The sequence below is a fragment of the Spermophilus citellus genome (genome assembly GCF_964194105.1).
Source record: "Spermophilus citellus genome assembly, chromosome: 7".
In the NCBI taxonomy this organism is placed as follows: Eukaryota; Metazoa; Chordata; class Mammalia; order Rodentia; family Sciuridae; genus Spermophilus; species Spermophilus citellus.
In genome coordinates this window covers 153,722,391-153,866,569 of record NC_138188.1, presented here as the reverse complement: position 1 = coordinate 153,866,569, position 144,179 = coordinate 153,722,391, and the positions used below count along the sequence as shown (strand labels likewise).

Sequence of the window (144,179 nt, the reverse complement as noted above, 5' to 3'; positions counted from 1 at the left end):
TGGGTCTGTCTTAGTTTTACTGCACTTGTGTTAGTTCATTGTCTGTTTCTATAACAAAATACCTGAGAAAATCAACCTATAAAGAGATAAGGTTTATTTTAGCTCACAGTCTCAGAGGTTTTAGTCCATGATAAGTTGACCCCATTGCTTTTTGGGCCTGTGGCAAGGATCATCAAGGCAGGAGTACATGGAGGAGCAAATCTGCTTACCTCATGATTGAGGTATAAAACAAAGAAGAGACTGGGGTCCTGCAACTCCTCAGAGGGCACACTCCCATGACCTAAAATCTCTCAATAGGCACCACTTCCTCAAGTATCTGCCACCTCCCAAAGCCACTGGGAAAACAAACTCAAAACCACCACCCCAGGGAACAAACCTTTAACACATAGGTCTTTGGAGGATATTTAAGATTCAAATTACAACATCCGCCTTTCCTAAGAATCAGAGTCCTGTTCCACAGGCTTCCCTGAGACTGCTGCTGGACTACCCACTCTTTGGGCACATAGACATCTGTCCCTGGTTTCCAGTAGCCATTCTTTGCATGCCCACTGGATGTGCCGATCCTTAGACGACGCTAAATTCCTTAGCATTTGCCAGGGACCTGCCTCATCCTGGCCATGGGTCTGGTTCTAAGTCCCAGACACTTCCAGTCTGCCCCACTCTCTAACAGTTACTAAGAAGAACAAGATTCATGTCAAGGAGTGCAAATATGTTCCACATACCAGCCAACATGTCCTCTGGAATGACCACCCTTTGGAACACTTCAAGAGGGGATGACTACAGCTTCCCCCAAATCCCCCTTCCTTTCAAACTTCCCTGCAGCTTTTCTTGATTTAGGACTTTCAGGGAAACATGGTGAGTTTGGGGGACACAGCTGACTTGCATACTTCATGTTTTCTGGTCACACAATCACTTCCCTACCTCATTCCTCAAACTCTTCCTAAAAATTAGCAGAATGTGGCAGACAGACTCAGCTCCCAAGGATGTTAATGCCCTTACCCTCAGAACCTGTGGATATATTCCCTTACCTGGCAAAGAGACTTCGCAGAAGGGGTTACAATCAAGGATGTTGGGGTAGGGAGGTGATCCTGGACTATCCAGATGAGCCCAATTTAATCCCATGTGTCCTTAAGAGACATGGCAGTCCGGATGTTGAAGGTGGAGAAAGGAGCGGGAGCTGATGTCTCCAGAGGCTGGAGAGAGGGAAGAATCTGTTCTGTATCTTCCTCACAGAGGGAGTTCAGCTCCGTGAGGCCCACATCAGACTTCCGACCTCCAAGGCTGTCAGATAATGAGCGGGAGCTGGTTTAAGCCATGGCATTTGTGATAATTTGTTATAGCAGCAATAGAGCATTAACGCAGGAGGAAGAATAGAGAGATGAATTACATTTTGGATTATATTAATGGCTTATAGTTATATGGCATTCATTTGGGGAAATCTTAGAGGGTATAAAGGAATGAGATTGAACAAGGAAGATGCTCCCTTCACTTTAACAACCCAAGAGAGGGATCAAGTAGAACATATTTCACCAACCCTCAAAATCGTTTTCCACACACATGTGCACAATGTCATCTTCTCCTGAGCTCCTTAGACAAGAGCACAGTGCGTTCTCAGAGGCAGACAAGGCTGTAGACAGGCAAGTTCTCTCAATCCACAGAGGCTGAAGTTAAATTCACTTGCTGGGGTGGTGATGCATTTTGGTCATAGTCAACACAGCCTGTTGGAGGGTTTGGGGGTGGGGAGGTTGAACCCCAAGTCACTAAAGGTCTTTCTCCCCTGCTCCAGGCAGAAGTTCTAAACCTCTGCCCTTCACATAGGTGAGAAACAGCACCTCTTGCAAAGTTGGATGTGCCCAGAGACCCTCGAACACAAGGCTTTGAAGGCCCAAGTTCCTGTGCCAATACTTTGGTAGTCTTAGAACTCTCAAATTACCCGATCCTTTCTCCATGTTTTAGGAACTTACCAAGGACCATAGTCACACCTGGGGATGAAAGGAGGCATAAGGAGCCCAGGATTTAGTCCCTGCCCACAAGGAATTTAACATCTCATTGAGGAATAAAGATCAGCTCACAAAACTTTCCTTCCCACTTCCCAGAGAAATCCTTAAACCAAACTGGGCATATATAAATCAGAGCCAGGTTGCTTGACACAACTAGAAAGGCTGTAGGATTGGGGAAAGAGAATGGTAATGCTCTGAGAGTGAGTGTTACTATTCAGAGTTTGCCACACTTATTTGACCCTTGTTTAAGTAGAAGTTCGTGGTCGCGATACTCTGTAGTCCATACCTGGAAAGACAGTTCCCATCCAAGAAGCACACACGGGAAGGCCTAGCGGGAAGGTCGTGAAGTGGTGAGAGGAAAGACCCGTCCAGCATTCACACTCTCCCATCAGACCATACAGGCGCAGGCACTGCCTCTGCCCCTAGCAGCCCTGCGAACTTGACCTGTTCAGTTCACCTCTCTGGGCCTCAGTGTCCGCACACTTAAAATACGAATGATGGTAGTTAGTTCCTGTCTTGCAGAGTTGTTATTAGAATTAAATATGGTGGGATAACATAAGGCACTTAGGACAGTCCCTGACACAATGCAAAGTTAGTATGGCTGATGTTAGGAGTCTGGAGGGGACAGAATGTGAAGGGCCTTCAAGTTAGGCAGGAAAGTGTGGTGCTCTGGGAAAGGGTTGAGTCTCACAGAAGTGGTTTAATTTGTGTATTTTTCCAATACTAATTAATTCATACAAAATCAAGAACAAATGTATATACGTATGTCTGCCTATATAGATATTCCTACACACTACATAGATATGCACATTATGTGTGTGTGTGTGTGTGTGTGTGTGTGCTGTTAGATGCAAAAGTTCAAGAAATCAAACATCACCCAAGCAGCAGAAGCCCATGCAGATCCCTCCCTGGCCTCTGGCCCTCCCTCCCTGTCCACGGAGACCACTCCTTCTGTTTGGGCATTTAGCCCTCCCTCCTTTATTTCAGTAGTTTCACTCCAAGTTTCACTCCATTCGTATGCTCCCTGGAGGTACTCTTAGTTTGTGGATTTCTGAGCATTATATGAATGGCGTCCCACTGTGCTTGTTTCTCTGAGACTTTCTCTTTTTGTTGAACTTCAGGTGCTGAAGATACCTATAGTGAGGTGTTGACCCAGGTTCATTCATCTTCACGGCTCCTCAGCCCTGCATTCTGCACTGCGATCACATCCCACACTTCTTCATCCACTTGCTAACCAAAAAGGACTGGGGATGTGGCTCAGTGGTCCAGTGCCCTGGTCCAATCCCTGGTGCCAAAAACTAAAAAAAAAAAAATAACCCTGAGTTCAATTCCAGAAAGAAAGGAAGGAAGGAAGGAAGGAAGGAAGGAAGGAAGGAAGGAAGGAAGGAAGGAAGGAAGGAAGGAAGGAAGGAAGAAAAGAGCCAGGTGCAGTGTCAATGGCTCATGCCTGTAATCCCAGCAGCTCGGGAGGCTGAGGCAGGAGAATCGCAAGTTCAAAGCCAGCCTCAGCAACTCAGCGAGGCCCTAAGCAACTTAGTGAGACCCTGTCTCTAAACAAAATATTTTTAAATAAAGGAAGGCTGGGGATGTCTCAGTGGTTAAGCACCCTTGGGTTCAATTCCAGGAAAGAAAAGAAAAGAAAAGAAAAGAAAAGAAAGAAAGAAAGAAAGAAAGAAAGAAAGAAAGAAAGAAAGAAAGAAAGAAAGAAAGAAAGAAAGAAAGAAAGAAAAGGAAAGAGTTGGCTGGGGACATAGCTCAGTTGGTAGAATGCTTGCCTCATATGCAGAAGGCCCTGGGTTCAATCCTCAGCACCACAAAAAAAAAAAAAAAAAAGGAATGAAAAGAAAAGAAAAGAAGCCTCCAAGGGAGTTATGTGTGTGGCCTGGTACCTGCACAGGAGCTTCCAGGTGGCAGTGTGCTCCAGCTGTCCTAGATGCTCACAGCTGTTTCTGAAATGATTGGGTTAACTTTTTGCCCCCCCCCCCCGCCACCGTCTATATGAACATCCCCTTTCTTCATATCTTTCACCTTGAATCTGCTTGGCCATAGCCGAGGGGAGAAGCCCCTTGCCAGGTTAACATGGATACCAGAGCAGAGGCCATCAACAGGGACCTTCCTAGAGAAGCCCCTAGATCTAGCAGGGAGCATGCTTCTGGGGGGAAAGAACCCTTATGGTCATGAGTTGGTTTACACCAACCCCACTCACAGTGCTTAGAAGGCACCTAAGAGTCAATGACTTGGGAATTGCAACATGTTCCCTTGATTCGGTGGAAAGGAGCTAGCTCTGGGAAAGGTACCATGCACTTTCAACAAACCCAATTCCCCTTGTCTGTAAATTAGGCATCATTATCTGCCCTGGTAGAATTGTTGTGCGGCATAGCAGGTAATGAACGGAAATGGGCCCTTGGCACCTATAAAACTAGACATAAATGTTGAGCTGCTTATGAGCAAGAACAGGTGACGCACCTGTTCTTCACATCAGGCTGGAGACAGGACTGAACACAACCAGCCCGTAGGGTGCTTCCTGCTGACAGCTTGAAACTAAGTTTGAAACGGTTTGTTTTGTATCAGCAGGACTTTCCCCAAACCATTGGCTTCCTTTACCTCCTACACAAGTCAACAAAACGGCCCCCGGGGAGAAGGGCAGAAAGGGCAGACAGGTTTCCTGAGAGGCCACATCTCCCCTGCAGACCTGGCCAGCCCCCTGCACCAAGGACATGGCCTCATCCTCATCGGCCCTCAGGTCTATATCAGATCTTCTCCCTCATGGAGTACCAACCGCTCTGAGAAACGTGGACCCACAGCAGGAACTGATTTCAGGAATTGCTATAGTGCCCCCCTTTAGTGAGGAAAAGAAATGTGTTCATGAACAACCCTTGTAAATCCGTGGGAATCCAAGTGCAGAGGTGGATGTTCTGACAAGGTCTATCTTGGATGCTTTTAGAGAAAGTCTTTAATTTGTAGACAACAGCAGAGCACATGTGAGAACCCAGAGCTGTCACTTCAGGAAGCTCTGTCCCCAGCCAGCTCAAGCCACTATAACAAAGTCCCAAAGGCTGGCCATGAAACAATAGAAACTTGTTCCTCACAGTTCCAGAGGCTGGAAGTCCAAGATCAGGGTGCCAGTACGTTCTAGTTCTAGTGATGACTCTTCCAAGTCACAGCCAACCACTCACAATAGGCCCTCGTGGTGGAAAGAGGAAGAATGATGAGAGAGCTCTGTGGGGTCCCTTTTATAAGGGTGCAAATCTCATTCATGGGGTTTCCACTTTTAGGACCTATAACCTCCAAAAGGCCACTACTTCCTAATACCATCACGTTGGGGATTAGAATTTGGCAGGGTGGGATGGAACGGGTGGGGTGAGGGAACACATTCAATCCATAACACCCTCCCACCCACAGGCACAAGGAGAGCTGGGACAGCGGGTGCTCTGCAGCAGTGTTCCCATGCCCCCAAACACCAGGAATGACCAAAACATCCGTCAGTCCTAGTCCATAACCAGGGAACGCTTCCACGGAGCAGCCATAACCAGCACAGGTGATGGTACAGCTGAAACCTCCCAGCAGAAGAGGCAGCAATGGGCAGGGTTCTCAGGGGAAGGGCCACCATGGCTGTGGCTGTCACCTTAGCTCAGAAGGAATGTTCAGCTTAACCCGGGTCAGGGACAAGTCTCCCCTCCGGCCACCGTGCCACACACGAGGAGTCAAGTGTCACACAGCTGTCCAGCGTGGTTGGGTGTCCATGCCTGGCTGGAGAACTCTGCTCTACTTCGCTGCCCCTCTCAGCCCATAACCTTCTGGCCCCCCCTCCTGCTGGGCACCCTCTCCCCAGCACCCAGGTGTGCCTCTCCTGTGGATCAGAGACTGTCTCTTGGGAAAGCATCCATTCCTATCCATGGACTCTGAGATTCTGACCCATCCCTGTGTGACCTGGGGCAGCCTCAGCAGAGGGAAAGCAAGGTACATGGGAAGCCAACTGCCTCTCTGCTCTGAGAGGTAAGCTGGGTCCCCAGGGTGGAACTATTGGAAGGTGGTGGGAGCTTTCAGAGGTGGGGCCTAATGAGAAGGCCTCAGATGATGGGAACAGGTCCTCAAAGGTGATTGTGGGACCCTGGCCCCTTCCTCTTTCTCTAGCTTCCTAGCAATGAGGAGACTGATTTTGCTCTGCCCTATGTCTCATCATGATGTGCTATCTCATCACAAGCCCAGAGCAACAGAATCAAAATAAACCTCTTCTCTTTATAAGTTAATTATCACATGCATTTTGTTGTAGTCATAGAACCATGACTAACACATGGAAAGATGACTTATGCACAAGAAATACATTCTAAGATCCCCAGCAGGTGCCTGAGACTGTAGCTATTACCAAATCCTATACATACTGTATCTTTTCTTGTGTATACACATATATGATAAAGTTTAGTTATAAATTAGATACAGTAAAAGATTAATAGCAATAACTAAAAATAAAATAGAACAATTGTAACATATATTGTAATAAAATTGCCAGCATTACTACTCTTGCACTTTGGGACCATTATTAAGCAAAATAAGGATTACTTGAAAATAATAAGCACTGTGATACACGGACAGTTGATATAATAACTGAGACAGCTACCGACTAACAGGTGAGTAGCACATACAGTGTGGATATGCTGGTGTGCATTTGCAGTGAGTGGGAGAGAGAAAAGAGGGATAGGGATGCTGGTGGTGATTACATGCTTCCTGGTGTACAGGAAAGAATGAACCAAGGCTGGGGGTGCAGGTCAATGGTAGAGCATTTGCTCAGCATGCTCGATCTCCATCACCACAAGAAAAGGGGGGTGGGGCATGGAGGGAGGGATAGGATGAATCACTGAGTTACTTCGAAATAATTATTGATCATCTAGATGGTCTGATTTTTGAAGTCCACACATATTTTAGCTAATGGATGAGGATCATAACTTTCTAAGTTTTTCAGAAATAAGTGAAAAACTGGGGTTCTACTAGAGACTTCACGAGTCTGATGTGTCCTTTCTACTGGCCATGGTGTCTCCCCCCTCCCTGGGACAGACCTCCACCAGTCCTAACACTGCTGGACTGGGAAAGAGCCCAGCAGCTACTGCTTGGCCTCTGTTGTACAGAACCAAGCCAACAAGGCCCTGGCACAACCTGCTGGCGCTGGGCGCTCTCCAGCAGGGATTGGGCTGGTCTCCTCCACAGAGTCTTTGCTGGAGAAAACTCTTCCCTTGGGTCCTGCATCTCTCCCCCTCACCTCCCTTTCCTTCTCAATGCATCTATCCAACCAAAAACTCTCTGTGAAATTGTGGGTAAGAGAAAAAAAAAGCTGAGGGAAAAAGTAGAACTTTGAGATGTGGGGGAACAAGAGTCCAAGGAGAATCCCAGGAGCCAGGAGCAGTTCCCAGAGTTTACAGTTCCAACACGTCTGACATCACTTTGGCTCCCATCTCTTCGTTCCTTCACCCCTCCACTCATTCGTCCCATACTGTGTCAGTCAAGATGCACACCATGCAGAACGGAGCACCGGCCCTCGTCCTAGAGGAGCTCACATACCCGTGAGGAGACAGACATCAAACATTCCCATTCACAACAGAAGGTCCAGAGGCTGGAAGCACTACAGGGAAAATAATTCGGACAAGGGAGGAAGAAAGCCTGGAGTGTGGCTGGCCCCCATCATAGAAGACCTCTGAGAGAGCAAAATGGCAGCAGAGGCTTGAACAAAGGGAAAGGTGTTTCCAAGGCAGAACCCAGCACCTGCTATGAACTCCAAGAGGCTGGAGATGTTACTTAGGAGACAGGAGCCCCTGGGTTTGATCCAAGGCATGGCAGAAAAAAAAAAATCTAAGCACATCAGTGTTTCTGGTCCATGAGTGCAAAGAAAGAGTTAAAGAAAATAAGAAGAAATAGCAAAGCTTGGACCATGGAACCCTTGTGGAGCAAGAACTCCAGATTCTTTTGTTTTTAAATGAGAGAGCAACCCATTGAAGAGTTTTGAGCAGAAGAATGGCAAGGCCTGACTTTTCTTTTAAACCTGGTATCAGCCGGGCATGGTGGCCCACACCTGTAATCCCAGCAACTCGGGAAGCTGAGGCAGGAGGACCGTGAGTTCAAAGCCAGCCTCAGCAATGGTGAGGCGCTAAGCAACTCAGTGAGACCTTATCTCTAAATAAAATACAAAAAAAAAGGACTGCGGATGTGGCTCAGTGGTTGATTGCCCCTGAATTCAGTCCCTAGTACCCCCTCCCCCCAAAAAAACATCCCTAATGTGAGCCCATCCACACCCAGTCAGATGACTGCTCTTTTCAGTACCTGAGTCACAGACCTCTGGAGCAGGCCCTTCTCCCAGTCCTCTTCCTGGAGCCGAATCTTCTTTCTATCTCACCCAGCTGTTGGCCCCATTTTTCTAGGGTGTCCACTCACACCTCCTGCCCGCAGAGCCGCCAGCTCCACAACATACTTCCTCATTTCTTCAGCCTCCCATCTGTCAACTGCAGGCCCTGGAGACAGCCAGCCAACAGCTCAAAACACATGTTTGCATCTCACCTGCACCCGTAGAAAGAAAAGGAGGGGATGGCTGTCATAAACAAACAATTGTAGGTTAAGAAGTATTAAAGCAAAAAGAAGGAAAGAATCATCCAGACTAACTAAATATAGATTCCACCGGGGGCCGCGATGCTGAGGTGTGGACGCTGACAGCAGGTGTTCAGTTTTGCTTAACGCAATGACCCAAGACTCTGTGAACAACTTTAGTTTGCTTTGTACTTTGGTGCTGGGGATCAAACCTAGGCCCTTGCTCTTTGCAGTCATTTTCAAGTCTCACAATGAGACGGTCCTTATGAAAAGAGCCCTCTACATTGCTTTGAAGAAATGAGGACAAGGGAAATAGCTCACCAAGTTCTCATGGCTGCTAAGTGCCACAGCCAGGGCTCCATCCCCAGGACTCCCATCAAGGCCTTTTCCAGCATCCCCACATTCCCTCTCAGCAAAGGCATATAAAAAGCTTGGTAATAATAAAATAAGTTTGTACAATACTTCTACCTAATGCAAATTAAAAAGCTGATTTGAGGAACAGAAACTTGGTGCATGTTGGCCCACCCACAAATAACACCAAAGAGAAAGTTGAATACTTAAAATAGACAACATCGCATGAGATCACTCTCGTGAGACATGCAAGCATCCTTTCTCCTCTGAAAATTTTGAGAGGTTGCCTGTCAAAAATCTTATAGTCAGCCTTGGAATTTTAAAGTCTAAGGTGAGTTTCTCCGGTACACCATTAAAATAAGCAATATTTGCAGTGGGTGATTGTTTGCAAAACATTATGATCACCCAGCCCCATGTGTTCTGCACAAAAGTCCTATGAGGGACTGAGAATCAGTATCATCTTTATCCCCATTCCCCAGGCAAGGACACTGAGGTTCAGGGAAATTAAATGACTTCTTAAAATCACCTGATTGAGCCTTGAACCCCAGAATGCTGATTCTTTTTTTTTTTTAAAGAGAGAGAGAGAGAGAGAGAGAGAGAGAGAGAGAGAGAGAGAGAGAGAAAGAGAATTTTAATATTTATTTTTTAGGTTGGGGATGTGGCTCAAGCGGTAGCGCGCTCGCCTGGCATGCGTGCGGCCCGGGTTCGATCCTCAGCACCACATACAAACAAAGATGTTGTGTCCGCCGAGAACTAAAGAAAGAAAGAAAGAAATACTTTTTAAAAAAAGACTACAGATCATGGCTGAGAATACAGTTTAGTCAGTAGAGTGCTTGTTTAAAAAATAAATAAATAAATGATATTTATTTTTTAGATATCGGCGGACACAACATCTTTCTTTGTATATGGTGCTGAGGATCGAACCCGGGCCTCACGCATGCCAGGTGAGCGCGCTACCGCTTGAGCCACATCCCCAGCCCAAGCTGATTCTTTTTATACAGGATAGTAGAAACTCCAGCTTGAGTGAGATGATGAAGCAGACTTGAATTCTGACCTTGCCACATACTTATTCCCCGTTCTTGGGCAACTTACTGCACAGAGCCTCAGTTGATTCATCTATAAAATAGCAAGAATAAAATCTGCGTGGCAGCTACCATGGGGATTCATGGAGAGAATGTATGAAAAAGGCCCAGTTTGGTTCCTAACACAAAACAGGCACTCAGACAAGTGGTTTTTGTTATTACTAATATATGTGACTTCTTTTTATTATTCTCATTCACAGCTTGTCTAGATTTTTATTACCCAACACATAGCTTAAAGACAGAGAGTTCCTCCTTTCCTCTGGCCTCACTCCCTGAGGCATTGTTTTGGGTTCTTATTAAGAAATATCATGGCCTGATGCTGTGGTTTGTCCTCCAAAGACGTGTGTGCTAAAAGCTGGGTCCCCAGTGTGGTGGTATTGAGAGGTGGTAGAACCTTTAAGAGTTGGGGCCTAGTAGAAGGTAGGATCATAGGACACCCCCCCCCCCCCCCCGCAAAGAGACTAATGCAGGTCTCATGGGACTGGACTTTTTCTCATGAGAATGAGTGTTATAAGGGAGGCTGACACCTTCCCTGAATCCCTTTCCCATGTGTACCGTTTGCCACTCATGTACACCTTTCTGCCATCATGATGTCATATACCATGAGGGCTTAACCAGAGCTAAGCTGATGCCAACACTGTGCTCTTGAACTTCCAGAACTATGAACCAAATAAATATCTTTTCTTTATAAAGCTCCCAGATCCTGGTTTAAGCAGAGATTCACTTACCAAAAGAATCAGTTGAAGCCAGGCGTGGTGGCACACGCTTTTAATCCCAACGGCTCGGGAGGCTGAGGCAGGAGGATCACGAGTTCAAAGCCAGCCTCAGCAATGACAAGGCACTAAGCAACTCAGTGAGGCCCTGTCTCTAAACAAAATACAAAATAGGGCTGGGCATGTGGCTTAGTGGTTGAATGCCCCAGGTTCCATCCCTAGTACAAAAAAAAAAAAAAAGAAAGAAAGAAAGAAAGAAAGAAAACGAATCAGTTCATAGGCTCACCAGAAAGTAAATATGAAAGAAAAGAGAGCCAGCACTTCATTTATTCATGCAATAAATAGTAATAAAGTGGCTTCTATAAGCCAAGTTTTAGTGAGACCAATGGCTGACTCAGTAGGCAGGGCCCTTATAGTTATGGAGAAGACAAACATCAGGCAAGTCACTGGCAGCTCCACCATGACTCAGACATCTCTGGTCCCCTAGATCATCGGGGGCTCAAAATAAGCAAATTGAAGCTGCCCTCTGCTTCCTCTATCTCTCTGCAAAATCATCTCCAACTGAGTGATCATCCAACCTAAGCAGAGAAAATAAGTCTTTAATGATTCCTATCACAACTGCTCGAATTTCATTGCTGAGAAATCATCACAGGGTCACACCAGGAGGACTGGAGAAATAATCCTTAACAGGGAGTCACTTTCCATCACTAGGTAAGGACAGCATGGATTTGTGGGGATCCTATGACCACTTCCGCTGCACCAGAAAGAAAGCCAACCAGTAACCACATTTATGGAAAATGGCACAGGAAGGCTGGAAACAGAGATGGGAAGGAGAGGAAAAGGCCCACCAGGTGATATTCACAATCTTTGTTTCCCACAAAATAAGTTAAAAATGAAAACCCCTGAACAGACACATCATAATTAAAATTGTAATCCACCAAATATGAGTCATAAAAGCTTATGCATCCAACCCCTTAGTCTCACAACCTTAGTCTCTTATAAGGACAACCCTGATGGCTACGCTAGGAGATGCTGACCAGTCCTCACCTCGGATGAGTTTAAACACATTTCTCAGAAACTGGCTGATCAAATATGATAAAAATGAATGAGGCTCAGCAAGCCCTAATAGCATTAATGTTTATAATCTAAAAAATATACATAGGAAAACAAGTGTTGCCCCACAGGAATTACAGATTGTTTCAAACTCCATGAGACATTCCCTAAATGTATTAAGCCACAGAAAGAATCACAACAAATTCCCAAGAGTAAGACGCTTACAGTACATATTTATGAACTATAATGGAATAGAATTAGAAAAAAAAACATGAAAGGACGATAACCAACCAAAATCTACCCTCTTGGATGTTTTTAAGCATTCTACAAAATAAATCTTAGGTTTGAAAGGAAATTTAAAAAAAATTCTAAGCACCTTAGAACAGAATCACGATAAGAGCAATACATACATATCAAAACCCATGGGATAGACAAAGACGGCGTTCAGAGAAAAAATATACAGGTTTATGTGCGTGGGGTAGAAAATCAGAAAGGTTGAGAATAGATGAATCGACCAAGCTTTTAACTCAGGAAGGTAGAGGGGTGGGGGTGGGGGAGACAAAATAAATCTGAAGAAAACTAAAGAAAGGAATTAAGAGAAAGAGAGAGAGTAATTATTAATAAAAATGGGAAATGAAAAGACAATAGATTGAGGGATTAAATTGGTTCTTGGAAAGAACCAGTGGTACAGCAAACCTACAGCATGCCTGTCAAGAAGAAAGGAGAGGAAAAAAGACAAAGTTGTGAGTCAAAACTGTAAGAATGTTTATCTTTATGGCAACAGCTTAAAAATTCTCGATAAAGCAAACTGTTTTACTGGGAAAATATTAATTATATAAAGATTCATTTGAGGAAAAGTAGGAAATTTTAACAGAATCATAACTATAACAAAAATAAGAGATACTTGGGGGATCCAACATGGCCACCGGCGAGGAAGCAGCGATTCCAATGTCTCCACATTAACGGGATCAGAAAGACCCATTGGAACAGCGGCAGTCTACCTACTGAGGAACTTCTAGCAAAATTCCGTGAAGAGGGAACCTGACGGGAATTGGTAGGTTTATTAGAAGTGTCAGTTTGTCCCAGACAAGTGGATCTTGGCCGGCCACGCGGGCGCGGAGGTCCAGTCCCGCAGCCACCAGCCGCTTCAGAAAGCGGCCAGTGGCCCCGAGCGGCGCAGCCCGCCCGAACCCGCAGACAGAACCCGCCACCTCGCCGTCCCAGGAGGCCCCGCTCTCGCTCAGCGAACGGCCACTCCACCCGCCCGGATCTTAGCCACGCGGCCACAGCTGCCCGGCTCTACAGGCAGCCCGGCGCAGCGAGAAGTGTCCCAGCCGGGCCCAGCAGATAGCCCGTGCCCTCCCGGCTCTACTAACAGCCCCGCCCACCCGGCGAACGGCTCCCCCCACTGAGACAGCATGAAGGGAATCTAACCAACCCTTTACGAAATAGCGAACTGGGAACTAAAACCAGAGATTGTGTCAGACCAGAGACAAGGCAGTTCCACCCCTCCCTTCGAACACTCCGGCAAGGAGCCAGGGGCCCGCCATAGCAGAGAGGGGAAGTCACCAAAGTTCGGCCAAAGAGATTCCTTCCCAGCGGAATCTACTTTAGCAGGTGTGTGACTCCCACCCACACCAGATACAAACAACCGGGAAACTTCAAAATCTCTCCGTGGGCATAACCGTAAGGGCCAAAGGACTCTCGACCCCCAACTCCCCCTACTGCCAGTGAAGAGGGCGTGACTGTAGGGGCAGAGGGAAGCAGAGAAGACTCCCCACCCCCAAATCCCCCAACTGCGAACTGAGAGGGTGTGACGGTAGGGGCGGAGGGAAACAGAGGACACTCCAGACCCCCAACGCCTCCTACCGCCAGCAGTGTGGTTGTGACTGTAGGGGCTGAGGGAAGTAGAGGGGATCCTCGACCCCCAACTCCTATTACCACCAGCAGCGACACCAATGGTCTTAGCTGCCAGATTCCGAAGGTGTGCCCACCAAAGGGGCCCGGAAAAATTAAACAATTGACTCCCAGACTACAGCTCCACAGCACTGGGGCTTAGAAGAATGACAGCGAGAGTGCTCAGTAGTTAGGGAAATAGAGCACTCAGTGGGGCTGAAAGTGTAACCAAATCCTTGGGGAACTGCCTCTGGTGAGCAGGACCTGGCTGGCTGGCAGGAAGAAGGGGAGGAGGGGCCGTAGAAGTGAAACGGCTCTGGACCAACAGGATTGAGAGACTCCCAGGAACCGCCTTACAGGGATTGCTGTTGACACATTGAGGGCAAAACTCAGCCCGGAGGGCACAGGTTTGCCTACGGGAAGAGAAGAAAATGGATCTCTAAGACCTAATTTTATTTCCTATTTCATTTTAATTTTTTCTCTCCCTTTTCCCTCTCTCTCTCCCCTTCCAAGTTTTACTGCTCTTTCCATTCTCCTCTATGCTATCTATCTCCCTCTCCTTCTTTCTTTTCAAGAGCACCTACCTTCCCCTTCCCCCCAACTTTCATCCCAAGCATTACGTCCTCCATTTCGCGTAACTGTCTAAATACAAATAGGTGTGCACCCTCCCCCCGTGCCTGCAAGGTAGCCGGACCTGCAACCCACCAGCAGGACAGGTCCAGAAACCTGGGAGTGGCAGAGCCGCCCCACGCGCCTGCAAGGTAGGCGCACCTGCTACCAACCAGCAGAACAGGCCCAGCGGCCTGCCGATGTGGTAGGCACAGTGCCCCAATTGGAGGAGGAGCAGAGCCCCTGCCCGTACCTGCGCGGGAGACTTTGCAACTATACAAGAGTAATACAAATATATAGGGGGAAAATTCAACAACACAACAGTCTTAGTAAGCAGAAAGAAACGTGAACAGTATGAAGAGACAAGGAAAGAAAGGACCACAAGCAATGCAGGTCAACTCAACGTTAGAAGAGGTAATATCTGCAGCAGATGGAATGTCAGATAAAGAATTCAGGAGATACATGCTTCAGATGATCTGGAGTCTCAAGGAAGACATTAGACAGCAAAATCAGACAATGAAAGATCTCTTCAACAATGAAATACATAAACAAATCCAGGAAGTAAAAGATCAACTGTACAGGGAGATAGAGGTTATAAAAAACAAACAAACAGAAATCCTAGAAAGGCAGGAAGCAATAAACCAACTTAAAAACTCAATTGAGAATACTACCAGCAGAGTAGAACACTTAGAAGATAGAACATCAGACAATGAAGACAAAGTATTTCAACTTGAAAAGAACATAGAAGATAGAACATCAGACAATGAAGACAAAGTATTTCAACTTGAAAAGAACATAGACAGCTCAGCAAGACAGTTAAGAAACCATGAGCAGAACATCCAAGAGATATGGGATAACATAAAGAGACCAAACTTAAGAGTCATTTGGATACAGGAAGGCATGGAGGTCCATACCAAAGGAATAAACAATCTATTCAATGAAATAATACGAGAAAACTTCCCAGACTTGAAGAATGAGACAGAATCCCAAATCCTAGAAGCCCACAGGATGCCGAATGTGCATAATCATAAGAGATCCACACCTAGACACATTATAATGAAGATGCCCAACATACAGAATAAGGAGAGAATTTTAAAAGCTACAAGAGAAAGGAAGCAGATTACATTTAGGGGTAAACCAATCAGGATATCAGCTGATCTTTCAACACAGACTCTGAAAGCTAGAAGATCCTGGAATAACATTTTTCAAACACTGAAAGAAAATGGGTTCCAACAAAGAATTGTGTATCCAGCAAAATTGAGCTTCAAGATGGAAGATGAAATTAAAACCTTCCACGATAAACAAAAGTTAAAAGAATTTGCAGCTAGAAAACCATCTCTTCAAAAAATCCTCAGCAAAACATTACAGGAAGAGGAAATGGAAAATAACAATGAAAACCAACAGTGGGAGGTAGGACAGTAAAGGGGGGAAAATAATCAAAGAGGAAAACAAACCATATTCAGTAACATAAACAAACAAATATGGCTGGAAGGATAACCCATATCTCAATAATAACCCTAAATGTTAATGGCTTAAACTCACCAATTAACAGACACAGGCTAGTAGAATGGATCACAAAACATGACCCAACAATATGCTGCCTACAGGAGACGCATTTGATAGGAAAAGACATACATAGACTGAAGGTGAAAGGTTGGGAAAAATCATATCACTCATATGGACTTCGGAAACAAGCAGGAGTGTCCATACTCATATCAAATAAAATAGATTTCAAGCCAAAGTTAATCAAAAGGGATAAAGAGGGACACTACATACTGCTCAAGGGAACCATACACCAACAAGACATAACAATCATAAATATATATGCCCCAAACAATGGTGCAGCTATGTTCATCAAACAAACTCTTCTCAAGTTCAAGAGTCTAACAGACCACCATACAATAATCATGGGAGACTTCAACACACCTCTCTCACCACTGGACAGATCTTCCAAACAAAAGTTGAATAAGGAAACTATAGAACTCAATAACACAATTAACAGCCTAGACTTAATTGACATATATAGAATATACCACCCAACGTCAAGCAGTTACACTTTTTTCTCAGCAGCACATGGATCCTTCTCAAAAATAGATCATATATTATGTCACAGGGCAACTCTTAGACAATATAAAGGAGTAGAGATAATACCATGCATCTTATCTGACCATAATGGAATGAAACTGAAAATCAACGATAAAAGAAGGAAGGAAAAATCATGCATCACTTGGAGAATGAACAACAGGTTACTGAATGATCAATGGGTTATAGAAGACATTAAGGAGGAAATTAAAAAATTCTTAGAGATAAATGAAAACACAGACACAACATATCGGAATCTATGGGACACATTGAAAGCAGTTCTAAGAGGAAAATTCATTGCATGGAGTTCATTCCTTAAAAAAAGAAAAAACCAACAAATAAATGATCTCATACTTCATCTCAAAATCCTAGAAAAAGAAGAGCAAAATAACAGCAAAAGAAGTAGAAGGCAAGAAATAATTAAAATCAGAGCTGAAATTAATGAAATCGAAACAAAAGAAACAATTGAAAAAATTGATAAAACTAAAAGTTGGTTCTTTGAAAAAATAAATAAGATCGACAGACCCTTAGCCATGCTAATGAAGAGAAGAAGAGAGAGAACTCAAATTACTAGCATACAGGATGAAAAAGGCAATATCACAACAGACACTTCAGAAATACAGAAGATAATCAGAAATTATTTTGAATCCTTATACTCCAATCAAATAGAAGATCGTGAAGGCATCGATAAATTTCTTAAGTCATATGATCTGCCCAGATTGAGACAGGAGGATATAGACAACCTAAACAGACCAATATCAATTGAGGAAATAGAAGAAACCATCAAAAGATTACCAACTAAGAAAAGCCCAGGACCGGATGGGTATACAGCAGAGTTTTACAAAACCTTTAAAGAGGAACTAATACCAATACTTTTCAAGCTATTTCAGGAAATAGAAAAAGAGGGAGAACTTCCAAATTCATTCTACGAGGCCAACATCACACTGATTCCTAAACCAGACAAAGGTACTTCAAAGAAAGAAAACTACAGACCTATATCTCTAATGAACCTAGACGCAAAAATCCTCAATAAAATTCTGGCGAATCGGATACAAAATCATATCAAAAAAATTGTACACCATGATCAAGTAGGATTCATCCCTGGGATGCAAGGCTGGTTCAATATACGGAAATCAATAAATGTTATCCACCACATCAATAGACTTAAAAATAAGAACCATATGATCATCTCGATAGATGCGGAAAAAGCATTCGACAAAGTACAGCATCCCTTTTTGTTCAAAACTCTCGAAAAAATAGGGATAACAGGAACATACCTCAACATTGTAAAAGCAATCTACGCTAAGCCCCAGGCTAGCATCATTCTGAATGGAGAAAAATTGAAGGCATTCCCTCTAAAATCTGGAACAAGACAGGGATGCCCTCTCTCACCACTTCTGTTCAACATAGTTCTCGAAACACTGGCCAGAGCAATTAGACAGACGAAAGAAATTAAAGGCATAAAAATAGGAAAAGAAGAACTTGAATTATCACTATTTGCAGATGACATGATTCTATACCTAGCAGACCCAAAAGGGTCTACAAAGAAACTATTAGAGCTAATAAATGAATTCAGCAAAGTGGCAGGATATAAAATCAACATGCATAAATCAAAGGCATTCCTGTATATCAGCGACAAACCCTCTGAAATGGAAATGAGGACAACCACTCCATTCACAATATCCTCAAAAACAATAAAATACTTGGGAATCAACCTAACAAAAGAGGTAAAAGACTTATACAATGAAAACTACAGAACCCTAAAGAGAGAAATTGAAGAAGATCTTAGAAGATGGAAAAATATACCCTGTTCATGGATAGGCAGAACATCATCAAAATGGCGATATTACCAAAAGTTCTCTATAGGTTTAATGCAATGCCAATCAAAATCCCAATGGCATTTCTTGTAGAAATAGAGAAAGCAATCATGAAATTCATATGGAAAAATAAAAGACCCAGAATAGCAAAAACAATGCTAAGCAGGAAGTGTGAATCAGGTGGTATAGCGATACCAGACTTCAAACTATACTACAGAGCAATAGTAACAAAAACAGCATGGTATTGGTACCAAAACAGGCGGGTGGACCAATGGTACAGAATAGAGGACACAGAAACCAACCCACAAAACTACAACGTTCTTATATTTGATAAAGGGGCTAAAAGCATGCAATGGAGGAAGGATAGCATCTTCAACAAATGGTGCTGGGAAAACTGGAAATCCATATGCAACAAAATGAAACTGAATCCCTTTCTCTCGCCATGCACAAAAGTTAACTCAAAATGGATCAAGGAGCTTGATATCAAACCAGAGACAAGGCATCTGATAGAAGAAAAAGTTGGCTACTACCTACACACTGTGGGGTCGGACTCCAAATTCCTCAATAGGACACCCATAGCACAAGAATTAATATCTAGAATCAACAAATGGGACTTGCTCAAACTAAAAAGTTTTTTTCTCAGCAAAAGAAACAATAAGAGAGGTAAATAGGGAGCCTACATCATGGGAACAAATCTTTACTCCTCACACTTCAGATAGAGCCCTAATATCCAGAGTATATAAAGAACTCAAAAAATTAGACAATAAGATAACAAATACCCCAATCAACAAATGGGCCAAGGACCTAAACAGACACTTCTCAGAGGAGGACATACAATCAATCAACAAGTACATGAAAAAATGCTCACCATCGCTAGCAGTCAGAGAAATGCAAATCAAAACCACCCTAAGATACCATCTCACTCCAGTAAGATTGGCAGCCATTATGAAGTCAAACAACAACAAGTGCTGGCGAGGATGTGGGGAAAAGGGTACACTTGTACATTGTTGGTGGGACTGCAAATTGGTGCAACCAATTTGGAAAGCAGTATGGAGATTTCTTGGAAAGCTGGGAATGGAACCACCATTTGATCCAGCTATTCCCCTTCTGGGTCTATTCCCTAAAGACCTAAAAACAGCATGCTACAGGGACACTGCTACATCGATGTTCATAGCAGTACAATTCACAATAGCAAGACTGTGGAAGCAACCTAGATGCCCTTCAATAGACGAATGGATAAAAAAAAAGTGGCATTTATACACAATGGAGTATTACTCTGCATTTAAAAATGACAAAATTATAGAATTTGGAGGGAAATGGATGGCATTAGAGCAGATTATGCTAAGTGAAGCTAGCCAATCCCTAAAAAACAAATGCCAAATGTCTTCTTTGATATAAGGAGAGTAACTAAGAACAGAGTAGGGAAGAAGAGCATGAGAAGATGACTAGCATTAAACAGGGATGAGAGGTGGGAGGGACAGGGAGAGAGAAGGGAAATTGCTTGGAAATGGAAGGAGACCCTTAGGGTTATACAAAATTACATACAAGAGGAAGTGAGGGGAAAGGGAAAAATAATACAAGGGGGAAAAATGAATTACAGTAGAGGGGGTAGAGAGAGAAGAGGGGAGGGGAGAGGAGGGGGGATAGTAGAGGATAGGAAAGGCAGCAGAATACAACAGACATGAGTATGTCAATATGTAAATCAGTGGAAGTGTAACTGATGTGACTCTGCAATGTGTATACGGGGTAAAAATGGGAGTTCATAACCCACTTGAATCAAAGTGTGAAATATGATATATCAAGAACTATGTAATGTTTTGAACAACCAATAAAAAATTAAAAAAAAAATAAGAGATACTTAAAGATCTACCTCTAAAATGGGCAGCCAGTCCAGAGGGCATTTCTAGTAGATTCTACCAGGTTTTTAGAAAAGAAATAAAGAAATAAATATATATATATATATATATATATATATATATATATATATACACACACACACACACACACACACACACACACACACACATTGTCTCAGAGCCTAGGAAAAGATGGGGAGTCTATCTAGCTCATTTTCTCCCTTTATAGGATCAGCACAATACTAATAATGTATATGTAACCATATTTATTGACCTACACACATACATACAACATATATATATATGCCATATTGATATATCACATATACATACAAAGATGCAGAATTTTATATCTAGAAGTGTCATGAAGAAATAACAGAAGAGATCATTCTAAGAATATAAAGATGTTTCAATATTAAGAACCTACTAAAGAGGGGCTGGGGATGTGGCTCAAGCGGTAGCGCGCTCGCCTGGCATGCGTGCGGCCTGGGTTCGATCCTCAGCACCACATACCAACAAAGATGTTGTGTTTGCTGAAAACTAAAAACAGTAAATATTGAAAAATTCTCTCTCTCTCTAAAAAAAAAAAAAAAGAACCTACTAAAGAAATTAGCATAGAAAAACTGTGTGATTGAATTAATGGATATTTTAGAGGCATTTGCTAAAATAATCCACTTACAATAGCAAATCAGGAAAAATTTTAAAATAATAAAAGATATTTGTAGCCTGAGTATTATTTTAGGGGTCAGATATTACCAACTCCTTCCACAAAAGCCAGAAAAAAAGGAAATGAAGGGACAAAGTGACATTGGGGGGTATAGGGGGAATAATGTCTCATGGTCCATAAAACAGGAGGGTAACTATGATTGACATTAATTAATTAGTTATGGATTCAAAAATTGCTGGCACGGGCCGGTTGCGGTGGCACATGCCTGTAATCGCAGTGACTCGGGTGGCTGAGGCAGGAGGATTTCGAGTTCAAAGCCAGCCTCAACAATGGCAAGGCACTAAGCAACTCAGAGAGACCCTGTCTCTAAATAAAATACAAAATATGGCTGGGAATGTGGCTCAGTGGTCAAATGCCACTGAGTTCAATCTCTGGTACCCCCTGCTCCCCCAAAAATGCTATACAGCAGATTCTGAATTTTCCCAAAAAAAGAAATGATAAAAGTTTGAAGTGATGGATATGCCAAATACCTTGGTCTGATCACTACAAATTGTACCCAGGTATTAAATATCATACTGTACCCCATAAATATGTACACTCAGATGTCAAATAAAAATTAAGACTTTTTTTGAAAGAGGGAAGGAAGTCAGGATAAGACAAGGTTCCTGTAGTAGGACTATTTTACAGTTCTACTACAAGGACTATATCATACACTAAGGCCAGGAAACACTAATACTATCCATGGGCAGGTCTTTGGATTAATGAAAACAACCCTATGTGTTGCACTTCCCAGTTTTCCAAACTAACAGCTCCTACATCCTTCACGGTGATCAGGTGGGACGAGGTACGCATCTCAACACTGAAAGTCACAGTACTTTCAGATTTCCCTAAAGACAGGTGACTGGTATGCAGCAAGGGAGGAACTGACCCCAGGTTTTCTCATTCTTACCCCCTCTATGCCAGGTATCCTCCCTCACCATGGGGTCTGCTTCCTGCTACCACAGACTGACACAGCTTCCCTCTGAACAAGGGAAGCCCGGCCCTGGGGGCCAACTGCGGTGAGGTTGGAGGGTGGTGAATAAGAGTGAGGAAAAGAAGGAAGAGAGAGACTGAAGAGAATGGTCTCAGTGCTCTGGGCATTGCCCCTAGATGCAGCTGACCGATGGGGCTGTCCACTAGGAAGGTTATGGCTGTCATGTGCCAGGGGCTCCTCCAAGCACCTGTGGAGGTCAACATTTATCTCTGGTGAAAACTTATAAAGTTGGCACTGTTATCATTAACCCCATTTGACAGATGGGAAAGCAGAGACATGGCTGTTTGGCAACTTGCCCCATTTAGTGCTTAAAGCTAATGAATAAATGGTAGCATCAGGATTCACACCAAGCAGCTCCAGGCTCTTTGCTCATAACCACTACAGTACTGTGTGCTTAAGCTAATACCCTGGATCTGGGGGTGAGAGGGGAGACCAATCTGCCAGTGATGCATGCTGGACTAAAAACCGTGTCACTAAAAGAAAAAAAACTTTTTTTTTTTTTAAGCTTTGCTTGAGAACAGGAAAGGGGGAAAGGCTTGAAAATACACACACACACACTCACAATCTGCTTAGAAACATCCATTTTTATTAAATATCTGTTGTGCTGCTTCCTAAAATTAGACTTAACCCACAGAACTAAAGGAAGCAGAGTTCTCCTCTGCTCATTGCCTTCAGTCTGCAGACCTGTGCGCTACATTAGTGTCTCACTCCACAGAGCCACTGTATAATAGTCCTACTACAGGAACTTTGTCTTACTCTGTCTGATTGCCCAGTTAGAAACCTAGGAGCAAACACTTAGACGTGTTGTTTAATGATTTACCTACATGATTGTTACTATTCCCTGTGAGCTTCTTTGTCTGCAGCTCTATTCATTTCTTTCACCAGAGGTCCTAGATATCTTCCTGTTCCGCTAACCTGCCTCTAGACCTGCCTGCTGGTCTCTGAGAAAACCAGTTAGTGCTGGTCTAGTCCAGCTGCTTCCTAAGCACACTTACTCAAGAGTGTGGAGACATCTCCTCTGTCCCTCCTGGGGGCTTGCTAGAGATCACCCAGAAGTGACTTCACCTGGCACAACCAGTTCCTTTCCTCCTGGAACCTATTTCCTCACCCGGCAACATCTTGTGCTTCTGATTTAAGACTTTGCTCACCTCTTCCAGGAAGCCCTCCTGAGTGACGCCATCACCCATTGCAGAAGCTCCCTTAGCATGTCACTTGTTACAATTTTCTTTTTTTAAACTTTGTCAGGGGCTGAGGTTATGGCTCAATGGTAAAGCGCTTGCCTCACATGCATGAGGCACTGGGTTCAATCCTCAGCACCATATAAAAATATATAAAATACAATTTAATAAATAAATAAATAGATTTGTCAAGCTCAGCTAAAATTGCAAACCTCACAAGGGCAGGAATGCTGAGCCCTTCAGATCCATATCTTTGTTGCCCTTGGATTAAGAAGTTTATACTTCAAATTTAACAGAAAGTCACAATGATTTCAAAGCTATTAAAAAGATATCCCCTAGTCTTTTTTAAAATAGAGCTTAAAATTTTTAATCTCCATACTATTAAACTTTCAATAGAAACATTTTAGAAACAATGCATAAATTTTCTAGTAAGAAAATTATAAGTACTATTTATAAAGAACTAATAAAATAAGGAACTCCTTTTATTTGCAATATATTGGGACATTTCCTTAAAAGCTTCATAATGAAAAACTCAAAAACTAAATCAGGATGCAGAAAGGGGTTGGAACAGCTACTTTAGGTGATGACATCTCTTTAATAAAGCAAGTACTAGACAAAAAAATATTCCAGCGAATAAGTTTTAAAGAAAAATCCTCGAATTTATACTTTGTGTGGGGGCAGGGGAGAGGGCGTTCTGAATGATTCTGATAAATGGATGGAGGAAATATCAGATATTAAATCTTACCCAAGCTGGGATGGCAATAATGTGGCTTTTCAAAAGAAGTCAATGAAAAGGTCATAGATAATAAGCACAAAAGCTGTCAATCTGAAAAGTCACAGACATTACGGATTTATGAACATATGTCATTGCATTAGAAAATGATATGAATTATGTCCAGGGCAGACAGATTCTAAGAGCCGTAAGAATTATAGGAGTATCTTAGGATAATTTCAAGAAGCTTTAAAGACAAATTGCCTAAAATGATCTGTGTAGGCAGGGACTCTGGGGAAAGCCATTCACTGCCAGAACTAGATGTGTGATAGATACCTCTGAGGCAGCCACTGTCTCGTAGATCATTTCAAAATATAAAACATCAGAACATTAAAAATACACAATGATACTGCTCTGCACGGGGCACTCACACTGCTGGTATCTATACGGCAGGCTCTTGTCATGTGTCCTGAACTATCTTTCCAGAAAAAAAAAAAATCATAATGGATTTGACCTGATCCATCCTGACGGTCCTCCTTGAATTTCTTACCAGCCAAATTCAGAAGACGAGTATCTGAGATTAAGAGGGTGACATGCAATATTCAAAGACCAGAGAACTGTTGGTGTAGCAGCTGGTGTAGCCCAGAACAAAACTTGGAAACTGCTCTCCAGGGCATATTGTGAGATGGGGCTGGGGCCAGCATAAGACCTGGGCCCCAAGTCACTTTGATCTGCCCTAAGGGGAAATGAGTCAGTGCTTTGATGTCCAAGGACAGCCTCTGATCCCAAGTCAAGTTAGAGGAGGGAAGTGAGCCACCTCAAATACAAAAGAGGTGAATCTGCAGTTTCTTGGCAAGCATAGATTGGGTGATGACAATCTGCAATTTTATCATCTAACATTAATAATAATAATAATAATAAATAATTACCCCATATGTGTAATATAGTTATGTAGGTAAATGGTTTTTATAGAAATCATTTATATTTCTCTTTTGTTATCCAGTAAGAACAAAAAAGGAAATGTTTTTCTTCTTTAAATTTAAAAAGTGCATTATTTCCTATCTGTTGAAGACTTAAAACTCCCAAGTATGTCTCTAAAATACATACATCTTAAGCAGGAGTCTGCAAACTATGTGCAAAAAGACATATAATAAGTATTTTAGGCTTTACAGGCCATATCTTCTCTTTGTAACTAAATAACTCTGCCACTGAAGCATCTGAAAATATTAAATGGAGAAAGACTGTATTTCAATAAAACTTTATTTTTGAAAGAGGGTGGTGGGCTGGATTTGGCCATAGTTTTGCCCATGACTAATCTAAAATCCTTTACAAAAAAATATACCACATTCCACCATAACACATTCTTTCATGCATAGCAGGCAAGAATAAAATAAATCAAGAAGTCATGAGTTTTAGAGGACATATATTTGAAAGTAAAAATTCACCACAGTTGATGGTGAAAGCAACAGGGAGTAAGAATATATTTATTTATTGTTTTAAAAACATTTAATAAGGCTTACTAAGAGCTAGATCCTAGTAGGAACATTGTAAATATGATCTCAAGTGATTCTCAGAACAGACCTATGCTATTATTATCCCCATCTTACTGAAAAGGCAAGTGAGGCATGGCACGGCCAAGAAACCTCCCCAAGGTCAGAGGAAAGACAGATACGTCAAGTTAGATTCACATAGAAATATCACAACTCTCCTCCTGCCACTAACTAGCTGTCAGCTGGTACAAAGTTGTGCCCATAATGCTGTCCTCAGCTGCAGAGCACCTGGGTGTCTCGGGTATGATTGTGCATGTGAAAGTGCTTTGCTACCTCTGTTCACCCTCATGAATGTTAGTTATCACAAACGCTCAGTTATCTACCAATACATAAAGAATACTAATCAGAAAGCCGCAGGATATGAAGAAGCATATGGCTGGATCTTTTTTTTTTTTTAATATGAAAATCAGCCACCGTTATAGGAAATGAAGTGTTCATATAAGTACTGAAATTCATTAGTGATAGGTGTGGCCCTCTAACCGTCTGGAATTCAGAGTTTGAATATTAAATGTCACCCAAAAGTGTGTCTGATGAAGAGTTGGTCCCCAGGTGCTGTTAAGAGATGTTAAGAGATGGTGGGCCCTAGTGGGAGGCATGCTCTTGAAGGGAATACTGGGACCGTGACCCTTTCCTCTTCCTGTCTATCACTTTCTGACCATGGATGAGTGGTTATGTGTCACCACATGCTTTCATCATGCAGGCCCAACACAACAGTGAAAACTGAACACGGACTGCAATCACCAAAACTATGAGTCAAAATAAACTTCTTCTCTTTATAAGCTGGTTATCTTGGGTATTTGTGACAGTATTGGAAATCTGAGGAACACAGAGACAAATATAAAGTTTACCTCTTCATGCCCTGGGCTTCATGATGATTTTTCACATGTAGGAATTAATTTGATACTTATGAAAATTGTTTCGCAGGACTGGAAACCTAAGATTCAGTAAAGCAAATTCACCCACCTAAGATCTTATTCTAATTCTCCAGGCTCTTTTCAAAGCCTTATAGTAATAAAGCAGCTCAATAGGAGGGAAAGAGTGGGAGAGGCATAAATAGTTTACTTGTATAAATATTTTCTAAATACTTAATAATGCCTCGGATATTTATGTTATGTGTAATTGCATTGCAATATACTATACTCAAAAATTTTGGTAACTAAAGACATATATAGTTATAAAATAACTAAAAATTCATAGTTATAAAAATTATATATTTTTAGTTGTAGTTGGACATAATACCTTTATTTTATTTATTTATTTTTATGAGGTGCTGAGGATTAAACCCAGCATCTCGCACGTGCTAGGCAAGTGCTCTACTGCTGAGCCACAACCCCAGCCCCTAAAAACTATATTTTAATCCTTCTTTCAATCAATATTCATTTCCTTTCTTATTAATAATTATATTTATTGTGTTGTCATCTTAATCTATCTTCTAGACACTCCCATGTTGCAGGACAGTAATAATTATTATAAAGGAATATCACTTTCGGATATTCCTTCAGAGTTTGAATATTAAATGTCACCCAAAAGTCTGTATGATGAAGAGTTGGTCTATTAGGAGTCATAAACACAGAAAATCCTGTTTTAAATCAGTTAGGATGATCTCAGTTACAAAAAAACAAAAATTCCCAACTCAAATTGGCTTACACAATAAGTACACTGGCTCTCCTAACTGTAAATCTGCAAATAAATCAGTCTTCAGGGTTGGTTTAATCCAGCAGATTATATCAGTCTGGTTATTCCAGTAATCTCTTCCCTTCCCCAGTATCCTGTGGCAATCTCATCCTCATAATGGTATCAAAATGGCTCCAGGTATCACACACAGTAGATACTACTATCATCTTTCTCTAGCTCTCCAGAGCATGAGAAACAGTTTTAGAATACTCAAGAATCTTGCATTCTCTTTAGACCAAAGTGTTTTGAATGTCTAAGGTCAGAGGGATGTCAAGTGGTAAATGGTTTGATCTGATTTTTTAAACAAATCATGAGCAAAGGGGATTGAGTTATTTAAACTCCATTTAAATAAAGCATGGGCTACCCTCAGAGATGGGATTAATCTTTTCAACCTCATGCTTATTAGACAACAGAAGAGGGTAAAATGGGATCAGGGAAAAGCAGTTGTCATTGTTTTTAGCTAAACATCCTTGAAAACTTCTTCCTATGTTTGGAGTAGAAACCGGGATTTATTTCCCCAGAACATAAATCCTGGTGGAAGGCAGACTCTATTTCCCATATTGAGAACTGGAAATGCCAGACTTGTGGCCTCTCCCCAGGCTCTATGGTAGCAAGGTGTGGACTTGACCCCACCACCATCCTCAAATCCTCAAACTGCCTAGAGTGATTCAAGGAAATAGACCAGAACAGGGTCTCTGGGGCCCTTCATCATGGCTAATTGGCCTTGGAGTCTACCACTGAGTTACATCCCCAGCCCCTTTTTAAAATTTTATTTTGAGTCAGGGTCTCACTGAATTGCTGAAGCTGGCCTCGAACTTGCAATCTTCCTGCCTCAGCCTCTTGAGTAGCTGGGATTACAGGTGAACACCCTTGACTATGGAGTTTCTAGAACAAAAATCATTAAGGCACCCACTCAGATGTGATTAACAAAGGCATGGACTGAGCCATTAGGATAGAGATTCTCAATCCCAAAACCTTAATTAGATCTCAAGAACACTACAATAAGATCACAAATAGATATTGGGAATCCTGAACCCACAGGGACTTTACCTCTGAGCTATGTCCCCAGCCCTTTTTGTTTTTTATACTGATATAGGATCTCACTAAATTGCTTAGTAAGGCGGGTCTCAAACTTGCAATCCTCCCACCTCCTCCTCTCAAGTCACTAGAATTACGAGTATGTGCCATCAAGCCCAGAGTAAAACATCATCTTGATCTTCCCTCAAAATGGCTACCTTTGTTAATCTGTGTAAACGTGAATCAGAGTAAGGGCAGCAACTAGATTTCGTGAGGATTATTGGGAAGTGGATCCATTACTAATGCTAATTCCCCGTGGTGCCCTAATGCCTTCTACTAGTCAGAGAAGATATTTATGGCAAGTTGTCCTCACTGGACTCAAAGAGCTCCAAATCTGTATTTATTTCCCAATTTTTTTTTTTTTTTTTTTTTTTTTGTACCAGGGATTGAACCCAGGAGCACTTAACCTCTGAGCCACACCCCCAGCCATTTTTTTGTTTGTTTTATTTAGAGACAGGGTCTCACTGAGTAGCTTAGGGCCTCACTAAGTTTCTGAGGCTGGCTTTGAGCTCAGGATCATCCCAAACTGCTGTTATTACAGGCATGAGCTACTGTGCTCGGCCTCTGTCCCAACTCTTAAGGGTCTAAGTGGAACAGATACACACACAACAGACAGCAAAATGGCTCTCTTCTCCACAAAGAAAGGGTCATGGTGACAGAAATGGCCAAGTGTAAACTCAAGGAGCTCTTCGTATGTATGACAAGTGACACATGTGACACATGGCAAGTGAGACTGTCCCTGGGAGAATGTGCAATATAACGGACCTGAAGGATCCAAAGGTGATGATCACTATCACATTCCCGTTTAACTCTATGGTTTGGCTACTGGAGAAAGAGGAATGACTATGTTATCATACACTTAATCAGTGACATCTGCTCATCCAGGTGGCTTCATGTGACAAGAGTGAATATATAGAGCCCCTAGAACTTGGATTGCATCTGTGGATTTGCCAAAGGCTTTGTTTTCTCTGTTCCAACACAGAAAGAACACCAGAAGCAGGTTTGTTTGTCTGTCTGTCTGTTTTACCTGGCCAGGACCATAGTACATCTTTTTCTTAACTCAGTATTATGTTACCTCCCTGGTGCCAGGCTAGTTTGGTCTGTGGGAAGCTTGTCTCATATGATATCAAGCTGACAGAATCCAGGGTGCTGAGCTGGCAGACACCCAGGATATCTGGGTAAGACAGTTCACATCAAAGAGTAGAAGACGTACCTCATATACCCATAGCAGTTTTGGGGCAGAGGTGGGGGAAGGTGTCCAGTGATCTGCACAGGTAGGGTTCTCCTCAAAATGAAAAGCAAGATGCTCTACCAGGCAGCCCCCATCACCAGGAGTCAGTGTGTGGCCTACACCAGATGTTAGCTACTTTAATACATCTGGGTGTGCTGTCTGACTCAGCCAGTGACTCACCAGACCCTCAGCTTGGAGTACTAGAAGGCCCAAGCAACTCTGCTGCTCAGAACTTATGATCCAGCTGATTGGAAGAAGCCTGAAGGATGTCTGATCAAAGCAGGACGTGAAAAGGATTCTGTGGTAGGTCCCGATAGCAGAAGCAAAGTAGACAGCCAGCCCTAGCATTCTTGGGGCATTCAAAACCTCTCTGCAACAATAACCCATCATTGAACTAACTCTTGGGTTGCTGTGTTTCAGTGCAGTAGGACAGACAGTTGGCCCTCTGTACCTGTGGTGTTCTATGTTCATAGATTCAACCAGCGGTTGATTGAAAATACCTTTAAAAAAAAGTTGCATCTGTTAACACATACAGATTTGTTTCATTGTCACTATCCTCTAATTAATACAATATACTACTTATTTAGGCAGTATTTACATTGTATTAGGTATTATAAACAATCTAGAGGTCACTTAAAGTTTACTGGAGGAGGTGCTTAGGTTATAAGCAAATACCATGCCATTTTATATAATGGACTTAATCACCCATGGACTTTCCAAGGGGAGTCTTGAAACCAATCCCCTTAAATGCTGAAGGAATAGGTAGTGATTTAGAGTTCAGGCTCTGGGTTTGGATCTCATCTTCGCCACTCACTACCTCTGAGACTCTGAGCCATCACCTATCTTTCCTTTGTCTCAGTTTCCCTTCTGTAAATACAAGTCTTCCTAGTAAGGGCTTGTTGGGAGGCTTAATGTGCTAATGCATGAAAATTGCTTGGTATGGTATCTGGAACATTTTAGTGCTTAATAGTAGTTATTGGATCCAGTGTGTTGAACAAGCATAAATTGTGTCCCCCAAAAAACCTTACTCCTGTGTGATTCCCTGGAGCCCTTCAACCTCTCTTCAGCGGACACAGTCTTTTCTTGAGCCTGGATGAAACTCTAGCTTCTTCCAAAGCTTTTCTACTCCTTCCCAGGTAATAGATGAGCCACATTAAGCCACCATTTCAATTGAGTAGTTAGAATATGAGGATGCCCAACTCAACAGTGTTGAATCTTCTCCCTTCTCCAGCTCTTAGCCTGGGAGCCTGCAGTAGGGGCCTCCTCTCTCCTGCTCAAGTCTCCTACAACTCCACAGGCCCATTAGGTGCAGACCCATGGGGGGGGGGCAGGGAGAGGGAGGGGTAAAGACTTGGCTGGTGGCCTCATGCTGAGTCTGGGGCTGGCACGTGGTTAAGCCTCACTCTTGTTGAGCTCAGCAGGAGTTCTTTTCTGGATCCTTTTCTCATTCACTTCTTTTGACTACAGAGGATGTACCCATTCTGGTGGTCTCCAGAAATTCCGTTTGAGCAGTATCCACCCTAATCTCTATGGGCTGAAGTCTCCAGGTGGCCACTTCAATAAAAGGAACCACATTCCTGTGCTTTCTCTCGAACTCAACCTTGAGTGGTCCTAAGCAAATGCTTACCATCACTTCCTGACTCACTCTGGATCCTGATGTCACCCCACTGGCTCTTCCGTCCAAGCAGACAATTGGAACACCTTGAGTCTTGGGTTTCTGCAAAGTCCAAACAATTAAAAGTAGCAAGATAGCAAAGGAGGTCTTTGGGGGACCCCTTCCCTTACCATCCGGCTTTTTTGCACAGGACTCAGATCCCAGCCCTTGGCCACCTCCTTAGCTACCCATCTATATCTCTCACCTTCTGGGGACACATTTCAAAACTCCCAGTGACCCCTGAAGTCTTCTTCATGAGGCATGAAATCAGAACAGGAATCAACAAGCTTTTTCTGAAAAGAGTCAAGAAGTAAATATTTTGGGCTTTGTGGGCCCTAGGTCTTTGTTGCAACTACTCAACTCTGCCATTATAGCTTAAAAGTAGTCTTATGCTGAATTCACATAACAGTCTCTCGATAAAATCTTATTTGTGGAAACAGGCTGTGATCAGATTTAGCCTAAATCTTGCTGACCTGTGGGTTAGCAATAGCATCTCCAGCCCTCACTTCATTCCCCAAATAGGGAAAAGGGTGGGAGTTTGAGACAGGTAACTACTGTCTCCAAACTTCTCTTATGACCCATCTTCTTATATCTAATTATCCTTCTCCCTCCCTCTCTCTCTCTCTCTCCTCTCCTTTGACAAGTTTTATCATCTTAGAGTGGGAAGAACTGTGAAACACCTTCTCAGGCATTTTCCTTGAAAATCTGGATTCATGGATTTGCCCTATAATCATTTTTGTGGTCATCGATAAATCAGCATCCTCAAACATGAGGCAGGAAGAATTTAAATGTTTTGAGCGCGCGGAGGTTGCAGAAAGCAGAGGACCATCCAGCAGAGAGCTGAAAGCTTTGCCTTGAATTGAATTGGGCATAGTTCCTTTCTCCAAAAGGGGTGGACATTGTTCTCCATTCTATCCTAGACTATTTTGCTTTCTTGAACAAAGTAAGTGGCACATAGTGTTATGTTCCTGGTTAACTGGAGTCTGACATTTGAGCACTCTTTACTTGCAATAAAACTGATGACTCTAGGGGTTTCAGAGGTGCCCAGAACCAGTATGCTTTAAACTGCCTTTGTGAGTTCTTGTGTCTGCTTTCTATAGATTTTTTTTGTCTCCCCCTTTTTTTGTTAGCCTGTCAGTGGCCACCTCCTGTTGCTGTCAGATTGCCTGTCTCTAGTGACCTCTTCTACTATTTTGCTACTTTTAATGTGCTTGGATTAAAAAAAAAAAAAAAAACCTACTCAAGGTGTTAGAATTGTCAGGCAATTTTATCAGGAGTAAGTGCTGAATGACCATCCTGTGGGTGGCATGCATAATCTTAATGTGTGGTCAAGACATTCATTCTGACTGCTTACTGAACTGTTTCTATTTACAGTTGGCCTTCCATCCAATGATTCAACCACCCTGGATCAAAACTATTCCAAAAACTTACATCTATACTGAAAATATACAGACTTGTTTTCTTCTTATTATTATTCCCTAAATAATATAGCACAAGTGTTTATGTTGCATGGACATTGTATTGGACATTTTAGGTAATCTAGAGATGATTTAAAGTATTCTGGAGGATTACCTAGGTTATATGCAAATACTACACCATTTTTCAAGGGGAACTTGAGCATCCTTGTATTTTGTTATCCTTGGACAGTCCTGGAATCAATCCCCTATAGACACTGAAGGATGTACCTACATGTACATGTATATTGTTTTTTTGTTTTGTTTTGTTTTTTGTTTTTTTTTATTTCTTAGGTGTAGATGGACTCAACACAATGCCTTTATTTTTATGTGGTGCTGAGGATAGAACCTGAGTCCCGCTGGTGCAAGGCAAGCACTCTACCGCTGAGCCACAATCCCAGCCCCGTGTATATTGTTTTAATGGGACATCTATTTTTTTTCTTTTTTTGTTGTTTGTTTTTAATGAGACACTTATGGTGACTGCCTTCCATCTTATTTATTCACTCATCTTTTCTTGCTCTTGCACGCAGGTGCTCAGCTATGGTTCTGAATGACCTTTATTTTGGGTGGTGTTGGAATTCTTTTTTTATCTTTTCCTTTATTTAGATATTTACATGAATACACAAATGTATGTAAATGTTTAAATGTGATGTACAGTTTTAAAGCACTTCTCCCCTCAGTTCTTCTTGCCTTCCATCCTGCTGTCACATGCTCAGCACCCCTTTCCTGTGACACAGCATGTGCTAACCACTGAGTATATACCTTTGCATGCTTGCTGCATGCTTATATAATCAAACAACACACACACACACACACACACACACACAGGATTTCATGGCCTTTAATCTTTGTTGCCCGTGAAACACCCATACCTCAACTCCCTTCCTCTCCGCCTTCCTCTCCACTTTCTTGGTAACAGAATTTATTCGTTTGGATATTTGGCAAAGATCTCTTCCTCTCTAAAGGAAAGTCACCCACATGGTAGCCCTAGTGGAGGAAACCTGGTTGGCTTTAAGTAATCAATTCCTTTCTTCTTTTTGTTGGTTTAGAGAGGAGCATGTGGCCCATTTCTGTTCAATAAGAGGCAGGGAAAACTGTGTGGAGAAATTTCTGCAAGAGCCTCCTTTCTTCAGATAAGGAAGAGCCTCAGCAGGTACTGATCTCTCATGCTTTAAAATAGATGTGATGCCTGGAACTGCAGCAATCATGAATCTTGTAACCATGAAATGACAAGAAGCTGAAAAACCAAGAAGCTTTTAAAAAGTGAAGCAGCAAGAAAAAGTGAGGCTTAGTCCTCTGCGGCACCTCGGAGCCAATGCTGGAGACCACCTCCTCTACACTTTTTATTTTTTTTATTTTTTTTATTTATTTATTTTTTTAAAGAGAGAGTGAGAGAGGAGAGAGAGAGAGAATTTTTAATATTTATTTTTAGTTCTCGGCAGACACAACATCTTTGTTGGTATGTGGTGCTGAGGATCGAACCCGGGCCGCACGCATGCCAGGTGAGCGCGCTACCGCTTGAGCCACATCCCCAGCCCTCTACACTTTTTATTGAATGAGAAAAACAAATGCCTGCTGAAGCTGCTGATGGCTAGGTTGTTTTTACTTGCTGCTGTAAGCATTCCTACTCTACAGATGGTGTGATGCTTTGAACTAGGTTACTGCAAGGAACAGACTCTAAAATAATGGAGAGGACTAGGTAGGACAAAAGGCAGTGACAATAATCATCCCAGGTCTGTGATTTGATGATGGCAAAATATTCGGTATAAGTGTGACTTGCTATATTGATACATTCTGTGCTATCAGGAGAAATGGCAGGAAATTTCAGAACACTGATGTTGACGAATTATTATGGCTCTTAGCAAAGTCCCATAGACAAAATGAAGAATAATGAATTTCCTCCCAAACCCATTGAGGCTTTATTCCCTTTAATAATAGAACTTGATGAGGTTCAGCAAGATACATGGCCAACCCAGTCAAAAAATACATTTCCTTGGCTCCCCTGAAGATCGGAATGGTCATGTGAATAAATTCCAACTGAGATGTGAGCCAACAAGAACTTCTCAACATCCAGTGACATCCTACAAGGAGACTGCTTGCCTCTACTTCCCCTTTTCCTCTTCTACTGGCTAGGAAATCTTGACAAGTGGCATGGGTCACCCTGGAGTTCACATGTTGAGAATGGGAGAGTCATCTCACCAGCCTGAAAACACTCATTTCTTAATTACCTAAGAAAGAAACATTTTCAAAAATGCTATGTTCCTATCAATCAACAAATACATGAAAAAATGCTCACCATCTCTAGCAGTCAGAGAAATGCAAATTAAAACTACTCTAAGATACCATCTCACTCCAATAAGAATGACAGCCACTATGAAGTCAAACAACAATAAGTGCTGGTGAGGATGGGCAGGGGTACACTCATTCATTGCTGGTGGGACTGCAAATTGGTGCAGCCAATTTGGAAAGCAGTATGGAGATTCCTTGGAAAGCTGGAAATGGAACCACCATTTGACCTAGCTATTCCCCTTCTCAGACTATACCCAAAAGACCTAAAAAGAGCATACTACAGGGACACAGCCACATCAATGTTTATAGCAGCACAATTCACAATAGCTAGAATGTGGAACCAACCTAGATGCCCTTCAATAGATGACTGGATTAAAAAATGTGGGATTTATACAAAATGGAATATTACTCAGCACCAAAAAATAACAAGATCATGGCATTTGCAGGCAAATGGATGGCATTAGAGCAGATTATGCTAAGTGAAGTTAGTCAATCCCTAAAAAACAAATGCCAAATGTCTTCTCTGATATAAGGGGGGTGACTCAAAATGGGATAGGGAGGAAGAGCATGAGAAGAAGACTACCATTAATTAGGGAAGAGAGGTGGGAGAAAAAAAGAGGGAGAAGGGGAGTTGCACGGAAGATGGAAGAAGAACCTCATTGTTACACAGAATACATATATGATGTTGTGATGAGAAAAAGAAAAAAAAAAGTGTGTCACATTAGATTGGATAGAGAGAAAGGATGGGAGAGGAGGGGAGGAGTAGGGGGGATAGGAAGGGCAGCAGAATAGAATAAACAATATGATTGACGTATGTACATTCCATGTATGTATTATATGTCAAAACACATTCTGCTGTCATGTAGGACTAAAAAAAATAAAAATAAGTCGTATGGTTAAAAACAAAAATGCTATGTTCCTGTTAGGGTTAAGGTGAAGCCAGAATTAAGCCTTCAGAGCCCTTCCTCCATCCTTAAACCTGCCCCTGCTCCAACCTACAGCTCAGGTAACCAGTCCCAGAGATTGTCCCACCCTACAGGGAATTCCAAAAGTTGTTAATTACTGGGCTGGGTTTGTGGCTCCAGGGTACGGTGCTTCCTTTCCATGCCTGAGGCACCTTAGCCCCACATTAAAAAAATAAATAAAACAAAGATATTGTCCATCTAGACTAAAAAAATTTTATTGTTAATTACATTAATTGCCTTGGCATGCTTCTCTAATGTTATACTTCAACACGTGAGGAAGCAGGACTCGTCACTGGTGACCAGTGGTATCAAAGAGAGGGTCTCTTTGTCATAGCAGCTGAGCCTACACCCTAACTTATCAAGCAAGGAGACCTTAACTTTGTCATGCCTGGTGTGACAGTTGATGGGCGTGGTTAATCACCTTTGCTAAATTGCATGATTCTTCTCTGATCTAACAGAGAGTCCCACAATTTGAAGACTGACCAGGTCAATAAGGACGATATTTTCCCAACTTCAACTGAAGCAAACACAAGGGCAAGCAGGAAAGTGATTGCCTAAACAGAACCCTGAGGCAGTAATAGTAAACCTTGGTTTCCTGTTGGAATCACCTGGGGGTGGGGGCGGGGTGGTAAACATTACTGACACAAGGATTATTGAGAGTAACTGGACTGAGGTGTGCCTCCTGTCAAGCTTTTTAATTCTCCTGTGCAACCTAGTTTGGGATCCACCATCTCAACACCTCAAGGCGATTCCTATGCCTCAAAATTGCATGAACAAAAAGAGAACTACAAAATCTGTGTATTCCTCAGAAAGAGTGTTCTCCCTATTGGAAAATGGAGTAGGAAGAACCTCCCAACAGAAAAACCAGTGGCCTCCAGACCAGCTAAGCATGACAATAACATCATACCAAACAAGGGAGTCATCGCCACTCCCGTCCAGCAGGTTTAATGTGCACCAGGGACCAGTTGAAAGAATTCCCCACGCAAAGACACTTCGCCGGGAGAATTCCAATTTTATTGCAAAAGCTGTGTGCTTATATAGAACTAAAGGGGAGATGGCAGGGCTTAGATAAATGGCAGGCCACCCGTTTATTGGCAAGTTCTTCCAGATATCAGCTCCCGCGCCCAGGAATTAGTTCTCATTGGGGCTGAGGTTCCCCGCCAGCGAGATTTGAAATTGGCGCCGGCGGGAGAGTTCACAAGGGCGGGAACTTTTCGGCCACTGCAGAGAAGAAGAAGGTAGGAAGGAGAAGTCCTTAGGCGCCATGTTGGGGTTTTTTCTCTGGGGTACGGCTGCCGTTTATACTTTTCCCAACATTCCTCCCTTTTTGTTTTCCTAGGAATCGGGGCGTCGTTAGTCAGATCCGGCTGCTTCCTGCTGGGTGGGGGCGCCGTAGGGCCTAGAAAGGGAAGTGGAGGAATGTTGGGGGGCAGGTCTGGGGATATCATGGCAGCCAGAAATAAAACCCAGTGGCTATAGACAGCTACTTCCGTAGAGGTGAAGTCTATGAAAGTTCCCTGAAGCCACAGGTCGTCGATGGCATCGAACCAGTCCTGGATGGAGGAGATTGTTGGTATCAGCCACTGGTCCTGTAACAGAGACTCTAGGAAATACTGGAAGCGTTGCCTGGACATGGCGTCACCAGCACCTGAAGAAGATCAGAGCGAATAAAAACAGAATGAAGATAAAGATTAAAGCAAAGGTCAATTTTTGGCAGAAGTTCCATGTTGGGGGACTGACAGAGAAGAGGCCAAGGGCCATGAGGAGGCTTAAAAGGACATAAAGACTCATGAATCCAGGATGGCAGATTAAGAGGTTCTCCGAGCTCGTTGTCTCCCGCTGTCTGATGTCCGTTGCATTCCATCGTGCCTGGTAGGGAGCTTCAGCACTGAGTGAACTGTTCTCTTGGAGATGTTGGGGGTTCATCAGTCATCAGAGGCTGGTAGTGCCTAAGCAGAAGCTGGTTGAAAGTTTGATTAGAAATTTTCTGCAATTGGGTTTGAAGGAACTTCATTATGCAGGGCAAGAGAGTACAAAAAAGGAGCATCCCAATAAGGGGCCCCAAGATAGGTAGTAAGTATGTGGCAAGAGAAGATTGGAAGAACCCTGTTATGGGATTAGAGGAGGTGGGTTTGAGCAATTGGGTCGATAATTCCTGCAATTTAACAACATTTTTTTCTATTAGCCCAGATTCATTAACATAATAGCAATATTCCTCTCTGAGGAACAGGCATGTACCCCCTTTTTCTGCAGTGAGAAGATCAATCGCCCTTCGGTTCTGTAAAGCCACTTGTGCCAATGAAGTAACCTGCCGCTGCAAGGAGCCCAGAGATTCAGCAGTGGTATCGAGTGCTTCCTGCAGTTTTTGTTGCAGGTCATTGGATGCCCATAGAGCATGACCTATAGCTCCACCGGAGAGTCCGAGACTTGCCACTGAGGTTGTTAAAGTGAGGCCTACCAGAACCGGCAGAAAGACTGCCCTACGGGTGCGGGAAGGTAGGGCCAACTGTCGGAATTCGGTGGGAGTATATAAAGACAGTTGAGGAACTACAGTAACCAAGAAACAGGTGCCAGAGACGTTGATTGTTGAGGTACTTAAAGACCCGTTACACCAGAGGAAATGTCCAGGTTGCATAAACACAGGGCTCGATGGGGTGCTATAGCTCCAGGAACAAATGGGTAAAGGATTCATTGTTGGCAGGTGGAAACAGATGAAAGGAAATGAAGTATTGGTGGAATAACTTTCCCATAGTGGGATATGTGTCACGTGTAGGGGTTGTCCTTTCTTAGAGAAATTGTAGGTTTTTGTTGAAATATTTCCTGCTGCTAATGGGACTGCTGCTAGAAGTGGACGACTAAGTGAAGCACAGAGAAAGCACTGAGAAGTAGGCACAGAAAGAGGGGTGGAGTTTAATAATCGAAGAGTTTGGTGTAGCAAATTGAGCCATGTGGGAGGGAGGCCTGAGGGGGTTGAAGGCTCTGAATCCTCTTTGGATGGGCTATGGATAAGATCTCGAAGTTTTGATTCTGACTCCTTGATGTGTTCGACTACCTGAATGGTTGCCTTAGGTGGCGTAATCAGGGTGCGGCCAACAGTCATCTACCCTGTGGGTCTGGCTGAGGTTGTCCGAGTATAGACAGCAAATTCAACATAGTCCCAACGTTTGGCCTTGGGGTCAGGTATATCTAAAGTATACCATCCATGGTTATCGGATGAAGAGTCTTTATGCCATTTTAGGTAACTAGAAGTCCATCCTACAGGGTAACCAAGTGAGTGGTAAGAATAGCTACCACGTTCATCATGGAACCTGCATGACCAATAGGGGCACCCATTATATATCTCAGGCCACCAATGGCAATAGCCTTTGGTTTGATCAAAAAGGAAGCAAATGAAAGGCCAGTTCCAGCTACCAGGGACGAAGGTCCTGGAAGGTGACAGTTTTAGGGAAATAGAGGTGCAGTTGTGGATGAAGCAAGTAGTTGCATCCACTTCGCAGACCTTCTGCATGCCATGTTCTGAGTATCGTCCCGAAGAGTGAATAGATACATGGTAGGAGAGGAGGGTAAAGACCGGTCCCGACAGAGCACAGAAAAGAAACAGAGCACAAAAAACAAGCAGAGAGAGAAGACTGGGGTGTTGGGAAAGCTCATTGTGCCTTCTTTAAGAGGAATTGGGCTGCGGGGAACATCGTGTGAGCCACAACTTAAAGGGGTGATATGGGTGTGGAGAGGAGTAAAGGGGAGGTTCAGGAGGTGATTCTTGGAGTTCCTCTGGGGTGGTCCTGTCGTCAGCAGGTGGGGCCTCCTGGTGATATGGCTTCAACCTAGAAATGTGAATCCAGGGAGTGAGACGGTTGTCTGGTAAGCTCTGTAAGGAGAGTTTGGCGGCGGTGGGGGTACAGAGAATAACAGGATAGGGGCCTTCCCATTTTGGGGTAAGGGGCCCTTTCTCCTCTGGGGTATTATAGTAGACTAGACTTCCAGGTGTTAAGGGAGGAGTGTTTGGAGAGGAGACTGGGTCCGGAAGAAGCCAGTCCTGATATTTCCAGAGTTCCGAGCGGAGATGAAACAAGAGAGGCAAAGACAAATCTCGGGTGAGAGGTCCTTGTGAAATGACCAACCCAGGGGGTATAATAGGTCTTCCATACATTATCTCAAAGGGAGACAGTAAAGATGGTTTCTTAGGGAGAGCTCTGATTCGAAGAAAGCCAAGGGAAGGAGTTTGACCCAGTCTAAGTTTAATTCCATTGTCAATTTGGTAAGGACTTCCTTTAGAGTCCGATTTACCCTTTCCACTTTCCCTGAAGCCTGGGGGCGATATGGACAGTGGAAATGCCACTTGAAGGAGAGGGCTTGAGAGACCTTTTGTGTGATCTTAGAAATAAACTCAGGACCATTGTCAGATTGTAAGGAAGTGGGCATACCAAACCTAGGGATGATGTCTGTCAGTAAGATCGAAGCTACAGTGGAAGCCTTTTTATTGGAAGTGGGAAATGCCTCAACCCAACCAGAGAAGGTGTCCACAAAGACAAGGAGGTATTTAGTGCGCCGTACTGTGGGCATGTTGGTGAAGTCTACCTGCCAGTCAGCAGCAGGAGTGTGTCCCCGAGCTTGGTGGGAGGGGAAAGGTTTAGGCCTTAAAGGAGTATGAGGGTTGGTCCGCTGACAGATCTGACAATTAGAGGCTATATTCTGTAGCATGGCTTTGTCAGAGGGGGTGAGGGAAAAGAAGCTCTGTAAAAAGAGGGTCAAAGACTGAGAGTTGGAATGGAATAGAATATGAAGGAACTCGAAAAGATCCTTGTTCTTACTGGAAGAAGTAGGGGCTTCAGATGAGCTGTCTAAAGTGGCCATTATATGTCCCCTGGGGGGGCTATAATTGGAAGTGGTAGCAGCCATTCGTGCCACTTGGTCAGCTTTGGCGTTGCCCTCAGTGATAAGAGAGTCGTCCTTCTGGTGGGACCTACAATGGACAACTCCCAACTGGGTGGGTAAGTGGGAGGCCTCTATCAGATTGGTTATAAGAGCCGAATTAGTGATCGCATTACCTTTGGTGGTAAGTAGGCCTCGCTCCTTCCATATTGCAGCATGGGATAATAGAATATGGAAGACATATTTTGAGTCAGTATAAAGGGTGAGGGATTTGCCTTGAGCTAGAAGGCAGGCACAAGTGGCTGCTATGAGTTCAGCCTGCTGGTTGGTAGTTCCTGAAGGCAGAGCTTTGGCCTCTATAATCTCAGTGGCTGAAACTACAGCATATCCAGAGTAATGAGTGCCGTTCTGTCTAAAGGAACTGCCGTCAGTGAACCAGATAAGGTCAGGCTTGGTGAGTGGTCCCTCAGAAATGGAAGGCTGACAGGGGAGGAAATCATCTAAGGTTTCCAAGCAATTATGAGTTGGTGTGTCAGACGTGGGAGTCGTTGGGAGCAGTGAGGCAGGGTTCAGTGCAGAGCAGGGGAGGAACGTAATATTAGGGTTTTCCAGAAAGGAAGTGAGGAGTGACAGAACTCTGGATGGAGGAAGGGTTTGAAGGCCCTTAAAAGCTAAAAGATCCTTCAAGTGATGTGGGGAGTGGATAGTTAAAGGGGCCCCAAAAGTCAGTTTAGAGGCTTCTTTGTGTAAAATTTGTCCAGCAGCCAGAGCTCTTAAACAAGGGGCCCACCCACGGATGGTAGGGTCTAGTTGCTTGGACAAATATGCCACAGGTACAAATGTAGGCCCATAGTTTTGACCCAAGTGCTTGCCCCCTTTTTTCATGGACATATAGATGAAATGGTCTTGAAAGATCAGGAAGGTGAAGGGCAGGTGCCTTTAAGAGGAGTTGCTGAAGCCTGCGGAAGTGGTAGTTGGGGGAGGAGGCAAGAGATTCACTAGGGGGTCCCTTTGCTAGGTCATACAGGGGTTTGGCTAGAAGAGAATAATTTGGGATCCAGGCCCTAAAATAACCTGCTAGTCCTAGGAATGATAGTATTTCGGCTTTCGTATGGGGCACTGGAAGATTAGAGAGGAGTTGCCTCCTATCCAGTGTTATTTCCTTTTTCCCGGGTGTAAGGCGAAAACCAAGATAGATGACAGAAGACTGGGAAACCTGGGCCTTGTGGGGAGACACCCTATATCCCTTGTCTGCTAGGAAATTAAGAAGCTGGGCGGTGTGGGATTGAGAGTGTTCCCAAGAGGGACTACATAGAAGAAGGTCATCGACATATTGAAGGAGAGTAGAGTCAGGACAGGTGGGGTGAAAGGGTGTGAGGTCCTGGGCAAGAACTTGGCCAAAGAGATGGGGGCTATCCCTGAATCCCTGTGGGAGGACAGTCCAGGTAAGCTGATGAGAATGGCGGGTGTGAGGGTCAGTCCACGTAAAAGCAAAGATATCCTGAGATTCTGAGGACAAAGGAATAGAAAAGAATGCATCTTTCAAATCTAGGACAGAGAAGTGGGTAATAGTGGCAGGGATCTGAGAGAGGAGGGTGTAAGGGTTGGGCACTAGCGGGTGGATGGGGACCACAGAGGAGTTGACAAGGCGAAGGTCTTGAACCAGCCTGTAGGACCCGTTAGGTTTTTTAACTGCCAGAATGGGGGTGTTGAAAGGAGAGTGTGTAGGCCTAAGATATCCCTTTCGTAATAAATCTTGGATGATGGGTTCTAATCCGAGGAGGGCTGTGGTTGTGAGTGGATATTGTGGTTGACTAATATATCTTGAAGGGTCCCGTAAGACAATATGAATAGGACTGCATTTAGCCATAGAGGGTGTAGTTGTGTCCCAAACCTCAGGGTTAACTGGTTTAGATAGTTGTGGAAGAGTGTGTGAAGGAGGTGTATCTGCCCCTAGGAACATCATGAGGAAATGAGAGGTAGGAGAGATGTGGGGTGATATGTGAATGGTGACTTTCAATAGTGAGAGTATGTCCCTTCCCAGAAGGGGAATGGGGCAATGGCTCATAACGAGAAAGGAGTGTGTGAAGGACAAAAGGGATCCCTGCATATAACATGATAAGGGGGGGGGGGGTTTCGAGGGAAAATCTGTTTACCTCCTACCCCGACAATAGGAGTTTTTGAGGGTTTGGTAGGACCCCAATACTCCCTCAAGACCGAAAAAGCGGCATCAGTATCTAAGAGGAAGGTAATGAAGTGTCCATCCACCAGGAAGGTGACCCTAGGCTCTTGCTTCTTGGTGGTAATAGTCGGGAGGGAAGGCGCAGGGCTCCATCAATCCTCCTCTGCCAAGCCCAGGAGAGGCTGGGGTTGCCGGGTGGCTGACCAACCTCCCTTCCCGGTTGTTGGGCAGTTCACCCCCCAGTGTCCCCTTTGGTGGCATTTTGGGCAGGGGGTGGAGGGTGTCCTCGGCGAAGGACAATCCTTGGCCCAATGTCCCTCCTTACCACATTTGAAGCAAGCTCCAGGGGGTGTCTTATTAGGACGGCGTGGTGATGACCTTCTCTGAATGACCTGGGCCAACATTTGGAATTTGGCATTTTCAGCCCTCTGCCTACAGCGTTCGCTTTCATCCTCTCTACCATGAAAAACCTTGAAAGCGACAGCGAGGATTTCGGTCTGAGGAGTAGCAGGGCCCTGTTCAAGCTTTTTAAGCTTGGCTTTAATGTCAGGGTAGCTTTGGGCCAGAAAATATGTCATTAAGACATGACGGCCATCAGGGGTTTCTGGGTCGAGGTTTGTGTACTGTTGAAGGGCCTTGGTTAGTCTATCCAAGAATTCTGAAGGTGTTTCTTCCTTTCTTTGAATGACCTCCTGCACCTTTTGAAAGTTAACAGCCTTGCGGGTGGCCTTTTTCAGGCCCGCCAAGAGGCAGGATGTAAAAAGGTCACGAGACTGCAAGCCTTCAGGGGTGTTGTAATCCCATAGGGGATCCTGCTCTGGGACAGCATGAGGGCTCGTGGGGTGGTTAGGATTGGTCCTATGATTTTCATCAGCATGGGCTTGGGCTAGCTCCCAGACCCGTCGCCTTTCCTGGAGAGAAGTGTATTGGCCAAGAGCATGTAGATGTCATGATGAGTGAGGCTATATGCTTGCAGGACCCATTGAAACTCCCGAATGTAAGTGGTGGGGTCAGTGGTGAATGAGCCTAGCTTCCTCTCTAGCTGAGTAATGTCCGACATGGAGAAGGGCACGTGGACTCTGATAACACCCTCGGGACCAGCTACCTCATGAAGGGGTGCGATTGTCTTGGGGGTGGGAAGGAGTCCCTTAGACCTGGTAACAGGAGGACTGAAAGAGGCAGGCGGTGGACAGGAAGGAGAGGGAGGGAAAGGGTGTGTCTCTGCGGAGGAGGAGGTGGAGCAGGCAGAAGAGGGTGGAGGGGAGGGGGATGAAACGGAAAGGCAGCTTCAGCCAGACATAGCAGCCCCGCAGGAAACAGCAACTCTAGCCGGCAGCAGCGGCAGCGGCAGCAGCGGCAGCGGCAGCGGAGGAGGAAAAAAAACCATAGAACCTCTCGTGTAAACTCAGAAGCCTCACACCCCAAAGGGAAACGGATCACCAGAGGGTCCACTGCAACCAGTAAAGGTCTTAGTGGTGTGAAGTTCCTCCCCCCACCGGGCGTCTGGAGTGTGCCCGACGATCACGGTCACAGCTCTAGCTTTTAGCCCGAAGGGAGTTGGCGAGCCGGGGTCAAGGGAAGCTTACCTACATGGTGAGTGCAGGGGAGATGGCGTCTGAAAAGAGCAGACCAGGGCGAAGTGTCTTCGGCGGAGCAAGGGATGGGGCTCTTGTTGGAAAGAGCTCACCTGTATCCTCACACGGGGCACCAGAATGAAAGAATTCCCCACGCAAAGACACTTTTGCCGGGAGAATTCCAATTTTATTGCAAAAAGCTGTGTGCTTATATAGAACTAAAGGGGAGATGGTAGGGCTTAGATAAATGGCAGGCCACCCGTTTATTGGGAAGTTCTTCCAGATATCAGCTCCCGCGCCCAGGAATTAGTTCTCATTGGGGCTAAGGTTCCCCGCCAGTGAGATTTGAAATTGGCGCCGGCGGGAGAATTCACAAGGGCGGGAACTTTTCACACCACTGCAGAAAAGAAGAAGGTAGGAAGAAGAAGTCCTTAGGCGTCATGTTGGGGTTTTTTCTCTGGGGTACGGCTGCCGTTTATACTTTTCCCAACAGGTGCAACAATCTCAACTTTATTGTGTCAGGGACAAGGTTATATAGTGATAGGAGGGAGTAAGAAGAGACAGTAGCAAGAACCAATAAGGGGCAGTTACGTCACTATCACTAAGGGGCCTACGCAGATTTCAGATTAAACCATTAGGCGGGGCTAAAGTCAAAAGCCCGCGCGTGGGCTAAAAGCCCACAAATGCCAATCCAGCCAGGTCACATATACGGAAATGCTAACCCATGAGGCCGCCTCAGCCAACACCCAATAATGGCCGCGGTCCCAAGGGAGGTAAAAGGTCCCAACAAGCTGGTAGTTGAAGTGAGTTCAATAGAGAGAATTTTTAAAAAAATTTTATTCTAATTTGTAATATATGATAGCAGAATGCATTATAATTCATATTACACATATAAAACATGATTTTTCTTATCACTCGTTGTAGACAAAGTATATTCACACCATTTGTGTCTTCATACATGTACTTGGGGTAATGATGTCCATCTCATTCCACCCTCATTTCTACCCCCATGCTCCGTCCCTTCTCCTCCCACCCATTTGCCCTGAGTTTATCTAATCTTCCTATGCTTCCCCTCCCAACCCCACTATGAATCAGCCTCCTTATATCAGAAAAAACATTCAGTATTTGGTTTTTTGGGACTGGCTAACTTCCCTTAGCATTATATTCTCCAACACCATCCATTTACTTGTAAAAGCCATGATTTTATTCTCTTTTATATCTGAGTAATATTCCATTGTGTATATATGCCACATTTTCTTTATCCATTCATCTACTGAAGGGCATCTAGGTTGGTTCCAAAGTTTAGCTATTGTGAACTGTGCTGCAATAAACATTGATGTGGCTGTGTCCCTGTAGTATGCTGTTTTTAAGTCCTTTGGGTACAGGCTAAGGAGTGGGATAGCTGGGTCAAATGGTGGTTCCATTCCCAGTTTTCCAAGGAATCTCCATACTGCTTTCCATACTAGCTGCACCATTTTGCAGTCCCACCAGCAATGTATGAGTGTGCCTCCCTCCTCCCCCAACCCCACATCTCCCCCCTCCCCCTGCCCCACATCCCCCCCCCACATCCTCAACAAAACTTACTGTGGTTTGTATTCTTAATAGCTGCCATTCTGACTGGAGTTTCTGATTATATGATTCTATACCTAGAAGACCAAAAAATTTCACCAGAAATCTAGAACTAGTAAATGAATTCAGCAAAATAGCAGGATACAAAATCAACACCTATAAATCAAAGGCATTGTAAGGTCCTTGCTTAGCATCTGGATGGCCATCTTAAGTGACAGCCACCATCTTAAGAATAAGTTTCGCTTTCCTGCTCAAGGGGATTTCTGAGAAAGGCTCATCACTCCCACATACCAACCCAAACCTTCACCACAGGCATTAGGACCTGCCTAGCTCTAATCCCTGAGCCTGCCCCATAAAAGTCACAGAACCCAAGCCTGTGTTGCCTCTCTTCGTTTATGGAGAGATGGCCTTTATTTGTCTCCTCTGACAAATAAACTCTCGTGTGTATCTCTGCCTGGTCTCTGTTTTTCATTTCTTGCTCTCCCATCTCCCGGTTCCTCACTTTCCTTTCAGGCATTTCTGTGTATCAGTGACAAGGCCTCTGAAAGGGAAATGAGGAAAACTACTCCATTTATAATAGCCTCAAAAAAAAAAAAAAAAAACAAACTTGGGAACCAGCCTAACAAATTAGTTGAAAGACCCCTACAATGAAAACTATAGAATGCTAAAGAAAGAAATCAAAGAAGACCTTAGAAGATGGAAAGATCTCCCTTGTTCTTGGACAGGCAGGATCAATATTGTCAAAATGACCATACTACCAAAAGCATTATACAGATTTAATGCAATTCCAATAAAAATCCAAATGACATTCCTCGTAGAAATAGAAAAAGCAGTCATGAAATTCATCTGGAAAAATAAAAGAACCAGAATAGCAAAAGCAATCCTTAGCAAAAAGAGTGAAGCAGGTGGCATCAATATACCAGACCTTAAACTATACTACAGAGCAATAGTAACAAAAACAGCATGGTATTGGCACCAAAATAGACTGGTAGACCAATGTACAGAATAGAGGACACAGAGACTAAACCACATAATTACAGTTATCTTATATTAGACAAAGGTGCCAAAAACATACATTGGAAAAAAGATAGTCTCTTCAACAAACGGTGCTGGGAAAAATGGAAATCCCTGTGCAACAAAATGAAATTAAACCCCTGTCTCTCACCATGCACAAAACTCAACTCAAAGTGAATCAAGGACCTAGGATTTAAACCAGAGACCCTGCATCTAATAGAAGAAAAAGTAGGTCCCAATCTCCATCACATCAGATTAGGCCCCTACTTCCTTAATAAAACTCCTATAGCACAAGAATTAAAATCAAGAATTAATAAATAGGATAAATTCAAACTAAAAAGCTTCTTCTCAGCAAAAGAAACAATCAGTGAGCTGATTGTTTGGGTAAGTGGGTGCAAATTTTTACCACTTACATTTGAGATAGAGCACTAATTTCTAGGGAATATAAAGAACTCAAATAGCCCAATAAATAAATGGGCCAAGGAACTGAACAGACACTTCTCAGAAGGTGATACACAATCAATGAATATATGAAAAAATGTTCAATATGTCTAGCAATTAGAGAAATTCAAATCAAAACTACTCTAAGATTCGCTCTCACTCCAGTCAGAATGACAACTATTAAGAATAGAAAGAATTTTTAAGAAAGGAGAAATAGGTGCCTGTACTGAAAGGAAAGCAAGGAATCAGGTGAGTGAAAAATGAAAGACGAAGACCAGGCAGAGATCCACATGAGAGTTTATTTGTCAGAGCAGACAAATAAAGGCACATCTCTCCATAGAGGGAGAGAGGCAAAACAGGCCTAGGATTCAGGACTTTTATGGGGCAGGCTCAGAGATTAGAGCCCGGCACATGAAGTGTTGGATTGGTATGAGGGAGTGGTGAGTGTTGAGAGCCACGGCCAGGTCAAGATGGTGCCTGGCATTTTGCCAGAAGGAACGGTTCCTGCTGCCTCTGGTGCCTGCTATTTTTGAGCTCTCGCGGAGTTCCTAGAGAGTTCGCGTGGGTGGAGTTCGCAGGTTGAGTTCCAGTTGAGTGCTCACAAAGTTCCTGAAGTTTCGGTGGAGCTCTCTGGGAGTTCCTGGAGAGTTCACCTGGAGAGTTCGTTCCTGCTTGAATCTTCAAGTAGCTCGTGATTTGTGCCCAGCCAGACTGCGGCATATGGTGGCCCGTGCAGGGAACGCCTGAGGGTAAGTGATAAGGTAAACTGCTCACCCCTGAGGACAGTGCGAGAGGATGGATAACCATTTAAAGATTCTTCTTTCACTTTGTTTCGCTTTTAAGTTGCCTGTCCCTGGAGATGGGTGGGATGGAAGAAAAACTGTTCACATCTGAGGAAAAACTATTTGCGTCTAAGGAACAGATAGGGAGAAAGGAAGGATGGACATTTCAGGAGGATAGAAAGGCTGATATAATGAATTTTTGTTCCATTTTTGTTTCATTTTGTCTCGGTTTTCTTTTGCATTATCTTAGTGAGGAGTATCTTTGTCACGGAAATATGGAATTAAAAATTAATAAGAACCAAACCAAAAGGGCGTTAAGTAAAGTGCTAGAGGAAGGAGGCATCTCAGTAAAATCCAGAACAGTTAGGGCATACGTTAAGACGATACAAAGGTGTAGCCCATGGTTCATTAAAGAGGGGTTGTTAAATATATCACAATGGAACCATCATGGTGAAGATTTAAAAAAGATACAAAAGGAAACCCAGGAACTCTGCCAGTTGGCACATTACCATTATGGACGTTGGTACAATCTTGTTTGCTTAGTCTAGGAGAAGACATCTTCCATCAAGTAAAAGAGGAAGTCTCTCGAGTTAGTCAGACAAAGGAAAAAAGTTTAGAGGAGGAAGGGCTATCAGGGGAGAAATTATAACAGGAGGTTGCTACTAATCCCTTTCTATCACTGGGGGACGTGGGTGTCCAACCAACAGCTCCGTCTCTGGAGACAACATATTCTGAGTGGCCCTCAACCCCCATAGTTGATAGATAGGATCCTGAGATAGGACATCAAAGATTAGCATACCCTGTATTTGAGACGGCAGGAGGGCAGCAAATTCACCATGCTTTAGATTTCAAAACAGTGAAGCAACTGAAAGAGGCTGTAACAACCTATGGTCCTCAAGCACCCTTCACTGTAATTATGGTCAAATCCATTACCAACTTGAACATGACGCCAGCAGATTGGGCTAGTATGTGCAAAGCTGTGATAAATGGAGGACAATACCTGTTATGGAAGGTTGCCAATCAGGAATTTTGCACGGAGATGGCTAGGCAAAATGCAGCGGCCGGTTATCCTCAGAGAAATCTAGATATGTTGTTAGGAGAGGGACCTTATGAGGGTCAGCAGCAACAAATTGGATATGATCCTGCCATATACTCACAAATTGCTGCAGATGTGGTTAGGGCATAAAAGACTTTACAAGGACATGGAGATTTACAAGGTCAATTATCTAAGGTAATACAAGGAGCTAATGAACCTTACGCTGAATTTGTAGATAGGCTTATACAAACAGCTACCAGAATCTTTGGGGATATAGAACAAACAATGCCATTAATAAAGCAACTAGCCTACGAACATGTAAATAGATGGTGCAGGGAGGCCATTAGACCATGGAAACATGGAGATTTAAACACATATATTAAATTATGTAGAGACATTAATGAACAAGGGCAAGTCTTGGCAGCTGCAGTACAACAGGTTTTAGGTGCCAGGCCAAAAACATGCTACAATTGTGAACAAACAGGACATTTTAAAAGGAGTTGCCACATAGGAGGAGAGTTTAACAAAACTAGGTATCAAAGGGGTAGAATACCGGGTATTTGCCCACGATACCATAGAGGGAGACATTGGGCTAATGAATGCCGTTCTCAAACCACTATAGAAGGTACTCCGTTATCAAAAAACGGACAAGGACCAGGTGTTTACCCACGATATCATGGAGAAAAACATTGGGCTCCATTGCCAAAAAACGGACAGGGGGGCCCCATGCTCCGGGACCCACAACCACAAATATACGTGGCACTGGAGGAACCCAGCAACACCGTAAGGGTAGTGCCCAGGACACATTATCCATTAGATCCCTCACTAGACAAACCAGAGGGAGCGCAGGATTGGACATCTGCGCCTCCGCCAGAGCAGTACTAACTCCAGAGATGGGAGTTCAAATCATTCCCACAGGGGTAAAAGGGCCTCTTCCCCAAGGAACAGTAGGCTTATTATTGGGACATAGTTCTTCTACTCTAAAAGGACTTATGATAAGTCCTGGGGTAATTGATCCCGATTATGAAGGTGAAATAAAAATTATAGCCAGTTCTCCAAGGGGTATATCAGTACTTTCACCAGGAGACAGAATAGCACAGTTATTAATAATACCCAGCCTACGTGATAAATTTTCCAGTCGTACTATAGAAAGATGTTCCAGGGGATTAGGCTCCACAGGTGTAGATTGGGCTATGCTTTCTTTAAATTTAGATTCTTGCCCAATGCTAAAACTAAATATTCAAGAACATGAATTTAATGGGCTACTGGAAACAGGTGCAGACTTTAGCATCATCTCTCGTCAAGAATGGCCGAAATATTGCCCATTACAACAAGCCACTCAAACACTTCGAGGCCTAGGAGTGGCAACTAATCCTCACAGAAGTGCAATGGTATTAGATTGGAAGGATTCTGAAGGATGTAAAGGAACTATACAACCATATGTATTGGATCATCTTCCTATAAATTTATGGGGACAAGATGTCCTAGATCAATTAGGTTTAACATTAACAAATAACATCAATCCAAATGCGCCCACTATTATGGCTAGACAAGGTTTTAGGAAAGGTAAAAGATTAGGAGAACAAGAACAAGGTATAGCAGCACCAATACAAATAGATCAAGAAATAGATAGACATGGATTGGGTTTTTAGGAGGGGTCACTGAGACAATAAAAATTACTTGGAAATCAGAAAGACCAGTATGGATTCCTCAGTGGCCCCTGACTAAAGAAAAGATACAAGCAGCCCATGACCTGGTCAAACAACAATTAGCGGAGGGACATATACAATCTTCCATATCTCCCCATAATACTCCCATTTTTGTCATCAAAAAGAAATCTGGTAAATGGAGATTATTGCAAGATTTAAGAGCCATTAATAATGAGATGGTTATTATGGGACCTGCTCAATTGGGGTTTCCCAATTGAGCAGGTCCCATAATAATGTCTGCTTTGCCAAAAACCTGGCATATTTTAGTTATAGATATTAGAGATTGTTTTTTTTCAATTCCAATTCATTCTGAGGATAGTCCACGTTTTGCATTTACTATACCTGTGCTGAATCATGAAGGTCCCGATCAGAGATATGAATGGAAAGTACTCCCTCAAGGTATGGCTAACAGCCCAACTATGTGTCAAATTTATGTTAACAAAGTAATCCAGCCACTTGGAAATCAAAATACTTAACTACAAATATTTCACTATATGGACGATTTACAAATTTATTAAAAATTATAATTTAGAGATAGCAATAGATAAAGTACAATTAAATTTTCCAATTAATTATTTAGGAGTTCTATTATCCTCGACCATGGTCCGTCCACCAAAAATTCAAATACAAGTAGATCAACTCAAATCACTTAACGACTTTCAAAAGTTATTGGGAGACATAAATTGGATAAGGCCTTATCTAGGTATTCCAACAGGAGAGTTGTGACCTTTCTTTGATATCCTAAAAGGTCCATTAGATCCAAATTCACCCCGCATGTTAACGCCTGAAGCAAGAAAGACATTAAAAATCATTGAAACATATATGGAAAATATGCATTTGGATAGAATTGATATAAGTTTGTCTTTATTATTTATTGTACTACCAACAAAAAATATTCCTACAGGAGTATTTTGGCAAGAAGGTCCATTATTATGGATACATTTATCTTATTCTCCTAATACTATACTTACTAGGTATCGTGAGGCTGTAGGACAATTAATACTCAAAGGAATAAAAGCAACAAAGGGAGTGTTTGGAATTTCTCCCAATAAATGATTACTCCATATACAATGGATCAAATTGATGAATTAGCTAATAAGTTAAATACTTGGGCAATAATCATGTGCAAATCTAATGTTTCATTTGATAACCACTTACCATCTAATCCTTTGTTGTCTTTTTGGTCTTCGCATCCTGTCATTTTTTCCAAAAATGACAAGAAAAACACCTATCATGAATGCTCCAAATATATTCACTGATGGGTCAAATAATGGTACAGCAGCAGTAGTTACCCCTGATCAAACTTTTACATTTTTAGTACCCAAACAATCAGCTCAAAAGGTAGAGCTTAGTGCAGTATTGCAAGCTTTTGTGATGTTTAAACATTCTGTATTTAATTTATTTTCCGATAATCAGTATAGAGTTAATGCTATAGTATCTCTTGAAGATGCTGGTAGGATTTCCCCTTCCTCTACTGTTTTCTCTTTGTTTTCCACTATACAAAGTCTAATCTGGGACAGAAAAGATCCATTCTTTATAGGACATATCAGGGCACATACCGGATTGCCTGGAGCCCTTAGTTTGGGCAATTATTTAGCAGATAAAACTACACATGGCATACATATTTTTTCTACGCTATAAGAAGCTACAAATTTTCATAAATCCTTCCATGTCAATGCAAATACTTTTAAAAATCATTTTAAAATAACTAAGGAACAAGCTAGACAAATAATAAAACAATGTCAAAATTGTGTGACCTTTTTACCACAAGTTAATCTTGGAGTCTATGCATGAGGACTGATACCTAACCATATTGGCAGATGGATGTTACACACTTGCCAGAATTTGGAAAATTAAAATATTTGCATGTTACAGTTGATACTTCTTCCGGATTTTTGATGGGCTCCCTTCATGCCAGAGAAAAAACTAAAGATGTTATAGCTCATTGCTTACAAAATTTTGCCACTGTGGGCGTTCCAAAATAGTTAAAAACAGATAATGGCCCTGGCTATACTTCTACCTCTTTTAAACAATTTTGCTCATCATTTGGCATTACTCATATAATAGGAATCCCATACAATCCACAGGGACAAGGCATAGTTGAAAGAGCTCATCAAACTATTAAAATGTACTTATTAAAGCAAACAGAGGGAACTGGAAAGGGGTATATATCCCCCAAAGATAAACTTAAAATAACCCTTTTTACTCTAAACTTTTAAAATTTGGATTCATCAGGGCTTAGTGCTGCGGAAAGGCACATGTGTCCAAAAAATGTACATAAACCCAAAGTACTTTGGAAGGATATTCTAACAGGACAATGAAAAGGACCTGACCCAGTGATTATCTGGAGTCTGGGTCTGTTTGTGTGTTTCCACAGAGAGAACAGCAGCCATTTTGGATTCCAGAGAGACTAACTAAAGCAATATCTACAGACCAAAGAGATGATGATTTGGCTCAAATCCATAACAGCTGATATCCAGAACTCCAGTTTGGCTATTCTTACATCTGTGACAGTGGTTCTCTCACACCAGGAGGCTAATTAATAATGAACACTATTAAGGCCTATTTCAAATGTAAGAAACCTTGGGGCTTGCTTGTGGGAATACATTCAGACCCATATGCAAGTTACAGGAAAAAGGATGGGATATCAAAAGAAGAGTCAAACCCAGGTGGTAACCAGGATGCTTGTTTCAATATCTATTTTATTTTATTATTTTTTTTAAAGAGAGAGTGAGAGAGGAGAGAGAGAGAGAGAGAGAGAGAGAGAGAGAGAGAGAGAGAGAATTTTTTTAATATTTATTTTTTCAGTTATTGGCAGACACAACATCTTTGTTGGTATGTGGTGCTGAGGATCAAACCCGGGCCGCGCGCATGCCAGGTGAGCGCGCTACCGCCTGAGCCACATCCCCAGCCCTCAATATCTATTTTATTATTGCCCTTTCCCACATCATGAAATTTTGTTTTGTTTTTTGAGCTCATACAGACCTAGGTTAATGTTTTTCTGATCAGTTTTGGTTTTGACTGTGGAGTTTTTGAGCATTGCAATGGAGATTTCACCTGTAAAAAGCTACAAGGCCTTTACTATTATGTGTTGTATGTATTGTGTTATGTGCGCACACTTGTGTTTTGTGTTGCATGTCTGTATGTGCATAGTCCATATATCATATATGAGGAGCGCTCCTGAAAAAATGGATCCAAATGTTTTTTTTTATTATTCACGTGATTTAAATGGTTTAATTTAAATTGGGTAAACAGCTGTTGAGGATTGTTTTAAAATGTGAACAAAAAAGGAGGTTAATAGATCTGTTTGTTTACTTTCACCTTTCCTTTTCATTGTATCTAATTCTATTCAGGATACTAAATTGTTTAGAAAATTGCTTTCTTTTAGTGCCTGCTGGAATGTTACATAATTTTTTCTTTAGCCATCACTGCCAGCATTCCTATCTTCATCCCAGTGCCAGTGAAGACAAAGATAAAACCAAACTACAGCTTCTGCGATAGCTGTCACAACAAACTGTATAAACTGATGCATCAATGAATGGTGTAACTCAACAGGTGATGCTCAATCAAGGACTCAATTTACTTTGGGAGGAAAAGGACATATTAATGGATTCCTCTGCTTTGAACTACTTTGAAGTACTTTGAACAGGCAACTGGGTTGTGTATCACTTGTATGCATTGAGAATTATCTGTTGGTGTAGCGAATTGTGGTAGTGCCGGGGTATCTTTGATGATGGTGTCATCGATGGTAAAATTTTTCCAAAAGGAGCCATCAATGGCTTAATATCGTGGCTTTTTGTATCCTCCCCTTTCTGCTTGTAGCAGGTTGTTTATGTTGTTTGTGTAAAAACCACTATCCACAAGTATGGCTATGTGCTGGGCTGGTAGTCAATGATGGGTAAGATCCAATTGCAATGGTAGCAACCTAAGACAGGAGGCTGATGCCTTGAGGTCAGCTCATCCGATGACAGGTAAGGACCATATGTAGTATTGGACAACCTAAGACAGGCATGGTCCCTAAGCCACATACTTGTTGTTTAATTAAACAAAAGGGGGGAGATGTTGAGAGCCACGGCCAGGTCAAGATGGTGCCTGGCATTTTGCCAGAAGGAGCAGTTCCTGCTGCCTTGGGTGCCCGCTATTTTTGAGTTCTCGCAGAGTTCCTAGAGAGTTCACATGGGTAGAGTTCTCGGGTTGAGTTCCGGTTGAGTGCTCGCAAAGTTCCCGAAGTTCCAGTGGAGCTCTTGGGGAGTTCCTGGAGAGTTTTCGTGGGCGGCCTGCGGCGTGGGTTCTAAAAATAAAGTTCGTTCCTGCTTGAATCTTCAAGTGGTTCATGATTTGTGCCCAGCCAGACTGCAGCAGGTGAGCCTTTCTCAGAAATGCTCTTGGGTGGGAAAGTAAAATTTTTCTAAAAATGGCAGCTGTCACTTAAAGATGGCTGCCCAGATGCTAAGCAAGGCTCTTATAGAAAGAAAGGCTGAAATCTAGTGTTCAAGTAGAGGGACAAATTCTTAGAACAGTACAGATTGTTTACTTATGGTAACAGGAAAGGAAGTACAGTCTATGTAGAGAGGCTGGTAAGTAGAGGGGCATATTGATGTGAGTCTGAAGGAGGTTTCCAGATGCTTCCATTTCTCAGTGACATGGAAGCAAAGTCGTTATTTGAAAGTGAGAACAGGGGCGGTGTTGAGAATGTAAAAAGAGAAATAGACATTAAAATAGAAAGGGAGACCAAGTGAACAGGGAAAATGTACTGCCGGGTTTCTGTTCTCGTGACTAAAAGGCTCAGGGGTTACTCCAGTTCATCTGGGCTAACTAGGCTGCACAAAATAACCACACAAGAGACACAAATACCTTTTTCTTTGGGGTCGCTGTGACAGTTCCTCTGACCTTAAGGGTCCACAGAAAGAGAGAGAGAGAGAGAGAGAGAGAGAGAGAGAGAGAGAGAGAGCAAGCACGTGCTGACCCCTTTTATTGAGGAGAAGCTATTCAAATGAGGCAAGCGATCAGGTTTCAGGGGGCTGAGTATCTTCATGATGTCCACTGTCAGCAGGTTTACTGACACCTGGGTAGGCCACACCCAAGGGCACAGTAAGAGAAGGGGACACACACAAGGCACTTCCATGGAAGATTCTATCCTAAACAGGGCAGGGGGTTATATTACAAAGGAACAGGTGAGCATAGCCTCACCCATGGGGCTGTAGCAAGACACACCCATGCATGAGACACCGACCCTTGCACCCAAGAAGGTTGACACATTTCTGCGATTGAGAGCCTCAGCACCCAACAGGGGAGTGTAACTCAGTCACGTGTAAGGTTGGCCTCCACAGTGTACTATGATTACTGGTTACATGATAGACACTCCTTTGAGATTCATTGTTATGAATACTAAGAGTCAGAAATCACAACCAAAATACCAATATACTATGAAAGGTTTTTTTTTGTTGTTGTTATTGTTCCTCCAAAATTGGCAGGCTGAAGCTAAATTCTATAAGGAGATGCAAAGGAATGAGAATAACCACAATAATATTGAAGAAAAAAAAAAGTTGGAGGACTTAAACTTCCTGATTTCAAAATTTACCACAAAATCACAGCAACCAAGACAATGTGGAATTAGTGATCAAAGAAATAGAATGATGAACTCAGAAATATACTGCATATATGCAGCCTCTTAATTTTTGACAAAAATGCCTAGGCAATTCAGTGGGATGGGCAGGGAAGTTTTCCAATGAAAAAGGGTGGAATAACTTTTTAAAAAATGAACCTTGAAATCCATTTCTTACATATACAAAAAATTATTTGAAATGTATCACAGACCTAAATAGGAGCCTTAAAACTGTAAAATTTCTAAAAGGAAACATGGAGAATATTTTTATAATCTCAGTACTGGTAAAGATTTTTGAGACCACAGAAAGTCTCCAGTTATAAAAGAAAAAATATTACTTCATAATAATTAAAAACGTTGTGAACATCTGCTTCTATTCATGAGGTCCACAATTACCCTATCATCATGGGGAAAAACTAGATAATTGAAAAACATATGGGAAACAAAAATTTCCTAACATTGGACAAAAAGTAAATTATTGACAAATATAAGAATTATCAGACTTCTCATGACAATCTATGCAAGCTAGAAGACAATGGAATGACATATTTCAAGTGGTAGGAGCCAAATCCCATAGACCCAGAATTCTAAATCTATTGAAAATATCTTTCAAAAATAATTATGAGGGCTGGGGTTGTGGATCAGAGGTAGAGTGCTTGCCTCATACGTGTAAGGCACTGGGTTAGATTCCTAGCATCACATATAAATAAGCAAATAAAAGTCCATCACAACTAAAAAAATTTTTTTTAAATTATACGAATTTAAAAAAAAGATGAAATGTAGACTTTTTCAACTAAAGGCTGAATGTTTTATCTGATCAGTGGATGCTGATCTATGATGGGGGGGAATTGGAAGAATGGAGGAACTTTGGATTGGGCAAAGGGGAGGGTGGGGAGGGGTTATGGAGATAGGAATGACATATACATCATTACCTTAGGATCATGTATGATTGCACTAATGGTGTGCCTTTACACTGTGTATAACCAGAGAATTGAAATGTTGTGTTCTGTTTTTGTGCAATGAATTGAAATGCATTCTGCTATCATGTACAACTAAGTAGAGTAAAAAAAAAGAAATATAGACTTTTTCAGATGAACAAGGGCAGAGAGACTTCACTAAACTGAGGACATACTAAAAGAAATATTAAAGGATCTTCTCTTTGGATAAGGAAATTGCCAACTGATAGAAATTTGAATATATTCTAAAGAATGAAGGGTACTGGATTATGCAATATATAGGAAAATATAAGAAGCATTTTCTTGTTTTAAAAACATATGTTTGGGGCTGGGGATGTGGCTCAAGTGTTAGCGCGCTTGCCTGGCATTCGTGCGGCCCAGGTTCAATCCTCAGCACCACATACAAACAAAGATGTTGTGTCCGCTGAAAACTAGAAAAATAAATAAATATTTTTAAAAAAAACAAACATATGTTTAATAGAAAGTGACTACCTAAAGCAAAAACATAAAACACATATGTAGAAGTAAAATCCAGAACAATCGTAAGCACAAAAATTGGAGAGGAATCATATGCACATTTTAAGGATCATATACTATATATGAAGTAGCAGAAATTTATTTGAAAGTGGACTGTGATGACTTAAAGATGTGTGTAAAACCTGAGAGCCACCACTAAAAATCAGGTCCACCTAGTAAGTTATTAGAAGAGATAGAATAAAATACTAAACTATGCCAAAGAAGCAAATGAGAGGAAAAAACAGTAAAGAGCACATAAGACAAACAGAAAACAAGTAGCAAAATGGTAGATGTAAGCCCAAATAGATTGATGACTACAAGAAATGTAAGTGGTCTAAACAATTCAAATAAAAGAATTGCTAGACTGGGTGCAATGGTGCACACCTATAATCCCAGGAGCTTGGGAGGCTGAGGAAGGAGGATCACGAGTTCAAAGCCAGCCTCAGCAATGGCGAGGTGCTAAGCAACTCAATGAGACCCTGCCTCTAAATAAAATACAAAATACGGCTGGGGATGTAGCTCAGTAGTTGAGTGCCCCTAAATTCACTCCCCAGTATCCAAAAAAAGAAAAAAGAATTGTCAGATTAGAGTAAAATGCAAGTCCCAATTATATGCTGTCTGCAAAATAAATAAATAAATAAATTATATATATGTGTGTGTGTGTGTGTGTGTGTGTGTGCATGCGTGCACACACACACACACACACAGGTTAAGAGAAGGAGAATGGGGCTGGGGTTATGGGGATATATGTCAGTTGATAGTTTGCCTTGCATGCACAAGGCCCTGGGTTCAATCCTCAGCACCACACACACAAACATACATACACACACACACACACACAAAAAAAAAAAAAAACAGTGGAAGCATGGAAAAGCATGATGAACAGTAACAATAAGAAAACCAGAATGGCTGTATCAATATAAGACAAAATAGATTTCAAAACAAGGAATATTTCCAGAGATAAAGAGAATTTTTTTTAGAATGATAAGAAGGCCAATTCATTAAGGAGAAATAATAATTCTAAATTTTATGTACCCAATAAAACATGCTTCAAAATGTTGACAAAATTGAAGAAGAAATAAACAAATGCACAAGCACATTTGATGTTAAATCTTCTCTTTAAATAATTGACATTTTAAGTAGGCAGAAATGAATACAGAGTACACTTAAAGAATACTATTAATCAACCTGATCTAAGCAATACTGATAGACCAACCTAATACTAACAGAACATACCTAAATCTAAAGTTCATGTGGACTAATCATTTAGATAGATCATAGGCTGAACTATAAAACAAGTCTCAATAAATTTAAAGGTACTAAAATCATACAAAGTATCATCTCTGGCTACAGTGGAATTACATCAGTGATCAATCAAAAACAGATATTTTCATATACTTGGAATTGAAGCAATATACCTCTAAATAACTCATAGATAAAGATGAACTTGCAAAGAAAATTACAAAATACTTTGAACTAAATGAAAATGAAAACACAATATATTAAAAATTGAGAAGTAAATTTAAAGTATTAAATGCTTATATTGCCAAAAAAAAAAAAATCTTAAGCTTCCACTTTAAGAAACTAGAAAAAAGCAAGTTAAGTACAAAGCAAACAGAAAAAAGAACAAAAAGTAAAAAAAAAAAAAAAAATCAATGAAGTACAAAGTACACAAATAATGCAGCAAATCTATGAAACTAAAAGCTTTTTTCCTTGACGAAAAAAATGAATCTCTAGCTAGACTGAATAAGAAAAAAAGAAGATATAAATTACTAATATTAGGGGCTAAGGATATAGGTCAGTTGGTCAAGTGCTTGTCTTGCATGTACAAGGCCAGGGTTCAATTCCCGCCCCCCACAAAAAAAAAAAAGAAAAGAAAAGAAAAGAAATTATTACTAATATCAGGAATGAAAGATGTCACCACAGACATTAAAAAGATAAGAGAATATCATGAAATATCATTGGTTATTCCAATAAACTGATAATCTTTAAATAGATTCATCAAAAGATACAAAGTAGGCTGGGGACATAGCTCAGTAAAGTGCTTGCCTCCTATGCACAAGGCCTTGGGTCAACCCCCAGTCCCCCCACCAAAGATACAAAGTATCAAATTTAACTAAAAAAATAGAAACCTGAGGAGTTTTTGTTAGTTTTTTGTTGTTGCTATAACAAATAACCTTGGATAAAGTAACTTAAAAAGGAGGAAAGGTTTATTTTGGCTCATGGTTTCAGAGACTTCAGTCCATGATCACTGGGCCCTGTTGTATTTGGGCCTTTGGTAAGGCAATTCATCATGTCAGGAGTATACAGCAAAGAAAGCTACTTGCTTCATGGTGAGTAGGAAACGTGGTTGGTGGGAAACAGAACAAGGAAGAGAAGGCACCAGGGTCCCAATATCTCTTTCAAGGGCACATCCCTTACGACCTAATTTCCTTGCTCTAGGCCCTGCCTCCTAAAGTTCCACCACCTCCCAATGGTGGCACAAACTGGCAACCAAGCTGGCAACCAAGCCTTTAGGGGACACTTACCCTAACCACAAGAGGAGCTCCGTATCAGTTTTTACAGTTGAATTACTAATAAAGATCTTCTCATAACGGAAAGTTTAGGTCCAGGTGGCTTTACTGATGAATTCTAACAAAATCATAAGAAAGAAATAATATCAATTCTACACAAACAGAGAAAGAAGGAAATGCTTCCCAAATCATTTAATGAACATAAGCTATGATTACAAGAGGAAACTGCAAGCCAGTACTGCTCACACATGAGACTAGGAGGAAACCCTCTTTACCAAATCTTTGCAAACTAAATCCAGCAATATATAAAGAAATAACAATACCCATGACCAAGTGGCTTTATTCCAGGGAAACCAGGGTGGTTTGACATAAGAAAACGAATTCCTAGGGGGGAATTCATGAAAATAGAAGGGCAACCAGGAGAGTAGAGGAAGGGGATCATAGGAGAGAGAGGAGGGAAGGAAAGGGGGAAATATATGGCCAGGCACGGGGGCACATGCAGGTAATTTCAGCAGCTCAGGAGGCTGAGGTAGGAGGATTGTGAATTCAAAGCCAGGCTCAGCAACTTAGTGAGGCCCTAAGCAACTCAGTGAGACCCTGTCTCTAAATAAAATACAAAATAGGGCTGGGGATGTGGCTCAGTGGTCAAGTGCCCCGAGCTCAATCCCTGGTACCAAAAATAAATAAATTGGTTAATTAATAAAATAAAATAAACAAGTAGATTCTAAAATGTATATAGAAATGCAAAGATTGTAGAACAGTTTTAAAAGAAGGATATTACTGGAGACTTACAATAATTTACTTGAATTACCTGAGAAATTAAGATGGTCTAATATTTATATGCAAGATAGACATATAGATGACTGGGACTAAGTATAAAAATAGCTTCATAGTTATGCAGTCAGCTGATTTTCAACAACGAAATGATATTTTTCAATAATGCTGAATGTCCTATTGAAAAACAAATGAACCTTGACATTTACCTCATATCATACACATAAACTAACTCAAAATGTATCACAAACCTAAACATAAATGCTAAACTATAAAGAGTCAAGAAGAAGAAAACAGAATAGTTTAGTACTCTTAGGGGTAAGCAAAAATTATTCAGTTGGACAGAAAATAACAAACCATAAAAGAAAAACATTGATGTTGAGCTGGGGATGTGGCTCAGGTGGTAGCGCGCTCGCCTGGCATGCGTGCGGCCCGGGTTCGATCCTCAGCACCACATACCAACAAAGATGTTGTGTCCCCCGAGAACTAAAATAAATAAATAAATAAATTCTCTCTCTCTCTCTCTCTCTCTCTCTCTCTCTCTCTCTCACCCTTTCCTCTCTCTTTAAAAAAAACATTGATGTTATATTCATTAACATTAAAATTTGTTTTTCAAAAGAAAAATGAAAGACACACTACAGACTAGGAGAAAATAGTCACAATTTGCATATCTGACAAAGGACCTGAATCTAGAATATGTAAAGCATTCATACAATTCAATAAGACAAATGATGCAATATCAGGTACCTTGAAGACAAGGTTCCGTGAGGAAGGAACTTACCTGTTTTGGTTTACACTGGTACCTAAACATCCAGCACAGTGCCTGTTTATAGTATATGTTCATTTTGACTTAGTGAATAAACAAAAGGGAAAATGTGGGATTCAAGAGAGACTGATTTGTTGACTTCTTTTTTGCTGTGCTGGGGATCAAAGCCAGAGCCTCATGCATACTTGGCAAGTGCTGTACTACTAACCTACATCTCCAGCCCTGAGACTTGGTTTTAATGACTTCAATTTTGAAAACAGAATTTGAGTTTCTATTGATAAGATAGGAAATGTCTGAGAGAGGTAGTTTCCCTTTATTAGTTATTCAGATGTTCACTGTTATAATCAAAGCTAAGATTAGCAACCCAGAACACCTGAGGTCTGCTGCACACATGCACAATACCCATGACCAAGTGGCTTTATTCCAGGAATACCAGGGTGGTTTGACATTAGAAAACGAATTCCTAGGGGGGAATTCATGAAAATAGAAGGGCAACCAGGAGAGTAGAGGAAGGGGATCATAGGAGAGAGGAGGGAATATTACCTATATTGTTGCTCTTTTTAAGGAGTTTCCTCTTTTTGACTATAAAAGCAATACATGTTGGGCTGGGGGTATACCTCAGAACACAAGCTTAGCAAGTACAAGGCCCTGGGTTTGATTCCCAATACACACACACACACACACACACACACACGAGAAGAAGATATGTCTTCTGTAGAACTTCTGGAAATGTTGAAAAATTAAGAAGAAAACAAAAAAATCCCTAAAATCCCAGTGTCCACTGAGTTCTTCCTTCTTGGAGTTTCTGTTTTCTTCACAGTCTATTGTACTATTTTAGTACCAACAGAAGTTGGTGCAGAAGGGACTCAGGTGGGACCTGCCTGGGACAAGGTATTAGAGAACCCATTTTCTCTTGAAGCCTTATCTATAAATATTTCCTTGGGCTTTTCAGGAGGTGATTTCTATCCTACTCCCTACACCTGTGGATTATGGCCAGTCTTTCCTTCAGGACAATGAGTTGACATGCGAAGGGCATGGAACTAAGGAGAATATAACTTCCTGAATGACATCTTTTCTGTCATTTAAATACTGATTTCACCTACTCTTTTAGAAACACGAGTTTGTTTAGAATGGTTTTTCAGAGCCATTTTTGCACCCACATTATGAACAAATGGATCTATGTTCCTCGAGAGAAGGGTAGTTGCAAGTGATGATTGATTATTACCAGTTACATCTATTCATGCTGCTCTGGCACTTTTTTTTTTAATGGCTGCATCTCTGTTTGCTCAAGGTCTGTTCACAAAAGACATTCCCTCTACCACGCGGCCTGCACAGTGGTTTCATTAATGAGGTTCTGGCATTAAGTTAGTTAGAAGAGATCAAAATAAAACACACAGACAGTACCTTATTTTACATTGCTAGGTCCGAGACGGCTCGCCTCCCTGTTTCCCTGCCTCCAGCCGCCCAGCAGGGCAGCGAGGATTACTCTGGGCTAGCAGGAGAGAGAGAGAGCGAACACGCCGGGGAGTAGCCTTTTATTTGGGGGGACAAGAGATTCAGGGGAGAATTCCATCCAATGAAGGTTGAGGGGGGGCTGTACTCCAAGGTCAGGGTCAGTGATTGGGTCTCCAGGGTCAGTGGTCACGCACACCCCCACACGGATGGGCTCTCTCATCAGGAAAGGGTCGGGATAACTCCGACACAGCCAGAGTGCCTCAGGCCCTTAACGGGAGTCACCCAATCACGTGTCAGAATGGCTCCCCACAATTCCCCATAATTTTTTGTCATTTTCCAAAGATTTCTTAGTGGAAGATTTGCGTCGTCTGCCTGGAGAGACAGAGATGGAAGTCTAGCAGTATCTGTGCAAATGGCTGCCAGATGTCCCAGAGCAGATAGAGGTGCTGCTGTCTTCAGAATGAAAAATGCTAGAAAATGTTGCCAAAGCACCCAAGTCTAGCTGATAATACACATCTCCCAAGAACTTGCTTAAAGACCTAGAAAACACTGTCAATCTAAAAACCAAACAACTCTTCCCAGAAACGAACCTCCTACATTTCAGTTTTCTACCCCAACACATGAATCTTCTTTATTATACTTTCAAATCTCACTAGGATGGTACACAGAAAATACCCCTTTGGACCATTTATTCCCTCCTTCAAAACCATTACAGAGCCCAATAGCTATAATGCATCAAATCCCAAACACATCACATCCAAAGATGAACTTGTCACCCCTCCCCCACACACACACATTCTTTGATTCCAACTCAAGACTTCATTCTTTCTTAGCCATATTCATCTCCCTAATGCACAAGATGAAAGACAATTGCTTGTGTGAATGGGAGAGAAAAAATCCCGTTCAACTTGGGAGTCCATCTTTAAGGTCTTCCACTGTTCACAGAAAGGTGGAGGCAGGGCAGGAGTATAGTGTTGGAATAATGCAGACTTTTTCAGACAACAATGCAAGGTGAGTGACAATATAGTTGGGTCATGAAAGCATACAGTGGGAGATTTTGAGACTGGATGGAAAGAAGGACAGGAAGATTTTCTGCACAGTGACTGGACCAAGTACATGATTCATGAATGAAATGGGCCTACCTATGGGCTGGGGATGTGACTCAAGTGGTAGCGCGCTCGCCTGGCATGCGTGCGGCCCAGGTTCAATCCTCAGCACCACATACCACATACAAAGATGTTGTGTCTGCCAAAAACTAAGAAATAAATATTAAAAAAATTCTCTCTCTCTTAAAAAAAATGGGCCTACCTACATAGAGGAGCAGGGATGGGTTTTACGTAAGAGCAGAGCAGAGGCCCGGTTTTGTCAATTCCTAAATGTATCCAGGGAATAACAACATTTGGGTTGTGTCCTGGCACTAAGGTAGAAACAGAGTGTGGGGATCTTGATTATTTGGCAGATGGTGAATGTCTAGAAAAACCAAGTCTAGGAATATAGAAATCTATTAATGCCTGCACTTCGTACTGCAATGTTGGTGATCCTGTGAATGGACAGCTCTTATAGAGGCAAAATGGATTTAGAAAACATTATGGTAGATCAGCTGAGAGATAAAAAAGAAAAGCTGTAATAATATTAAGTGCTATAAAGTAGATAATGGGTGAACCTGAAAATAAAACTTGGGATTTATTTTGTTTGTTCTTTTAACAAATAACTGAATACATTTCTCTTGTCTTAAACAAACAAAGCCAGGTGCAGTGGTACACACTTGTAATCCAGATACTTGGGAGACTGAGGCAGGAAGATCCTAAGTTCAAGACCAGCCTGGACAACTTGGCAAGAAACTCTATCTCAAAATAAAAGTGTAAAATGGGTTGGTGGTATAGCTCAGTGGTAGATTGTTTAGCTAGAATGCACAAGGCCCTGGGTTCCATCCCCAGTACCGTGGGGATGGAAAAGAAAAAGAAACAAGGAAACTTTCATCCTGGAGTTTTTCCTGGTATTCTCACAACTTGCCTGGAAAATTGATTCTGCCTGTCTTCCCCTCTGCAATCCACAGAAAAACTGGGCTTCTGCCTTCACCATTCCAGCTGAGGTGCAGGATGAGCTTCCAGATGCTCAATCTATCAGTTTTTAATTTTTAATATTTAAAAAAATTTAATAGGCATATACTTGGTGGACATATTTATAGGGTACAGTATGACATTCCACTTCATGTATACATGTATAAACGTGTGATAAGGTCAAGATAATTGGTGTATCCATCACTGCCAACTTTTATCATTTCTTTGTGTTGGGAATATTCAATACTCTTTACTAGCTATTTTGAGATGTACAATTAATTGCTGTCATCCAACAGATACACTTTCCATTTCTTATCCCTCTGTACCTTCAGCACTGGACAGGGACGATAATTTTTCCAGAGCTCTTTCTCTACCTCTTCTTACCCTCAACCACTTATTCCTTTAACACCTATATTCCTTGTGTTTTTTTTTTCTGTTTTAGCTCCTCCAGAAGCTGTGCACTAATGACTCCCAGATTTCCATCTCCTCTTAGCCAGCTCTCCTGACTCTATAGTTTACCCAATTGCCTCCTAGACATCTTCACTTATTTTTCCCAGAGGCAGCTCAAATGCCACAGGTCTGAAGCAGAAATCATCCAGCTGTTTGACATTGGGCACTTCAGTTAACTGCATTGGGCATTACTTCTACAACAAAGGCATTACTGATAGCCACCTGACAGAGAAGTCTGTTATAAGATTAAATAAAACAACAGAATTCTACATCAGGTACCCTGGCACACAATAGGTGACCTACAAATGTTAACCATTTTCCCTCAATCCTACTCCTTCCCATAAATTCTAGATGTCTCATAAACCTCTCATCCTGCCATTTGTTAAGCCAGAACCCTGGGCATCCTCTTTTACATCCTCCTTTCTTCTTCTTCTTTTTTCTTTTGGTGGGTGGTGGTTACTGGGGATTGAACTCAGGGGCACTTGACCACAGAGCCACATGCCAGCCCCCCCCCTTTTTATGTCCCACTAAGTACCTATGTCTCTTCTCTGCTGTGCCACCACGCTTTCTCTGCCTCTGCTCTTGCTACTCTACACCATTCTTCAGAGAGAGTGCATTGCATGACACCACTCTCTTTTCAGTGGTTCCCCACCGCCTGTCTTCGGAAGGACAAAGGCTCCTCAGCACTTGGTCTTAGTCACTAAATTTCAGCTGGTCCTCCTTCATGGGAAGGTGATAACGCAGTTATCAGCAGGCTCCCCTTGGCTCAGAGGGTCCTCTCCTGACCCTACCTCTCCTTTCAGCATGGGTGCCACTTCCTTTAGGAAGTCTTTCTGGACTTCTAGTTGGATAAATACCTTTCTTCTCTGCTTCCCAGGGCCCCTGTGTTTTATAACACTTTCCTCAACTTGCTTGTCCTTTCCACCAAACTGGGGTGTCTAGCAAACAGTAGGAGGAAAGTGAATCAGAGCAGTGTTTCCGCCGAAAAGGAAACTTGGTTTGAGCAACCAACGTCAAGGTGTCCGGAATATACTCCTCCCGTGGCACAAGAGGTTGCTTTATGCCTGCGTGGGTATCCAGAGCCTGCAGGTCCTTCCTGGGATTTCTATCGCTCAGAATTAACCCGAGGGCAGGCACAGAGCTGCACGGGAAGAGGGTCCCCTCACCGTCCCCAGCTGTGCGCACCGGAGATTGTAAATTCGGGCGAGGTTAAATTCGGAGCCTTTTGTTCGAGGCAGCGGCGATCCGTGCCTGCCCGCCCCGGCCCAGTGCAGGACTCGCCTGGGCACAATGGCACAAAAAAACGCACCCCGTGAGCGCCGCGTCAGGCGGGGGCGCGCGCGCGCGCGCACCAAGGCCGGCTCAGCGCCAGCCTCGAAGCCCGGGAACTCGCGCTCCCCGACGCCCTCGCCAGGCCAGGCCTCGGTGCTAGGCTGCTTCCCCGGCCCGCGGCCGCTGCCGGCGGGAAAGCGCCCGGCGTACCGTGGTCACGCGCCGGCGGCTAGGCGCGCGGCGCGGGCGGGGCGGGGCGGGGCGTGGGCGTGGCTGGCGCGGGCGGGAGGGGCGGGGCGGCGCCAGGCACAGGAAGCGCTGGGAGGCCCGAGCCGTCCCAGGGTGCCCCGCGCGGCGTGGACTCAGGCCGCTGCCGCCATCCCGCTGGCGAGAGGGAGAGAGAGGCCCGCCCGCTCGCCGGCTGGGCCAGTGTGGGCCACTGCGTGAGGGCGCGGGGGGCCGTGTCAGTGAGACGCAGGGCGCAGCCGCCACCCCCGAACGGACATGTTGGAGCCCAGCGCCGCCGCCGCCTCCTTTTCCTCATCCAGCAAACGGGACTGAGAAGGGGCCCGCCACCCCTCCGCCGCTGCCTCTGCTCGGCCGCTCGCCTCGCCGCCTCGGCCACAGCCCCTTCCTGCCCGGCCTCGGGCTCCGCAGCTCGTCGCCTCCCCCGCCCCAGGCCCGGCCGGTTCCTCGGCCCCGCTCCGCCGCGGCGCGAGGTCTATGTGACCGGCGGGCCCGGAGCAGCCGCCGCCGCAGCGCGAACATGGACGCCGTCAACGCCTTCAACCAGGAGGTGAGAGCTGCTCGGGGCAGGGGTGCGGGCCCGCTGCGGGAGCCGGGGCCCGCTTCTCCCGCCGCCGAGGTTTGAAGCTTTGGTCGGGGTGGGGACGCTTCCTGCCCGGGTTCCGGGGCAGCGGGGCCTGCGCGGAGCGGCCTGGCCCGGGAGAGGTCGCGGCCACCACGGGAGCTGACCCACACCCCTCCCCCACCGCCCACCCGGCGGCGACCCGAGCTGCCCCCTCGCCCCCTTCCGGCCTGCCCGGCCGACGTCGGCCCGCTGCCTCCAACTTCACCCGCTTTGGTGAACCGGCGTTCTGGCTCCCGGCTCCCAGACCCGTTATCGGCTGCGTGGTGCCGGGAGCCCGTAAGGGTCTAAGAAAGAAGCACGGGCGGCCGTGTGGGCTTGGGGGCGGGGGAGCTGGAGCTTCTGCCCGTCTGGAGCTGGCGGAGCGGCGGCCTCGGCCCTCCTGTTGCTCAGGCCGCGGCACGTTGGCGGCTGGACTCTGATCCCGGGTCGGGAGGATTTGGAGAGGGTGCTCGTCCCCCTCCTCCGAATGTCACACACTTGGGAAAGGGAGTTAATAAATGGAGAGGGGGTGGCCTCTTACCCTTTCGAGTCTTTAACATAACCGTCTTATGGGCTTTATGGCCCCAAAGTGACACCCAAAAAGTTGAATGGGAGAGCAGAGTGTTTGCTCCGCCTTAGTCCGCTTGAAAGCCGGTGTTGGCCTCTAGTTCCCCACGCTCGCACCCACCTCCTGAGGTAGTTAATCCTCTGCTCTCTTCTGCGGGAACATTTACATCTGAAAACCTCCCCAAACTAGGAACAAAGCTGACTGCCCCTTAAAGCTCTTTAGTTGTATCTCCAATCATCATCCCAGGTGCTCTTTTGGCCGATGGAGTTCATTTCACTTCACGTAGTGTATCAGAATGGATTTGGGAGGAAGGGTACTTGACCATTGATGCTTTCAAATGCAACTACAGAATAGAAACGATTGTCGCGGATTGATTTGGATTTTCTTTCTTTTTCAAACTGTACAGCCAACATGGAGGAAATACGATGTAGTAGTACTAGATGTGTTAATGTGACTTTAAAAACTTGCTGCATCTATCTCACGACAAGATTTTGGTAGTTCATTTGTTACAGTTATTATTAACTTTTCCAATTTGTAGTGCAATAATTTGAGACCTTCTAGTTAACACTCTAGTAGAGACCATTTATTGCTATGCAAATTATCCTAAAAATTATTTTCCTTCACCTAATGGATACATAAAATGTTTTAACTACAGTAGTTGCAATTAGGATTGGGCAGTGTCTTGGAAAAGTTTAGTAGTGATGATTTTCAAAATAATATATTATTTACAATTTTTGGTTGCCAGATAATTTAGGATAATGCTCCAGATATTTCAAGGTTGGACATTAACTTTGTTTCCTGAAGGTAAAATTCCCTGGAATGTCGGCTCCATGAGGACAGGTCGTTTCTGTTCTTTTCCCTCTTTACTCCCCCACCATAGCAGGTGCCTGACAGATATTTCTTGAATAAATGGGACCTTACACAAATGGCAAAATGGTTGTTAAATGATTTTAAGCCCATTTTTTTCCCAAGATAAAAACTTAACTATTGGATGTTTTTAATGAACAGGAGGAATGTTTTGAGTGTATTCTTAGGATTAGAAGTATTTAATACTACAAATCCCAACATTAAGGACAATTATAATGCATCAATAAAAAATGTGGGGGGTAAAGCATTTCTAATTTTAAGTATTTATGGAAGTTGGCATCAAGAATATTAAACACACTATATTAACCCTAAAAAAGTGCAATCAGTAGTTGTTGCCTTGGAAAGCCAAAATAACATAGTATTGACTCCTTGAAAGGGGGAAATGGTATTGTGACCTTTTAAATGTGCTAAATAAGCATCTGCTTCTCATTGTTTATTTTCCTTTATAAATTTTCTTTTCAGTTCCTAGTCTTTATTAACTACAGATTGCACTTATGTTAGGTGTGTGTTGTCAGTGTCAACTCTTTTCTGCTAAATGGCAACTTCTACTGAAATTAATCTGACTTTAAAAATTCATATTTTTGTGCCCTATGTGTAGTGCTTTCAACTGTTTCTCCTCGTTTATGAAGTGTTAATAATTAGTTCCTAGCAATCTCAAATCTCCCAGTTTAATCTTCATTTAACAAGCATTCAAGTGCCTGTTCAGCTGTGTCTGAAATAGTGTGAGAAGGTCTCTGTCATCTAAGTTTACTAGAAGTCACAAGACTTAGATAACTTTAATCTGTGGTAAAATAGCTGCAAAATGGCCATGGATGATCAGTGAAGGCTTGGGAAGAGAAGAAACTTCAGTTTAGGATATCAGAAGGTATAGGAAAGTGATCAGAGGGCAATGGGGCTGAGAAATAGGTGAGTAGAAATTTGGCTCTGGAAGCTTTTAAAAAGTAGGGTTCCTAAAGTAGTTTGGGGACTGACTTATATCATGTCTGTCTAATGTTTAAGAATTTCATTTTTAGGGTATGAGTAAACATTGAAGATTTTAAAATAGTGGAATGATACAATCAGAATTGTGCTTGATTTGTGGTGATATGTGTTGTAGAAAGCAAAGACTTGGGAAAGATTGACGGGTTGAATACCAAAGTAGGAGAGGTAAATAAAATCTGAACTTGGAAAATTTAGTTCAGAATAGGAGGGGAAGAATGTTGGCTAAAGTAATCCAGGAACTTTTATAAGTGCCTTCTGCCTCCGCATTCTACAAAGCTGACAGTAATGGTACCATTAATAGTAGAGTAAAATGTTGGAGAAGATGTGTTTGGTATATTTTTTTTAATATTAGTTGAAGATGAACACACAGTATCTTTATTCATTTTTATGTAGTGCTGGGAATTGAACCCAGTGCCTCACACATGTGAGGAAAGCACTTTACCACTGAGCTACATCCTCAGCCCCTGTGTTTGGTATTTGAAGAGGTTGAGTTTGAATTGTGTATGGAACAGTCACATGGATATTTTTGGCAAGCAGTTGGACATATAGGACTCAAATTTGGATGCAACAAAGAGATAGAGGGAGATTTCAGTTAATCACTCTCAGATGTGCCCTGGAGAAAATTTAGAGGGGGAGAGAAAAAAAAAGAATCCTTAATATGCCTCTGTGGCATGTCAGGCACTTTATGCATTCATATCTAATTTAATAGGTATGGATGTATACAGCCATTTACAGATAGTTGCAAGTTAGAAATACAATTTTTAAAGAAGTTAAGTAATAATTTACCCCAGGGCATACTGCTAACTAACAACAGAGCTGGGATTTGAATGCAGATCTCTCCAACTTAATTGGTGCCTGAAGATAATATTTTGTACAATTCCAGGGAAGTGGTCATCACAGGTTAAAGACTATAAAAGGTTGTTAATTTTTTTTTAGGGTAATAGGATTGGAAGCTTAGGGTTGAATGATGATGAGAGGTAAGGCAATAAGAGGTAGCAAATGTAATCTTTTAGAAGTTTGGTTTTAAGAATGGAAAAGTTGCTCTAAGGATGCAGGGAAAGAAGGTCAGTTAACAGTGTACAAAGCACTGCTACTAGTCAGTTTGTATGTTCATTGAGACTAGGTTTAGCCTTAGTAAGTGAATTCAGACCATTGCTTCTGTGAGATGAAAGTGGAGTCTAAATATTTTCAGCAAAGGGAATGTAGAAAAGCATAGTTCAAAGCAACAAGAGGCAGTGGTTAACTTAAAGCAAAATTGTGTATAAAAGAAAAAGGACAGATTGGAAGTATAGATAAAATGTCTATCTCTGATATAGAAGGAAAAGATGAGGAGAGTGAGGTTATTAGAAACCCATTTAACAGGATATTTAGAGAACTTTATGTCAGGACACTATAGAGTGAGTGAAAAAGAATCAGATCAATTATGGCCAATACTTAATTGTATTCTGCTGTGTTTAGGCATTTCTTAATGTGAAGAGTTGGATGTTGTTGAAATGTTTTGAATGAATGGATAAAAGCTATACATTAAAATAGTTGGTGATTGTTCTATTTTTGTATTTTAAAAAGTTGTAAATTCCTCTTTCATGCCTACTCCAACCCTTCTTACTGTCAGAGGCAATCAAAATAATGATTTGGTGTTAATCTCTATGGAGATGTATAATTGATATATACTTATTTATATAGCAACTTTTCCCTTCTTAAAACCATATAATGCTGCTTTGCAGTGTAATTGCTAAAGTGTGCTTTTTTTTTAAATCAAACATTAATGACTAAAGATTTAGTTTATTTTTGCTGATAGACTGCAAAGGACTTTCTTAAACTTTCTTATGTACTTTCTGTAGGACAGCTTTTATCAATCTTTTTTGCTTTTGACCCTTTTAAGTTCATAAAAATTAAGGACCACAGAGAGTTTTGTTTTGTTTTGTTTTTTTGTATCTGTGATTATCTATTGATATTTACCACATTAGAAATTTAAGCTGAGAAATGTTTATTAAAAAATTAATCATTGCATATTAATATAGGTAACATTTAAAAAGCTTTTTTTTTTTTTTTTTTTTTTTTTTTTTACTTGTAGGATAGGCACAATACCTTTATTTTATTTATTTTTATGTTGTGCTGAGGATCGAATCCAGTGCCTCACACTTGCTAGGCAAGCGCTCTGACACTGAGCTGCAGTCCCATCCCTTAGTATAGGTAACATTTTTAATAAAAAAATAACATTCCCCATCCAAAAATGAAAAGTGGCTTTATTTGACCTTTTTTGCAAATCTCATTTAAACTTTGGTTTAACAAAACCTGCATCCTTGTATCTCCTTTTTTATTCATTCTCTTGGAATAATACATCAGTTAGCCTCCTGAAAACACTGCTATATACTAGTGAGAAAATTGATGAAAAAGACATGAAATGTCTTAGTATTAATGTGAAAAAAAATCTTTTGACCTCCGAGACCCCAGGGGTCCTTGTATTACTTTTTGAGATCTGCTCTGAGATACAGTGCATATAATGCTGCTCTGCAGTGTAGGAAGAAAATCAGTTAATATTCCTTTTTTGTCTTTGAAATCATATATAAATTAAGTTTTGTGAATACTTAATATATTAATTGATTCGGGTCTACCTTTTCATTTTGGGCTCTCAGTCTTGACCCATGTTATCCTGAAGGAAGAGTTGAGTTCTACTTCTCAGTGGGGAGTTTGCTGCCTCTTCCCATTTTTCCCCCACTATAAATTGTTCGGTGTGACTATTTTATATTTGCCTGTTGATTACTAAGCGTGATTGTCTTCTAGAATTTAGACCTTCTCATGAGGATGATTCGGTTTGTTTGTTGGTTTATTTATTTATTTATTTATTTTTCTCCAAATTCCTGGTTTAATAAGGACTTGTTTATTTTGAGAAAAAAGGTCCCAAACATCAGGCTTTTCACAAAAATAACCCACAGTATCAACTTTAGAAAACAAAGACTATTACACTAATTATTCTTCTAGAGGATGCATTTAACATGCCAACTCTCATTCACAAAAATACATTGTTACATTTGTGTTGAACTACCTGTTGGTTTATTTATTTATTTTTGTGGTGCTAGGGATTGAACCCAGGTCCTTGTGCATGTGAGGCAAGAACTTTGCCAACCGAGCTATATCACCAGCCCCAGTTTTTTAAAAAAAAATTTGTTATATTAATCTAGTCTTTTTGTTCTCTGAGCACTATTTCTAAAGACATTTAACAAAGGGTTCAAATGAAGTTGTCAGTGTGTGGAGGAAATACATAGAAACTAGATCAGTGATTAAAATAAAATTGGAGGTTTATCTAACTACATTTGACCATATTGTACCATGACCACGGGCTTTTGAATACCAAAAGTTAAGTTTTCTCCTTTTGTTCTTTCTTGTCTCTCAGGGAATTCTGAATCTCTGCCAACACTTGGGGTCTGACTTTGTAGTAGTGAATGGAATAAAGCTGACTTTCCATGGCAACATTTATCCCTGATGTTCTTTATGGAAACATTCTCTTTTATTATAAGTTTTGTCAAGTATTTTGTTTCAGAAAAAGTTATCTGTATACATGATAAGGAATCAATTCAGAGAAAATTCGAGTAATGAAAAAGTTGATAGACTTGGTGATCAGAGGTTTATAAATTTTGTGAAACACAATGAGGGATAGATTACCTAATAATATGAAGTTGATAAAATGGTAGGGATAGACTACCTAATAATATGAAGTTGACAAAACCAGACACAAATTGTAGGTTGTTTACCAGTGTAGTCCCCTATAGTGACAAGTGCCTTGAACCTGGTCTACTGGCTAGCGCATGTCTGCTTTTGCACAGACATGATCTTCAAAACTTCCTCCTGGAGTGATTATGACTTGATCATGCTCTTGACCAGGTTGCTGAGCTTGATGACAGGGATCTATGCCTTGGCCTTGCTTCCATGAGTTCCACAGAGATGGCTGCTGAAGCCTCTGCAAGAAGCTGGCACGCCCTCTGGGCCCTCCCACTGTACCAGTATCATCTGCCATTTGCTGTTTTCCCAAAGAAGCTGGTTAATACTTATAAATTGCACTAATATGTATGTATGTATGTATATGTATATGTATATGTATATGTATATATATATATATTTTTTTTTTTTAATGAGAGGAGAGAGAGAGAGAGAATTTTTTAATATTTATTTTTTATTTCTCGGCGGACACAACATCTTTGTTGGTATGTGGTGCTGAGGATCGAACCTGGGCCGCACGCATGCCAGGCAAGCACCGCTACCGCTTGAGCCACATCCCCAGCCCAAAGAGCCTTTTTTTAAGTTAATTTTAATTACAAAAAAAAAAAAATGTACACAAAGCAGCAAATAAGAAATCTTAAACAGGGTTGTGTTTGATAGGGATTTATAAAAAAACATTTCAAAATGACCCCCCTCCCCGCCCCCAATATGCTGGGGATTGAACCCAGGCTCTTGCACATGCTAGGCAAGTGCTCTATCACTGAGCCACATCTCCAATCCCACAGTGACATCTGGCCATCATAATTCTGAATGTGTCCATGTTTACCATTGCTTCTAGTGACTTTTAGGTATCTTTTTGGTCAAATTATTTCATTAGAATGGTTTTTACCCCCCCCCCATGTAAATTTCGACTATATTTTGTAAACACTTTTGAAATTCTGTGTAAATTTCTACTTCTTTACACTTAATTGCTTAGTAATGGTGTTCTCCATAATTCCTGTTCACAAGTCTTCAGTTTTAAAGCTTTGTTTTCCATTAGATACTTGTTCAATACTGAGTCTTTGTAAATATTTCTGTCAGAAAAAAAGAGGTATCTCGGCAAAGAAAAACTGCGTAGATGTCATGTTTTAATGTATTATTCAAGCACAGAAGTATGTATAGGTGCCTCAGGATTAGAGACTGAACCTGAAGGAAGCTCATCTGTCCTTAGACTTTTTGTACTTAACTCCTCACATGAATAGGGACAGTGAATCTGGTTGTATTGGAACTGACAATGTAACTAAGGGGTTTCCTAATAGTCTTGATTGCTTTTTAAGGGCTACATAATAAAAACATGCAGACTTGACATTTATATGTTAAAATCTCAATAGTAACCACAGAAACAGTTTACTACATAGAGCAGGGTGGATATTTTATTCCTGATTATTTAGAATTGCCAGTGCCTAATAATAATAATAATAATAATAATAATAATAAAAAAAAACAAGTCTACTGAGAGTTTTATTCTTGTACAGAGTATTGAGCTAGTTTGCCCCCAGACTGCCTACACCTGGGTGCCATTGCCCCACTCTAAATATACTTTTTCATTAGAAAGTAATAGTTGACCAACCTTGTAGTGTGTAATCTTCCTCTACAATATCTTTATTCACTTGTTATGAGTTTACCACATTTTTTTCCTTGACACTGTCAGAATGAAGTTTTACTGAACTAGAATTACAATGCCTTGTATAAAATAATCTTACAGTACAGAAACTTCCTGTAATGTTCCTTGTAACCCTTTAGGAAGCACAGTATTCTTCAAACTTTAATGATTATACAGCACCTAATTTACCTTAATTAAGAAATATTAAGTGATAAATCACTTTAGAAAGGACATCCAGGTTTGGGGTTCAATCAGAGATATGTCCAAATCTTTATGAAGGCCTTTCACTATTATCTAATAAATATAGGGACATTGTATAAAATTATATATATATATATATATATATATATTTGTATAAAATTATGGAACTGGAGAACATCGTGCAAAGTGAAATAAGCCAGATCCAAAAAGTCAAGGGTCAAATGTTTTCTCTCATGTAGAAGCTAGAGCGAAATAAGAAAAAGATTGGTGGTGGGGCGGGGGGTGCTCATCCCATGAAAATAGAAGGGAGATTAGTGAAGGTAGAGGAAGGGAATTGAGGGGGAAAGAGGTGGAATATGAAAAGAAAGGAACTGAAGGAATGAAATTGACCAAATTATGTTATGTACATGTATGAACATAGCACAGAGAATTTCACCTTTATATCAATAAAGCACCGATTTAAAAGACAATAAATAGAATAACAGTGATAAATAGAATAACAATGGAAGAAGGAGAAGGGGGGGTGAGAAGGGAAGGAAAAACGCTTTAAGATTTGTGTGTTTATTTTTTTTATCTAATTTATACTCAGAACTTTAAATTGATTTGGGACTTTATAAATGCTAACTTTGTTATTTTTCTTCCAATCAAATGATTTTTATATCCTGGAAATATTTTTTATTGCTCCTATTGAAGTCTGTGAAGAAATATTTATTTCATAAAAATGTTTATGAGCCAACTTGGAGGGGACACAAAGTTCACTAGCGAGGTGCAATGCAAGTGATCTTGAAATCTGGCATCTGTGTAAGAAGTAGAGCAGTGGCATGAATATAATACTGAGATTTCCTAAAATCACCTTCCTGCATATTTCTTGAGCAGTTAAAGAGGGAATACATTGCAAGTTGATTCATAGTGGAGGATCCAAAATAGAGTAAGGAATGGAAAGTGACCCTTTGTGATAAGCTGGAGCAGAGTGGATTACAAGCCCTGGTTAGGGAAGTACAGCTTGGTTATATAAGTGAAAAGACTTGAGTGAAGAGTAGATCTTTGGAAATTACAGGGGAGATTTTATAGGGGAAGTCATTGGAAATTAACTACTTAGAAAAATTACACTCCCCCACCCCCACTAGAGATTGAACCTTTTGGCACTGTATTACTGAGGCTAGCCTCAAACTAGCAGTCTCCTGTCTGAGCCTCCTGAGTTGCTGGGATTATAGACATGTACCACTGCATCCTACTAGAAAATTTATTCTGACAGCATCAAATGGTAACAGAAATATGGCTTGGTGATGAGAAGTAATGCAGATGAAGTTTTAACTATATTTTGCTATTACTATCCCTATTTTTAGTGCACATAGATATATGTAACGGAAATGTCAGGAATGATGTACAGGTGCAAGATAATGTTGGTGTCCACAGAGGATCCTTTTTTCCTTATCTGATTAGTACAGTTAATGTTCAAAGAGTAAAAAATGGTTGTTTTACAGTTTAGATTGTGAGATGGCAAAACATGATTTTTCAACTATGACCTACATGAGATAAGTACCCTAGGAAGTCTTAATACTTTTGAGTTCTTTAATTTATATGGTGTTTTTTTTTTTTTGATTATTTTTTTTTATTTTTTTATTTTTTTTTAATTATTTTATTGTTGGTTGTTCAAAACATTACATAGTTCTTAATGTACCATATTTCACAGATTGATTCAAGTGGGTTATGAACTCCCATTTTTACCCCGTATACAGATTGCTGTGTCACATCAGTTACATTTCCATTGATTTACAAATTGCCTTTCTAGTGACTGATGTATTCTGCTGTCTATCCCATTCTCCACTGTCCCCCCTCTATATGGTGTTTTTTTAAAAATATTTTTGTGAACTGGTGTAAATTGTTAAGGCGTATAAGTTTGTATATTTTTGTAAATAGTTTTGTTATTTATTTCTTGCCCCTGTATAAGTGTTTAGAGTCTCATTTGTTCCAAACTTATTTGAAGCTAAGCTATGAGTTTGGGGTTTTACTTGTTTCCTCTTTAGTTTGGACAGGTGGGGGGTAGGGAGAAAGGATTTTGTACATGGAAATGGAAATTCTTTTTTTTTTTTTTTAATGTTGACAAGGACTATTATCTTTTTTTTTTCTTTCCAGAGGGAGAGAGAATTTTTTAATATTTATTTTAGCTTTTGGTGGGCACAACATCTTAGTTTGTATGTGGTGCTGAGGATCAAACCCGGGCCCGTACGCATGCCAGGCGAATGCGCTACCACTTGAGCAACATCCTCAGCCCGGAAATGGAAATTCTTTATGGTTTAAAGCAAATATCCCACTGAAAGCAATTCAGATATCAACAGAATTATTTCAGGTTAAAATAGAAAAAAATAACTAACCTGAAAACATTTTCATTTTTAATATTAACTAATTTTGTACTTACACGTGTTTATTTTGTGAAACATTTCTCTAAATTCTGAAGCTAGGAGAAAAGTTGGTGAGTTTGTGGAATAATGTGTTTAAAGAAAAAGAAATTTAGGAAAAAGCATGAGGATTTTTTAAAAAATTGACTTTGAGAGTATGTGCAACTTTGTTGCATTTGGAAAATATCTGGTTTGGAATCTTTAGAAATCTGAAGTAGATTTTATGGAGAAGAAACTATTTTTGTTGTGTTTACATCAAACTAAAGACTGCTCAGTAGTAGCAAGGAAACTGCAATTTATTTTCCCCGACTCTTTAGAAAGCTCTGAAATTTTCTGCACTTTGGGAGTATTTCCTATTAATGCTAGATCTGTCTTGTCTTCATATTTTCCTCTAAGCAAGTGTCAGAAAGTGGCTCAATGTGAAGATGCCAAAGGGTTTGATTGTGCTAAAAGTTAAACGATTTACAATATGTATCTGTAATAATAAGTGTGCTTTCTTTAGTGCATAGATAGCAACAACAACATTTAAAGTACATTTAAAAGAGTGGTCTCCTAGATTTGGATTTCATATGTACAGGAGTTTCAGTTATGTAAGGACTATCAGGAGGAATTTTATTAATCTTAAGTTTTTTATAATAATTGTAAAATGTTTTATTAAAGATTTACTAGTGACATTGTGACTGTTAGCTTCAAAGATGATTTATTCCTGGAAAGGTCATTTCTGATCTTCTATATAATCATTTATATGTTCTGTATGGTTAAAATTACATATATAACCAAAGGTTGAAGCTACATTTTTTATTTTTTTTTTTTGGTCTTAGACACTTTGAAGTTCATTTTAAATCCGTGAATTTTAATATTTTTCATCTTAAAATTAATGCAAATAGGTAAGTTTAAACTTGAAAATGAAAAAGATACCATAATCCCATCAAATTCTGTGCCATTAGCAATTTAGAGTATTTCAGTATTCATTTCCTTTCTGCATCTATTCGGAATTTTTTTGTTTTGTTTTGGAAGTGGAGTCACCTTGTTGCCTAGGCTGGCTTCAAACTCCTGGGCTCTAGCCATCTGTCCTCCTGAATAGATTGGGTTGCAGGTATACAATTGCACCAGCCTTGTGTTTGAAAATTTTTACATAGTTAACAGGTCTTTTTTTTTTTTTCTTTTTAGTTGTAAGTGGATCTTTTATTTATTTGCTTATATATACACACGGTACTGAGGATTGCACCCCGGGCCTCACATGCCAGGCAAGTGCTGTACCATTGAGCAAACAACTCCAGTCCCTACCAGGTCTTTTTTTTTTTTTTTTTTTAGAATTTTTTAATATTTATTTTTTAGTTCTCGGTGGACACAACATCTTTGTTGGTATGTGGTGCTGAGGATCGAACCAGGGCCGCACGCATGCCAGGCGAGCGCGCTACCGCTTGAGCCACATCCCCAGCCCCCTACCAGGTCTTTTTAATAACATGAAATTATTCTGTTTATTATTTTCTGAAGTCATTGTGGAAATTTTTAAGAACTATTATTGCCTTAGATACATTTCTAGAAGAAGTAGAATTACTTGTTAAAAGGTATGGGGATGTGGCTCAAGCGGTAGCGCACTCACCTGGCATGCGCGGGGCATTGGGCTAGATCCTTAGCACCACATAAAAATAAAATAAAGATGTTGTGTCCACTGAAAACTAAAAAATAAATATTTAAAAAAAAAATGGAGGGCTGGGGTTGTGGCTCAGTGGTAGAGAACTTGCCTAGCATGCGTGAGGCCCTGGGTTCAATTCTCAGCACTGCATATAAATAAATAAATACATAAATAAGTAAAAGATCTGTTGACAACTAACTAAAATATTGTTTTAAAAAACGGTATGGACATTCAAAAAATTCTTGTGAGATGCTTTTAGATTTCTTTCTAGAATTAAAATTTGCTACTAGGTGCAGTGGCACACACCTGTAAGGCTGAGACAGGAGTGTCACGAGTTCAAAGCCAGCCTTAGCAACGGTGAGGCACTAAGCAACTCAGTGAGATCCTGTCTCTAAATAACAGGGCTGCAGATGTGGCTCAGTGGTTGAGCCTCTGAGTTTAATCCTTGGTATCAAAAAAAAAAAATTTTTTTTTGCCCACTAGGTCTCATCAATTTTTGCTTTATGGCAATCCACATTCATGTCAGATAAATGAAGAATTATCTCTTTGTTTTAATTTGCACTTGTTTGACTATTGATTAGTAAATTTGAATTTTTCTTCTACGTTCACTGTTTTAACTATTGGGATTTCCTTTGTTAATTGAGTTGTTCTGTATACATTTTTCAGTTTCTTTGTATCTTTTATTGTCTTTTTTCATGCTGTTGGTTAACAGGGAATTCTACTTTCATGTGGAATGGCATGGTAGTACTTGTTTAACAAATGATTGTCCTTCCGTCTTCCCCCTACTACAAAGTACATTGCATTGTCCTTTTTCTGTCTTTTTTGGGGGGGAAGGATTGGGGGGTAACAGGTAATTTAACCCAGAGGTGCTCTGCTACTGAGCTACATCCCCAGCCCTTTTTATTCTATATTTTGAGATATGGTCTCACTAAATTGCTGAAGCTGGTCTCAAACTTGATGATCCTCCTGCCTCAGCCTCCTAAGATGCTGGCATTATAGGCATGTACCACTGTACCCAGCTGCATTGCCCAGTATTAAGAAAGGATTTACTCAATAACACACTTTTGGTAAATTACACACTAAGAGCGTAAAACGAAATGCTATGTTAAGAGGGGACTGTAAACTATCCCTTACCCAATACAATAAAATAAGTATTTTATGAAGTTACCTTTAAGTTGTAATTAGATGGGTAAACATCTTTTCAGAAAAGATAGACATCTTTTATTAAGAAATTTAGTGTGTCTTTTATAAAGTGTTTATATGTTACTAGTAATTATTAATAATTGGGTTAGTTTTAACTCTTGGTTTGGATTAAGCCAGTGTATCTGTATATAAAGTCAAATGAACAAAAAAGGAGGAAAGAGTATAGAATTAAGCATTGATACCTGTATCAAACAGGAGGGAGGCTTGAGTGTCCATCACTGTGAAGTATTTTAATTTCTTTTGGGAAGCATTCCTATTTTTTAATTAAATTTTATACATTATTAATAACAGGAGCTTAAAGAAAAATATTTTACCATCTTGAAGGTCGTAATTGCAAAGGAATGAATACTACAATATAATCAGTAAAATTCTTTCCAAAATAAATTTGAGGAAAACATTTTTTTTAAAGTTCCAGGGAAGGGGCTGGGGATGTGGCTCAAGCGGTAGCGCGCTCGCCTGGCGTGCGTGCGGCCCGGGTTCGATCCTCAGCACCACATACAAACAGAGATGTTGTGTCCGCCGATAAAATTAAAAAATAAATAAATATTAAAATTCTCTCTCTCTCCTCTCTCACTCTCTCTTTAAAAAAAAAAAAAAAAATTCCAGGGAAAAGATGGGGTTAGTATCATTGAGAGAAATTCAGGACGAAAATTACTGATTGAGGTAATTAAGGTTAAGAAAAATTAACTTGAACTAAAGTGTAGCTTTCCAATTCTTTTCATTGCCTTGATAGCTTAATTTCAAAAAGTAGGAAAAGGTGTATTCTAGAAATCGTAAACTCTATGCCAGTTCACCTTTATCCCTGCCAATTCTATTAGAGATTTGTTTTATGTATTCCTAGAAATTGCTAATTATTAATAGCCAGAACAGATTCACTAATAATTCATAACAAATTAAACTTCTTCCTTTTTAAAAGTGTGCTTTGTCTAGTGAAGACTGTATGCCAGTTTTTTTCAGAAAGATTGGCTATGACTGCATCGTGAATAAATTAGAAAAACATAGGCAGGCTGTTGTTCAGTGGGTTTTAGCTGTCAGTAAATCAGTTAAGGTCATCCCACAACTTTTATTCTTTTGATATTTTAAGAACTATTAGAGTAGGGAATACTAAGTAAATTTATGAAATTTAGCTGATTAGGCTAGATTCAACATCAAATAGAAACTGATTTTCATGCTAACTAGATAGGTTGAAAGGACTGTCAAACACCAAAACAGACAGCATGAAAATCTAGTTTTGATAGAGATCATATTGAAAACAGTTTGAGGGATTCAGTTGATTACAGTTAACAATGAATGAAACACTACTTTAAAAAGGTAATGAACAGGGCTGGGTTGTGGCTCAGTGGTAGAGCGATTGCCTAGCAAGAGTGAGGCACTGGGTTGGATCCCTGGAACCACATAAAAATAAAATAAAGTTATTTTTTTAAAAAATAATGAACAGTTTCTCATAGATGTCCATGATCTTGTTTCCCAGAACCTCTGAATATATTACTTTTACATGAGAACAAAGTGACTTCGAAGATGTGATTAAGTTAAGGATCTCAATATGGATTGATTGTACTGGATTATCTGAGAGGTCCCAGGGTCCTTACATAAAACAAGCAGGAACAGAGAAAGAAATAAAGGAAATGGAAGAAGATGCTATGCTGCTGGCTTTAAAGGTAGAGTAGAGGCCATAAGCTAAAGGAACGTAGGCACCCTGACTGTGACTGGGTGGGAATCTGGAAAGAGCAAGAAATACATTTTCCCCTAGAGCCTCCAGAATAGCTCTACCTGACCCCTGATTTTAGACTGGTGAGAGTCTGGCATCAAAGTGAAGGATAATAAATCTGTGATGTTTTAGGCCACTAAATGTGTGGTGATTTTTTTTTAGCTGTAGTACTATGAAATTAATACAAAATCCAATTCACTATTTGATCCCATTAACAAAGGAATACATCTGAATCCTGTGCATTTGGAATATACTATTAAAAGGAATTAACCTGGGCAGTCAAATCTAGAAACGCTATCATTTGGCATTACAGTTAAAGAAGAGAAAGAAACATAATAGTTATCTCCAAATATTTTATCACATGAGAAGGATCCCTATTATGTGCTACAGGAACAGAACTAGAACGAGAAAGGGATAATACCAGAAGGGGGATTTGAGGTCAGTACAAAGAATATTGCTGTTAACTATTGGACTGGTTACTAGATGGAATCTGTCAGATGTAATTTAAAAGCAGGTTTGAATTTGGTATAACTATAGATTAGATACAAAGATTCCATAGAACTTTTACAAATCTTTGATACAATTGTATTTTCGTCGTCAGGAAAGTTTTTCTAAGCATCATTTAAATAGTAGATGCAGTACAAAAAAAGATAATGGTAAGAAAACAAAAAGAGGTTGGCCCTTGGGTATGGTTTAAGATTCCTAGGACAGTATATTTTGCTCAATTATTTATTTAGCACTTACATGTCAAATATTGTGCCGTGTCAGGTACTGGGCCAAGAGATTTGTATACATTATCTGACAACTTTATGAGATGGGGTAAGTACTAGTCACTATTTTTTTTTTCAAAATTTAAAAAATGCCTGAAGCTTAGAAAGGTTAAATTTTGTATGGTATGAATGTGTTCCCCCGAAGTTGAAGTATCAGAAACTTAATCCCCAGTGCATAAAGGTTCAGAGGTGGGATCTAATAAGAAGTGATTATGTCTGCCTTCATGAATGGATTACTGTCATTCTTGAGAAAGTTGGCTAATAGAAAAGAAAGTTGATCCCTCTTTTTCTCTAGTTCTTGACCTTTCTTTCCTTCTGCCATTTGCCATGCATGGGATGACTTAGCACAAAGGCCTTCACCAAATATTGGTATTTTGACATTGTACTTACCAGCTCCAGAGATGTAAGAAACAAATTTCTATAAAACTTACGTAGTCTTCTGTACAGCAATATAGAACTAAGTAACACTTGTCGGTGTTTATGTTATTGGTAAATAGAGTACCATGCTCCTTTGATTAATCCCTAAACACTTAGTTCTGCAAGTGTCACAGAGTAAACATCCTTGTTCCTTATCTTCTCTTGGAACTATTGGAATAAGAGATTGGGATGAGTATTTCTTCATCATGTTTAAAATATTTTGTATCTCAAGTTTCTATATGTCTTAAGCAGGACAATTGTCATGTTCTTGTAGTCATTGAGCTAGCAACAAAACAAAGAACCAAACTCAGATTTGCTGCTAGCAAATATGCTTTTTTTGTAGTGTATTTACACCTTAAAAAAGGGGGTCTTGTACCTTTTGGGAGTGGCAGCTGCTGTTGTTACTCTGTGTGGGCAAGACTTCATGATTCTTTGGCTGATTTGATACCCCCCCCCCCCATTGACAGATGAATTACAAATTCAGGCTATAATGGTGAGGGAAGTGCTATATCTAATAATAATGTTTATCCAACACTTGTGATTCTAGTCATCATTCCAAGTGGGAAACCTCATTTAGTTCTTACCTGAAATTGATACCTTGATGCCTATCAAGTAGATGTTAATATACTCTTTTTACACGTGACAGCGGGCTCAGAGAGGTTAAGTTATTTGCTCAGAATCATCTATATGGCTGGCCCATACTCAGAAGCAGGTCTTTGTGAAACCTCTTCACAATACCACAGTGTCTGTTATTTTTTCACTAACAGATTGTATTGGAATACTATGGTTTTTGTACTTGATGTATAAAGCCAAAACTTAATTGAAAAACATGACTTTTTTTCTGACTTGATGATGCATTTATTAAAAAAAAAAAACTTTGTCCATAAGAAATGTACTTTGGGCCTTATTTTCCTCATTTGTAAAACAAAAATTTTTTTTCTGTGGGTCATCATTGGCTTGCTTGCTTCTTCTTTTTTTTTTTTTTTTTTTTTTTTTTTGGTGGTGGTGCTGGGGATTGAACTCTGAGCCTTGGGCATGCAAGGCAAGCACTGTTCCAACTGAGGTATATCTCCAGCCCGGCTTTCCTATTTTTTTAACCACGATCCGCCCAAGTAAGAATTTACATCTTAAATTCAGACTCAGGTTCTTGTGCATATGTAACCACAACTAAAACAAACAACAGAACAAAGAACCAAACTCAGATTTGCTGCTAGCAAATACGCTCTTTTTGTAGTGTATTTATACCTTAAAAGGGGGTCTTGTACCTTTTGGGAGTGGCAGCTGCTGCTGTTACTCTGTGTGGGCAAGACTTTATGATTCTTTGGCTGATTTGAAACTGAGAGATTTCACAAAACAATGTGGTTGACGACGGTTCACTTACACAGGTTCTACTGATCTTGAATTGAAAATATTGTGCGCGGGGTGGGGGGTGCAGTTGTTCTAGAAAGTATAAGATTGAATTTGGCATGCAGAAGCACTATAAATTCACATGAATGAAGTGTTGAGCAGGCATACCCTGCTGTGGACTTTCCTTATTTCAGATTCTCTGGTTCCAAGATTATTCCCCTGTGTCTCATTTGTGTGCTCTGTAGTTTTATGCCTGAAATAGCTGCATCCAAACATGTAGACTTCTTTTTCTTCTCATTATTCCCTAAACAATACAATATCATATATATTTATGTAACATTTACATTGTATTAGATATTATAAGCAACCTAAAGATTGAAAGTATCTAAGAAGTCGTATACAAATACTCTGCTATTTTGTGTAAGGGACTTGAGTATCTATATGCAGAGGTCTGCACTTAACCCTTATGTGCAGTGCTATTTTATTTTTTACTTTATTCCACTGAAAAAAGGTATGTCCCTACCCATGAAGCTGTTTTCACATTGGATGTCAACCTGTAGTTTGAAAAGCACTGCTCTGAATTATCTCCAGGATTCTGTTTTTTTTCCAAGAGAATTATGTGTTTTGCGTTGCACACTTAATTCTCTGCTAGATGCTACACTAAGTGCTTTAATATGTATTTTTTTAATATTTAATTATTGGAGTTCTTTAAGTAACTTGAGACTCTTATTATTCCCTTTTTTACCTACGAAGAAATAAATTCCTATAGTCGCTAAGTGGTAAAACTAAGATTTCCCAGGCAGTTGATTATTAGGCCTATGTTCTGACCATGACACTAACAAATTTATTATAAAAATTCAGTAGCTAATCAAAATCCTAACCCCAGCACTAAATTGGATTTTATACTTGGAAGATTCCTCAGCCAATATTGGTGACTATAAGAATTTTTTTTATTGAAGATTACTGCATTGCAAATTTGTTCTAGATTAAGGTAAGGAAGGACTCCATAATAAATCATTTACAAATAACAAGTTCATTTTGCTTTAGAATGAGAATAAACAGCATAAACAACACATTGTTACAAAAAATGTAACAATGACAGTATAATTGATTTGTAAAGAAACAAAAGTGGGGGGTTGGTATAATGTGAAGGAGAGTGGAAGTAAAAACCAGGAAGAGAAGGAAGTGAGCCAACATTTATTAAGCACTGTTTTAGATGCTTTCGTATAATAATCTAATAATTCATAAAGATGGCAAACAGCATTTATTTTAAGGACTCAGAACCAGTTGCCATAGAGGGCCCTGTCTTTTCTAGAAATATTTGGATGAGTCTATATTCAGAAAGTAGAATTTCACTGTACAGAATGCTGGCTGTTTATGTGCTTTCTGATGCCCAAAGATAAAATTGAGATCCAAAATGTAAAAAACCATGGCTTAATAAGTCTTATAAAATTGAAATTTTATTACTTTTATATTTAGCTTCTGATCATCTAAACAACGTTGACAGTTTTTTCCTGATAAGTTAGCTCATTCATTATAGGGTTTTTAAATACCACATAAAGTTCACATTAAATATTGTAACTTACATTGCCTCTAACTTGTTGCCTGGGTAGACAACATCACTTTGCCTCTATGCCATATAGTACCTTCTATTTAGATCTGCATTCTATTTTTGTTGTTGTTGTTTTTATTTTTTATTCAACATATCTATTTAGTCTTTATTATCTTCAGTGTCTGCACTATTCTTCTGTGCTAATGTATTTTAAATAACTCACTGCTAGGTATTTCCTGGAAATAACTTGATTTGGGGGAAACAACACATTATAGATTAAGTTCGGACACTTAATTAGCCTTATGACTTTGGGCATATTCTTAACTTCAGCATGCCCATCTGTAAAGTGGAATTAAAGCATCTACCTCACCATAATAGACTGTTTGTATTTCTGTCCAAATGATCAATGCCAGTGTACATGATTACTAGGAAAGTATATTAATTTATTTCAAAGCATATCAGCTTAATTTCTCAGTGTCTATATCTATAAAATGAATACGTTGGTTTAGATAGCAGGGAACCTGTTTGCCTTATAAAATGTAGAGATAATTTGGTGAATTTGTGCTTTGAAGAAGTCAGTAAAATATCATTTTGTTTTGTTTTGTTTTGTTTTGTTTGTTCCAGGGATTGAATCCAGGGGCATTTAACCACTGAGCCACACCCCTATCTATCCATCCTTCCATTTATTTATTTATTTAGACAAGTTTTAATTTTAAAAAATTATATTGGCAAATATGCCTTCAAATGTACCTGGGTAGTGGTTTCTTGGGAAATTTCCTAGAAAAGGGGAAAAGGAATGATCCCAAGTGCCTCATTAGAACATCTGGAAATTCCAGTGGTTTCTAAGGTTTTGCTTTCAACAAAAGTTGGGAAAGTCCAGTCAAGTTATTAGCTGACAATAAAAGAAACCAATGACAGGCCAGAATGCTGTTATTTAAGTAAAATAATGTGCAAAGAATTGGTAGACATCATAGAGCCACTTGGGAGGAACTCCCTTGAGTTTTTTTTGTATACTCTCGCCTCCCCTCCCCTCCCTCATCCTCTTCCTCTTTATCCTCCTTGCTCCAACTCTTCTCCCTTGTTCCTCCCTTTCTCCTCCACTGTTCTTCCCTTCTCTTGCTGCCCCTCCTACCTTTTTATTTTTTATTTCAAGATAGGGTCTCACTAAGTTGCTGAGGCTGCCTTTGAACTTGCAATTTTCCTGCCTCGGCGTCCTGAGCTGCTGATATTATAGGCATGTACCACTGTGCTTAGCTCTTTGAACATTTTTGAAGGAATTCTTTTAAGGATAAATGCCTAGAAGTAAAATTGTTGGGTTATGAAACAAAGATTTATAAGCTTTTTTACATGTGCATTTTGAATGCAGTATGGTTTTCTCATTTCTGAGCCTGGCTTCTTGAGTTTTAAATAATAAATTTTTAAGCCTCTATTTTTGAAACTTCTCTCTACTTGTAGTGTTTTTCTTCACAAAATATATCAAATACAAATTCACAGGTTTAATAATTAAGAAAAAGATTGATAAAAGGGAACATAAAGGGCATTTTAAAAGAAACTTAAATGTGATGGAAACCTTATAACGCCTAATAAGTGACACAAGGTTGGTCACCAATAATGCTTTTTTCTCATCTTTATGTACTTAACTCCAAACTTGCCCCTATTTAGCACTTAGGTGCTTGTTGAATAAATGAAAAGATAGCTAGAAATACATTTCTGCTTTCTCACCATAAACTACCTAACTGATTAGAATTTGGAATCACTTTCAAAACTGAGATCACTTTTCAGCCAATTAATTGAAAAGGGAAAAAACAAAGTTTGGTTTGCATCTGGCAGTGCCAGCTGCCTTGAGTTTTTTTTTTTTTTTTGTATACCCTAGCCATCTATGGTGTCCTGAGCTCTCTTAGCAAACAGGCTTCTTCTAACCTATCCTTACGACTTCAGTTCGGTAACCTTTCTTTTCTAGCCTGGCCTTGTCTTTGTGTGGAGATTCATCCTCCTGTCTTTGCCACGATTTTCAGTAGACATCCCAAATTAAATAAGATTCATTGTTCTCCCTGTATCAATGTGATATTTAAGCAGGATATTCAGATACCTGCCTGACAGCTCCCACCACCGAATTCCTTATCATAGTCTCTGTACAAATATAATCAGTAAGCAGCATTGTATAAGGGTAAGAATATGAGTGTGCTTAGGAGTGTGAGCTTTAGAATCAACAAATTTTAGTTTAGATCCATTTCCTGTATGTTGTGTAAAACAGACTATATAACCTTTTTGAGCATCTTCTCAAAACAGCTATACATGATACATGGCAGGTATGCAAATATTGGTTCTTCTTTTCCCGTCCTCCTTTATTTTTGGACACACTTGGACTGTCTCATAGATAATACCTTAACAGTTCTCTTGTTTTTTGTCTGATGGTTATATTGCTATATGATAGAGACTGTATGTTAATTCTTAAATAAATATGGTAATTTAAATACCAATGAGTTTTTCCTCAGAAGCTGTAAATTTGTATGCATATTTGATTTTTTTTTAAATACAGGCAGTTTCTTACTGCTAAAATGATAAAGAAGTGCTGAAATACTTAAATTTTTGTTTCTTAGTTCCTCATTGGTTTATATAGCTTCAGTGATGATTATTTTATTTCTAACTGTTTTTCACTTAGTGTTTATTCTCCAAGATAAATTTTTAATAATGTTGGTAAATAAAATAATGAAATTAAAAATCACAGCCTAGACAATCTCTTTTCACAAAATCCCTATGTAAATAGGGATGTTAAGCATTTCTCCCATTTGGAGTATCTGGTCTTATATCCAGCATTTCATGTCTTTTCTGAAATTATTGTCACTGATATCTGTATTACCATTGTGTCTAGTTTTGGAAAACTGAAAATTATGAATTTTTAGGATATGCTACCAGGTAGGGCTATTTACCTTGGGGAAAAAAGACTTGACAAGGGAGATGGGCAGTACTGAGAATTGAATCCAGGGCTTCAAGCACACTCGGCAAGCACTCTACGACAGAATCTCTTTAGGCTTGCTTCTTTGCAGCAGCTAGTTAATATCCACTGGGTCCATAATTGCATATTGATATTAATTAAAAATGAATGGAAATGCGATTCAAAAGAAGATTGATAATGCTTAGGAATCCCTGAAATGTACTTCAAAATAACTTCCTAATATCTCCAGTGAGTGTATGTCTACAAGTAAACAAAACACAAGAATTTAAGAAGCTAGATAGATATAAGCTTCTTTTGTCAGGATTTTATCTTTATAACTTTCTTGGTTAGATTTAAATCTTCTTGGTTACATTTAAATCTTTGAGGGAAGAAGTATTAATGTGTGGTTAGATCTCATGGGAGCACTTGATTATTGTAAGATTTGCTAAATTTAGGTGTTGACTTTTTAATAATGGGCTGTTGGTCTTATTGACTAAATGAAGAAATTTTGAATTCCTATATTACATCACAGATCAATGGAACTTTATAATGGCATTTAAAGTTTCTTGCCTGTTTTCTCCATATGAACCTTAGAATTATTTGAAGTTCTCTAAAATCTCAAAAGAGATTTGAATTTATATTGCATTAAATATTGACAGTCCCACTATTGCCACATTTAGTCCAGGAACATGGTGTTTGTTTCTATTCAAATCATTTTTTTCGTTCTTTGATAAAGTCCTATAATTTTTTCTGTTACAAGTTTTGCAAATTTCTTAATGTTTTTACCTCAAAATCCATGAAGTTTTTTTCTTTGTTATTTTTAATATGATATTTTTCTGTTGTATTTTCTAAGTGTTGTTATTTTTTAAGGTAGGAAACTTCATGATTTTACTTACTAGCCAAATTGTTTAGTCCCAACAGTTTTGTATTCTCTTTGGATTGTAAATATTTTTGTAGAACAAGGGAATTGACCTCTGAATTTACTTTTTTTTTTTTTTTTAAGCTCTTTTCACTTATGGATATGAAACCTCCCATCTCTAGAGCCAAGATGATTCTCATTACTAAAGCTGCTATAAAAGCTATTAAGGTAAGAATAAAATAAATATATTTAATATAAAAGTGTTTTTGAAATTTTGAAAATGTTATTCATCTTCATCAAAGGACACTAATATGCTTTTGCTGAAGGTTCATGATAATACTGTGTGCCTTTCAATTGTATGTTATTTCAGGTTTTTTTTTTTTCTTTATTTCATTTTAATCCTTGTTATAAACCAGCTATTAGCTTCTTTCTTATAAGGAAAAAAAAATATCAGGCTCCATGAATTTAAATGGCTTACCCAAGATCACACTTAAATGACTCATTTTATAGAAACTGCATTGCTTAGTTCTAATTCCATTATTGTTGTTGTTGTTCCTTTTATAAGATTGCCTAATATCCTGCTTTATGAAAGTTTATTGATTAAAAATCCAATAGAAGGCTGGGCATAGTGATACTTGCCTGTAATCCCAGCGGTTTGGGAGGCTGAGACAGGAGGATCACAAGTTCAAAGCCAGCCTCACCAGTTAGTGAAGCCCTGAGCAACTTAGCAAAACCCTGTCTCAAAATAAAAAGGGGTGAGGATGAGCTCAGTAGTTAATTACTTCTGGATTCAATCCCTGCCCCCTCCCCCCAAAAAATCCAATGGAAGGACCTTCTGTTTAGGGTTAATTTTGTAGTTTTTGTTTTAGCTAATTCCTTTCTAATTTGTTATTTATGATTTTTTTTCCCATTTGTTGCTTTCGGATTATTTCTTATGTTTTCTTTGGTATTATCTTGATAATTTTTTTAATTGTATACATTTCAAGGCTTTTTTTCTATAAATATTATTTTTGAAAACTATAGGAAATGTAGAAAGTATTAAACTTGCCAATAATTTTTTTTATTCTTTTCAGCTTTATAAGCATGTAGTTCAAATAGTAGAAAAGTTCATCAAAAAGGTAACTATTTCATTATAACTCATTTTATTTATGATGCATATTTGTAATTTACATTGTAAATTGTGATTTGAATGTTTTCTTCTAAAGCCACTGTATTTGTTTTTTTGTTTGTTTTTTAGGTTTTTCTTTTATTGGTTGTTCAAAACATTATAAAGCTCTTGACATATCATATTTCATACATTAGATTCAAGTGGGTTTTGAACTCCCATTTTTACCCCAAATACAGATTGCAGAATCACATCGGTTACACATCCACGTTTTTACATAATGCCATATTAGTAACTGTTGTATTCTGCTACCTTTCCTATCCTGTACTATCCCCCCTCCCCTCCCCTCCCATCTTCTCTCTCTACCCCATCTACTGTAATTCATTTCCCTCCTTGTTTATTATCCCATTCCCCTCACAACCTCTTATATGTAATTTTGTATAACAATGAGGGTCTCCCTCCATTTCCATGCAATTTCCCTTTTCTCTCCCTTTCCCTCCCACCTCATGTCTCTGTTTAATGTTTTTTTTTTTTTTTTTCTGGATGGCATTAGAGCAGATTATGCTAAGTGAAGCTAGCCAAGCCCTAAAAAACAAATGCCAAATGTCTTCTTTGATATAAAGAGAGCAACTAAGAACAGAACAGGAAGGAAGAGCATGAGGAAAAGACTAACAGTAAACAAAGACGAATGGGGGGAGAGAAAGGGAGAGAGAAGGGAAAGCATATGGAAATGGTAGGAGACATTCAATGATACACAAAATTATAAGAGGTTATGAGGGGCAAGGGGGAGGCGGGAAAAAAGGGGAGAGAATTGAACAACAGCAGAGGAGGTAGAGAGGGAAGATGGGAGGGGAGGGGAGGGGAGGGGGGATAGTAGGGGATAGGAAAGGTAGCAGAATACAACAGTCACTAATATGCCATTATGTAATAATGTGAGTATGTAACAGTTGTGATTCTGCAATCTGTATTTGGGGTAAAAATGGGAGTTCAAAACCCAATTGAGTCTGATGTATGAAAGATGATATATCATGAGCTCTGTAATGTTTTGAACAATCATTAAAAAATAAATAAATAAATAAAATAAAGCCACTGTATTTGAAAGTAGCCTTTAGATGTTCTTTTTATTCACTAGAAGTTTAAAAAATGTTTATAGCAGCATCTCATTAAGCATTTACTGTGAACTGGGCACTCAAGTTTTTTGTCGTGTCTCAGCAAAATTTTCTGTCTTTGGGCCACGAGCTTTATATGCCTGATGGGCCTGCTTTACCCTTTGTCCATCTACTCTGTTGACATTATCTCACCTTCAAGTATTTCAGATGAAATTACTTTGATGTTTTCCCAGTTTTTCCTATTTTCATCATGATTAAGCCTTTTTAAATTTGTTCTGCATTTATGTGTTGTCTTCTAACTTATGAGGTTAAATTAGCACACGTGTCTCTGGAAGACCTAGAATAGTCTTGGACAACTTTATCCTATCCTCTTGACCTGGAGCTGTGCAGTGTAGTACATACTAATGTTTTTATCAGTGGGAGCTTTTTATAGCAGCAGATAGCCACTGTGTCCTGATCACTGGAATGTTTGCATTTGAATATATTTACATTTTGTTTATGTACATGAACATTTATAGAGAAAAATGGAGACAGATGTTGGTTGTTAACCTACTTTTCCACTGAGTTTTTCCTAAACATCTGCAAAATACTTCTTTGCATAATTGTTATCATGATTTACTCAGCCAGTTCCCTATATCTGGATATTTAGATATTTCTGACTTTTTACTTTTTATAGAAAATGCTTTGATAACTAGCCTTGTGGGAAAAATATGTACATATCTCTTTTCCATAGTATAAATTCCTAGATGAGTAATTGTTGAATGATAGGCTTTGCTTTTATTACTAATTGTCTTCCTTTAAGGGTACCTTACGCCACTGCTTCTAGAAATGTGTATGGTGCCTATTTCTCTATTTTGGGGGGAGGGATGTGTTAATTTTGTATATCAAAAATTACCTTTAAACTTTTATTCCTCTAACTTTGTACTTAAGTGAATTAAAATTGATTTATTCTTAAAGTTATTTTAGGGCTGGGGAGATAGCCCAATTGGTAGAATGCTTGCCTCATATGCACAAGGCCCTGGGTTCAGTCCCCAGCATCACGGGGAGAAAAAAATTAAAGTTTTTTTTTTTTTTTTTGATAATTTTAAAAGGTTGATTTGGAATAGAGATGTTCTTAGGTGAATTTATATGAAAGTGGCTTAGGGTTTAATAAAGTAATATAAATTCTGAGAAATTGGAGGAGGGAGAGGAATCAGACGCATCTAAAATCTTGGGTCTGAAGTATCTAAGAATGGTATTCTTTAGGGCCTGGTGGGAAATTTGACAAGTTAGCTAATAAGATGGCTGAAACATTTGAGTAGTTTCTAAAGAGTGATTGGATGAATAAGGTTGCATAATATGAAAGTAATGAGTGATTGTGAGTTTGATTTTCTTGTACTGACTTTACATTCTTACCCTTGCAGTGTAAACCAGAGTACAAGGTTCCAGGATTATATGTAATTGACTCAATTGTGCGACAGTCTCGTCATCAGTTTGGAACTGATAAAGATGTTTTTGGGCCAAGATTCTCTAAAAACATAACTGCCACATTCCAATATTTATATCTTTGTCCATCTGAAGATAAGGTATAGTTAATAATTCTTAAATTAAAAACTTGGATTCTTGTTGGATTTATTTTTATGTTTATTTGTGTGTTAGATATTTAAAGCCTACTATGTTATTAGATAAAATTTCCATGTAGTGATCTTTGTTAAGTTTGAAGCCAAACCCCAGTGTTTTCTGCAGTGGTCATTTCATATTTGTTTTCTCATGAAATTCTTCAGGAATGTAGTACTGTTGAAATATGAAAGGAACCAAATTTACAGAACAAATGATTGCTGGAGAAAGAGGGGGAAAGGGAGTTGCTAATTAACAGGTCTAATTTTTTTAGCTAAGCTCAAGTAAATTCTAGAGATTTGTTGAATAGCATGGTACCTTAAAAATTTGTTAGGAGAATAGATCTTGTATTAAAAGTGTTCCTTACCCCAATAAAATAAACTTCAAAAAAAATATTATCTAGAAGCATAATCTTGCTTTTAAAAAAAAATACTGCTGGGAAGATAGGCTTTGTATAGTTGTGATGAAGAAATTCTGTAATAAAAGAAGTGTTTATCTCAGATTACTGCTTAGAAGGAAAGGGCCAATAGTTAATAGTCTTTCCCAGCATATAGAAGTGCTAGAGTAGCTGGTGTTTATTTATTAGCAATTAGATAATAGTATTTGGTTCCTTTTACATGTATAGTTGGTTTTACAATGTATTGTTGAAAAACATTTACAGATACAATAAGTGGATAATAAATTGGTGGAAGAAATTACACTGGTAAACATACTCAGTAATGAAGAATGGAGACATTTATTATAAATTTGGGTGTGAAAATATTGTTTTTATTCTTTTTTTTTTTTTTTTTTTTTGAGAGAGAAAGGAAAAAGACAACCGATTTACTACTTTGCTAATAAAGTAGAAACACAGGGGACTCTTGTCCCAGAGGCTGTGATTCTGCCTCTTAAAAGAGGAGTGCTCTTGGGAAGTTGGGGAATGTATTAAATAATAAAAACAGGAATGATTCCTTGAGTGGAAGATAAAAATTGTGCTTATGAATAACACATCTGGATCTCCTTCAGTTTACTTGGTCACAGAAGAATTTATTTCTCATTTATAGGCCAATTTCTAAAATATTTAATTATTTTAGCTGTTATTCTAAAGAAATTTCTTTTTTATTTACTTCTCTTTTTTTCGGTCCATGGTAGAATTTCTTTGTAACTATAAATAAAACACAGTTAAGGGTTGGGACTGTAGTTCAGTGGCAGAGCTCTTGCCTAACATGTAATGAGGCACTGGGTTCAATCCTAAGCATCACATAAAAATAAAAGCATTATGTCCATTTACAACTACAAAAATAAAAAATAAAAAAAAGAAAGATTAAACATCAACAACAACCCAAAAAAAGGTGAAAACCTCAAATAATATTTTTTTTTATAATTCCTGTCTCGATATTCTGTCTTCCTAGATTATCCCCACCAAAGGAAAGGCCTGATTAGTGTAGTTTAATTGAATTATAATTGATGGGGGGGGGGGTCCTGCTTATGAAACAGACTTAACAATGGAAATGTTAGCCCTAGGTGGTCTTTCTCCTTTTTTGTAAAAAAGTAATATAACAAATTATTTATGCAAATATTTATCACATTCGTGTCTTCTCATACATTACAGAGTAAAATAGTTCGTGTGCTGAACCTTTGGCAGAAAAATGGAGTGTTCAAAATTGAAATTATCCAGCCTCTTTTGGACATGGCAGCTGGAACCAGTAATGCTGCCCCTGTAGCAGAAAATGTTACCAACAATGAAGGTAGAGTCATGTGTCTGTGTACTTAAATAATGTTGTAACTGCCTATATTGGTAAAATTTTTCCATTAAAAGGAAACTTAAGTTTACATCTTAGAAGGTAGTTTTTTTTCCTTTTTCTATAATTCTATTCCTAATGAAAATATCCTTTTGTTACTTGTTACAGTATAAACCTCAGTTTTATTTTCGCAAAGAACCATAAAGGAGTTTAAAAAGAGAAAATTGTAAGGTGACTGTACCGGGAATTGAACTCAGGCATTTGACCACTGAGCCAACATTCCTTACCTAACCCCCACCTTTTCCAATGTACGTACAGGGTCTCACTGAGTTGCTTAGTGCCTCGCTTTTCCTGAGGCTGGCTTTGAACTCAGGATCCTCCTGCCTCAGCCTCTCAGGCTGCTGGGATTACAGGCCTGTGCCACTGAATCCAGCGACTTTTTTTTTTTTTTTTTTTTTTTTTTTGAGTCAGGATCTCATTAAATTGCTGCGGCTAGCCTCAAGCTTGGTGATCCCCTGCCTCAGCCTCCTATGTTGCTGGAATTATAGGCATGCATTACTGCACCTGACTGTAAGTTAGCATTTTCTTAGGTTTTAATTTCCCCCTTCCCTTTTTTTTAAGGCTCACCTCCACCTCCAGTCAAAGTTTCTTCTGAACCTCCACAAACCACCCCAAACTCCATACCTGCAGTACCACAGTTGCCCAGCTCTGATGCTTTTGCTGCTGTGGCTCAACTGTTTCAGACAACTCAAGGCCAACAGGTAAGCTACCTATTCAACGATTGAATTGTTGCATTGTTAGGTCGTGTCATCAGTTCTTGTTTTTCCGTTCTTCATTCATAAGCACATTGAAGGGAGGAAATACGTCTGCTTTTCAACTAGAGAGGCCCTCACTAGGGAGATAATTACATATGATAATAAGAAAAATACAAATTTGAAAAACAAGGTAATGATAATACATCTTTGAAGACAACTTTAGAACTCCTAAGTGGCCAGTGTTCTTGCTCACAATTCTAGTAGCATTTCTGATTGATTTAAAAATTGATTGGAGAGAATTTTTCCACATTTTAGAAAAACTCATTTTACCTTGTTCACAATTAAGTGTATTTCTCTCTTCTTTTACCTTCACTTTGTATCATTGAGATTGTCAGTATACATCTTTAACTTTAAGCTGTGCACACTGTAATATCTCCATTCACAAACTTAACCAATAGTAAAAGATGGATTTTTTTTTTTTTTAAGAAAATTAACTTTTTTACTCTGATTATACTTTGTTGTGTGGTTTATCAGTTTTCCCATTCTTTAAGCTTCAGCAGATCCTTCAGACTTTTCAACAACCTCCAAAACCACAGTCTCCCGCTCTTGACAATGCTGTGATGGCTCAGGTTCAGGCTATCACAGCTCAGTTAAAGACAGCTCCTACACAACCACCTGAACAAAAAGCTGCTTTCCCCCCACCTGAACAAAAAACTGCATTTGACAAGGTACGCTTCTCTCACAGCACCCACCTCATTGTCTGTATCACTCAGCTTGGATTGTGGGAGTTATCCTTCTGTAGCTTTGCTATGGGTTGTTCCTTTTATTGTTTGTGATTTGAGACATTTTCTGCCTACTCAACATCAAAATGTTGATTATTTTTCCTGGTTATAAATATAAGATGTGCTCATTGCAAAAGTTTTCATGGAATGAAGGAAATTGAACCCAAGAAAATTCTTCATTAAACTGCATCCTTAGAAACTACTACTATAAAATTTTGCTATATATCTTTTCAGAATGAATTTCCTGTGGATATATACTTTTCATTAACTGTTCATAATAACCTACCTGCTTATTTTGATCTTACTCTTCGTCTCACTTTATTGTTGATGTTACTGCTAGTGGGTTTAAATTTACAGTTTTAAATAAATGCCGTTTAATATATAGGATTCCATTAACTGGACCGGTCAGTTGAGCCATTCTCCTACATATATAGACTTCAAGTTACTGTGTTTGTTGTTTATAGACTCTAGTTACCATATCTATAATGTGAGGGTTTTGGTTGGTTCAGTGTCTTTCAGCTGCTGTATTGGACCTTATGGTTCCTTAAGTACATCTAAGAAGCTTTGACTAAGGACATGGGTATGCTGAACATGGACATTTCAGAGATTCCTGTGAAGTTTAACCCACAGAGCTCCATTGTTGTCTGTTTTAATTGGGTGTATGGCTATGTGAAATTTCGTTTTACTTTAAAAGGTTTTGTTGCAAAACACAAAAGTTTGAAAATCATGGAACTAAATGATATCTTTGGTTTCATAATCTCTAAAACTTCTGATTCTTTCCAACATTCTAATTATAAGATAATTATAAGCTTTATTGCCAGTGTTTCCAATTAAGAATCCATGTAGTGAATGCTGGTTTTCATTGTATCCTAGTAATTTATGAATGACTACTAATTAAAAGGTTGGATGCATTTTTTTTTAAGAAAAAAGGAATACGTGCTTATTAGAGAAAACAAATAATATTGAAATTATAAAATATAAAGGGAAGCAATTCTATACTAGTTTGAACATATTTGTTGTATTCTTTCATATCCAGTTTAAGGAACAATGTAAATTCTTACATTGGTAGTTTTATTAGTTTTTTATTCTGTATTTTGATTCAGAAAACTCCATACCTGCACTTTAAAAGAATTTATTCTTCTAGTAGCTTTTATTTTTTTGTCTCTATTTCCTCTTGAAATCTAGTTGAATCTTTATATTTTTTTGAATTGCCAGTTCTCCCTCAGTACTTTTTTAATGCACTAAAATTTCCATCTTTCTTTGTCTAGCTTAACAGTGGTCTATCCCACTAATATATTTATTTCTGCTTCATAATCAGTTGTAACATTTTTTTTAAAGAGAATTTTTTTTTAGAGAGATTTTTTTTAAGAGAGATTTTTTTTTTTTAATATTTATTTTTTAGTTTTCGGCGGACACAACAACATCTTTGTTTGTATGTGGTGCTGAGGATCGAACCCAGGCCGCACGCATACCAGGAGAGCGCGCTACTGCTTAAGCCACATCCCCAGCCCCAGTTGTAACATTTTAACATGTAAGCTAGGGATTGACCCCAGGACCTTGCCCATGCTAAGCAAACACTTTACCACTGAGCTACACCCACAGCATGCAATATGCCATGTTTTATTTCCAGGTGTTCTCCCTACTTTCTCAAACTTTCTTTGGCTATTCATGGTCATATGTATTAGTATTCACCAGAGAGACAATCAGTGGTTATATGAATTGATGGAAAGAGATTTATCTTAAGGAATTGACTCATGCACTTAGGGCCAGAAAATTTGAATTGTCATGCAAGTCAGCAGGCTGGAAATTCAGATTAGAGTTATCATTGCAGACCCGAGTCGGAATTCTGTAAGCCTGCAGACTGGAAACTCAGGCAAGGTTTCTGTGTTGCAGTGTTGAGAATTCCTTCTTCGGGAAACCCCAGTTTTTATTCTCAAGATCTTTACCTGTTTGGTTAAGGCCTACTCCTTAGGAAGGGTAGTCTGCTTTACTCTATATGATTTTAGTGGTGATCTCCTCTAAAAAATACCTTCATCTGGATTAGAGTTTGACCTAACTAGTTTAATGATACTTTCTTCTTGTGACAGAAAAACTGTTGATTTTATTTTAGCTTATAAATGGTCACAGTATTAAATGTTTTAGTTTTCTAGTTGGTTCTCTTGGGTTTTCTAAGTAGCTACTAAATTTGACTTTTTCTCTCCAGTATCCATGCCTTTTTCTTTTTCTGCCAATGACTAGGCCTTCCATAAAAATATTAAGTAAAGACCCTGTTAATAGGTGTTCTTATAATTTGACTTATAATTCCTCAAGTGTATTTTACCTTAAGTGGGTTGGCTAGTGTTTGTTACATCAAATTTATAAAAAGGAATTCTGTGCTTTTTCATAAAATTGTCTATTTTTAGCTAGTCACTGAGAATTTGTCAATTTCAGTGTTTTGTGGATCTTTAGTTAAAAGCATCAAAAATTACTTTGGGATAGATGATAGTTTTTAATTGCAGAATTCTTTTGTCAGAGCAACATGTATAGATCTTAAAACTTTAAAGAAATATTGATCTGTGATAAAATGCAAAGATCGTAAGTTTTGTTTTTGTTAAGAGACTTAAAATCAGAATTTTAACTTTGGCTCCTATCACTATCCTGATGTGGAGTTAGATAAATGTTCAGTATTTACTAGAGTAAATTATTGATGGCAATAACTATATTATATTGCTGCCACAGGAGTTAAATAAACTAATATGTGTAAAACAGCAAGGTACCTGGGCTTAGAGTTTATGTTTAGAAAATATGAAATGTTTGTTTATAATAAGAACTTTTGATCCCCTGATGTGGGGCCGGGGCACAAGTTAGCTCTGTCCCAAACACTTTATACTTGGTTTAGTCCTCCATACTGTATTGTTGAAAAAGGGGCCTTCCTTCCTTTCCTAATTTAGAAATCTGTTGTTCAGTGAAGTAGAACCACAGTCTATAGGCAGAACTATCACAGAACATTGGGAGTTTTGACCTTGAAATCCATGAGTAGAATGGATACATCTTGAAGGAAAATTTTGCTTGTTGTAAGCCAAAAACTGAAGGCTTTGAAGGCCCAGTGTCTACATCCTGATTTTACCATTCATTGACATAATAATCTTGGTTGTATTTCTTAATTACCTGAGGTTTAGTTTCCTTATCTATAAAAAGAACAAACTAGATCTCATTGCAGGCTTTTGTTGTTGTGGTTGGGGGATGGTACTTGGAATGAACTCAGGGACACTTAACCACTGAGCCACATCCCCAGCCCTTTTTTGTGTTTTATTTAGAAACAGGGTCTCACTGAATTGCTTAGGGCCTCAGCCTCCCAAGCCCCTGGGATTACAGGTGTGTACCACTGCGCCCACCTATTCTGATTATTTTTAATGGAAATTTATGGTAAGCTCGGAAGTTTGGAAAAGAAGCTAGTGAATAGGTGGTGAGACAACTCTGTGTCTGTATCCTGTGCCATTTTCTTTTTCATATTAGTATATTCTCTTTTTTTGACATTTTAATGATAAGAATTTATTTTCATAGATGTTGAAAAACTAATGAACTGAACAATTATTAGTATAATCTTGAACAAGCAATATAGGGATATTTCACTGTGTGTATTCATAGTGATTGGATAAGTTATCTTATACATTGACATTTGACTAAGAATGTACACTCATTTTTATGTACACAAAGTTCAGAGGTTTTTAGTCTTAAATAAATGAATATTTTAGGAAAATAAGTACACTGCTCAGTTAATTATGAGATTAAGCAAATAGAAAATGGTCAGAAAATTTTGTGCTTATAATTGGAGAAGGAAAGCTGAATAAAAAATTCTTTTTCAAAATGTTATTTGTGTAAAAATTGTCTTTCAACCAAGATCCTCTGGGACACTTGCAAAATTAGATTATATATAACACTGTGGTGGGGTTAATGATGATGGTAAACATCTGTTGTTTAGACTGAATTCTAGTCTAAATTTTAAAATGGAATATTGGCATACCTATTCCAGAAGCTGCTTGATAGATTTGATTATGATGATGAGCCAGAAGCTGTGGAAGAATCAAAGAAAGAAGATGCTGCCGTCACCACTGCAGTACCTGTTCCTGCTGTTCCTCCTGCATCTTCTGTAGCCGCACCTGCTACTGCTGCTGCTGCACCCGCTGCTGCTGCACCCACTGCCACCTCACCACCTCCCCCACAGACAACATTGTGAGTTTCTAAGTTGGTAATAGTTGTGAAGTATGATTTGAGTAACATTTAGCCACCACCACAACCCCCAACTTTTTTTTTTTATGGAGTGATTATTTTGTAAAATTGGAACATTATGGATTTTCTTTTGAACAGAAGGTATCCTGTTAGATTTAGAATTTAAAAATGGCTTTTGTGTTAGAAATAGTACTGAGAATATAGTACTAATGACTTTTGGACAACATTTCAATATGTTTTTATAACATAGATGTGTCTGAGAATCTTAAGTGCTTCTAAATGAGTTAAAAGATTCTTCACTTTTTTTTTTTTTAAGTGGATTTCCTGGAGATGGCATGCAGCAGCCAGCTTATACACAGCATCCAAATATGGATCAGTTTCCACCTCGAATGATGGGAATGCAACAAGATCCAGTACACCATCAGGTGTGGGCATTTTTCTTGCAACTGAGTTTTAATAACTCAAGATCTGTTCCTTAGAGAATGTAGTTTGTGCTTCACAGACCACTGTTAACTTTTGTGATTAAGTAATACAGCAGCTCCAATTAATAACTGTTGAGCACAAGACTGTTATAATTTTAGTTAAAATAGTTTAGAGAGACATTACAGTTCTATTTTTAAAAACTCACTTATTTAGTTACACAGCTCTTTCCCATTTTTCTGCATGTTGTACAGTTACATACTTTAGAGCCTTCAACTCTCAATGTTCAGGAAATATAGTTTGAAATCTGAAATTAAAGGAGCATACTGGAGATTTACAAGAAGTTAGAGATTTGTTCATTGAATCTGATTCAGTAAGTCCTCTAATTCAGTTTCTTAAACTTGGCTATGCATCTGAATTATTGGAGCAAGGAGAGGGCATGTTAAAAATACAGAGCATGGCTGGGCTCACTGACAAATGCCTATAATCCCAGTGGCTCGAAAGGCTAAGGCAGGAAGATCGTGAGTTTAGAGCCAACCTTGGCAATTTAGTGAGGCCCTAAGCAACGCATTGAGACCCTGTCTCTAAATAAAATACAAAAAAAGGTTGAGGATGTAGCTCAGTGGTTGAGTGCCCTTGGGTTCATTTCCCAATACAATATATATATATACTCGACACACAAACACAGTATATCCCTTCAGTACTTCAGTCATTCTAGAGAATCTTGGTTTTTGATTTTCTTCTTTTCAATGCTACAGTGATTGTCTTGTTGGATTCTCTTGTACAAGCCAGCTCTGGGAAATAATACTTTATGTAGTCTTTTTAGAAAAGACTTTAAGACATCTCTTTACCCTATATTCATTCCCTTAATATGTATTTATTTCAGTTCCTTCTTCATATTTTATAATATGAAGTTAATTTTAGAGACTTGTTGGTGATGTTTGGAAAGTATTTTAAAAACCTGTTTAAAATATGAATAAAACTCATGAATTACTGTATTTCCAGTAATTACTGATAAGTTTATAATAATTGGAAAGATTTTGTGACATTAGTATATTATACTTGTTGTGTTAGTGCTTGAATTGTACATGCAGAAATAATGTTAAGTTGTGGTTTGCTAAGTTGGTATTATGAATAAAACGAAAAATTTTCAAATCATTATTTTTTTTGAAACTCTGAGTATGTTGGAATTACTCTCTTAGTAAATTTAAAAAGAAGTAAACCTAGAAATCAGTCTCCCAAAAGGCTTACTTGCCATGAAAGAAGTTGAAAGAAGACAATTCACAGTAGAGTGCATTTGACTTTAAGTTCAGCCTATCATGGTGCTTCCTTATGTAAATAAAGCTATGTCTTCAAATATCTAAAGTCAAACCAGTATATTCATAATTTTGAAATGATTTGTAGGATTTTTAATCTAATACTTGAGTGTGTAACAATACTTCCGGGAAAGATTATACTATTGAAATTGTTAAACATTGTTGAATGTCATTGTAGCTTTTCGTTGATTGAAGTTTATAGAAGGTATTTTAGTTTTATATAAAGTAACTAAGCATTTTCCAAATTGTTTTTGATAGCTTTTACTTAAAATCTAATCTAATTAAAAATTAAAGGTTCCACTTCCTCCTAATGGACAAATGCCAGGATATGGACTTCTTCCTACACCTCCATTTCCTCCCATGGCTCAGCCTGTGATTCCTCCAACTCCACCAGTACAGCAGACTTTCCAACCTCCTTTTCAGGCACAAAATGAACCACTTACACAGAAGCCACATCAGCAGGTAAAATTTTATTAGATTGCTAATTATTGTTTTGGTTGACTTAGATTTTTTTAACTTTATGTATATTTTTTATTCTAATTTGTTATATATGAAAGTGCATTTCAGTTTATATTACATATATAGAGACAATTTTTCATATCTCTGGTTGTACACAGAGTCACAAGTTGCCTTGATTTTTTTATGGACGTTTCTGCTTTTCTGTTTGCCATCTTTGATTTTTAATATGAAGAAGGAAAAAAAAAACACTGTGGGTATATATTAAACCCTCATTATCTGTGCTCCACGTTTTTCACCCGGAAAGTGGACATATAATACTTCCAGTTTCCACAGGGATCTGTGAGATTTGAGATAGAGTATAGAAGACATAATCATTGCCTAGTTTACTGTCTTAAAGTGTTATATAATGTCCAGAAATAGAGAATTGCCAAAATATGGCATTTTTGTTTTGTTATTTTAAGTGATGACCACTTTATTAGAAATTTGGTCCCAAGTAACTAAAAGATGAAGACATAATCTCTTTGGAGCAAGAGTTTTTTAATTTAGTATTTGTTAAATTTTGGCCTCTAGAATTTGCACAGTTTCTTATTTTATGATGGTTTTGTTTTTAAGGAAATGGAAGTGGAACAGCCTTGTATTCCAGAAGTTAAGCGGCATATGTCTGATAGCAGAAAGTCAAGATCTAGGTCAGCATCCAGGTAATTTAGAGAAAATGTCTTACCAATCCTATATGTCTTAGAAGACATATAGGTGAAAAACAAATAAGGTTATTTTAATGAATAGCACTTTATATTCATTCATGGGGTAAAGGAGAAACACAAATACTGATTTTAAAAAGAAAAATCTAAGGTCTGTCATCTTACCCATGTTTTCTTCAAGTTGATCTGGTGTCTATTTATATAGAATAACATGGTATTAGAAAAAGAATATACTCAAAGTTCCTTTACAACTTTTATCAACCAACAGAAGTGAGAGAGTAAAGCCTTCTTGGGTTAAGTATTTAATTGCTGCAGAAAAGAAGACTTTCCTAATTAAAGTAGCAGTGCCTTAACCATGAAAATTTACTTCTTACATTATAATTTAGTTTCAGAGGAACTGAAGATGATAGATACTTCTATAGGCTGATAACCTTTCTTATTTAAATTATATGCATGCTCTCTATCCTCAGGCATACTAAAGATCTTTAAAATGAGTTTCTGACTAATCTTAAATATCCAAAACATTAAATTACCTAGTTGTTTTTTTCCCCTCTAACTTAATATGAGTATGTATTTTCTATTTTTTTCTCCATGTATTATCCATCCTCCTAATGAAAATATTAGGTCACCAAAAAGGAGACGATCTAGATCTGGTTCTAGATCTCGAAGGTCTCGTCATCGACGTTCCCGATCACGGTCCAGGGATAGACGCCGACATTCTCCTCGATCTCGATCCCAAGAAAGGCGTGATCGAGAAAAAGAGAGGGAACGGAGACAAAAAGGCCTGCCTCAAATCAAACCAGAAACTGCAAGTGGTAAATAACCCTTCATATTCAAACTTCCTGCATTATTTTTTATATGGTTGGTTTAACATGTTTTATAACCGTGAGCAGAGCCATAAATGAAATATTATCACTATGTTTATCACTATGTTGTTTTATTCCAAATATTGCTTTCTTGTGTCTTGTTTGAATTTAACCATTTACAGGATATATTAACTTGCATAATTACCTGAATCTCATCAGATATCTTTAGAATGTTTAATAAGGTATGCTATATTCTTGTTATAAATCAGTAACTATTATAAAGATTTTAATTCATAGTAATTTCTGGGGCATATAAAATTTCTGACTCTATAAAGCTTATTGCCTAGAATACAGCATAAAAGAAAAACTGTAGACACCCAAGAGTTGGAAAAGGATATCTCCATGTAGTGAATAAAGCACTGAGTTAGTTTTTAAATGAAGAGACTTAGACTCAAGTCCTGGTTCTACTGTTTATTGGCAAGGTGACTGGGCAAATTATTGCTTCTTTGACCTCAGACTTCATTGAGATCTTTGGTCTAAGTACAAAAAGACCAGTTTTTCTAACTCTTAAGTATGCCTTTAACTATTCTGGTTCCATTTCTAGAAGTGCTAATACAATTTTCTAAATTTAAAAAATTTTGTATAGGAATTTTCTATGTTAAACTTCGGGTATCATAGATGTGCTCATATATTTTATGTAACTTTTTAAAAATGTAACATGAAGTTTACTTATTAAATGTGAATATTTTTACAGTCATTCTTTTATTTTCAGTTTGCAGTACTACACTCTGGGTGGGACAGCTGGACAAAAGGACTACTCAACAGGATGTTGCCAGTCTATTGGAAGAGTTTGGTCCCATTGAATCAATTAATGTGAGTATTTATTTAATTATGTAATGGTAGTGGAGCAGATGTGAGTAATATCATTTTACAAAATTAAGGACTTGAGATTTGAGTTATAATTTCCATAGACTTGTAGCTACATGTTTAGGTGTTCTGAGTCTGTGCTCAGCACTCTGCATTTAATATTTCTTAGACTGTGAAGTTTAATTTTAAAATTTTTGCTATGAAAGTATGAAAGTCTACTTATGGCAAGTGACTTTGGCCATAGTTTATTCTGCATTGGCTGTTGGGGTGAGGAGTAGGACTGTTGAACCTGGTTATTATATCTTGTTGCTTTTTTTTTTTTTTTCTTGGTAATAAAATGTTTTGGAGCAGATGATTCCTCCCAGGGGCTGTGCCTATATTGTTATGGTTCATAGGCAAGATGCTTATCGTGCCCTGCAGAAACTGAGCCGTGGAAACTATAAAGTAAATCAAAAATCCATAAAGGTACAGTTTTATAATTATTTTTTATTTTTATGTGGAATTAATATGTTGCTTTTTAAAAACTAATTGAGGCTTAGTTATGACTTAAGGCATTTCAGATATATCCTTTTAAAATTCTTAACAAAACCTATAATGTTTATTAAAACACAATTTTAAATGTTCAGTGCATAGTAGGAATTGAAGGGAGGTGCTGGGTATAGAACCCAGGGCCTCACAGAAGTATAGCTGTAGACTATCCCCTTGTTAAGATAGATAGTGTCATCAAATATAATTGATTGATGCCTTAAATAAAATGTGTTTTAGCATATGTTTTTTGAGATTTATTACTATCTCAAAATGAACTGTGAAAAATTATTGTTAATGATATAGAAAATGATTCAGGTACAAAGCCTTTCATATCCTCCCTGCCCCCCACCCCGAGAAATCAAAGGCATTGTTTCATCAATGTTCTAACGTTTTTATTTGTTTCAATTTGTTTTGTTTTTCAGTACTGGGCATGGACCCAGTTCGCTCTACCACTGACCTGCATCCCCACCCCCTTTTAAGTTGTTCTAAGTTGCCCAGGCTGGCCTGGCACTTAAGAGTCCTCCTTTGTCATCCTTCTGGATTACAGACATGTCCATTCTATCTGGCTCCTAAAGTCCTGTTTTAGTTTTATTATTAAAAAGATTTTTTGTCTAATGTTGATTAATTGCCAGGATTCCATAGACTTTCAAAAATGACACCCAGCATGCTAGGCTATATAGGAAACTTTCAGTCTCTCTAATGAACTTATTTTCTATGAGCTTTACAATGGCTGGGCTGGGTAGTTGGGGTCAGGGTGAGGGTTGATAAGGAGCAGTTGCCATTGAAATTTTCAGCTGAGAACAAAATGTAGGTATAGCCAGTTCATGTTGAGAGTAAGAGTCTGAGATCCAGAAATAACTAGTGCCAATGTTCCTTTACTTCCTACATCCAAATGAGTAGCATGATGTGAAGTAGTGAACTCTTTAAGACTTACAGTGTCCTTTTCCCTTCATATTTTCACTAATGGTGAAATAGATTGCCTGGGCCTTAAACAAAGGAATAAAAGCAGATTACAAGCAGTATTGGGATGTAGAACTTGGCGTTACCTATATTCCATGGGATAAAGTCAAGCCTGAGGAACTGGAGAGTTTTTGTGAAGGAGGAATGTTGGACAATGATACACTTAACCCAGGTAAAACTGTCATTTCTTTTACAGTTCATTTATTCGCTTGGAAGTGTGTTTAATAAAATATCTGGTTTGTTCTTTATAAGAAAAAATTTTAGAGATTTAACACCAGCACAAGGCTCAAAAAGTTTTGGATTTGAGAGGATTACACATTTAAGGTTTTTGAATTAGAGATGGTCCTGCCTGTAAAATCTGCAAATATTCTGAAACATTTCTAGTCCCAGGCATTTTGGATAAGGGGTACTCAACTTGTACTATACTTTAATGCAGTGCTTCATCATAATTTCTTTGGAAATTTTTAAATGTTCAGAGAAGCAATGAAAAGAAAATGTGTAAGACTAGGAGGTTCAGTTACCTCTGGTTATTAATATTACAGATGCCAGATTGACAGTAAGATTGCAGTGGGGAAAAATAGAAAAATATATAGGCATGACCTATAGATTAATAGATAACAGGAACAAAGGGCATAAAGTGGCTTGGAAAATAGAATGAGCATTCAAAGTAATCTTGAAGTAGGAGTGATGTTTGAGAGCCAAAAGTGCTATATTATTCCCAAACGCCACCTTATCCTTCCATGATGCATGGTGCCTTCACTTAAGGATAGAGCTTGGTTTCTGTTCAGGCAGTCAGACCTACTATCTTCCAGGTATCTGGGAGGCTCTGAACCAAAACTAAAAAGGCTGGGGAAGTGGTAGTCCTGAAGCTCATACACAGTGGGGTGGGGGCGTTCCTTTAAGAGAAGGAGAATCTCTGATGGATTAATGTTCTAGAGGACAGAATGGAAAGATACTTACCTATTTTTCATTTGACTAGAAGGTATGTGGAAACATGTGAGAGGATATCCGAATTATTCTTTAATATTAGAGAAAGTTTATTTAGTACACTCCTGTGGTTAAAAACAGACTCTAGAGCAGGGTATGTCTGGGACTTTGGGCAAATTGTCTTGGCTTTCCTCATTTGTAAAATGGGAATATAATAGTAATCTACGTTAGATAGCTGTGAAAATGTTAGTATACATAAGTGTTTAGGATGTGGCTAGCACAGTGTAAGCACTTTTTTCCATGTTTTTTATTGTTCCTTAATTTAAATAATTATTGTTTATAAAATTCACATAGGAATTTCTGTATTAATTTGGCTCCAATTTTTATAATCTCATTGTTACATTTCTTTAAATTTTATAGATTGGAAAGGAATTCCCAAGAAGCCTGAAAATGAAGTTGCTCAAAATGGAGGTGCAGAAAGCTCACATACAGAACCAGTATCACCCATACCTAAACCTTTACCTGTGCCTGTACCTCCTATTCCTGTTCCTGCACCTATAACAGTGCCACCTCCACAGGTGAGAATATTTGGGACATAGTTTAAACCTTTATAGATCTTATTGTAGTCGTATGTCTAGATTCAGTCAGAACCACAAGTACATACATATGCATATTTTTTATATTTTGGCATATCATGTTATTTATAATCTCTCTAACACTTTCTTTTCATAAATATATTGCTTTACCATCTGTTTAGATTGTTCACTGTCTTAAAATATTCTAGCATTAATTCTAATTATTAGTTTTATAGGTACATACTCTTTTTTTCTTATGGGTCCTTTATTCTTCAGAATATTATTTTCTGAAGGAATTTGGATATGCACCCAGTACAGCTGCTTTGAAGGAAGGGGAGCCTCTTAATCTTCAGTTTCAATGGTGCCATCATGAATTTTTTTTTTAACAGATATTGAAAGCTAGTTAATAAGCTGAGTGTCATTTAACATAATGAGAGGTATATTATTAGAAAAAAAAACCTTTGCTATCTAGTTAATTCACCTGGTGCTTCAAAAGAAAAAAATGCGCATTCTGATAGAATTGCGTTTGAGTTCCAGCTCCATTGTTTGTACTTAGCAATGTGGCTTTGAGCAAAGCACCTAACTTTCCCTAGCTTTGGCTTTGTGTTCCTCTTAGGTCAGAGTTTTGAGGAATAAATGAGACAATGTGTGTTAAGTACTCAGCATATTTCCTAGCATATAATAATAATAATGAGAAAACATTTGGGTGAAATTTATAAATACTTGATCATAGTTCTGAATCAGATAAATATGATCTGTCACAAAAATAGGTTGTCTGGTCTCTTGATTTTCTCTCAATGTAAGGGGAAAATTACATGTTTTGATATATAAACAGTAGCTGGCATTTGTTGGCTATTTAGTATAAAGTGTCAGGTACCAGTAATTAATGTGTATTTACTCAATACCATAATTATGTGATATTGGCACATATCCCTTTTTTTCATATTGGGATTTGAACTCTGGGGTACTCGACCACTAAACCATTTCCCTATCGACCTGATTTTGTATTTTATTTAGAGACAGGGTCTCACTGAGTTGATTAGTGCCTCGCTTTTGCCGAGGCTAGTTTTGAACTCACAGTCCTCCTGTCTCAGCCTCCCAAGCCGTTGGGATTACAGGCATATATATACCACCATGCCCGGCTGGCATGTTTCCATTTTAGAAAGTTTAAATAGCTTGCTTCCCCCACATGTAGCCACCTAAGAAGAGGGTAGAGACAACTTAGCTCCAGGATTTGTGTTCTTAGCCACTAGGTGATTGCTAAGTAGCACTTTTTAGAGCTAGAGTTCCCAAAATTCATTGAACTTTGAAACATTTTTAAAGGTATCATTTGCTTTCAGAGCACCAGTGGATGCTGATGAAATAGAGTGTGAATTTACATTCCTGAAGGAGAAAACAAAACTTCCCTTTTCTCTCATTTGATTTATCTTTGTCATTTATATAATTGTATCACAAGTTATATCTTATAACTAATTTTTTGATAGAGTAAGCACAAATTTAGAAACATTTAGTTTTCCAGCAATAAAATATTTATTTCATCTAAATATACTGTGTGAGGGCAGCTAGGTGGATAATTCCATTTTTGTTTTTGTTTCTTTCTAGGTCCCACCACATCAGCCGGGTCCTCCTGTAGTTGGTGCTCTCCAGCCACCCACATTCACACCTCCTTTGGGAATTCCCCCTCCAGGTTTTGGTCCTGGTGTTCCTCCACCACCTCCTCCACCACCATTTTTGCGCCCAGGATTCAATCCAATGCATTTACCACCAGGTACACTAAGTTGTTTGAAAAGACATTCTTTTAGAATCTGAAATGAAGTGATACAAAAGTTGACATTATTTTTCTTACTTTAGGTTTTCTTCCTCCTGGACCCCCACCTCCTATAACTCCACCAGTATCCATTCCTCCTCCTCACACTCCACCAATAAGCATCCCAAACTGTAAGCATGTTTTTCCATTGTGTTTACTTGACCTTTTCAAGCTGGGGGTAGAAGGGAGAATGAACCAGTAATAGGATCTATAGTGTGGCAGAAGAATGTTGACCAGGAAGATAATTAATTATTCAGCTTCACATGTTGATGTAATTATATTCCTTAGCTACTATCGCTGGTATAAATGAAGACACTACAAAAGACTTATCTATTGGAAATCCCATTCCAACAGTGGTGTCTGGGGCTAGAGGAAATGCCGAGTCTGGTGACAGTGTGAAAATGTATGGCTCTGCTGTGCCACCTGCTGCACCCACGAATCTGCCTACCCCTCCTGTAACCCAGCCTGTTTCACTTCTTGGTAAGTTAATTTTTTTTTTATCATTAGTTTCCCCACCCAAGTTAGGTATCTTAAAAATAATGTGAATTTTGGAGAAGTGGTCTTTTAGGCTAGTTTTCTTTGAGGAAAATCTTCTTAAATCAAATGTGTGTTTATAAGAAACCTCAAAGGTGGCATCATGCTTATTTGTCTTGAATAAATGTTTGGATTTCCACATCTTAGTTTGGTACAAAAAATGATTAATCTCCTATGTAAAAGAAATTGTTACAGAATTCTTGATTAACATACCTTCTTACTCTTCCAGTTTCAGAAAAATATTTCTTTGATGATATAGGTTTTTCTTTGTCTGGATCAATTTTTATCCATCTGAAACCTCTGAACTTTGATAGCATTTTTTGTAGGATGGCAAATCATCTTTGCTACATTGCAATAAAAAGACTGGTTTCTGAGTAATAGTTTCAGCTCCTGAGGAAACCACTTTCCCTCTGACTCCTCAGTTTTCTCCTGATGGAGTTTATATTCTTTATCTACAACCTCACTACTGCAATTAAGAAAGGTATGACTTAATTTTTTTTACATCTTTAGGAGGGCTTAGTCTGGCTGGCTTAAATTATAAAAATATGTCACAGTTAATTTTAGTAGCGCATCTTTAAATTAATATATTTTTATATTTGAAGTAGTTATTGCCAAGTATAACTAACATTTTATTCTCCTAATGGGAAAATAATGCTTACTTCCTGAATGTTATAGTATTCTAGAACTGTGAGCCCACTATGTTTGTAGAGGTGTGTGTGTGTACACATTTGCTTTTATCATCTTAGTTTTTTGTTTGTTTTTTTTTTAAGGGAAAAACCAATGGTTACCTCTGAAATAGGTGTAGGAACTATGGGACATCAGTATATGATGAAGGATTTTTATGCTTTCACTTATTCCTTTGATATTTTTGTAAATTTTGATGATATACATATACACACAGAGGTATATATACACACATTTATAGTACAAGCCAATGGCATTCTGTGTATTCTGGCCTCTTCAAGACTGAGCTCAGGCCCACAGTCAGCTTGATTTTTTATTTCCCTTAGGATACAGATTGGGAAATAATAAAAGATGATTTGAGACTAAAATTTATCACAAGTAATTTAGCAGTATTTATCATAATGATGGAAAGTGATTTGTTTTAATTAAGAAGGTTGCTTAAGAGATCTACATTGTAATGAAAATTTTAGTAGAAGCAACATCACACAGGAACCAAAGAACCTTAACATCTTTGTGGCTTGTTGTCATGCTTAAAAATATATATGTATTTTAGTTGTAGTTAGACACAATACCTTTATTTTACTTATTTATTTTTATGTGGTGCTGAGGAACAAACCCAGGCTCTCGAACATGCTAGGCAAACGCTCTACTGCTGAGCCAGAACCCAAGCCCTAATGCCTTTTTTTTTTTTCTTTTTTCGTATTTATAAGATGGTTGCACCAGGGTCACAGAATCTGAATCATAGAATTTTCTGATCAACCCCTTCTCTCCATATTTTCTCTACCCACATACACCTTCAGTTATGAATTCATTTTGAAATGAAATTTTGTCTGTGGTCCGTGAATAGTAGGTCACTCTGGACTGTTTACAAAATTATGTGCATTTGTGTTTTTCTCTGGGCTTAGTAAATTCATTGAATGAGTGGAAAGATTTCATGATCTCCAAGAGTTTAATAACTACTGCTTTCAAACAACCCTGAAGAGTAAGTACCTGCCTCTGATTTAACATTAGATCTTGAAAACCTATTTATTTATTTACTTACTTTGGTACTGGGGATTAAACCCAGGGACATTTAACCACTGAGCCACAACCCAAGTCCTTTTTTGTATTTTATTTAGAGACAAGGTTTCACTGAATTGCTCAGGCCCTTGCTGAGTTGCTGAGGCTGGCTTTGAACTCACGAACCTGCCTCAGCTTCCTGAGCCACTGGGATTACAGGTGTGCACCACTGCACCCAGGCTGGCCCTTTTTTCCTTACCACTACTGAACAGTTTAGCCTCTGCATCCAACATGTGAAACAAAATATAACACAGGAAAAAAAAAGCTAGTAAACTTGAAAAAGTAAACTTAGTAAGCTCAGTGCCACAATACAGATAATTAAACTTTAAATCTTTCTTCACATTTCATATTATTTTTATCTGGCTTATCAGACCTCCCCCCACACACACACTGAATAAAATTTCCATGAGAAAGAGATACTCATTCATTGCAGGGCTATTGATATTTCACCTCTGCTGATTACTTTTGACTGTAACTTTTAAAATGGAAGTTTAAAAATTGAAGGCCCTTTCAAATACTGAAAGGTTTAAAATTTGACAAAGTAAAAATGAAAACCATTTTTAGTTTTAGTTGTGAGGAAAAAAGGCCTTCGGTTTTTAATCAGAAATCTTGAAAATAATGTCACATAAGTTTTGACCTATTGAAAGAGAAGTAAGATTTTTTAAACTATTACAAAAGTTTATTTAAGAAAATGCACTTGACCTAATTTTTACATCATGGTAAAAGCAGGCTTTTTGGAGAAGGGACATGGGTTTTTCTGCTGAATAGCTATCATTTATACTCATTCTAAGGCTTCTGGCATAATACTATTTCCTCATTACCACCTATTGTTCTCTTGCCCACTGGTTGCCATCTTCACAGAGTCATCTGTTGTAAGATTCATAAAAGGATTACATTCCCACAGTATTTCTTGAATGTGTCTACCAATATTTAATTTTAATGATAAATTCTTGTCCATCCCCCTTTTTTTTTTTTTACTTGAAAAGGTAAGCTTTACTCATGGTGTATACTTGGCAGGTTCAAAACTGCTTTTTCAAAATAAGATTCTTGTCTGCAAATAAAGGAGTGGTTAAAACAGACTAACCATAGTCCCATCATTTTGATGAAGGAATGCAGTAATCCCATTGCAGTATTGCAGTACTAAAGGATCAGTGATTTCAGTAGATGTATTACTGGTATGCTCCAGGTGTGGAGTATTGGAGCTGATGCTTCTGGTTTTCTCTTGGTGCTCTAATGTTTTCTTTTAAGTTCATAAAAGGAAATGCTGTGCTGACCAGAAAACTTGTAAGCCTAGAAGTTGACACTGAGCTCTCATTTTCTCACCTGTAAAGGGGAGTAAAAAGTGACATTGACACACCAAGGTGTCATAATTATTCAATGGGGGTAAAACATCCGCCACAGGGTAGGCATTTAGTAAACAGTGGGTGTTATTACAGGTAAGAAATGATGTTTAGAACACTTAGGGAATATTTATACTTTGAAATCCTAAAATTCCTTTGGTTGTAATTCTTTCTAAATTCTTTGTTGGCAAACAGGAAAATAACTTATTAGGAGGAAGTATATCTTGACACAGTTGCCTCAGATATTTTCAAGGTAGATTAGAACCATGTCTTAAGTTCACACACTAAAAATTCCTTTATTTGGCTTACTGAGAAAATGTGTGTGTTAAATCATCGTGGTGTTCATTTAAATAGCATAACTTGCTATCTAAATTGGTTCCATTGATGATATCCAATAGTTATCTTATAATGGAAGATAAATGTGTCATTGAGACTTAACTGAGCTCTTAGATCATAATTTCTAAAATATGCTAATAAAGTAGCAGGGGCCAAACAAATGTTCAAGATATCTCCAAACAGTCTGTTTTGAGGCTTGATTATAATGGGAGGAGGCATTAGGATGCCTTAAGGATAATTTGGTTTAAGAATTTTCTGTATTATCAGACTTCAGTGTGGGCATTACTTTGGAGTGACTGCCGGTCTCTGGATCTAGGCTGAGGTAGTTCGCCTGACCCCTGCTACTAGATATGAAGAGAATTAAATTCCCATCATTAGACATGATTCTTTTGGTGATACTGGAAATAGAAAAATACCAGATATACAATAATAATTTATTACTAATTGATTTTAAAGAAATCTGTACTTAATAGCTCATAAGCCAAAGTAGTTAGCACAGGGCTGGTTTCATAAAAGCTAAAGATAACATTGTGCAGTTGTTGGTCATTTAGGAGAGGAGAAAAATTAAAGATCACAGCAATTCAGTTCATTCTCTTGACTGTATCTGTGTTTACTTTTCTCAAAAACTTTTGTATAATAATGTATCTCTAACATTATGTACAGCATATTTTTATTAAAAAGTTCATTGTAAATGTGAAGTTTGGGTTACTTTGGTGTTCCAAACAATAAAAAAAATACACACAAAAAAAATGTTTGTTTGTGTTACCTATCTCTACCGTGTTACCAGGCTATCCAGAATGTTTTCAAGCAAAAACTAATGTCGGTTGAATTCATTCCTTTGTGGATAATTAAAGCCTTTTGTCAAGTACATTTATTCAGTAATCATTAATATAAAGAGACCTCTCACCATTTTTGTTGCACTACTGCAAATGATGGTAAAGTAAGAATTGAGTATTTGTAAGATCCTTTTTTACTTATAACTTTTGTAGCCAGAGGTTTTAAAGAGTCACAAATTATTGGCCTATTAGGCTGAATTGCTAGGCAATTGTGATAAACTCATTCCCTTTGTAGCCTCAGTAGATATTTGACTTTATCCTGAACTTGGGCACCTTGAGAAATATGGAGACAAAATTGATTTGTGAATTATTAAACACTTGTGTTTGCTTTTGTGCAATAGTTATAATCCCTAAAACTGCCTAGGAGGCAAATGATTTTACCAGCCATTTCAGAAATTCCTTTAAGATAGGTATTTAATTGATGATGATTTCACTTAGCTTTGGATTTCTTTGCCTAGTCTCTAAAATTTTGAGGGTTTTTAGAGCTAGTAATTTTTAACAACATTTAAATTAGAACATTAGAGCACCAATCTTTTAGTAATGTATTAAGTCATTAACGATGAAAGAAAACCTGGAGAAGATTCTAGAAATTAGGAGTTTTAAAAACATAATACAGCCTAACTTTAAAGAACAGTTTTTGCACTTTAATATTTATTTTGAACTTTAGTGTATGATTTGATTACATTAAATTATAAGGCAGAAAGTATGATAGATACTTGATTTGGTATCCCCAAAATCTAAAGACTTCATCCTGTTCTTCATGAGCTTTTAAACATTTTATTTATTTTATTTTTATGTGATGCTGAGGATAGAACCCAGGGCTCACATGTGCTAGGTGAGTACTCTACCACTGAGCCACAACCCCAGCCTCAGGAGATTTAAAATATTTGAATTGGTATTTCACTTGTGTTACAGAATAGAAATAGTTCTTAAATATGCATTACAATGTCCTCAACTTAGTATATGACATTATTCTGTGCATAAAGTAGTGATTTTTCCACAACAAATATTGAACTTGGAATATGAATTTATGCATGAATATACACTATATATTCTCCAAGAAGACTCAGCACTTCAAGCAAAACACGAGTAGTCATGTGCAAAAAATCCAGAGCACTTTTACATTCTCTCTCTGCATGTCACCCTGGGCTCTCTAGGCTGGTGTAGAATACTAGCCTGAAGACTATCTTTAAACTTAAATGTCTCTCTGAGAGACATCTTGAGGAAGGTGGAAGAGCAGAAACTTTGGACTCTAGGTTGATTTTGGCAGACAAATATTGCTGTGAAGAATTTCAGGTAAGACTTTACCAGGTTCACATTAAAAATAAAATTGCCTATGGACAATCACATTTATGATAGGTTAACTGTATATTTCAAACTTACTTTCTCTAATAGTGAAATTCTTAACTCTTAAGTTGTAGCTGTTAGGCTTTGTCAATTTTTATAAAATTCTTAGCAATTAATATTCAAGCTGAAATTCTAAAACACAAATATAAGTGATGTGCAGGAAAAAATGAGCATTCAAAGACTACTATACATTATTTTGCAGAAAATCTATGTAGTTGTGGTTTTGTGGGTTGTGGGTTTTTTTTTTTTTTTTTTTTTTTTTTTTTCCTCCTTACCAGGGATTGAACTCGGGCACTCACCCACTGATCGACATCCCCAGCCCTATTTCATATTTTATTTAGACACAGGGTCTCACTGAATTGCTAAGAGCCTCACTATTGCTGAGGCTGGTTTTGAACTCATGATCTTCCTGTCTCAGCCTCCTGAGCCTCTGGGATTACAGGTGTGCACCACCATGCCCTGCCATGGAGTCTTTTTTAAAAGATGGTAATCAGTCTGATTTCAGAGTTTTTTTCCCCCCCTATTGTAGATGTTATGGAAACATAGCTTAATATCCCCTTATGCTAAAAATGAAGATCTCAGTATACCTAAAATATATATTACTGAAAACCGAAGTTTCTCTTAAAGATCTTCCTAATATTCTAAGGAAAAAAAAATTGTTTATATAAATCTTAATATCATGCAATCTAAATGAAATATGCTTCTCTCATTCTTGAAATCTGGCTCCTTATTCTTCATTCTCAGCTGTCAGAACACAATGCCTACTATAAGAATCAACTGGGAGTGTCTTCAAAATAAATATACCTAAGTACATTAATTGGTGAATCTAGGCAAAAGAAATACATGTGTCAATTGTACCGTTTTTGCAGTTTTCTGAAGATCTGAAATCATAAAAGGAAAACACTTTTGTTCATTAAATAAATGTTAACATATTTTTATATTTGCCTAGAGGCATTGGTGGAAGAGATAAGAGTGGTTGATACATTTTTTTCCTTCATGCATGTGAAATTCCATTTTAACCTCATGCAAAATGCCACCACAACTGTCATAGTGTTGAGATCAAATTTTAAAAAGGTAGAACAGATTGGAACAGAAAAGGAAATTCATAGAAAAACACATCCTTTTTCAAAAGTCCAGGTTTTCCTAAGTTTATGCAGAAATAATTCTCACCTTCCAAGGGTCAGATTCCTAGACCTGTTGCCTGTTTTTATCCCAAGAGGTACCTTCTCTTTTACATTGGGCATCACCTTTGCAACTAGCATTATTGTGTGCCAGGCACCCTCCCAGGTGCTAACAATACCATCATGAACAAAATGAAACCTCCTTTCTTGGAGTTTATATTTAGTAGGGACTTGGATAACAAGTAAACAAACAGCTGTACAAGGAGATATTCCTGTGAATATAGACTGTTAGGGGATTTGAGGGTATCACACGGATGTGCCATTTTCAATTGGATGAGAAAACAAAAACCTGAATAGTAAGCTACGTAAATACAGACAAAAGGCATTTCAGGTAGAGAGGTAAGAATAAAGAGAAATCTTAATTAAGAGGGAACTTGATTTGTTTGAGGGACCATAAGGGGCTGCTACAGCTGGAGCAGGTTAAGCCCCAAGTAAAGAGTGACAAGAGGTGAGTGCAGACAAGTGCAATACCAAGTGGTACAGGGTTTTGGCTTGCGTTGTGATCTCATTTCAAATAATAATGGAAGTTGGTAAAAGTAGAATGAATGGTGTGTTTGGATTCTGGTGCAGTGAAGGGATAAGGGTTTGCATTCAAAATGTTTTGAAGACAACCTTTAGAATTGCCTCATTACTTAAGTATAATTCATAAAAGAAGTCAAGAATAACAAGATTTTTACTTAAGCAATTTGTAAAGTGTTTACTGCCATTCCCGAGATACACAAATGTATAGGATTTGGGAAGTGGGTATTAAATTTGAATGTTGGCTGTTTTAACTTTGATACACAGATGCAAATGTCAAGTAAACCAACTTAAATCTAGAGATGTAAATCCTGGTGATGAAGATCATATTTAAAGACATGGGGCCTATAAGGGTTGTGTAGGGAGAAACTATGAATAGAGAAGTGGCAAGAGGACAAAGTCAAAGAATCCTTCAACATTTAGCCTTTTAGAACACGGTACCGAGCTAAAACATACATAGTTTCACCTGCCAGGAACTCCTCCAGGCAGTTGGTATATGGTCATCATTTAAGCCTTAGAATCCTATGACCCCAATTTATAATTGAGAAAACTGCAACCAGTAGGCAAGGGTGCATAAGAAGGAAACATTTTGGAGACCATGGGAAGAGCCTTCATAGGAAAGAGGGAGAGATGAACTGCCAGATGGCATTGGTGATTCAAGATGCTGAGCTTTGCCAGCTGGAAGGCTCCTGATGACCTGGAGAAAGAGATTTTCCTGAATGATGGTTCAAAACTCCAATGACAGATGGTCAGAAGAAAATGGTGGTTGAAGACAAGGGTACAATTGTGACTTTGAACATTCCTGAGGTTTGCCATGTAGGGGAGCAATAAAATGGAGTGGTAGCTGAAAATATACAGGATGGGGAAGTTAGTTTTGTTTTCCTAAAAATGCAAATAATGTTAGCATGCTGATTATTCAGCATCGATAGGAGAATTTTGGCACAAGAAACAAATGCTAGGTTGATAGGTAAGAGGAGGTGGATCCAGGATAGAAACAAAAGGCTTCATCTTTGAAATATGGGTGGTCATAGACCGAAGGAATAACTTCACTGGTAGGTAGATGAAAGTCCTTTGCTAAAGGACTTTTTTTTTAAGGTAAACTAGGATAAAATGAAACATGGTGTGTCCATATAATGGACTATTACTTGGTAATAAAATAAAATGAAGTACATGCATAGGGTGCTATAAAACATGGATGAACCTTGGAAAGGTGCCAGGTGTTAAAGGAAGCCAGCCATAATAATAGTCCATGTGTATGAAGTGTTGAGACTAGGCAAGTCCATAGAGACAGGAAATAGGTTATGTGTTTGCCTGTCTGGGTGGGGGTGAAAGAAGGAGTGATGGCTAAAGAATGCAGGGTTTCTTTGGGGGATAATGAAAATGTTCTAACATTGATTTTGATGGTTGCCAATTCTGTGAATACACTAAAAAGCATTAAATTGCATGCTTTATGTGGGTAAGTTGCAGATTACATGAATTTTATCTTTTGTGAAGTTTTTATGGAATAAACAAGCTAGGAATAGACCGAAAATGAAGGAGAAACAAACATGAAATAGGTAGGACATGAATGTGTAAATTGACTAGAAAATGTTGAGATTGCTCACCAGAATTAGGGGCACATTTGGGGTTGTAGTTATAAAATTTGTGAATGACACCAGTCAGCGTGCTGGGGTTGGTGTGACCCTCAGCCATGTTTAGTGTAGATTAGGTAGAATAGTTGCATTTAAAAAAAAAAAAAAAAAAAGGTTGCGTTCCTCCAGGCAGCTGTGGTGAGGGAGGGCCATGGACCTGGAAGCAGGTAAGGAGAAACATAAGGGTATTGGGGTCATGAGTCTGATAAGGTTGAAGATTGAGGAATGGAGTTCCAGAGAGAATGACCTGGAAGGAGGAGGATCAGAAGGGGGACTACTGGAAATGAGAATTGAGCAATAATGAAGTTCTTGGTGATGAAACTTTCATTACCTTCCAGAGGTGGTGGCTGCAGTAGAAAGGAAGCCAAGGTCATTGGCTGAGAAGATATGGAGGAACAGACTGCTTTGTTCACTCTGCCCTTCCTCTCTAACCTTCCTTGAACCTCCTCCCTCACGTTTTCATGTAGGAGAGCCGTACTTTAAATATATATATATATATATATATATATATATATATATATATATATATATATATATATATATATATATATTCTACTTAAGTTTTACATCAGCTAATGCAGTTGGTCTCTCCACAGTATTTAAATGAGACATTTTGTATTAAGCATTTTATGTGTTTCTCCCCAGTAGGTACACTGTAGTCCTAGGCAGAAAACCATCCTATTTAGTGTTGTACCTTTTGCATACATTGTTTACATTCTACTGCGATTGCCCCCATTGGTCTCCAACCATGAGAGTGATCTCCCACTTCCCCCACGTCCCCTTTAGTCTTTTCATATACTTTTTCCTTTTTTTCCCCACATAATAGCAGTGGTGTCTCCCCTTTGTTTTTTAATTGTGCGATAACCATTTTTTTATTATCATGGGAAGTATGCAGTTTTGTTATTTAGAGTTGAGCTCCAGTGATTTCTTGTCAATGTTGAATACTGACTTTCAGGGCTTCTTAGGTCTGTCCTGAACCCTTGCATTAGAAATTCCTGTGTCTAATACAATGTTTTGTCAGGTCTGATCTATTATTCCCTTGTTTCTTTTGCCTATAATAATACTGTGACTCTACTCTTCTAAGTTCTAGATATGCACATAATCAGCTTCTTAAGCATATTTCCACTGAGGTATTCCAGACCCTCTGACTCAGTGTTTTTTAGTACCATAAGAAACATGTTAATTTGTATTCAAACATTGCTTCTACATTCCTGGTCTTGCATCAAAACTCCACCATTCATAGCAAGAACTCTGTTCCACTAAATATCTTAAATTTGTCTCAGCTTTAGCACCTTTCTTGGGGTTCAGTCTCTCATCACCATCTACTAGATTCTTGGAATGAGAACCCAAATACTCTGCAGTGTCCTCCTCCTCTTTGCTTTCCTATACACTTCTTTCCTGAAGAATCTTCAGAACAAAGTGTCAGACCAGGTGCAGTGGTGCACACTTGTAATCCCAACAGCTGAGGCAGGAGGATAGCATATTCAGAGCCAGCCTCAGCAAAAAGCAAAGCACTAAGCAACTCAGTGAGATCCTGTCTCTAAATAAAGTATGAAATAGGGCTGGGGATGTGGCTCAGGGGTTGAGTGCTCCTGAGTTCAATTCCTGGTTACCCCCCGCCCCAAAAAAAAAAAGGATCATTTATCCCTGTTTGGAATTATTCTCTGGGTTCCTTATGGCATGTAAGGCCTCTGAATTGCCCTGGCTCATTTGATCAGCTTCAAAAACCTCATCCCCTATGTTTTCTCAGTTTTCATCAAGTTGTTCTGTTTCATTCTCTGAACAGAGCACTTGGGTGCATCACTTTGTTGTAAGCCTTTTCAAAAACTATTCCTTTTTTGACCAGTAGTGTCCTTCCTTACATTGGCATTGTATATGCTCTACTTCTATTGAGACCCAAACCAGACATTCCCCTTAATTCCCACTCAGATCCACACATCGTCTTTATCAGTTCCACCTTATCACCATACTAGTTTCTGTCATCTACAAAAATTAAGGTTTGTTTGAACTAGACTGTCCCTTTGAAGAAAGGGAAGATTTTATTTATATTCCCAGCCTGTTAGACAAGTTAATAATATAAAGTTCAGATGTTCACTAAGTGTGTGAATGAATTTGATTTTTCATCTGTAATTCTAGGAACATATCTTAGTGTACAGCGTACTTCCAGATAAAGTGAATTATTGCTCTTCATGCTCTTTTGACCTGAAAACTTAATATGTATTCCATTGGTATGAACAGAATGTCAGCTTTCCTAATAAAGATTGCCTAATAAAACTTGAAGTTCAGATCGCATATCTACCTTTTGCCACCTCATGTATTTTTAATTAAATATCTTTTATTATAAAAGTAATATGTGCTCACTGCAGAAGAGGAGAGGGAACTACAGCTAATCCAATAAAAAAAAAGAAATCTACCATCTACTTCTGGTCCAAAGGCCATTTGGGTCTACAGGCTTAAAAGGAAATCCAGCTTGACACATCTTCCTAACACTATTTACAAAGTAGGGAAGAGGTTTGGGGTATGATCTTTCAAGCAAATCCCAAGGACAAATACCCATATGGGTAAAATAGATGAATTGCGATTTTTTTCTTTATAAAAATTGTGCTGTATAGGAGGTTTTAAGTATATGATTGTCATGTATGTGTTGACCTTGTTAACAGACTGTATACCCTCAAATGCATGCTATAAAGGACTTAAGAGGTGCAGTCCTAGAGCCTCAGATTTGTTTTACGTAGAATTGTTTCCAGTTTTCTATTTCCTGAACAAGGTTGAGGTCGTTTTGCATTCTTTGGCCTCTCTCAAATTGGTAATTCAGAAAACCAAGACATGATGAGGAAATTAAGAATAGGACCTTTCCATTGCCCTGTAAGAGTCACCATTTGCTTTTGAAGAATACTGAACTTAATTCTTTTGTCATAATAGGTATTTTGAAACCCTCTCCCATTTTCTAGCATTTAAAAATTTTGCCTTTGCCCTTTGAAGCTTATAGAAATGTGCTGGAGTATACACACTGACCTTCAGAACAGTAAACATTGGTCCTTTCAGTCCTTGAAAACAAAACTTTTCATATAAAGCTGATGGAAAAAAAAATAAAGTTTGGTTGCTTTAAAATGCTTCTGTGTAATGAGATCTCTATTAAAAGAAGCTTTAACTGAGTATATACATTTTATGTTGCTTTGAACTAAAGGCCACAGATCTAGAAAACAACACTATTCATTTAGAATGAGAGGAAGGACATACCTTAGGTACTTTTGTTTTTATGATGTATATTCAATTATATTTACTTAAAATGCTAAGAAGAATGTTTCGGTCTGCCACTAGATCTCATTTGAGTCTGAAATACAGTCTAGGTGGTGGTCCTATGTGTATTCGTTGTCCAGGATTTTCCTAACTACAGTGTGAGGAGACAGATTAAAATCTGTCTCTTTGCTGTTACTCAGTATACTTAAAATTTCCCCAGCCACCAAACTTGACTTCAAATCTTGCTGGGTATTGAGGGAACAGGAGGAATTGATTAAGATCGTAATTATCAGAAATGATAAAACTGCTCTTTTTGTAAATAAAATATTTAGTGTCAGGACTATCTAAGATGTATGGAATAGTAATTTCAGTAGTTAATAGAGAGGCACTGAACCCATTCTTATGTCATTTGATGTCAAGTGGAAGTGACAGATATCACTGCTATGCCTATTTTATAAACCTGAATACTGGGGCTGGGGTTGTGGCTTAGGGGTAGAGCTCTCGCCTAGCATGTGTGAGGCACTGGGTTCCATCCTCAGTACCACATAAAAATAAAACGGTATTGCATCCATCTACAACTAAAAAATAAATGTTTAAAAAAAAAACAAACAAGGTTATGTGTCCAAGATCACTCCTGAGAAAGTTTATATTGCATAAGTGTATTTCTGTTTAAGCGTTTAGAGGGCATTTTAGTAAGTGCCAAAACTGGGCAGCGTTCATGTCAAAATAGTTACAATGAGTATGGCTCAGTGGTAGACACTTGCCTCCAGTACAACCACCCCAAAATAGAAAAGTTATAAACTAGATATCTACGTACACGTTTCAGGTTCACTTCAGTGGTTAAGCCTGCCGAAAATTGGATCACGTTATGAATAACAAAAACTGAAGAAGAAATTCTCATTTATTACATTAATTTTTTTATACAGAAATTGTAGAAACATGGAAAGACTTTAGTTTGCAAGTTATAACCTAAAATAACATGATGGGGGTGGGGGGGAGAAGCTGAAAAACTGGTACTAAAGTATTGAGTCACTTTTCTATTAATTACACAAGCATTTCTATTGCCATTACCAGCTCATAGCATAAACCATAACGTGCTCAAAAAGATTTTCTGCAGTACAGTGGTAAATACCATGTTCTGACAATATCTGGAGCACTTTTCAATTATCAAAGTAACTCCTGGGGCTGGGATTGTAGCTCAGCAGTAGAGCGCCTGCCTAGCACAGGCGGGACCCAGGTTCAAGCCTCAGCACCACATAAAAATAAAATAAAGATGCTGTTTCCACCGAAAACTAAATAATAAATATTTTTAAAATTTCTCTCCCCCCCCCCTTGGGAGTATTTACCTTATATTTGAAAGAAAGAAATTGAGGGAGATTTGGTGCCTATTATGTAAGTGGAGAACCAAAACAAATCCTTACTTCTTTTCACTATGATTATAGATGTTGAATCGTTGAATTTGTGTGACTCTCAGACTAGAATGAGAAGCCCTCATGTAAATGAGAAAGTGAAACTAGTAAGTCATTGTTACTATAACAGCATCAGTTGTATTCGTCTTGGAAGAATGAACACCTAGCATTATTCAGCAGTTTCAGCGACCTGGCAGGTTACACATTGTGCTGTTCTATGAGGCATTTTAAGACGATAGACTGTAGCATAGAATCATTTTCTCACTGGATTTTCTAGGTCAGTGGCCTCATTTTTTTCCTAATCTAGTAGTTGTTTAGTTAAGACTTAGACTGAGATTTTGTTAAGGGTACACCTGAAATACCCTTCAGTAGTTATTGCTGGTGAATGCAATCCTTTCTCTCATTAGGTTTTAAAACATGTTTCTCTAATGTATTTGGAGTGGTGAAAGAGCTTCTACTGAAGCCTGCTGAAGATTTTGACCTACTCTTCAAAAATTGGTGTATTTGTTTTCTTTTCCAGCTTGCTTCTGCCTCCGTCTATATACTAATTACTTACAAAATGAGTCATTAATAGATTCCTTGCTTTAGGTACTGGACTCTCAAAGTGGATGTGGGATGCATTGGTACAGATTGATACATAGCATGAAAATTAAGATTCTAGATTGAATCTTCTGTGGCATTTACATTTTTTATTTTTGTTGTGTTTTAGGCACTCAAGGAGTCACTCCTGGTCCTGTAATCGGGCTCCAGGCACCATCTACTGGTCTTCTGGGTGCACGACCTGGCCTCATCCCACTCCAGCGCCCTCCAGGAATGCCTCCACCTCATTTACAGAGATTCCCTCTGATGCCACCCCGCCCCATGCCACCGCACATGATGCACAGAGGTCCACCACCAGGACCAGGGGGCTTTGCAATGCCTCCACCGCATGGAATGAAGGGGCCCTTCCCACCACATGGCCCTTTTGTTAGGCCTGGTGGAATGCCAGGGTTGGGGGGCCCGGGGCCAGGCCCAGGGGGGCCCGAAGACAGAGATGGAAGGCAGCAACAATCGCAGCCACAGCCACAGCAGCCACCTCCACCACAGCCACAGCCGCAGCAGCCACCACCATCACAGCAGCCACCACCAGCCCAGCAGCAGCCACAGCAGTTTAGAAATGATAGCAGGCAGCAATTCAATTCAGGTAGAGACCAAGAAAGGTTTGGAAGAAGATCTTTCGGAAATAGGGTGGAAAATGACCGGGAACGGTATGGGAACCGTAATGATGATAGAGATAATAGTAATCGTGAAAGGAGAGAGTGGGGAAGAAGGAGCCCTGACCGGGACAGGCACAGAGACTTGGAAGAGAGAAATAGACGCTCTAGTGGGCATCGAGACAGAGAGAGAGATTCTAGAGATAGAGAGTCTCGTAGAGAGAAGGAAGAAAACCGAGGAAAGGAAAAGCCTGAGGTGACAGACAGGGCAGGTGGTAACAAAACCGTTGAACCTCCCATTAGCCAAGTTGGAAATGTAGACACTGTTTCAGAACTTGCTAAGGGGGAGGCCGAGGCCACAGTGGTGAAACCTTCCGAAGAGTTACCTGCTGAGGCTACCTCATCCGTTGAACCCGAAAAGGATTCTGGCTCAGCAGCAGAGGCTCCTCGTTAGAGACTGGAATTTGTCCCAATGTGACAGTGACACTTCTGGAGTGTAGAGCTTGAGGTGTACAGATGCTGTATTATATTTGCTCCTGCTATATCACAGCCCCGCAGTAGTTGGTGGGGAATTGTAAAGCAATTTGATTGCTTCCCTTCTATTTAAAAATAGCCACAAAATAACAAAAAATACTGAAGATATGAATAAATATTACCCTTTTTGCTGTAACTTTTTAAAAGTTTTGACTTTAAAAAGTTTACAAATCGTAATTAGAAGTGCTCTCTATTTTTTTTTTTAATTTAAGACAAGGTAACGGTGAAAGCTCCTCAAAACAATAGGGATGTTTTTAATAAACTCTATTTTCGTAACAAACTTTAATGTGTGCTATTCTTCCTACACTGCATTAAGGTAGAAAAGGATTGTTCACCATCAAAGTTTGAGCTCTTATGTAGTGGAGTCTAAATTAGACTTGTTTGATGGAAATACAATTTTATGTAGTTACTCTCAAACACTATCATTTGTAATTTTTTTGATTTTTAGCATTTTAATCATAAGTTTAGCGGTTTGTTATTTGAAAAGCTTGTTAGTGTTTGCAGTTCAATCAAGGTTTTGTTTTTTTTTCCATTGGCTTTGTGGTAATGTCCTAATTAATTTGTAAAAACATTTTATTTGGGGAGAAATTGGTTCCCAAATCATAAAATTGTACCATAAAATTATCTGTTTACCTTGGATATTACTTAGGTTTTTTTTTAAATCATCCCATTAAATTTTTCCAAAAAGCTAAAGTGAAATCAAGGTTAACATTTGCAACCTGAAAGCTTTTGTCTTATTTTATATAAGGACTTAAATGCAACCTATTGTTTCTTATAAGCCTTGCCTGTTGCCTTTCTTTACTGTTTTAATTTCCCTGTTGCTCAGAGGTAGACTGAATTTTTTGCCACATAAAGTGTTTTATCTCTTTTGCTTATAACTGTTGGGCTAACTGGGAAAATGAATTTAAGTTATTCAAGAAGTATCACTTGAAAATATTTGAAACCAAAACAAGCCTTCATAAGAAGCAGTACAGAAAAGCAGTAACATGAAACTGCTTACCCAGTCCTCCTAAATTCTTATACTGTCCTAGTTTCCTAGTGCTGAGTAGGTGACTTTGTTTATCTGCATCCTCAGTGAAACTACATTATTTTACTACTTCTCAGTAAGATCTGTATTGACGAGGATAATGTATTTAGGACAGCCTTCTGCCCCTGCCTTTAGAAAAGTCTATTTCATATCTGTAAACTTCAATTACAAAACTTTTCTTTAGTTTTGTGTTGTTCAAACTTAGGAAGTTTTGAAGCACTAACTGAAACTCCTTCCAGATTTCAAGGACTTCGGTGTTCCTGATTCCAGTTTAAGCTTCTACTTCCAGTTCAAAGTATTGACACCACCCCATTTGAACATGAAAACAAAAGCAAAAACGCCTGACTTTTGTAGTATGACTGCACTGTCCCTGTATCCCACAGGAGCAACAAACTACATTAACAAAATCTGGAAATACTGTTTAAAATTCTCTTATCTGAAGGCCATCTAACCACTTAATGAGCATATTCTTTATCTCAAATCTGAACTTTGGAAACAGTATCTTTTTCAAATTTAGCTGTTCTAAATGACCTCTTACATTTCATAAAGTACATATTTATGGTAGAGAAACCAAGAACAAACTACAATCCTATCAGAAATCTTTATACAATTCTTAACTGTCATCCAGATAGTCACGAACCTTAGATAAACACATTCTTTCACAGGTACATACATATTTACATCAAAGGAAGAGAACTGATTTCTCTAATTCACTCAATTGCAACTTGAGTAAATTCTTAAAGACTGTTTTAACAGCCAGAACAAATATTTCCCTGGTTCTACCTGCTAGTACTGTAGTATCATGAGAGGGCCAATCTGAAGAAAACAGATTGTGCCAATTTCCACTTTGTAAAGTTAAATCATTCTGACAGGTCAATTAGTCTTAGCTAACTAGGTGTAATTAGCCTTTTACAAGTCACTAAAAATTATGAAAGGGCTTTCTTAAACCATACTACATGCTTTTGAAAATAAACTTAAGTAATTTATGAATCAAAATGCTAAGTCACTAAGCAGGGAAATTCCCCTAAAGCTGACAAAGGACAAATTTGGGTTGCCATAATAGCTAAAGAGAGAGCTGCTAAAATTTTTAGATTTTGATGCCCTCTCTCAAAACGTTTTGAAAGTGCTATGAAATCATTAGTATTACTACATCTGTTCAATTCATGTTCTATGTATAGAAGAGTATCAGAGCTTAATTTACAATTTTGATTTGGATACTTTAATAGGCTCAAAATAAATGTCATCCTTACATAGGGTGTTTATTCACAAGCTTGAATGAGAATTGAAGAAACTCAGTGAGTTTAATACCCACATGTGATAAGTGGTAAAATATGGAGATTGTTAAAACATTTTAATTGAATGAATTTTATACAATAAAACTATACAATATTTCCAAGTAATCGTAAATCATTCTCATTACAACACTTAAAGCAATTAAAAAGAAGTCACACAATTACACTTTTAAGATTACAATGTTTAATGTTTATCAAGTTAAATTTCTACAGCTAGCAGGATAACAGATGAGTTACTGGGACTCAGACAACATGGAAGGGAATGTTTACTGCGCGATCCCAATTACACCACAAGCCAGACGACTTCCAGCATTTCCTGTCTTTGTACTTTCTTCATTTCCACCTTTGCCCAAGTCATCTGGTTTTTCATGGACCTTTAAAAAAATTTAAGAACATTTAACTTTGGGCTATCAAGTAATATAGAATCTCTTCCCAACAGTGCTCTAAAAGACTTCTAAAAATCATTTAATATTAGGAAACAACATGTTAAAATAATCCAACTATCAAAAAAAAACCCACAAAAACTAACATTTATGCTAGGAGTTTCAAAGTAGAAACTACTAAAAAGTTTTTTCTTGTTGATGCAAAGACAAGTTACCTTTAAACACTAGGTAAGTGTTGCTATTTCAGAAATACTGAAAACCCAAATGCCACATGGTCTTCATTCTCCATGAAAAAAACAGTAACCTTATAGTAAACCTACCAAAAATTTCGTGCCTAATGAACTGTAGACCTATAAATAAGAAAGAATCCTAAAACTATTTAGCAATGGTATTTTAAATTTTGTACATTAAATTATTTTTCTGCTTCACCAATAGGGCTGAAGAAAATTCTAAGGATAAAGGGTCCACTGAAAGGAAGTGCCTACTGAATGTTAACTGCCCTGACGGGGCAAGAGAGCCTTTCCTACCAGGTGGCATGCATGAAGCAGATGCAGCTTCCAGGGTAACTTGGGAGGACCGCTCCATATGGCAGCCTACACACGTTTGACTCATTATGAATACTCAAGTCCATCCCAGATTTTAGATTCAACAAAATATTTACCTACAAGGGGAAACAATCATGGCAATAAAATATGGCTGCTTTAAAACTAAAAACTACTATCTCCCCAATTTGATCTGATACGGCCAAATACAACCTGCTTTTTACTGCACCTTAGCAGAACAGTGTTCTTAACTGACCTAGATACATTAATTCATCTTCACTGTAGACATTGAATAAAATACTTTTCCTAATCTGAACTAAAAGTACAATTTATGTGAATATTTAAAAACCAAGACTAACCACTGAGAAAATGGTGAAAAGATACATGACTATATGTTAGAAAAAATCCTATGCATATCCTTTTTATATGAAAACTTACCACCATTGTGCGGCCAATGATGGAATGCTCTCCTGAGAGTGAGATCAGAGAATCTTCAATGGACACATTGGCCACACCATCTTTGTCAGCAATCACATTGCCCAGGTCTCCGACGTGCCTGGCATTGAAAAATTATCAGATGGATTAGCACTGATTTTCACTTAACATCAGAGGATTCATGTACTAAATTAAAACATGACTGAGTCAAATATAAAAGGCAGACTAAGAGGTATGTATCAAAAAAGATCACTTTTCCAGATTGACAAAATTCTGAAAACATAAATTTAAAAACAAGCTGAGAAGGAGTCCTGGGATGGGGGCAACCTCTAATTTCAGAGATAAAGTACCACATAGTAAACTCAGCTACTGAGTTATCCCTCTCAGTTAATGGAACAATTAAGAAAGCTAGGCCCCTAGGCCTTCTGTTATAAAAATAAATTAATCTTGTCCTTAAACTTAATATTCTGAAAGGTCTTCAGAAGACACACACGTACAAATGGGGGTCTCAGCTAGTTTCCAGCATGACATTTTTATCTACAGAAGCTTCCTAGGTAGACACTGATGCTTTCCTTTTCTAGTGGCCAACAATACTGTTATTCTTGACATTTCCTGTATTAGTTCCCTTTGGCACTTGTATTAGTTCTATATTCAATAAATGCTACAAAACCTAATTGTTTTAAGTGTTCCCATTTGTCACCACCTTAGCCCAAGTAATAAGCCATTTCAGCATAAGGGGTGGGGAAGCTATGTGGAAGACAACAAATTCAAAAGCACAGGGGACAACACTCAATCATCTTGCTTGGTTTTGCAAGCGGTGCACACTATCAATGCCACAAAACATCACAATTACTTCAGAGGAGCTCAGCATCTTGCAGCTCACCTTTCTTCATCTGTTGGCCCACCATGTTTTTTGGATTGAGGATTAAAGTGAGGACCTGCACTTGTACAGCCTATTTATAAAAGAAAAAAAAAAGTGGGGGAGGTCAGCTAGTTTATCAATCAAAATTCCAAAATAAATTCTAAAAAGAAAATGATCATTGCCAAAACTTCCAATAGAGAAAGCACTGGTCTGCGTCACGATTTCTGGGATAATAAAAACAGGAAGCAACAGCTTGGTATGAACACAATGGACTGGGATTCTAACTACTGACACTAGTCAAATTAATATCCTTCTCTGGGTGTTGGCTTCTTCACAATGGAATGGTAGGCCAGACAACTTCAACAGGTCTTCTAGGAGTTAAAATCTCATGTTTATGATCCTAGTTTTAAGAAGGTAGCATGTCTAATTCCAAAAAATTTATCTCTTAAGCAACATATATCAAAAGGCTCTCCTGGTTTGTCTGAGGCTTTTACCTGGTATAGGCAGAATATTAAATAGCACCTTTGTGCCACACCCAGATGTGGCATTCCTGTGCACCAGAGATGTCATTCACAAAGAACACAGCCATGACAGCCCAGGAGGTCCTTTCATGATAGGCTTTCTCTATTCAACAACCAAAGGAAAGCTTCCATTGTTTATAGCTTCTACCCAGGCAGGCCCCAGGGAGTACCACACAGAAGAAGACAGCAGGTTACGGGAAGTAGTTTACCAAGTCAAAGCTACACAACGATCACGTCCCAAACCAGAGGTAGAAGCAAGTTGGGAATTTTAGTCATTACTGAAACCAGTAAAATCTGGTCACTAAAATAACTATTTGGAAACAAACCATGGTACATTAAAAACAAGTTCCAGCAAAATCAATCAAGTACTCATCCCAAATCTATAAACATGATTGAAGTTCAGATTATAACCCAAATATGGCAAATGATCACCAAATGCAATTTAATCTGTAATCTTTCATTAATTTGCTCCTAATCCCAAATTAAGAAAATGAAACTCATTCCAAAGCACCAGGTCTACATACTATCTTGAGTTTGTAATCATGTCCCAACAGGGATCTCAAGTTGGGTGTGAAGCTGTTCCAGGGGGTATGCAAACAAATCAGGTGCTGTACAGGAAGTTCCCATCTCAGCTCACAAACACCTGAGATCATTACCCAATACAAGAAAGGAGCTTTTACTTGTTTCCTATTGTGTTCTTAAAAAATACAAGATAAGGCCAGGGGCAGTGCTCCAGAGGCTGAGACAGAAAGGTCAAAGCCAGCCTTGGCAAAAGCAAGGGATTAAGCAACTCAGTGAGACCCTGTCTCTAAATAAAATACAAAATAGGGCTGGGGAGGTGGCTCAGGGGTCAAGTACCCCTGAGTTCAATCCCCAGGACGTACTCCACCCCCCCACAAAAAGCACAAACTCTACAAAATCATAAACTCCTTTCTCTCTCCTTCCCACACGTAAGTAGTCAAATACCAGTTTTGTGGCTAATTTCCTTAAGGCTGGCCTTAATAATAATTTTATTTTAACTTGACCTTCAAAAAAAAGTTGAAGGTTTTTATCAGTGAGGGGTTACTCAGTCCTATTTGCCTTCCTAGCTCGAAAAGTTATGGTCAGTGGAGCACTGCAAAACTTACCTTGTGTGTTATCTCCAAACTGATGGACGTGGAATCCGTGCGGGCCTTCAGCCAATCCTGTAATGCGTCCCGATACCACAACTTTATTTGCCTTTATTCAAAGAAAAGTGCATTAAGTTTGAGAATACAAGTACTTTTGAACAAAGACTTACTTACAGTTGACTTACCTTTATTAACACAGTAAAGTGATAAAGACAGACTCCCACTACTTCCCAGCCAGTGAGAACCTCCTTGTTCTAACATTGCTGCTCAGGATTAAGTAAAAAAAGTAACATAAAAAGTAACATATAAAAAGCACATTACAGCTGGGGATGTGGCTCAAGCGGTAGCGCGCTCGCCTAGCATGCGTGCGGCCCAGGTTCGATCCTCAGCACCACATACAAACAAAGATGTTGTGCCCGCCGAAAACTAAAAAATAAATATTAAAAAAAATTCTCTGTCTCTCTCTCTCTCTCTCTCTCTTTAAAAAAAAAAAAAAAAAGCACATTACAGAGCAGCATAACACAGCAGGAAGGTAGTAAGCACCTAAATGTCAAATGTGTGTAAAGCACTTTGTAGGGTGTGACTCTTGCAATGAATATGTAAATATGACTAAGTACTTCTTCAGTAAATGCTTCTGAAGAGGTTGTATTTGTACACAGTGAATCCACAGGTACACAGCCAACCTTTTTTCTTTTGCAGTGCTGGGGATCAAGCCCAGAGCTACATCCTCAGTCCCATATCAAACTTTATGAACCCAAAACAGTGTGTGATGGTGCACACCTATAATCCCAGCAGTTAGGAGGCTGAAGCAGGAGGATCAAAGGTTCAAGGGCAGCCTCAGTACTTTATCAAAATAAAAAGGGATGGGGGAGTAGTGGTAGTGGTAGACCACAGCTGGGTTCAATCTCAACTACCATACATGAAAAAATTAATAATCTAAAAAGAGAACCTCAAATCATACACTCATTATTAGCCCTTTGCTCTTTCTTCATGCAGATATCCTTCCTTGGGGCAAACAGTTGGGTATTAAAAAAAAAAAAAAAAAACCACCCAGCAATATCCAACTTGCTACCCCAAGGACTCATTCTCTAAGTTCACTTAGTAGTCAGACAATATCCTACCCTGAGAGAATATACTCTTTTTTTTAAGTCTTTTTTAGGCACTGAAATCTAGAAACCTTCCACACTAACAAAAAGAAAGGACAATAAAATCACTAAAGTAGTTGGGCTAGGCATGGCCTATGCAATACCAGTAATTCAGGAGGCTGAGGCAAGAGGATTGCAAGTTGGAGGTCAGACTCCGAAATTTAGTGAAACCTTAAGCAACTTAATGAGACCCTGTCTCAAAACATAAAAGATTTTAAAGGGGCAGAGGATGTAGCCTAGTAGTAAAGCAGTCAAGTTCAATCCCCAATACCAAAAACAAAAATAAAAAAAGCAAACCACTGAACTAAGCAGAAAAAACAAAGTAGTATGACATGCCATTCAGGCAGTCATACCAGGTAATGGTACTGCATCTAGAAATTAAGGACAACTACTGTCATAGCTTAGGTCAAGAACTGAAATAAAACATAAGACAGGAACTACATCACACTGTAATACATATGCTAGTATCTTTGTTTTTAGCTTAGTTTGTTGTTGTTGTTTATTTGTTTTAATAACCAGGATCAACAAGTATAGTTCTCCTCCCCATACATTTCATAGATACCTGCACATACTACCACTACTGTCCTCTCTGTAAAAGACTAAATATCTACTTTGAAGACTAAATATCTACTAAATATAATTCATGTATTAAATAATATTCTCATAAGGTAATTACAAATTATAAAATATAATTGGTAATTATATAACATTGTTATAATGTAATTATAAATTACAAATGTTTTTCTCTAGTTCGGAATCTTGTTTAATTTTCCATCTGGAAACACAGCTCAAAGAAAGCATTCATACAATAGCAATTCATACAATTGCCCTTTTTGTTCTGAAAATAGGAATTATGATTCCTCTATGTACAACCTTTAATTCTGGAAAAACTCAAATGCGAACACTTCCTCACCCCGAAACAGAGAATCACCAGGCAAAAAGGGCAGGTTCTTTCAAACCCCAACCCACACATGGGCAATGCATACAGAACAAGTAAGTAGTTCTTCAGAAGCAGCTGTACAGTTACACCCTAAGGGACAGGTACCACTGTGCGTAACACTGACATGGGAAGCAAAAATGAATATCAACTGCCCCAGTCCAGTGTTGTCTTGGGTTAATGAAAGCTCAGTATGAGCACATCTCCAAAATTTTCAAGGTGAAAAGTTCTGATTTTTAAAGTGGGCAACTAAACCAAAATTTTAAATTTGAAAAAGGACAGACCAGTTTATAGCCAAATTATTACATCTGCCAATCTGTAGAGCTGTAATGTTTAACTATCCAAGGGTCTTTATCAAGTACAAAGGGTACCACCAATATGAAGTTTGGAGCTTAACTAAACAATGTGATCAAGACAGGTGGAAAACCATCAGGAAACTGAGTTTGGCGGGTCTTCACATTTTCCAATGGCTAGAGGGAAAGGATCCCTCAGAGGCTTCCTAGGATTCTCCAGCAGTGGTGAATTACACGGGGAGGAGAAAAGGGAGACAAAACCAAATCTGACAAATGAAACACAGCCAAATGGAGTCAAATACCAAAGAATCTTTTTCAGAAAAGGTAGAGACCAAAATACTCAAATACCAGGTTCTCCCTAGCATACATTACTTTGCATACACTTCTATTCCTGCCCACTCATATTTCTGTAAACCATTTTGAGGACTAAATCTCATTCATATATTAAATCTTCTCTCATGATTAAGCCAAGCACAACAAAACCTTCAGTTGGTAACATTACTATGGTCTGGCGGACAGTCTTATCACAAGTTATCTTTCTTGCAGAACACATATTTTGCAAACATTATTGGCAATGAATATTTCCGAAAATGTTTATTTTACAAAATTTGTTCATGAATTTATCTTAAGATCCCACCTTAAAAAAAAAAATTGTCTGCCATTTGGGCAACCTGGCTGCTAGTAGAGCAGTGAATTTGGTTTAAGGAATGCTCTAAAACCTGTTATTAAGTGCCAATTTCATGTAATGTAAACTCCAAGTCTCTTACCCCACCCACTATTCTTAAACAACAGTTCTCAAGGATAGGTGCACATTAAAATCATTTGGAAACTAAAAAAAAAAAAAAAAAAAAAAAAAAAAAAAAAGCAATGCACGAGACAGACTTTTATATTCTTGATCGGGGATTGGGCCTTTGGTATCTATATTTCCTAAAAGCTCCCCAAATTAATTTACTGTACAACCAGAGTTGATCATCGTTGCCCTGGAAAATTCCCACGGTTAAATCTCTGGCCATCTTCTTGTCCTTGTGGCCCGACCACGACCAAGAGACGGGCCAGCACCATCCTACAAAGTACCACTTCCGTTCTCTGTTGAGTATTCTTGTTTTTCATTATAAAAATACAAAAACCAATCTTAGCTCGAAAGCTGTTAAAGACCGCGGAACTCAATTCGCAGAACCCCAATCTAGCGCACTGAAGTCGGGAAGGCAGCCCCCATGGAGATAATGCATGCGACAATACTAGGGAGGACCCTGCTGCCCCGGAAATCGGACTGCGCCAGTGTGTCCAAGAAACCCACGCGAGCAGGAAAAAGACCGCTCAGGGAAGGGCCAACGCCACTTCACAGACGAACAGCCCCCACCCTGGCCTCCAGACGGCTGCTAGCGGAGGCCGAGGCCCCGGCCCGCGGCTATCTGCACCAGCCCGGCAGGCTCTGCCGTTCTCCGCCCGTACCCCCGCCCAGACCGCAGGCGGATACACGCCGCAGCGCGGGCGCGCTCCGTGACTCAGCACTTAGCGGACGCACGCGGACGCCAGTGCGGGTGCCAAGGTCCCGGGCGGCGCGGACCTCTGGGGCGGGGCGTGGCGATGGCGGCCCGACCCGGCCCACTCCCAACACAGGTGCACGGGCTGGCGGGCGAGCAGGGCCTCGCCACGGACCTACGCCCCGGGCCTTGCCTTCTGCTCGAAGTGGATGGTGCCCTGAACCGGGCCGTCGCCTTTCAGCACGCATACGGCCTTCGTTGCCATAACTCGCTGGCAGTCCGATTCCGAGCGCGGCTAACGGAGCTGCAGGTTACGAAGCGGGAGACGCCGGCGCAAACCAGAGTGGAAGCTTCACGGCTACTTTATAGGCTGGTGTCCCCAAGGCCCGCCTACATTCTATCCCGGAACCAATCGCCGGCCGCGAGATCTGCCTGCCCCCTACGGCGGCTTTAGAACGCGAGTGGCCATAAATGCTAGGGGGCGGGGCCGAGGGCCGAGCTGGGAACCGTCCTCCGCGCAGCACCCGCTCAGGCCGAGGTTTGAAAAGTCCTGAAACCCGAAACCCGGGGAAAACGGCTTCTCCTTTCTGAAAGATGTGAAATAGTTCTCCCTGGAAATCTGCAGCTGCTTCGTCTAGACATGTTGTTAGTTATGAGTGACTGTGATCATAATATCTCGTTTGCTGTTTAGAAATTGGAATGTTCCAAAATGGATGGGGGTTTTTTTGTAGTTTTCATTTTTTTATTCACAGTGCTTTTGGCTTTGTGGTGTTGTGTATAAAGTCGATATTCCTGAATCCCTGGCTCCACCTTTTCATCTTTACAATTTTCTTAGTCTTTGCCCCATACTGTTACTTGTTTGGCTTCATATTTGTGTCTGGCCAGGCCAAAATCCTAAAGATGTCAAAATGGCACTGGTTGGGGCTGGGGATGTGGCTCAAGCGGTAGCGCGCTCGCCTGGCATGCGTGCGGCCCGGGTTCGATCCTCAGCACCACATACCAACAAAGATGTTGTGTCTGCCAGAACTAAAAAATAAATGTTAAAAATTCTCTCTCTCTCTCTCTCTCTCTCTCTCTCTCTCTCTCTCTCTCTCTCTCTCTAAAAAAAAATGGCACTGGTTGGCTTCTAGGAATCTGTGTTTTTTGTCTGATTCTAACTAAGGACACACGCTCAAGGAGAAGGTTAGAACGGTTCAATAATTTATGATACGTTCATACAATAGGAGAGAGAAATATTACCCAATCTTTCAAGGAAAATATATTTTTAAAAAAACAATGAAATGAGCAAACAATACTTTTATTTTTAAAGATCAACATATTTTTCCTTGTGAGCTCAGAAATATTTAGAAAGATATAGAGGAGACTTGGATACTTTTCCAGTGCAAGATAAACTTTCACTAATGTTCTCTTAGAATTGTTTTTACAGTGAACATGAATCTGTCTGTAATGGCTTAAATTTTCTCAGAATAAGAATTACCCCCGTCTTAACCCATACTTTTGTTGGGAAAATAGTTTGATAGTGCATAGGGTGGAGGAGAGTGTTCCTGCTTCATTCAATAGTGTGTCTCTGAATAAAAAGTGATGGCTGAACTATTTTCTATGGAAGGGTAAGGTTCCTTATCCTGAAAGCCACTGTTAGTTCACCTAAAGGGATTGCTAAACTTCAGATGGCTGGATTTCTGATTCAGAAAGTTTGGGTTGAAAACTAAGAATTCTGAGTTCATGTCTTCTTCTCTGATGCCTAGTGAGATGCAAGTCGGAGACAAGAGCTGGAAGAAAGGACCAAAGGGACCCAGATTGGGAGCAAGAAGAGACCCACATGGGGAAGACTGAAAAATGCCCACTGGAATTTCTGTTTTGTTTGCTTTGTGGGATTTGAATCCTCTTCATCTCCTTAAAGGCTCATCAATACAATCTGCATTACCCCCAAAGCTCAGAAAACAGAATTTAGTTTTGAAGATGCACTTATCTGGGAAACACTTTATTTAGGCCCTTGAAATCTAATGCATCTGTTGTCAGAGACACACAATTCATATTTGTCATCCTCTAGAAAGTGTGACTTACTAGTATTCACCAGATGAACTTGCATATGCTAGACAGTTACATAAATGCCAATGCTGGCCAAAGGGCCTTTGCCCAAGGCCAAAGTTTCTTTGCGTTCCAGGAAGTGAGGGAGGTAGACTGCAGGTCGTTGTAAACTTGCCAAGAAAGCAAACCAAGGATACAAGGGGCCACTTTGGGACAATAAGTTACAGCTGTTTTGAGATACTCAAATGAAGCCTAGGCAACCCCTTGTTTGGCTCCATGGAAGGGTTTTGGGTTCTGCAGGATCACTCTCAAACCTGGGCAAGGGGGTCCCTGATCAAGACCCCCGCTCTAAAAGACCCTGTTCTGTCAATCTTCAGGCAACATCTTCTATGAATCTGTGAAGCCAGAAAGTGCCTCCACCCAGAACCTCACCTCTCTTTCTAAAGTGGAATTAAGGAATTGTAACTCTGTGGCATTTAACAGTATTCATGTCCTCCTTCAGCGGGTTATCTAATCTTGGCACCGTTGACATTTTGGGCCACATAATTCCTTACTGTGGAAACTTTCCTGCACACTATAGGATGTTTAGTAGCATCCCTGGGTCCTATTCACTAGATACTAGTAGCACTCTCCCCACCCCCTTAGCTGTGACAACTCAAAATTTCTCCAAACATTGCCAAATCCCCCTCCCATTGAGAACTGCTGTTCTAGAACACCAGTCAAGTACCCAAGGCCCTAGAATTCCCTGACCCAATATCCTTGATTTTGCTTCCAGGGCCTGAACAGGCCAAGAAGAACTTGGAAGCTCAGAAATATTTAGAAAGATATAGAGGAGACTTGGATACCTGTGCTACCAGGTCTGCAGGCTGCCACTGTCATCTTCCTACACAGAACTCAAAACCCAAGAATTCCAAATCTGAACTTGCCTGCTAGGTTCAGATTTGTTGAGACAGAAAGACAGGATATGTTTTATTTGTTTTATTAGCTGTGTTATTTTGATTTATGATATCTAAATATTTACCATATCTTATGAGGTCCTCTATTTCTTGTCTTAGTCTTGCAAATATCAGGGCAGGACTATTCCTTCCAACCTTGACTTTAGGGTGCTCCTGTCCCATCATGCAGTCATGGACCTCATGTATTTCAAACTGGATCGTGCTTGGAGGACTCAGACACGTCAGTTTGAAAAGTTCACTCTTGCACAGGCCACTTTCACTGAGAGTCATGATGTCTGAGAAGTCCACAGAATCCGAAAATAGCTTAGCTCCCCTAAAACCTAGAACATGCTTTGAATCTGACAGTCAGAATGTGTCCCTTGAATGAAAGGAGACTAATTCTGTAGAGAGTGAGAAGTAGGTGCAGGTACCTCAGATCAGATTTTAGCTTGTACTGCAGTGACTGAGCAGCTTTTAATGTGTCATTCTGGCATTCCTGAGAATGAAGCCATATGGGGGACCTCTGTGATTAAGAGATGAACAAAAGATAGAACAGAAATTCAGTCTTGGATTGACATCCTTATCCTCTGCTTTCTTTCACAGGACTCCCTCTTCCATCTTCCCCTTTATCTCATCTCTTTCCCACACTTATTTTTTTTAAATAATTCTGTCACCTAAGGCAACTCCACTTTTCACCTTTTTCATTCTCAGTAAATAAGTGTTTTCTGTAAATCTGCATATCATACATCACAAATTGTCAACAGGTCTTTGCTCCAAGGCCCTCCCAGACATCAGAGTTTTCTTATGAATTGTAGAAAAATGTCAGAACTAGGTGACATTCAAAGGAAACAGTGCAATGAGTTGTTTTTCAATTCAAGAAACAAATGTACTAATAACTAGAGAGCAAATTAGAAAGACTTAAAAATGGTATTAGCCAGTCCTACCTGCATGTATTCAGTGTAAGTAAATAGCAAAAACAAAAGTTGTTACCAAAAAGAAACGGTGCATGATTACACAGAGAATCATGAAGTATCTGATGCATTTTAAAAACTGGAGAGGGAAAAATATAAAAATTAATTTAGATTGTTATTAGCGAGCAGGAGTAAACGGCCTTGGATCAGGAGTCTGCAAACTCTATAATCAAGAGGTAGCTGGATACTGAAGCATCTTAGCAATGACACATGTCATAGGCTATCTGTTTAATAGCTCCACCCTGGTTGCTAACCCAACTATGCCTCTCTATATCAGCTTGGATCATTCTCTCTAGACCTCAGCTGTAAATTAGAGGTACCTGGGTGAGATGCAGTATTTGTCAACTCTGGTTGCAGAGTAGAATTAACCCAGGAGATTTAAAAGCAAAAAATAAAAACACTGAGCTTAGGCCCCACTACCTTAAAATCTTAAAATTGTGTTTATTTATATTGTAAATGCACTTTATATTGCCATAAGATTAATAAGAAATTACCAATGGTTGTCAGTGGAGAGAGGCTTGTTATTTTTCTTCACATAAGAAAAATAAGCCTTTATTGGTTAAACAATCGGTTCCAGTCACATATCATCAGAAGCAATTGCTAGGGCTGGGGATGCAGCTCAGTGGTAGAGCACTTGCCTACATGTGCTAGGCCCTGAGTTCAATCCCAAGTACTGCAAAAAAAAAAAAAAAAAAGTGGAAATTTTGAGAATCAAAAGCAATTGCTTATGGACAGACAAGAAGCCAGCAAAGATGGTTTCAGCAACATGATTGTGTTCATTTGTGAGAGGTCCACTCCATATCGGAGTGGATGGACTGAAGCGGGTGGGGTGACACTGCAGGCTGAGAGGCCATTTGGGAGACATGTTAGGGGGCTGGCCTAAGGCCATTACTGGAAGAGAGGAGAGAGAGGATGGAAATGGAACCTCAAACTCCAGCAACTCAGTACATGTGCAAGGTGAAGGGAGGCCAGGCAGCCCCCAGGTTTCTGCCCTAGGTGACAAGGGATTTGGTGGTGCTATTAACCAAGGAAAGCAGGTCTGGGACAAAACTTAATTTAGGAGCTGAGCCGGGTGGCACACTCCTGTAACCCCAGTGACTCAAGAGGCTAAGACAGCAAGATTGAAAGTTCAGGGCCAGCCGCAGCAATTTCGCATGACCCTAAGCAACTCAGTAAGACTCTGTTTCAGAATGAAAAAACCTTAAAAAGGACCAGGATATAATGTAGTTCAGTGGTAGAGCATCCCTATGTTCAATCCCCAGTACCAAAAAAAAAAAAAAAAAGCTTAAACTTAACATGTATGCTATTGAGATTTCTTAAAAAAAATGTATTATCCAGTCCCTTTAGGGGATACAATTTTTCCACAATCCTCTAATCCTCTACCACATTGAGTGAGTAAGAGCCAGCTAAGACTTAGATTTGCCACTGATATTATCTCAAACTCTCTCTTTAATATATATATATATATATATATATATATATATATATATTAAACTCTCTCTTTAATATATATATATATATATATATATATATATATATATATATATTGTTTGTTCTTTTTAGTTATTGTGGCAGAAGAATGTATTTTGACATATTATAGATACATGGAGTATTACTTCCCGTTTTCATAGTTGTATGTGATGTGGAGTTACACCGGTCGTGTATTTATATATGAACATGGGAAAGTTATGTCCAATTCATTCTACTGTCTTTACTATTCTCATTGCCTAATCCAAAGATGTCTACCTGCCCCTCCCCCCATTATTGTGTTAGCATCTGCATATCAGAGAGAGAACATTCAGCCTTTGGTTTTTGGGGACTGGCTTATTTCACTTAGCATGATAGTCTTCAGTTCCATCTATTTACCAACAATTGCCATAATTCCATTCTTTTTTGTGGCTAAGTAATATTCCATTGTGTATATATGCCACATTTTACTTATCCATTCATCTATTGAAAGGCACCTAGGTTGGTTCCATAGCTCAGATATTTTGAATTGTGCTGCTATAAACACTGATGTGGCTGTGTCATTATATTAAACTGTCTTTTTAGAGTAGTGATTCACCAAACAAAATTTGTGCTTAACATCACTAATCATCAGGGAGATTCACACCAAAACCACAGTGAAACATCATCTCATACCTGTTGAGATGGCCTTTCTCAAAGCTAAGAGGTAATAAGTGCAGGTGAGGACGTAGGAAAACAGGGACATGCGTACACTGCTGGCAGGAAGGGAAATTCATACAGCCATTATTGAGAACAGCACAGAAGTTCCTCAGCAGACTTATCATATGACCCAGCAATCCCTGTTTGAGTTTATCCCCAAAGGAAATGAAATCAGCATCTTGTAGAGATATCTGTGCTTCTATATTCTCTTTAGCACTATTCACAATAGCCAAGAAGTGGATGCAACCTAAGAATCCATTAAGGGATTAATGGATAAAATATTTATGATTGTATATACGTGAGTGTGTGCCCACACGCATGTGTGCCCACACACACGCCACTAGAATATTTCTAGAAATATTTCTTCTAGATTATTTCTTCTAGAATATTTCTTCTCAGCCTTAGGGAAAAAGGAGATACTGCCATTTGGGACACTCTGGATATTATGCAGAAATGCAATAATCCAAAACAAAAATACAAATCCTGTATGACCTAAAAGAAGGATAGAAGATATGAGGATAGGAAGAAAGGAGACATGCCTGATAACACCAAAGTAGCTGTAATTCAAGTCTGGAGTCAAAGTCTGCTTTCACATGGATTAAAGTCCAGATTTAAAGGTCACTTTCACATATTTTGTGAAACATAATCACAAACAGCATCATTCAATCAACTATTAGACCTTATCTGCTGGCCCATAATAATTTTTAAAAAGCAGGTCTGAGAGTGCCTTTGCTCAACAGGTAGATATTCTCGTGGTTTCTATTTTTACATCTGATTACTGTGTCTATATGTCATACTCTCAGTCAAACCCTCAGTGTGACTCCTATGTAAGTACTATGTAAATTCACAAAA

The 144,179-nt window shown here is 39.3% G+C and overlaps 2 protein-coding genes and 1 long non-coding RNA gene across 6 annotated transcripts; 1 reads left to right on the top strand and 2 right to left on the bottom strand.

Moving 5' to 3' along the window:
• Nucleotides 1–48,946: 48,946 nt before the first annotated feature.
• LOC308653061 lies at nt 48,947–67,268 on the bottom strand. Its single transcript, XR_014022980.1, has 3 exons — nt 67,097–67,268; nt 60,298–60,400; nt 48,947–49,028 (listed from the first exon to the last, which is right to left on the bottom strand). It is a non-coding gene; the product is annotated as an uncharacterized lncRNA (long non-coding RNA).
• A 454-nt stretch (nt 67,269–67,722) lies between these two features.
• SCAF4 (SR-related CTD associated factor 4) lies at nt 67,723–129,532 on the top strand. 4 transcript variants are annotated; one of them, XM_081301411.1, is made up of 20 exons: nt 67,723–67,855; nt 90,859–90,942; nt 91,788–91,832; nt 94,332–94,493; nt 96,116–96,251; nt 96,867–97,006; nt 97,552–97,728; nt 101,795–101,994; nt 102,308–102,416; nt 104,022–104,189; nt 104,799–104,872; nt 105,509–105,699; nt 106,463–106,563; nt 106,909–107,022; nt 108,061–108,217; nt 109,393–109,550; nt 111,150–111,315; nt 111,399–111,485; nt 111,709–111,834; nt 126,180–129,532. In XM_081301411.1, exons 1-20 carry the CDS (start codon nt 67,826–67,828, stop codon nt 127,115–127,117), a joined length of 3,363 nt encoding a protein of 1,120 aa, XP_081157537.1. In that variant the 5' UTR covers nt 67,723–67,825; the 3' UTR covers nt 127,118–129,532. The 4 variants fall into 4 exon arrangements, with proteins under 4 accessions (XP_081157537.1, XP_081157535.1, XP_081157536.1 ...); XM_081301409.1 differs by having other exon boundaries at nt 111,643–111,834; XM_081301410.1 differs by having other exon boundaries at nt 104,799–104,884.
• A 145-nt stretch (nt 129,533–129,677) lies between these two features.
• Nucleotides 129,678–137,585, bottom strand: SOD1 (superoxide dismutase 1). Its single transcript, XM_081301412.1, has 5 exons — nt 137,421–137,585; nt 133,387–133,477; nt 131,760–131,829; nt 130,880–130,997; nt 129,678–129,890 (listed from the first exon to the last, which is right to left on the bottom strand). The coding sequence occupies exons 1-5, from the start codon at nt 137,490–137,492 to the stop codon at nt 129,783–129,785; spliced, it is 459 nt and encodes a 152-aa protein (XP_081157538.1). The 5' UTR covers nt 137,493–137,585; the 3' UTR covers nt 129,678–129,782.
• Between the last annotated feature and the right edge of the window lie 6,594 nt (nt 137,586–144,179).

What these genes read in the sequence shown, in the direction of transcription:
- SCAF4 (XM_081301408.1), top strand. Translation starts at nt 67,826, where the DNA reads ATGGACGCCGTCAACGCCTTCAACCAGGAG. An exon ending in TAGAAAAGTTCATCAAAAAG is followed by an intron (nt 91,833 to 94,331) that starts GTAACTATTTCA and finishes TTACCCTTGCAG; the next exon opens with TGTAAACCAGAGTACAAGGT. An exon ending in CCTCCCCCACAGACAACATT is followed by an intron (nt 101,995 to 102,307) that starts GTGAGTTTCTAA and finishes TTTTTTTTTAAG; the next exon opens with TGGATTTCCTGGAGATGGCA.
- SOD1 (XM_081301412.1), bottom strand. Translation starts at nt 137,492, where the DNA reads ATGGCAACGAAGGCCGTATGCGTGCTGAAAGGCGACGGCCCGGTTCAG. An exon ending in GTTTGGAGATAACACACAAG is followed by an intron (nt 131,830 to 133,386) that starts GTAAGTTTTGCA and finishes TTTTATAAATAG; the next exon opens with GCTGTACAAGTGCAGGTCCT. An exon ending in GGGCCAACAGATGAAGAAAG is followed by an intron (nt 130,998 to 131,759) that starts GTGAGCTGCAAG and finishes TTTCAATGCCAG; the next exon opens with GCACGTCGGAGACCTGGGCA.